We start from the raw sequence: 144179 nt of genomic DNA, 5'->3' as shown, positions 1-144179 counted from the left end.
GCCTTTCCAAATGAATTAACAAAGGGCACTTAAGATTACAAATGTACGTGAAAGTTACCCAAGCAGCAATTGGTGGTATTGCCAGCTACTTGAGATCAAATCTGTTCACTAACAATTCAATAGAAATATAATGTTCATTCTTCATAAGTGTATTTGCAGCTTGGCTCAGTACATTGAATGGAATGTGTGTAACCAAATGGCATTCTATAATAGTAGAATTAAAAATCAAGTTTCAAACGGCACCTGGAAAATATAGCAATACGTTTATCTTTGTTAGTCTGCACTAGTACATACAATTACCTTCAAAGTCTGAAGCAGTATCAGTTTCAGTTCAGTTTAGTTTATTGTCACGTGTACCGAGGTACAGTGAAACAATTTTTGGTGCGTGCTAGCCAGTCAGCAGAAAGACAATACATGGTTACAATCAATCCATTTACAGTGTATAGATGCATGACAAGGGGATAATATTTAGTGCAAGGTAAAGCCAGCAGTATTTTGTAGCAATCACCAGTAAAAATTAAATCATTATTATTTAGACTACGAATGTGAATATTTCACTCATATCCTGCTTCACTGAGAATTGCTATTCCTTAACCTAACGGCCACTCCCAGTTAAGTGTGAGGTGCTGCATTTTAGGGAGTCAAACCAGGCCATGATCTTCACAGAGAATTTCAGGGCCCTGAGGAGTGTTGTAGGGCAGAGGGTCTTTGGAGTGCAGGACATAGTTCCCTGAAAGTGGTGTCACATTTATACAGGGTGTTAAAGAAGGCTTTGGTATATGGACTTCATCAGTAGCATAATGAGTATAGAAGTTGGGATGTGTAAGAAGGAACTGCAGATTTTGGTTTAAACCGGAGATAGACACAAAAAACTGGAGTAACTCAGCGGGACAGGCAGCGTCTCTGGAGAGAAGGAATCGGTGACGTTTCGTATCGAGACCCTTCTTCAGTGATACTGTTTTCAAGATGTTGGTGAGGGCACATTTGGAGCACTGTATTCAATTTTGGTCACCCTGTCATTAACCTGGAAAGAATGCAGAGAATATTTACGAGGATGTTGCCAAGGCCCATGGGCCTGTGCTAAAGGGAGAGGATGGACAGGCTAGGACTTTATTCCTTGCCGTGGAGGAGGCTGAGGGGTGATTTTATAGAGGTGTATAAAATCATGAGGGGAATAGATAGGGTTAATGCACACTGCCTCACAATGCACTGAGGGTCGGGGAAATGAAAAACCATAAGATTAAAGTGAGATGGGCAAGATTTAAGGGAATTTAAGGGAACTTGAGGAGAAATATTTTCACTCATAGAGTGGTGGGGATATGGGGTGAGCTGCCAGAGGAAGTAGTTGAGCCTGGTACTACAATAGCATTTAAAGGACACTTGGACAGGTGCATGGATAGGAAAGGTTTAGAGATAGGATGGGCCAAATGCAGGCAAATGGGACAGGCTTTGTGGGGTATCTCAGTTGACAAGAGCAAGTTGGGCCAAAGAGCTTGTTCCCATACTGGATGACTCTATGACTTTAAGTTAAGTCGACTTTATTGTCATATGGACAAGTACGTTGAGGTTCAGGTGCAATGAAAAACTTGTTTGCACATCGACTCAGATTACACACATGAACACTCAATGGGGATGAAGCATTCAGGATCGTATTGAACACCTCAAGGCCATGCACATAGCACCGTACATAAGCTCTGCAACAGCAAAGATGCTGCAGGCATTGAAGCACTTATGTAGACTAATCACTGTTTTGAATTAGTCAAATAGAACTGTGGATTTACACTGTGCATTGATGGATTTTAGGAAGCGTATAATCTGTATTAGTAAAATTAATTGAGGAATAAATGAAGGACCAAGCAGATTTATCCTGCTTTTCTTTGAAAAGTGCCATGGATCTTTTAAGTACATGTGAGAGGAGATACTGAGTGCAGCATTTCCCTGGTACTGCACAGATATGACCGTGTAGAGATTCTGGTTGAGATTTCTTTGAATAATGTTTTACAGATAGGTGCGGCAATTGTAGGGTGGGACGTGGCGGTGGGACTGCACCATGGTGCAGCGGTAGAGTTGCTGCCGCCAGAGACCCGGGTTCGATCCTGACTGCGGGTGCTGGCTGTATGGTTTGTACGTTCTCCCCGTGACCACTTGGATTTTCTCCGGGAGTGCCGGTTTCCTCCCATATTCCAAAGATGTACAGGTCTGTAGGTTAATTGGCTTTGATAAGAATTGTAAATTGTCCCTAACGTGTAGGATCGTGCTCGTGTACAGGGATTGTTGGTCGACTCAGATCGTAAGGCAGCAACTCTACCATTGCACCACTGTGCCACCCCTTTCGTCGGCTGTGTTCCGTAATGTTTTTTAGGATTCCCAGCAGAGTCATGAGGGCCACAGAGTGCTCTCTCCTGGGAAGTCTGCATTCTGCATCCAAATCTCCACTCCAAGGATATCATGAAAAAGGGTGAGAACAGTACAAATGTTCCCATTAGAATTTTACAAAACCTTCTGATTCAGGAACTATTCCTTTGGAATGGAAAATTACATTTATTTCTCCATTATTTAAGGTTTTACAAGATGACACCATATTTGCCGCCAGAGTGGATGTAATAATCCAGTTTGGTGGCCACAGTGTATCAAGCGACCAAGATTGATTTGATGCACGTTATATATAATTCATGCGCCAAATGCTTTTTCCTGCAGAAATTATCCTACTTTCATGGTTAAATTGTCATAAAGGGATAGATAGCATTTTAGCAGGTCCTTCAGCCCAATGAGCCTATGCTTTCCTGGTTGGGTTGCTCCTGGGCCTGGCCAAGCTGGCCATCCGCGAGTCACGGCGCCAGGCGGCGGAGGGCTCTACCCGGGCCAGCTGCCTGCCCCTTTTCCGGGGTTACGTCCGTGCCCGGGTGGGATTAGAAAGGGAATACGCCCTGTCTGTGGGCACCCTGAGGGAGTTCCGGGACCGCTGGGCTCCGCAGGGTGTTGAATGTATCCTCAATAAGGATTGTATCATAATTGTATAATAGTTTATTATGGATATATGTTTGTATTGTATTTATGGTGGTGGGTTCTGGCTTGTTTTATTGTAGTGTAAATATTATTTTTTAATATTTGAATAAATTTTTTGATTAAAAAAAAAAAAAAAAAAAAAAAAATGAGTCTATGCTTGTCATCATAGTGCAATTATACTAATTTTGTGTTAACGCTAATTCCATTTTATTTACCCCACATTCTCATCAATTCTGCGTGGATTTATTTATGGAGATTTATGGATGTACCCTCATGGAAATTTACAGATTAGTTTATAGATACAGCATGGAAATATAGAAGATAGAAACATAGAAAATAGGTGCAGGAGTAGGCCATTCGGCCCTTCAAGCCTGCACCGCCATTCAATATGATCATGGCTGATCATCCAACTCATTATCCCGTACCTGCCTTCTCTCCATACCCCCTGATCCCCTTAGCCACAAGGGCCACATCTAACTCCCTCTTAAATATAGCCAATGAACTGGCCTCAACTACCTTCTGTGGCAGAGAATTCCAAAGATTCATCACTCTCTGTGTGAAAACTGTTTTTCTCATCTCACAGGCCATTCAGCCCACCAAGTCTGCACTGAACACAGTCCAAGTCAAGTCAAGTCAAGTTTATTCATCACATACACATACGAGATGTGCAGTGAAATGAAAAGTGGCAATGCTCGCGGACTTTGTGCAAAAAGACAAACAGACAAACAACCAAACAAACTATAAACACAATCATAAACACACACATATTCTTTTACATATTAAATATTGGAAGGAAAAACGTTCAGTAAAGTTAGTCCCTGGTGAGATTTACAGTCCGAATGGCCTCTGGGAAGAAACTCCTTCTCAACCACTCTGTTCTCACAGCATGGCAACGGAGGCGTTTGCCTGACCGTAGCAGCTGGAACAGTCCGTTGCATGGGTGGGAGGGGTCTGCTATGATTTTGTTGGCTCTGGAGTTGCACCTCCTGATGTATAGTTCCTGCAGGGGGGCGAGTGAAGTTCCCATAGTGCGTTCGGCCGAACGCATTACTCACTGCAGAGCCTTCTTGTCCTGGGCAGAGCAATTCCCAAACCAGATGGTAATATTTCCGGACAAGATGCTTTCCACAGCCGCTGCGTAGAAGCACTGGAGGATCCTCGGAGACACTCTGAATTTCCTCAATTGCTTGAGGTGGTAAAGTCTACTCTGCCATTCAATCATGACTGATCTATCTTTCACTCTCAATCCCATTCTCCTGCTTTCTCCTCAAGACATTTGACTCCCTTACTAATTAAGAACCTATCACTCTCTGCTTTAAAAAGACTTGGCATCCACAGCCGTCTGTGGCAAGAGGAATTGTACTGATCCTCTCCACGTTCGGCCAAAAGAAAGCAAGAAAATAGTCTTGAGAGCATTACACTTGTTGGGAAAGTGTTGGAGTCTTCAATTAAAGATGGAGCAGTTGAACTTTTAAAACTGTCAGTTGATCAGAGAGATCCAGCCTAGAAATGGTGTTTGAGGAGATAACAAAGCAGTGTACAGAGGATTGTGTGTGAATATTAGTCACATTGATTTCCAGAAGCCATTTACTTTAAAGTTGAAGGCTAAGGAATTGAACACAATATATTGACTGAGCTCGGAATATGGCTGAACATCAAAATGCAGAGAGCAGGGTTAATGGCCAGGTATTCATGTTCGAAATATGATTAATGGTGTTCTTTAATTGTTTGAGTTAGAGTGTAATTTCATATTTTGTTATATTGACTTGAATAATATGATGGAAAGTCAACAGTCCAGGTTCATGTTAACACAATGGTACACAGCATGGGTGGTTTAATTTAGAGATACAGCATGGAAACAGGCCATTCAGCCCACTAGGTCTGCACCGACCACAATCCCCGCACATTAACGCTATCCTACACACTAGGGACAAATGACACTTATACCAAGCCAATTAATGTACAAACCTGTCTGTCTTTGGAGCTTGGGAGGAAACCGAAGATCTCAGAAAAAAACCACGCGGTCACAGAGACAACGTACAAACTCTGTACAAACAGCACCCGTAGTCGGAATTGAACCAAGATCTCCAGCGCTGCAAGCGCTGCAAGGCAACAACTCTACCACTGCACCACTATGCCGCATTAGAATTTAAAATTTTGAAGTGATATTAATAGATTGTGTGAATGGACATAATTGTAGGCATATGAGACCCTTTGAGATTCAGAGGAACATTGAAACTGGAAGAGAAAAATTAACAGAACTTAATCCCCAGGTATTTTCCATCATTCAGCGAAGTCTTGGCTCATCTGTGACTCGATTCCATGCAAGTAGATTTTCAGAGACACAAGAGAATGCTGATGCTGGAATATGGAGTAACAAGTAATTTACTGGAGAAACTCAGCGGGTTGAGAACATCTGCGAATGAATGAATGAATGAATGATACCTTGTTTGTCCCATGTACCTGGGTACAGTGAAATGCGTTGTTTTGCATACAACCCGGTAAAATCATATAGCAGGCCACACCCAGGCAGTACAAAAGTTCACCGACCAGTCCTACCTACTACCTGCCACAGCACAAGGCCTCAGTATGGCAGTAGAGGAGGCCCAAGACGAAAAGGTCAATGTGGGAATGGGAAGATGAGTTAAAATGGTTAGTAACCAGGACATCCTGCAGGCCTCTGGCAGACCGAGCACAAGTGTTCGGCAAAATGGATGCCTAGCATATGCTAGGTCGCACCAATGTAAAGGAGGTGACATAAGGAGCACCGAATGAAGTAGATGCAGTAGATGGGATTGGAGGATGTGCATGTGCATCTCTGTCTCACTTGGAAAACTTGCTGGGTCCCTAGAAGTAGGTGAGGGAGAAGGCATCGGGACAAGTGTTACAACTCCTTTGGTTTAATTTAGCGGGTCAGGCAGCACTTTTGAGAACATGGATAAGCGACGTTCTGAGTTGGGATCTTCTTCAGAGTCCTAAAAAGGTCACAATTCAGAACGTTGTCTATCCATATCCTCCTGATGTGCTGCCTGACCATCTGAGTTAATCCAGCACTTTATTTTCTACATAAGATTCCAGCACCTGCAGTTCCTTGTGTATACAGGAAGACAAAGCTTGGGATTTAGTCGGCCATTGGGATGTTGCAATAAAAAATTTCCTGCATGATTAATTTATTTTACCCCGAAAGAGCCGTGATATACTGCTGAATATTAACATTAAGCTGTGACATGAATGTACTTACACACCACACATTCTACTAGCTTTGGCAATTATTCCCGAACAATATGGTTACATTTTAACACGTTTGTCAATTAACACATCAAAATATTTTTCCTGCCATATTTTATTAGCTTCATTTATTATTGCGAAATGATATTTGCTGCTTTTAAATTCCAATATAAATGGCTTTGCATATCTTAACATTAATTGCTGTTTGTTCTTTTGCCAGTTGTGGTAATGTGTACGAAGTGATATTAGAAAGAACAAATTGTCCTCGCACCAGCCTGTAACCGCTGATGCACAACCCACAAAACTGCAAGGAGCTCCCTTTCTGGCTGGGAGAAGGTAAGATGGAATATGTATGGGAAACATGCGTGGTATGATAAAAGGACATAAAGTTCTGGAGTAGCTCAACAGGTCATAGTCATAGAGTCATAGTCATAGAGTGATACAGCGTAGAACCAGGCCCTTCGGCCCAACTTGCCCACACCGACAAACATGGCCCATCTATACTAGTCCTACCTGCCTGGCTTTGGCCCATATCCCTCTAAATCTGGCCTATCCATGTACCTATCCAAATATTTCTTAAACATTGCAAATAGTACATGCCTCAACTACCTCCTCTGGCAGTGCATTCCATACACCCACCAGCTTTTGTGTCAAAAAGCTCCCATTAAATCTTTCCCCCGTCACCTTAAACCTCTGGTTCTTGATTCCTCTATTCTGGGCAAGAGACATTGTGCGTCTACCCGATCTTTTGCTCTCATGATTTTGTGCACCTTTATAAGATCACCCCTCATCTTCCTATGCTCCAACGAATAGAGTCTGAGCCTGCTCAACCTCTCCCTATAGCTCAGCCTTCAAGTCCTGGCAACATCCTCGTAAATCTTCTCTGCACCCTTTCTACCTTAATCTGCACCCTCCCCAGCATACTGAAGTCTGAAGAAAGGTCTCAACCTGATACACCACCTATCCATGTTCTTCAGAGATGCTGCCTGACTTGCAATGTTAGTTCAGCACTTTGTGTCCTTTTGTATATTAGCCAGCAACTGCAGTTGCTTGCTTCTACAAGCCTGGTACAATATTGAGCCTGTCAGCAAAGATGGCAAATGAAACACTCTGGGTGACAAAGAATATTCCCTGATCTTCCCTGAAGCGTTGAATCAGAGGTCAGTGGTGCCACTCCACTCTTGCACAGGCTGTGAAGGTAGCGTGCTGATCCCGATTTTCTGAGCTCTTTAAAGTCGCTCTCTCGGCAGTTTCTGCCACTGTATCCAAAAACTTCTTATCAGAGTTGTCAGCAAATGCAGATTATTGAGATTAAATTTTAATGTCGACATAGTTTAAAAGTCTTAACCACAATAAACCGGCAAGACTGTCATTGCTGAGTGATGTACTTTGACTGCTGGGAAACAGTAGCTTATTTTAAAAGAAAAGGATAGAAAATTTCAATTTTCTTACCCACCCCAACATTGTGTGACACGATGCAGGGGTCACAGCAGCCCCCCTATCCTACCCAATCCAAGACAGGATACTGGTCATGTTCTACACCTCTCTCTCACCATCTATATCTCTTGTTTCCCTTGTCCTTGACCCTCAGTCTGAAGAAGGCTCTCGACCTGAAACGTCACCCATTCCTTCACTCCAGAGATGCCGCCTGTCCCCCTGAGTTACTCCAGCTTTTCGTGTCCATCTTCGGTTTAGACCAGCATCGGCTGTTCCTTCCTACACACTGGTCATGCTGTCAGGAGATGCTCATGATCCGACACTTGAAAGTCCACTTGGGTCAGAGTGGTCTGGAATGGGAAGTTGCAAAGCCAGCTACTGATCCAATGCACCTCATCTTGGTTAGATGTTTCAGGATATTCTGTATAATTTCAGATATCTGGACAAAGAAATTCCAGTTTGATAACTTGAAACATGATTGCAAAGCTTCCAAAATGGCTGGTACACAAAAATGCTGGAGAAACTCAGCGGGTGCAGCAGCATCTATGGAGCGAAGGAAATAGGCAACGTTTCGGACTGATACACTTCTGCCTGTCCAAGCAATAACCTCATCCCTTAATCAAGATTAAAACCACTCGTCTACATTATGCAATCTTCCATGCTATTTACTCTGTCCATACATGCTGAAATCTTTCTCCCTGTGACTATTTAGAGCAGATGGCTGTCTGGCCAGAGTGAGCAAAGAGAAAATACTTTTGTTAGAGCTTCTCTTAAAAATATTTGCCATTGAGCCATCAATTTCCGCCTTAAAAATATCCATTGATGACCTCCAAAGCCTTTAGTGGCAATGAATTCCACATTCACCACTCTCTGATTCAAGAAATTCCTCCTCATCTTCTTTCTAATGGTACACCCTTTAATTCTGAAGCTATTGCCCCTGGTCCTGGACTCTCCCACTAGTGGAAACATCCTCTCCACATCCACTCTATCCAGGCCTTTCACTATTCGGTAAATTGCAGTGAGGTTGACCTTCATCTTTCTAATCCCCAGCGAGTACAGGCCCAGTGCCTTCAAGCGCTCATCCTCATTCCTGGGATCATTCTCGTAAGCTTCCTCTGGACCCTCTCCAACGCCAACAGGCTCTTCCTCAGATATGGGGCCCAAAACTGCTCACAATAATTGGTGGGCAACATTGCCGGAGTTCACGAGGGTGCTACCATCCTGCAAGCTCCTTCACTAATTATGAGTATGATCATGATGTTTAGAAGGAGAAGGGAAGAGGAAAAATAAAATGTTTCTTTGGCGCTGAGGTGGCTGAGGGGTGACCTTATTGAGGTGTACAAGATCATGGATGGTGTGAACACTCAGTGTCTTTTTCCCAAGGCTAGAGGATTCCAAAACTTGAGGGCATAGGTTTAAGGTGGGAGGGGACACATTGAAGAGGAACCTCAGGGGAAAGTGTTTTGCTCAGAGGATCCTCTTTATCTGGAATGAGCTGTGAGAGGAACCTGTAGAAGCAGATACAATTCCGACTTTTAAAAGACATTTGGACAGATATATATACACAGGAAGGATTTAGAGGGCTAGGAAACAAATGCAAGCAAATTGGACTAGTTCAATATGCCAACGTAGTCAGTGTGGCCGAAGGGTTTGTTTCTGTGCTGTCCAGCTCTATGGTTCTGTTCACATTCACACTTCATAGTGCTTAATATCAGTCCAAACTCTTGTGCGCATTAGTACCAATGCTTTGATTTCCAACAGAGCATAAGTGTTGTGCATCTGGTAAGCATCATTGTGAGCAACAGTACTTTCTCCCGAATCAATATTTTGCACATACATCAAGGCCGGTATTCACTAAGTCTATTGTAAATGAATTAAGCCCTTTGTAATGTGAGAATCTGTGCTGTTGGATGTGAGCCATTTTCCTGCTTTTATTTCAATAATTCATGCACCATAAAAATGTCTGAACTTTGCAGGGCAAAATAATAGTGTTTGATTTTTACTGTTTGAGCACTCTGTTTAGCTGACCCAAATATTAGCTATTCAAATACACAGGGTTCCAGGCCATATATAAAGAATAATGCAATTAATAAAATATAATGGTAGCCTGTAAAGTCTAACATATAACTGACTGTTTAATTTTCTATTCCAAAATAATTTGCATTGATTTCCACTCCTCCAGTCCATTTTTCTTGAAATTTTAGGCAGGGAAGTAAATGCTGAAGTGAAGCCTTGTTCATGCTTGTCAGAAGGTTTGCATGATGTGTCATTGAGTTGTGATGGTTTTGTCTGATAATTTCCGTTGTACTACGCAGACCTGTGGCTTGCTCTGTAGCGTTGCACTGCACTGAATTGGATTGGTGGCATTCAATGCAGTAGAAATTGGTTTGACCTGTGGATTTGCCACCAAGTTGGTCATCTGCTCAGAGGGTGGAATGACTGATCGTGAAATGCAATGCGAGTAACTGGGTGAAAGTGCAATCTTTAGACTTTAACCTTTAGAGATACAGTGCAGAAACAGGCCCTTCCGCCCACCTAGTCCACGTCGACCAACCATAACCCCGTATGCTAGCACTATCCTACACACTAGGGTCTATTTATAATTAACAGAAGCCGATCAACTTACAAACCTGTATGTCTTTGGAATGTGGGGGGAAACCAGAGTACCAGACGAAAACCCACACGGTCACACGGAGAAGGTGCAAACTCCGTACAGACAGCACCCGTGGTCAGGATCGAACCCGGGTCACGGACGCTGTAAGGCAGCAACCCTACCACTGCACCACCGTTCTGCTCCCGGTCATGCATAACTTCTTGACTTGGAGGGCTATTAAATGGGGGCATAATTCAAGATGTACATCTGCATCTTTCAGAAATGGAGAATAGTTTACAGGTAAACCTGCAGGGCAATGGGACTGATGGCAGTATTTTGAGAACTGGTGTAGACTGAAAGGGCTGATTAGCTTCCAATTCTTGGTTTAATTTAATTCAGAGATACTGCGCAGAAACAGGCCCTTCGGCCCACCGAGTCCGCGCTAACCGGCCTTCCCCGCACATTAACACGGTCCAACACACCAGGGACAATTTTACAATTATACCAAGCCAATTAAGCTACAAACCTGTACATCTTTGGAGTGTGGGAGGAAACCGGAGATCTTGGAGAAAGCCCATGCAGGTCATGAGGAGAACGTAAAACTCCGTACAGATAAGCACCCATAGTCAGGATTGAACTTGGGTCTCTGGCGCTGCAAGGCAGCAAATTTACCGCCGCACCATCGTGTCCCCCCTCTGTTGTTAGGAATCTAGCAAATTAAGATTAAGCAACACAAAGAGCAGCAAGACTGGCTCGGCCATTTACCTTTTTATTCAAAGGTGGCGACCTCATTCAAACGAATGTCTTGTGCCCCTCAGGTTCTTGAATCAATGCTGATTCTAGTGGTGGAGTCAGATCCACATTGACTTTCAGATAGTGGGGTGGAGGCCTGGAACACATCAATGAGCTGACTACTAAGCAGCATGAAAATTACCAAGACTGCAGATTAAGCCCCTGTCCCCCTTTCATGACCAAATTGGCGACCTCCGCCGAGTTTGCCCTTGACTCATACTCGCAGCATGGTCGCCACGAGGTCGTAGGAGGTCTTCGTAACTCTTCCTCATGCTCGTGAGTGGTCTCCATGCACTCGTGGCTTCAAGTAAGTTGCGCCGTTTTTTCCAGCATGATAAAAAATGTCCACGAGTAAAAAAAAGGTTAGCATGGAAAAAATGTATACTTTTTACTCGTAGGTAGGTCGTAGTGGGTCGTGATGGTAGTCGTAGGTAGTCGTAGGTCGGTAGCTGGCCCGAGAAAAAAATGCAAACATGACATAATTTTATCATGTGATCAATTTCCACTCATAGTTGGTCATAATTGGTCTTAGGTGTGGAAGACTGAGGTCGAGGGGGTCATAGGAGTTTGTAGACATAGTCGTAGGAAGTCATAGACATAGTCGAAGGAGGTCGTAGGAGGTCTTTTACTTTGGCGAGTCAACACGACCGTGACATTTTATTCAGCTCATCTAGGGTCTTCTAAACCCGTGGACTAGATCGTCCAAGTGAGACAGGCCCTTTATGCAGACACTGTTGCTGGATGGGCAGCATGTATGTCTTCACAAGAACTTGGGAGAAATGGTTAACCACGGGTGCAAAGAAAACTAAAGCGTGATGCTCTAAAACCATAGACCAGATATCAATGCCACATCATATTGATGTAATTTGCTTTCCCTCACCCACAGCTCTGTAGTTGTTCACTGTTAATAATAATAATAATAATACATTTTATTTATGGGCGCCTTTCAAGAGTCTCAAGGACACCTTACAAAAATTTAGCAGGTAGAGGAAAAACATGTAAAGGGAATGAAATAAATAGTAGACACATGACTAGTACACAAAGTAAATACAGAATTCAATACAAAACACAGTATGAGGCAATTAATGCACAGATGAAAAGGGACGGCACGTGGGGCTAAGGATAGGCAGAGGTGAAGAGATGGGTCTTGAGGCGGGACTGGAAGATGGTGAGAGACACGGAATTGCGGATCAGTTGGGGGAGGGAGTTCCACTGTTGATTGCAGAATTGTGAGGCTGCATCGTATTCTGCGCTTCCAAGTGACGATATAAAATTATTATAAATCATTAACACACATTTCAAGAGTGAATGGTTTAGACATTTTTTTGAGTTTTAAACATAATTAAACAATTAATCTTGGCTCCATGCAAATGAGCTGTATGACAACTAGGAAGCTTGAATCTCAGTTCTAATCATCAATTGGTCTGCGTTTCAATATATGAGCATAGGAAAGTGGAAGTTGCATTCAATTTTAGTTACCGTGGTGTTCAGCTGAAATGCACAAGCCGTTACAATTTTGATCAAAGGCTTACATCAACAATTGAAAAGATAGGAGATACTCCCCTAGTAAATGCATTTACTTCCTGCTAAACCCTATATGTAGGTAAAGGAACAGCACATCCCTTACCTGAGTTTAGTTTATTGTCACGTGTACCGAGGTACAGTGAAAAGCTTTGTTTCGCATGCTATGTAATTGGATCAGATAATAACTTACATGAATACAATCAAGTCAAGGTTAAGTACAATAGATAGAGAAACAAACAAGTTATAGAGTGCAGAGTATAGTATCAGCATGGTAGCGCATCAGTTCCATAGAAGTTCCAATGTCCGCAATGGGGCAGAGATGGATCGGACCGTACACTAGCTTGTAGATGGATCGCACAGAAGCCTGATAACAGAGGGGAAGAAATTTATATGAAAGATCCGCTTGCTATTGAATATAACATGTGCTTAAAGCAGAGTTTCTGTAGTCCTACATTAAAACTATTGATATGTCAGTCTAAAAGTCTAAATAGATTAGTTTTTGAGCGAGCTATTTTATTTTTCCACTCGTATCTTGTTCTTAAATGATCAAACATTATCGAAGCAGAATCATTTCAGTATTTCTGGTTGCGTTGAAATTATACCCAAGGAGTGAAATTTATTGAGATTGACAATCCAAATGATCATTTTAGACTAGCATTTTGCAGTTTTGTGCCTGATAACATTTGACGTTCAGAACTAAATTCCCTTTAGATATTAACTGCAGAGAAGATACATTTCACATTCATAGAGAAATATTTTACATCCTTTGAGGCTGCTCCCCGAGTGAGATTTGAAGCCACAACCTCCTGATTTTGAGATGATATTTTCACCACTGAGCCACAGCTGGTGTCTCAACATTGGTGGTATCTTCAGGAGACTTTGCCAAAACAATTCATAGCTGTACATTTCCATGGGGGAGAGTATTGAAATACTGCAGTATCAAAATGAGAAGTATCTTGATCTGATCTAATTAAATTTTAGATTTTCAGGGATTTTTCCTCTGAGCTGAGTATTCTCCTTTGTCAGTAATCCCATCAGTTTAATTGCTTAAAGCCAGCCTGTGACCTTTTGAATGCACTTTTTAAATTGCTGTCACTACCAAAATGTCAGCTAGAGGAATTAGGAGAGGGTGACGAGAGTTTGAAAGTCACAGTTTTATTTAATAAATGAAAGTATTAAAAAAATGTGTGTTATACGTGTCGGTACAAGAGAAGGAAGAAAGAACAAACGGAAAACAGAATGGTCGAAAAGTTAAATGCCGTAGTTTTGTTTAATTTAGAGATATAGAAGGTACGTAGAATAAATGATTTAAAGATTTGCAAAAAGCAACAAAATTATCAACGAAATGTGCTCATCATGGTCCATTGTTGGCTGTGGGGTAGGTAATGACGAGTGATACAAACAGAGAATCTTAGCAGGACGACAGTGAAACTAGTACAGCAACTAGGGTGGGGGAAGGTAGGAGAGAGAAGAGATGCAAGGGTGACGTATTTAGAGAAATCAATATTCATATCGCTGGATTGTAAGCTGCCCAAGCAAAATATGAGGTGTTGTTCCTCCAATATGCCTTTGGCCTCATTGTCAAATGGAGGAGGCCCAGGACAGAAAGGACAGAATGGAAATGGGAAGGGGAATTAAAGTGTTTGGCAACCAGGAGCTCGCGTAGGTCAAAATAAGCCACCTGGGTGCAGGACGAATCAAACTCTAGTTTGTCCCAAGGGAATTTGGCTTGGAAGACAAAGATACAAATCATTTTCAAAGTGTGCTTATATGCGCATTTATATGCACTGTTAGAGTGATACAGTGTGGAAACAAGCCCTTCGGCCCAACTTGCCCATACCGGCCAACATGTCCCAGCTACAGCAGTCCCACTTGCCTGCGTTTAGTCCATATCCCTCCAAACCTGTCCTATCCACGTACCTGTCCAACCACATGAAACCACTGCCACTACATTGCTCACACGCTTGGATGAGAAACGACAAGAACGCTGGATTGAGACGGTTGAATTGACCGACTTCACCCACTTGAGTCGTAAAGCATGGCACGCAGTCAACAGCCTGACCGGCAGAGCTACATCCAAACCTGGCAAATGCCGGTGACCACCAACGCAATCGCATCTCAACCAGTCACGAATGGTCGATTCACAAACTCCGACCATGATTTCTCACCTGAAGTGAGTAAACAAGTGGCCAAGTCATGGAAAACTGACAGAGTGGATACGGACCTAACAATTGCTCTCACCTCCGAGGAAATGGCCACAGCACTCAAGATGTTGAAAGCAGGAAAGGCCCCGGATCTGACAGCATGCACACACGGAGTTTCTACTGCACTCTGGAGATTCTGCTACCAACAAGGTCATGGCACGTAGCGGCCTCATCCGACACCTGGCAGGAACAAGTTGGGGAGCCAGTCCATCAACTCTTCGCACCTCTGCCTTAGCTCTTGTGTATGCCCCAGCTGAGTACTGCACACCCGTAATAGAAGTAGACATACTAGCCTGGTAGACACGAGCTTGAACAGCACCTTGCGAACCATCACTGGGTGCCTTCAACCTACTCCAGTCGAGCAGATCCCTATACTTGCAGGCATTCCGCCTGCAGGGATCCGAAGGCAAGCAGCAACTCTGGCACTATCTCGTTGTGCCATGGACCCAGATCACCTCCTCCATCAGGCTATCAGCAGAGACCAGTGGCCACCCCGACTGATGTCCCGTCACACCTTTGCTCCACATGGAAAACAACTCCTAGCATCCATCCAGCCAACTGAGACAAAAGCACACTGGATAGCCACCAAGTGGTCACAGGAGTGGAAGGCAACCTCATCTCCATTACACAGCTACATCTCTTCACCAGATAAAAGCTGTCCAGGGTCTGACCTCCCCAGAGGAGCATGGGTGAAGCTCAACAGACTTTGTTCTGGAGTTGGGCGTTTCAATGCCAACACTTGGAGATGGGGGCTCCGCCACAGCCCAGCCTGTGAATGCGGAGAAAAACAACAAACAGCCAACCATGTCATCTCTGGGTGTCCACTCTACCACCCACCACATGGAGCTCGGGGCCTGGCAGACATTGACGCAGAGACAACAACCTGGCTGCTCAACACTCGGCTTGAGATCTAACTATTCCTTTGGTTTATGTTTCATTCGCAAGAAGAAGAAGACCTGCCTGACTGTTTCTTAAACGTTGGGATAGTGCTAGCCTCAACTACCTCCTCTGGTAGCTTGTTCCATACACCCTCCACCTTTTGTGTGAAAAAGTTACTCCTTAGATTCCAATTAAATCTTTTCCCCTTCACCATAAACCGATGTCCTCTGGTCCTCGATTCACCTTCTCTGGGCAGGGGACTCTGTGCATCTATTGCCTGAGGGTGCAGGAAACAACGGTGTTATCTTGTTCCAAACGATGCAGGGCACTTGAATTCCTTCTGGCGGTTCGTTCAGGTGTGGGTGAGGCATTACGTTTGCATGGCCCTGTTGTTATCACCATTTAATCTCCTTTTGATGTTTGCTGTGGTGATCCCTTGGCACCTTCTCGTCACCACATGAGGTTGCATTCACCAAGATAGGGTGCACCTTCCCTCTCAGCTATTTACTCAGAGCACTTGCAGTTTGGCGGAGAATGTTCTGTTCAGCTGGAGCATCTAACGTGAATTCATGCTGGCTGGTACTTTAAATTAATAATAATCATGAGAACCATCATAAACTTGCAGGGATTGCCAGGGAATGGAGAGATATGTGGATATGCAGTTGTTATCGTGTTAATCCACATCTGACGTGCAACAATGGACAAAAAAGCTGGAGTCATTCAACGGGTCAGGCACCATTTCTGGAGTAAAGGAATAGGTGACGTTTAGGGAAATTCTGATTGGCATGTGGTGTCTCACTAACTTGATCGAGTTTTTTTGAGAAGGTATGAAAGTGATCAATGAGGGTAGAGCAGTGGATATTGCTCGCCCCCCGACCGGCTGCATTTTTGTATTGCGTGCGGTTCTGGCAGCTCCAATATAGGAAGGATGTGGAGGCTTTGAAACGGATGCAGACGAGGTTTACCAGAATAATTGTTGTATTAGAGGGTGCTCGCTACAGGGAGCGGTTGGACAGACTTTGACTATTTTCTCCGGATGCGACCAAACCTGATATAAGTATACAAGATTTTGAGAGACATAGAAAGGGTAGACAGTCAGAATCATTTTGCCCGGGATGAAAAAATCAGATACTAGAAGGTATAGCTTTACGGTGAGAGGGGAAAAGTTTAACAGAAATATGCAGGGTAAATGTTTTTACACAGAGGGTGGTGAAAGACTGAAAGGTACCGCTGGGGGTGTTGGTTGAGGCAGATGCAATAATGGCATTTAGAAAGCTTTTGGATAGGCATATGGATATGCAAAGAATATAGTCATGTGGATTAAGTGCAGGCAGATAAAAAAATGGCCTTGGTATTGTGGCATGCACAGATATTGTGGGGCGAATGGCCTGTTCTTGTGCCATACAGTTCTATGTTCTATGTCAGGAGCCTCCAAACCTTTCTGCATGAGGGCCACATTATATATTTGGCACATTTCTGCAGGACGTAGGAATAAATAAAGAAATGTCAGTTTTATAGATTTAATGAACTCAAAAAAGAACTTAAGTAAAACAAATGGAAGAAATTCAAATCAAAACTTGTAGCTATCAATCAAGGTTAACCAACAAAATCATAAAGTTTAATGCAACCGCATTAATGGGAAGGATGGAACTGTTTTTTTATTTCAAAATTTAATTGAATTGAGGATCCAGTTTTGAGGAGCCAACTATAAGGATGGACTTCAAATGCTCAAGTGAATAATTCATTAAGAATTCTATGTTACTGCACAAATACATTGATGAGCTAAGAGCTGAAGAGTGTTTTATTGTCATATATCCCAGATAGAACAATGAAATTCTTACTTGCAGCAGCACAACAGAATATGTAAAACCCCGATTCTATAATATCTATCCATGTACTCCAGAGGTGTTGCCTGATCTGCTGGGCTACGCAAGCGCTTCGTGTCCTTTTTTTGGAAACCTGCATCTGCAGTTCCTGGTTTAAACTTTGGATTTTAGAAATACAGCATTAAAACAGGCCCTTCAGCCCACCGAGTATGCACTGACCAGACATCACCCTGTACACTGGGGACAATTAACCTACAAATTGGGAGGCCACAGGGAAAACATACAAACTGTACAGACAGCACCTGGTCTCGGTCACTGTAAGGCAGCAACTCTACCACTGCGCCACCGTGACACCCCATAAGTGTCTTTAATCGTTTTTGTGCTGGATCTTAATCCAGTTCATTGAAACAGTTCTGTTCTTGTATGTACTACTAATCCCCCAGTAACATTTCAACACTGGTCCTGCCATAATGTTATTAATATTTTTATTCAGCCTGATAATACCCGAGGTAAAAATTCACGAAGAGAGCCAGCCCAGGGGGCAGTAATTCTTTTTGGGTTTCTGCAATCTGAGGTACTGTTTGAATTTGAATGGGTTTACTCATCGCTCAAAGCCCAATGAACTAATCAAGGGATAACATAGTCCCTGTTCCATTATCTAACGGGGCTGCTCCTTGCCTCCTGGCTGCACTTCACACCCACCATCTTCATCTTCGGACAGCCTGTGCATAGGGTCGAGGATGTCCTGGTTGGGTTGTTCCTGTGCCTGGCCAAGCTGGCCATCCGCGAGGCACGGTGTCAGGCGGAAGAGGGCTCTGCCCGAGTCAGCTGCCTGTCCCTTTTCCGGGGTTACGTTTGTGCCCAGGTGGTGTGCCTAGAGAGGGACCACGCGCTGTCCAAGGGGATTTTGGACTGCTGGGCACCGTGGGGGGTTGAATACATCCTTGACACGGAGTATAAGATAGTTATATAATAGTTCATCGTTTGTCGTGTATTTTAGTGGTGGGTTGAGTTTTGTCTTTTTTACTGCACTGTATATATTATTTTAATATTTGAATAAATATTTCTGATTTACAAAAAAAGGATAACATAATTGCATTGGTAATAATGGAATGAATGACAAAGAAAGTAACAAATGCTCGTGAACAAGTCATTTGAATAGTAGTGGTTGCTTAGGAGTGATTAAAGTCATGAAGAATAACAGAATCATAGCTGACTAATCTGGATAAATTGGTGAGCTGACAAACAGTCACAAAACAAGAGACAACAAACAAAACAAGAGTGCAGATGACTTGACCATAATAGTAACTGGAGCAGAACATTGTACATGGTGATGAGAGGCAATGACAGAAAATGCTGGAAGAATTCCCTGAACCTGGAGAATAACAAAGTCAGCGTTTTCAGATTAAGATTCCTTCACTAGAAACAAAAAAATAAGAAAGCAACATGAAACAGAGAGGATATACACAAAAGCTGAAGTAACTCAGCAGGTTAACACCTAGCCCACAGCCAACAATGGACCATTGTGGGCTCAATCTTTCCTTGGTCATTGTCACTTTGTGCATATCTTTCTTTCATTTGTTCTATATTTCTCTCTGTATCACCATCTATAACTCTTGTTTCCCTTTCCCCTGATTCTCAGTCTGAAGAAGGGTCTCAATCAGAAACATCACCTATTCCTTTTCTCCAGAGATGCTACCTGGCCCACTGAGTTAATCCAGTTTTTTGTGTCTATCTTTGGTTTAAACCAGGATCTGCAGTTCCTTCCTACACATGAAACAGAGAGGTACAGCCACATTTGTGGAGAGGCAACAATGTTTAGAGGCAGACATAGAGTGTGGAAACAAGCCCTCCGGCCCAACTTGCCCACACTGGCCAACATGTCCCAGCTACACTAGTCCCACCTACTTGCATTTGGTCCATATCCCTCCAAACTTGTCCTATCTATGTACCTGTCCAAATGTTTCTTAAATGTTGGGATAGTCCCTGTCTCAACTACCTCCTCTGGCAACTCGTTCCATACACCCACCACCATTTGTCTGAAAAAGTTACCCCTCAGATTCCTATCAAATCGTTTCCCCTTCACCTTAAACCTATGTTATCTGGTCCTCGATTCCCCCACTCTAGGCAAGAGACTCTGTGCATCTTCCAGATCTATTCCTCTCATTAGGTAGTAGTTAACTGAAATTGTTGCAACATGCCCAGAGAAAAGATAAGGTGTTATTCCTCAAGCTTATACAGAGCAGGGGGCTGAACACAGAATTCAGAAGGAAAATTAGAGTGCACGGTGACTGGAAGTTCATGTTCATCCTCGTGGACTGAGTGTTCAACAAAACAGTAATACAATCTGCATTTAGAATCTCCATTGCAAAGGAGACTTCATCATGCACGCGGAATGCAATGCATTAAATTGGAAGAAGCTTAATACCGATAACTGCAAGGTATTGCATTTTGTTAAGACCAACCAAGGCAGGACTTACATGGTAAACTGTAGAGCTCAGAGGGAAGGGTGTTGTGGAACAGAGTGATCAAGGGATGGAAGCACATAATTCCATGAAAGAAGCGATGCAGGTAGACAGTATGATGAAGAAGGCATTTGGCATGTTTGCCTTCATTGGTCAGCATAATGAGTACAATCATTGGGATGTTATGTTACAGCTGTTGGTAAGGACATGTAATGGACAGGAGAGGTTTAGAGGGATATGAGAAAAAAAACAGCAGGAGGGACGAGTGCAGATTGGGCATCTTGGCTGGCATGAACAAGTTGGGCAGTAAGGGCTGTTCCCGTGCTGTATGACTCTATGACTCTATGACTCATTTGGATTACTGTGTACATTTCTGGCCGCTCTGCTATAGGAAGGATTTCATTAAACTGCAAAGGGTGCAAAAAAGATTTACAAGGATGTTACGGAGACTTGCGATGTAACACAACAGTATGCTTTCTATGGTGCATCTGTAGACGTTTGTAAGAGTCATTGGAGACTTTCTGAGGCTCCTTAATCTCCTGAAGCAGTAGTGGTGCTGGTGTGCCTTCTTGGGTGTCAATTCAACGCGGTGGGTCCAACAACAGATCGGTTGTAAAATATACGAAAATAACTTGAATCTCTCAACCATTTCCACTTCAGCACCATTGATGCTGATTGGGGTTGTCATCCATCATGCTTCCTGAAGTCTATAACTAATTCCTTCATCTTGCTAGCAAAGCTTGCTTGGGGTGGCACGGTGGTGCAGCGGCAGAGTTGCTGCCTTATAGCACTTAAAGCGCCAGAGACCTGGGTTCGATCCCGACAACGGGTGCTGTCTGTATGGAGTTTGTACATTCTTCCCGTTACCGTGTGGGTTTTCTCCGAGTTCTTCGGTTTCCTCCCACATTTCAGAGACGTACAGATTTGTAGGTTAATTGGCTTAGTATAAATGTAAATGTAAATTGTCCCTAGTGTGCATAGTGTTAATGCACGGGGATCGCTGGTTGGTGCGGACTCGGAGGACCGAAACGCCTGTTTCCGCGCTGTGTCTCTAAACTAAAGTAAAACTTAATGGTGTGACTAATAGTGGTCACTACTTGTTGGCATGTCATTTTGTGTCTCCATACTGTTGTTGGGGGATATTTAGCTAAAACATTAAAATATTTTATTTTATGCCTTCTTCTCGAGCCGAAACGTCACCTTCTCTCCAGAGATGCTGCCTGTCCCACTGAGTTACTCCAGCTTTGTGTGTCGATCTTCGGTTTAAATCAGCATCTGCAGTTCCTTCCCACATATTAAATCTGCCTTCCACTTTAGGGTAATTCAATATCCAAGTGACCCAAAACAAAATACCTATTCTGGGAAATGTTGACAAAATTGTCAATAACAAATTAAATTCTTTGTCTTTGGCTTTCTTCCTTTTTAAAGGGATGACAAGGCCCGTTGCAGTACTGAGCAATTTTTTAAGAAATCATCGATTTGTTTCTATGCTTCACAGTTTTTACTTGCTTCTGATTTTTATTGACTTGAATGAACACAGGAATTATCAGCTTAAAGTTTTTCAGGTTGTCACTAAGTTTTAACCTGATTTAAAAAAAACACTTCATCTGCCTTAATCCATGTGTACAAAATAGAGGCCGTTGAAGCAGATCTGAAATAATTAAATGAAAATGTGTCTAGAAAATAATCTTCACGTGGAGCATTGTGATTGTTGACTTGCATTAAAGGCCACAGCATGTTGGCAGTTTGCGGAGGTCACAGATGACGGGCGGCCTGTGAACTGTAACTTGCACACCAAGCTTTGAAAGTCACTTGTGCTTTGAATAGCCAGAAAATTACCACATTGGACCTAGAACAGTGCAGTACAGGAGTAGGCCCTATGGCCCATAAAGTCTGTGCCGAACATGATGCCAAGATGAAACAATATCATCTGCCTGCACATGATCCATTGTTGGATTCATGTTGGGTTGGCCACACACATAGTAAAAACTGCTAAGTTTCTATTGTAGGTTAGTGGCCCCATAGCAGAAGTGTCCACGTCGTGGGGCTGGACACTGGAAGTATCTATCCTGAGCTAATTCTGCTACCACCATCATCTACTGCGACAAGTGATGGCTTCCACTGATTGTTGCCGGAAGATTGCGTCCTCTTTAGGATGGGCAATGACAGCGAGGACAACATTTGTAACAAGATGGACGTGAATCGAAGAAGAATATTGTAGGTTAGTTATGTTGTTTGTATGACCCTCTAGAGTTGGGTCGGATAGTAACAGGCTCTTCAGCCCAACAAGGTTACTCTGGTCAATAAATACTCATTTGCACACATCTCGATTTCTTCTCCCCAGATTCTATGACTCGCATATATATATACAAGGGACAAATTAAGGGTGACAAAAAGGGCAGTACAGTGGCGCAGAGGTAGAGTTGTTGCCTTCCAGTGCCAGAGTGCCGGGTTTGATCCTGACTACAGGTGCTGTCTGTATGGAGTTTGTACGATCTCCCCGTAACCTGCGTGGATTTTTCCCGGGAGCTCCAGTTTCCTCCCACATTCCAAAGACATACAGGCTTGTAGGCTAATTGGCTTGGTATAATTGTAAATTGTTCCTCGTGTGAGTAAAATAGTCTTAGTGTTCGGGGATCGCTGGTTAGCTCGGACTTGGTGGGCCAAAGGGCCTGTTTCCGCACTGTATCTCTAAACTGTATTAAACTAAACTACAATGGCTGTTAACTGATCCCCTGAATGTCTTTGAGTTATGGGAGAAATTTGAAAGACCCAGGGGAAATCCAAATCTAAGCAGTCGCAGGGCAGGTGTGTAATATCCACACAGATAGCACCAGATGCCGGTAATGAACTCAGGATACTGGAGCTCTAGGGCAACAACTCTACTGGCTCTGGCACCGCGCTACTCAAAGAAGCCGAGACAAGGGCTATAATTGGAATAAATCAAGGCGAAATGATTGAGTTGGCCGTGAATCAGTAAATCCCGGTTATTTGCGTGCATGGTGTATGAATGTGTGTGGGGGTTGGCGTGCAGAGTAACTATGTGTACGAGCAGTATTGTTAACGTTGGGAAGTTCTTCTTGGCGGCATAGCTGCTGGAAATTATGAAGCAAACATTTAAAGCAAAGCAGTTGTGCGCTGCCTGCAGTCTCGAACACCAAGGAGACGGCTGCGTTATTCTTTCTGCTCTGCTTACAGTCATGCCAAATGGGCTGATTTGTTGTGCCTACCCATCAGGCACAAAGCCTCAAAGCCAGGCAGCATGTTGATGATTGTTATTAAACATTCTGTTCACTGCTTGGAGTTCCTCCCGGCTTGGCAACAACAGATGACGGCTTCTGCAGGAAGCTGACAAAATCAGCAGCTGAGGCAATGCAGAAAGCTGGTCCAATACAACTTTGTCAGGGACATTCATTATTGGGAGCGACAATCAGATGTTCAGCGCAGACAAGCTGTTTCTATGTTTAGGGGAGTATGGTACTTTTAATTTAATGGAGCATATAAATATTAAAGACTTTCTGTGCACAATTTTAACTTAACTAGGACATGATTGCAGTTAGCGTACTTGATCAGTATGGGTGTCAGGGGTTAGGAGAAGGCAGGAGAATGGAGTTGAGGAGGAGATTTAGATCAGCCATGATTGAATGGCAGAGTAGACTTGATGGGCTGAATGGACTAATTCTGTTCCTATCACTTATGGGCACGGTGACACAGCAGTAGAGTTGCTGCCTTACTGTGCCAGAGACCTGGATTCAATTCTGACTACAGGTGCTGTCTGTAAAGAGTATGTACGCTCTCCCCATGACTGCATAGGGTTTCACCAGGTGCTCCGGTTTCCTCCCACACTCCAAGGGCGTTTGCAGGTTAATTGGGTTCAGTAAATTCTCCCTAGTGTGTAGGATAGTGCTAGTGCACAGGGATCGCTGGTCGACACGGACTCAGTGGGCCGAACGGCCTGTTTCCGCGCAGAATCTCCAAGATAAACTAAATGTTGAATCATACCATTTCTCTGCTCAACATATTATCAAATAAATTACCTGTTTAAAATAAATCAATCCAATTGTTTGATCCCTCACTGATACTCCAAATGCTCTATACTTAAGATCAGTGTTCTGACATTACAATCAAACTGTATAGATTTAAGGGGCTGTCCCACTTGGGCGACCTAATTGGCGAGTTTAGAAGAGTTTGAAAAAATTACATGTTGAAGACCTCCATCGACTATGTAGAAGACCTCCTTCGACCTCCATCGACTATGTTGAAGACCAGCTTCGACTAGCTACGACTAGCTATGACTAACGTTTGGAAAATTGGACACCGAATAGTGGAGAGTGAAGATGACTTCCTTCGATCTCCTTTGACCTCCCTTCAACCGTCCTTCGACTATGATGAAGACTATCTATGACTACCTTCGACTACACTCGATTACCTACAACTAAAATGCCGACCTACTTTGATCTACTATGACTAAACCTACAAGTAAAATAAGTATTGATATTTTCCATGGCGACCTTTTTTTACTCGTGGGCATTTTTTAACATATTGGAAAAAAACGCCGCAACCTAGCTGAGGCCTCGAGGTACGCAGAGACCACTCTCGAGCATGAAGGAGAGTTATGAAGATTTCCTAAGCCCTCGTGTCGACCATGCTGCGAGTATGAGTCGAGGGCAAACTCACCAGAACTCGCGGATTAGGTCGCCCAAGTGGGACAGGCCCTTTAGTTTAGTTTAGTTTCGAGATAAAGTGCGGAAACAAGCTCTTCGGCCCACCAAGTCTGTGCCGACCAGCGATTCCCGCACATTAGCGCTATCCTGCACACACGAGTGACAATTTACACTTATACCAAGCCAATTAACCTACAAACCTGTACGTCTTTGGAGTGTGGGAGGAAACCGGAGCATCGGAGAAAAACCCACGAAGGTCACGGGGAGAACATACAAGCTTTGTGCAGACAGCACCCGCAGTCGGGGTCGATCCCGGATCTCTGGCGCTGCAAGTGCTGTAAGGCAGCAACTCCTCCCCTGCGACACCGTGTCGCTCCACCTTGTTTTTTTTTGTGTTCTTTTGCTATTATTATCTTATATAAACAGTTTATCTGCGTATTGTTATTGTGCTCAAGTTGGATTAAAATCTAAATATTCAGATCCAAGCAGCACGGGCTTGAGTGGGTCTGGCATCGGTTAGTTTTCATCGTCAGGTCTGGTTGGACGTGTGTTGGCTGTCACTCTGCTCTCACAATACCACACACCTCCAGGATCTTCCTGTACTTCAAAGATAATTCCTGGCTTTCCTTCATCGCTTGCTTAAACCTCTGCACACTCTGCTCCACTCCACACGAGACACTAAGCAATATGTTTATCGTCAGAACCGTGACAAGCTGTTCAGCTTCCCCTGATCCATTTCACTGCCACACCGCACCTGTCCCAGCTATGTCTCCACCACTTCACACATGCCCAGCAAGTTAAACTCCTCTTGGCAACGCAGCTCATCCCAAATCTTTCTCACTTGGCTTCCTGCTTTGTCTAAGTGTGAGCTAATATTTTCCACGAGTCCCATCTCCTGCTCCTGTAACCCCACCACCATGAAATTGTCGACTACCTAACTTTCTCCCTGTTCTCATGCAAACTGGCATTGAGAATATTACCCAGCACAGGAGTACAGTGACTTTACCTGCTCCTCCGCTCACTTCCCTTCTGCTCAAAAAGCTCACCCTTGATCACTCTGAGTATCACTGGCAATAATTTCTTCCCAGCTCTGTGTTTTGATCTCAATGGTGCTCTATGTGTCCTGGAGCAGTTCCCACAGACTGACATCCCTATCCTTGCCTTATCCGGTCACCTTTATGTCCCAGGGGTGCCTCCTCATGGATCTCCCCTGTTTCCCATCTGTTTATGGTGTCTTAACAACATTATCCCCAGACATGAGCCATGAGGCACATCCACCTTCTTCTCCTACATTCAGCTCGTAATATTATCGTTCACATATTTTGAATTACCCCTCCCTATATCAGTCAGTTTCTCTTCTAATGTTGTCTGATGAGACAACATAAATCAGAGAGCGTAATTTTAAACGAGGTATACGAAGAGAGAAATCAGAGGCAACATATATATAGTTTGTTGAAAGTGGAAATGAAGTTCCAGAAAGCGATTAAAGAAACATACTGTGTTTTGAGTCTTGTAAATAGAGAGGTGGCGGAGGAACTCAGCCATCAGGCACGATCCACATAAGGAAATGGAAAACAGGTGATGTTTCGGGTTGGGATCCTTTCTTACACTAACAGCAGTTAATTGTAGTGTTTCATCAGGGAGCTGGGTAAATATTCAAAGTGAAATAATTTTTAGAGCTATGGGCAGAGAGGCAAACTGGATTGCTGTTACGTGCAGACAGTGGAGGTTTGATGGGCTGAAGGGTTTCTTCCATGCAGCAATAATTCTCTGGATTAACTGAATTTAAATTCCTCAGATCCCTCAGTGGGTCTTGAAATCGCACTGCATGTATAATTATTCCAGCCATCTGGTTTACTGGGCTGCCAACATAGCCATCGTGTTGCTTTAGCTTTGGATCTGAGAGACAATATTTGACCTTTACACAGATACAATATTTGACCTTTGCTTCTTGTTGATGATCATAAGGTCATAAATAATAATAGTAGAATTAGGCCATTTGGCCCATCAAGTCTACTCCGCCATTCAATCATGGCTGATCAATCTCTTTCTCCTAACCCCGTTCTCCTGCCTTCTACCCATAACCCCGGACATCCATACCAATCAAGAATTCTGATTCTGATGGCACAAATGAACTGACCATTGAATAGTAGTTTCAATAAATCATGAGATTGGAAAGGTTTAGATAATGTAAGTGTCTGCCATGTGCTTCCTGCTGTTTTTGTCTGGCTTCTCGTTAAACGCAGCCTTGATTTAAAATTCTCAGTCTGGCTTTCACATCTCTCTAGGGTACCATTCCAAACTATCTCTGGTTTCCTCTGGCCCGACAATCCTGAGTTCCTTCAGTTCTGGCCCCTTGATTACACTGAGTTTAATTGCTCCAGCAACAACAGCCATACTTTCAGCTGTCAAAGCCCTAAGTGATGCAATTCCCTTTCCAACCCTCTCCAATCTCTCTCACCTTCTTTAAAGTGCCCTAAAAAACTTAATGCCCCTGTCCCACTTAGGAAACCTGAACGGAAACCTCTGGAGACTTTGCGCCCCACCCAAGGTTTCCGTGCGGTTCCCGGAGGTTGCAGGTGGTTGCCAGAGGTTGCAGGTAGTGGAAGCAGGTAGGGAGACTGACAAAACCCTCCGGGAACCGTACGGAAACCTTGTGTGGGGCATAAAGTCTCCAGAGGTTTCCGTTCAGGTTTCCTAAGTGGGACAGGGGCATAAGTCTTCAAGTTCAAGTCTGCATTTATTGTCACTTAACCAATTAAGGTACAGTAACTAAGCTTTGGCCATTCATGGGGACAAGCCAGAGTATGAAGAAGGGTCTTGACCTGAAATGTCACATATTCCATTTCCCCAGAGTTGCTGCCTGACCCGCTGACTGATTTTGTGTATATCTTCGGTGTAAACCAGCATTTGCAGTTCCTTCATACACATTTTGTCTGAATTTTATGTGGTGGGCCTAGATTCAAAAGACTGCAAAAAATGGCAGCAGAAGTACTCTTTAGTTTGCCTCCTCTGCTGCCAATGGATTTTTTGGCCACTATATGAATGCAGGTTGTTTTTGTTGTTGAGGACATCGATCAATCCAATGGCCTTCATTGCAGAACTGCAAGTCAGTGTGTTGGGATATTTAAACAATGATAATAGGTTGAATTTATGATCTAAAATATCCCTTCAAGTCCTATCAGAGGCTTCATGCCCTCACAGGTCCCATTCTGCCACATCAGCAGTAAAAAAAATCTATCACCTTACAAGATTGTATCCAGGAGTACATTAAACATGAAGGTCTAACCATAGAATTGTTTATTGTCCAATGGCATTTTAAAATGTTTACCGTTTGCTGGAAGTCTGTTTGTTAGCAGCTTGAGAGCTGAGAGCTGCACCAAATAAACTTCTTTGTCAGTGGGGAATTCATTTGAAAGGTCAGACATAAAAAAGTTCTTCTCACAACCTCAGGATATCCCAAAAGGCTTCACAGTTAATGAATTACTTTAAATATATTGGGCCTGTCATAATGTGGGAAACAATGTCTTATGCTCCCTGGTAGATTCAATAATCCAATTATCTAGAGAATGTGCCTTGTTGCATCAGTTCAACTTTATGTTATTTTGCAGAACATGAACCCTTGTGGTCTTGGCTAAATGAGAATAGGTTGTTGTGCAAACCTCAGGAACAGATGTAGGTAATTACATCTGTGGCACAGCGGTAGAGCTGCTGCCTCACAGCGCTTACAGTGCTAGAGACCGAGGCCGATCCCGACAATGGGTGCTCTCGGTATGGAGTTTGTACGTTCTCCCCGTGACCATGTGGGTTTTCTCCGAGATCTTCGGTTTCCTCCCACACTCCAAAGATGTACAGGTTTGTAGGTTAATTGGTTTGGTAAATAAATGTAAATTGTCCCTCGTGTGTGTAGGATAGTGTTAATGTGCAGGGATCGCTGGTCGGTGAAGACTCGGTGGGCTGAAGGGCCTGTTTCCGCACTGTGTCTCTAAACTAAACTAAACTCAGCTCAACACTTTTTCAGACACTGGTCTCTTTCCTCCACCGGGGAAAGCCTGGCCTAATTATGACTGGTTTGGGAAGGAGCAAGAATAATCATTGGGTGCTCATTGTCTTGCTGCTAGACTTTAGCAATACTGCCTGTCGGAGCCATTTATGTTTAGGCTAGCATATTATATTATTTTGCCTAGATATATCTTGCCGTATTATTTTGGACACTTGGGGCGGTCTTTGGATGCACAAAGTGGTGTATATATATGGGCAAAGGGGACAGGAAGTGACAGACACAGGGAGTGAGAGCAGACAGTTCTCACCAGACTGGGGAAAACAGCCAGCTACAACTTGTATGCAGAATAAGGAAAGCCTGGTATAATAAAAATAGTAATAAAACAATTCCTCCACTTTGATGACCTCGAAAAGATCATCCACATTTATCTCCTCCCGCCTAGATTACTGCAACTCTCTTTACACTGGCATCAGCCAATCTTCCCTGTCCCGCCTGCAACTGGTCCAAAACGCCGCAGCGAGACTCCTGACGGGCACCCCTGAAAAAGGACCACATCACCCCGATCCTGACCTCTCTCCACTGGCTCCCTGTGCGGTTCCATATACATTTCAAGTCCCTCCTCTATGTCTACAAAGCCCTCAATGGGCTTGCCCCCTCCTACATTAAAAGTCTTCTCACCCACCACTCCACCTCCAGGTCCCTCAGATCGGCCGCCTTGGGGCTGCTGAATATCCCACGGTCTAGGCATAAGCTTAGGGGCGGCCGCGCCTTTGCGGTTGCAGCTCCTAGACTGTGGAACAGCATCCCCTTTCCCAACAGAACTGCTCCCTCCATCGACTCCTTTAAGTCAAGACTAAAATCATATCTATACTCCCAAGCCTTTCCTGACGTCCACTGAGCGAGGGTTATATGTATATATGTATGTAGTTTGTTTGTTTATGCTATTCTTATAACAAATGTAAAGCACTTTGGCCAACGAGAGTTGTTTTTTAAATGTGCTTTATAAATAAATGTGACTTGACTTGACTTGGTTTATTAATCTCTTTATATGTACAACTACTTCAATAAACAACCAATTAAACTGGAAATAACGACTGGAAGATTTGTTCTATTAGGTCAGCGTAGGATCACGCCTACTTACCTGTATAGCAATGGCTGTAGTGGCCATTTGCCTTGTTTTGTGTGTCATTAATTATGGCATTTGCCTTTAAATTTTAGACTGCCCGTTATTATGGGGGTGGGAGTTATGACGTATTCTAGGGCATGTTTGGTGCTAGGTTTCTTGCGCAGAAGCTTAGTTTTTAGTTTCGTTTTGGACATACATGAGGAAGGCATACCCTTCGACCATTCACCTTTAACCGAGACACGAGGAGTTTTCTCATGTTTAAAGCGATATGCTGGAGTTTGACGAATATTAAAATATACGAGCTGGAGAAGAAGGCCAGATGTATACCTTATTGTTTTTCTTCACCAATAAAGAAACTATTAATCAAAATACTGTGTTATGAAGATGTATCTGTGAAGAAGCTCTGAAGGTCTCACGGAGAGCTCACATGCGTATTACAACATTCTCCTTAACCATTTAGTCTACTTAGTGGCTAGAGTGAGTAATCTCTTGAACAATATAAAAATCTGCTGCTACAATGGCAACTGGAAAAGAGGTGGCTGGAAAGGTTGGAAGTTTGCCAATACACTGCATTTGTGAGGAGCCAATACAAAAACATAAGAATTTTACAAATGGTTTGGATTAAGACAATCAGTCTCTCGAGCCTGCTCCACCATTCAATATGAGCACGACCAATCCAGTCTTGGCCTCCACATCACTTTCCTACAAAGACAGACACAAAATGCTGGAGTAACTCAAGTAGGACAGTCTGGGAAAGATGTTCAAAGAGTGATGCTTTGAGAATTAATGTGATAATAAGCATAGCTAGTGGAGATGGCCATCTGAGGGAGATAACTGTTCGCAATAGCCGCGAGTGCAAGGGATAAGTAACGGGGAGGCTCTTGTGCAACATGAGCTCAGAAGCGGCAAAATGGTGAAGGAGATAAACAAACAACCTCGGATTGCATTTAGGCCAAGAAGATTCAGCTGATGGTTTGGTGAAATAAAGGGAAATAGCAAAAAGATCTCCCAGATCTAAAGGTTAAGATTAATATGTCCGTGATGTTTCTGTTGATGTTTTTGGAATTGAGGCTGGAAAGATAGTAGAGTTTAAGAAGACAGATGAGAGCAGAGAGGAAATCGGACTGTCTGAGCATTCTACGAGGTTTTTGAAGAGGTGACTAAGAAGATTAATGAGGGCAGTGGAGCAGATATATCTATGTGGATTTTAGCAATTTCTTTGATGGTAGAAGACAGAGGTTAGTGGTAGAAGGTTGTTTTTCAGACTGGAGGTCTGTAAAAAATGATATACCACAGGATGCTGGATCCACTGTTGTTTGTTATTTATATTAATGATGTGGATGTGAATATAGATGGTATGTTTAGTAAATTTACAGGTGACACTAAATTCATGGTGTAGTGGATAGTGTCGTAGTTACAATGGGACCTTGATCAATTGATCAACATGGTCAAGGGCAGCATTGTGGTACAGTAGTAGAATTGTTGTCTTACGGTGCCCGAGAGCTGGGTTTGATCCTGACCATGGGTGCTGCCTTTACGGAACTTACGTCCGTTATATGTTCTCCCTCGGACCCGGTGGGTTTTCTCCATTGCTCATCCCTCATTCCAAAGGCATGCAGGTTTATAGGTTGTGTAGGAAGGAACTGCAGTTGCTGGTTTAAACCAACACTAGACACAAAATGCTGGAGTAACTCAGCAGGACATGCAGCATCTCCGGAGAGAAGGAATGGGCGACGCTTCGGTTCTTTAGCCAATCCCCAGCTCAATCCCGCCAGGCCAACCGACAGCCCCGGACCGACGACACCAGCAGCCCCAGGCCCGCAGCCGGCGCGGAGAAGAAGCGCAAACTCCAGCCCAACCCCGCTCCCTGATGGGCCGGGGACCGCCAGCGGCCAACCCTCCCAGCACCGGCGAAAGCCGAGCACCAGCCATAGACACAAAGCGCTGCAGCAACTCAGCCTCCTCCCTGCACCAGCTGCAAGCCCGGCCCAGCCTGACATATCCGCCCACCCCCGGAGAGGGACGGGAGGGGTCGGGGACGGCCTAGCAGCAACTCAACAGACCCGAGCCCGACACCGACCACGGACAAGCACAATCTCGCTCACTCACCAATGCATAAAGCGATAAAAACGACAAAGTAATCTTAGCTTTTAACAAAGGAACAATAAATACAACAATTTCATAGTTTGAAAGCAGTATTTTCTTACCTAGAAGAATCAAAGCTGGAAAAAAATGAAGAAATGAAGGTCCACTGCTTCACTGCTTTCCAGGGATGTTTGTGCATAGTGGCATTTGACCTGGGCATGCTCAGTCGGAATACTGAACTCGCTTATTGGCTTCTATAAATTCACACAGATAGTGCTGCTTTATATACGGGATGATCTTCCGGAGTAGGTGGTAGAGGCAGTTACAATTTTGACCTTTAAAAGACACTTCGACAGGTGCATGATAAAAAGTGTGGAGGGATATGGGCCAGGCACAGGCAACTGGGACTAGCTCATGGAATGGAGGGATATTCATTACGTGCAGGTAGATAAAAGATGATCTTGGCATCATGGCTGGCACTGAGGCTTTGGGCTGAAGGGCCTGTTCTTGTGCTGTACTGTTCTAGGCTCTATGTTCTAAATGAGATGAAAGTTGAAATCGCTGAGATCCAGATAGCGTTCCACACGCAGGCTGAGGGTTCAACTCTTCAGATAGGCGCATGAAAATGATATCCATTTCTTTGTTGCTTGATAAACATTGTAAACACAACTTCATGTATCTATTATCCTTAAATTAAATGGATCAAGAAATTAGAGCCACACATTTGAAATATACTTTCATACCTTTAAAAGAGGATAATGTTCCCTATTGAATTGATGTCCATGCTGGATTACTGTGGGAGAGTGCAGTAGATGAAAACTGTATTGATCTTGTTTGAACAGCAATCTGCTGATACACTTCACATTTAGCTATTAGACATTTGGTCTCCACTTACCTGCTCTGGAATAAATAGGTTTAAGCATCATGATTGACAGACAAGCATTGCAATGAAAAGAAAGTTAAGATTTAGAGAAAGCCCTTTTAATTCCTCAATCACAAAGGTTAGCACACTGGCAGATGGAACTACATTTTTATTTTGTGTGCAATTTGTCAGGCTTTATCCGTATGAAGGATGGCAATTTTTGCAAAATGAAGCATTTTCACATTTCTATCCATCGGCAAATGAGGGCCAGGCCTATTCTTTGGGTTTTCCCTCCACCTCAGACTAAAGAATAACTTGGCTTTCTTTGCATTTGTCTTACAGTTTTCTTAAGGGGTTGGACAGGCTAGATGCAGGAAGATTGTTCCCGATGTTAGGGAAGTCCAGGACAAGGGGTCACAGCTTAAGGATAAGGGGGAAATCCTTTAAAACCGAGATGAGAAGAACTTTTTTCACACAGAGAGTGGTGAATCTCTGGAACTCTCTGCCACAGAGGGTAGTTGAGGCCAGTTCATTGGCTATATTTAAGAGGGAGTTAGATGTGGCCCTTGTGGCTAACGGGGATCGGGGGTATGGAGAGAAGGCAGGTACGGGATACTGAGTTGGATGATCAGCCATGATCATATTGAATGGCGGTGCAAGGCTCGAAGGGCCGAATGGCCTACTCCTGCACCTAATTTCTATGTTTCTATGTTTCTATGTTTATTTGGATATCTTCTTTCCTCGAGATCTTTGGGTATTTTTGAAGGGCAGTCTCTGCTGTTAAAGCTCATAAGTTCATAAATCTTAGGAGCAGAATCAGGTCCTCCGTCCCATCGAGCCTTTGACATTCAATCATGGCTGATCTACCTTTCCCTTTCAACCCCATCCTCCTGCCTTGTCACCATTAACCTTGATACATCCTTGTTATAACTATAAAACTCTGAACGTGTGTGTGTGTGTGTGTGTGTGTGTGTGTGTGTGTGTGTGTGTGTGTGTGTGTGTGTGTGTGTGTGTGTGTGTGTGTGTGTGTGTGTGTGTGTGTGTGTGTGTGTGTGTGTGTGTGTGTGTGTGTGTGTGCGCGCTTGTTTGTGTGTTTTCACATCTTCTAAGTGCGAACGGGAACGTTTTTACATATTCTGGTAGAGATTTACCCCCTGGAGTCCGAAATCGGCTTACCTGAAAATTTTCTGCTTTACTTCTTGAGTTATTAATAAAAATATTCACCAATCCAATCAAACTTTGAAATCAAAACGCCTGTTTTTCGCTGATGATGTGACAATGGATCTGCCTGCCTGCCGTCTGCTCAGGCTGCGACTGACATCACCTCCCATCCCTCCCTCCTCCCCGCGTTATTCAAAAGTCGCCCTGTCGACTGAACACCAAAGATCATTGTTGAAGACTGCGTCAGCCCAACCGGCACTCCTTTGGTCAACGCTCACTCACGTCTTGGCTTGGGTCTCTCCCTCTCCCCTCTCTCCCCCCCTCCCATCTCTCCCTCTCTCCCTCCCTCTCTCCTCTCTCTCTCCATCCCCCTCTCCTCTCTGTGCACCATCCTCCCTGTGTCCCTCTTTGTACCCCTGTGTCTCTCTCTGTGCCTCCGTGTCCCTCTCTATGCCTCTGTGTCCCTCTCTGTGCCTCTGTGTCCCTCTCTATGCCTCTGTGTCCATCTCTATGCCTCTGTGTCCCTCTCTGTGCCCCTCTCTGTCTACCCCTCTCCCTCTCTAGCCATGCCTGCAAGTTGGGGCTATGCATGAGTGGATAGGGCAGGGGATGGGGTAAAAGGTGTGAATGAATAATATTAATATAATATCAATGGGGGTAGTTAGTGTGTGTGTGTGTGAGGGATTGGTTAGTGTGTGTGTGATGCCGCAGGCAGCCCCCTCCCCCCGTAACTGCACGTTGAGGGGACGGGACCCAATGGGTCCCACTTGGTCTAGTCTCCCTTAAAACTGAGGCCACCTGTAAGGGCACAGAAGCATAATGAACAAATAACTGTTTTTGCAAGGATTTATTAGGTGAAGTAATGCTTTCCAGGATTCGTGGAGAAGGCCATTGTTCTCCCGTGAAAGACATGGAAACCCGAATAAAAAAGACACAAAGTGCTGGGGTAACACACTGGGTCAGGCAGCATCTCTGGATAGATGACAATTTTGGTTGGGACCCTTTTTCAGACTGATTGTGGTGGGGTGTGGGGGGAGAAAGCTGGAAGAGAGGTGGGGGCAAGACAAAGTTTGGCAAGTGATCAGTGGATACATGTATGGGAGGGGGGGGGGGGGGGGGGGGGGGGGGGGGTTTGATTAGCAGATGATTGGACGAAGGCCAGACATGAAAATGCAAAAAGTGCTAGATAAGAACATAAGTATAGAAGAGTTGCAAATTGTGAAGCCAAAGGATGATCATACCATTAAGTTATAAACCACCCAAGCGGAATATGATGTGATGTTCCTCCAGTTTGCATATGGCCTCACTCTGGCAATGGAGGAGGCCCTGGACAGAAAGGTTAGTATGGGAATGGGGAGGGGAAGTAAATTGGTTAGCAATTGGGAGATGTAGCAGGTAGTGGTAGACTTTCTCATATATAGGTGAGCAGGCAAACTTAATATTAATCTATGACTGAAAATCAGCAATAACAACAGTATTAATCCCATGTTATTCAATCATGTATATAATTCTATCTTAGGAAGGGAGACACAAAATGCTGCAGTAACTCAGCGGTACAGGCAGCATCTCTGGAGAGAAGAAATGGGTGACGTTTCATGTCGAGACCCTTCTTCAGACTGATGTCAGGGGAGTGGGCTGGACACAGATAGAATGCAGTCGGACAGTAAGACTCGTGGCAGAACTGGGAAGGGGAGGATAGAGAGGGAAAGCAAAGGCTATTTGAAGTTAGAGAAGTCAATGTTCATACCGCTGGGGTGTAAACTACCCAAGCGAAATATGAGGTGCTGTTCCTCCAATTTGCGCTGGGCTTCACTGTTACAATGGAGGAGGCCCAGGACATCTTATCTTAGGGAGGTCTTCCTCCTTGAAAAGAACTCAGTGATGTTTCCCAGGGCCTGGTGGTACCTACAATGGAGAGGAACAAAAGGCACCAGAGTCCTAGCGTCAGAACTGTGGCATTACTTAAGGCAGAGATGTCTCTATTTTAGATCTGCAGTGTTAGAGTCATAGAGTCATAGAGTGATACAGTGTGGAAATAGGCCCTTCAGCCCAACTAGCCCACACCAGCCAAGACGTCACAGCTACATTAGTCCCACCTGCCTGCATTTGGTCTATATCCTTCCAAACTTGTCCTATCCATAGAAACATAGAAACATAGAAAATAGGTGCAGTAGGCCATTCAGCCCTTCGAGCCTGCACTGCCATTCAATATGATCATGGCTGATCATCCAACTCAGTATACTGTTCCTGCCTTCTCTCCATACCCCCTGATCCCCTTAGCCACAAGGGCCACATCTAACTCCCTCTTAAATATAGCCAATGAACTGGCCTCAACTACCCTCTGCGGCAGAGAATTCCAGAGATTCACCAGAAAAATGTTTTCCTCATCTCGGTCCTAAAAGATTTCCCCCTTATCCTTAAACTGTGACCCCTTGTTCTGGACTTCCCCAACATCAGGAACAATCTTCCTGCATCTAGCCTGTCCAACCCCTTAAGAATTTTGTAAGTTTCTATAAGATTCCCACTCAATCTTCTAAATTCTAGCGAGTACAAACCGAGTCTGTCCAGTCTTTCTTCATATGAAAGTCCTGACATCCCAGGAATCAGTCTGGTGAACCTTCTCTGTACTCCCTCTATGGCAAGAATGTCTTTTCTCAGATTAGGAGACCAAAACTGTACGCAATATTCCAGGTGTGGTCTCACCAAGACCCTGTACAACTGCAGTAGAACCTCCCTGCTCCTATACTCAAATCCCTTTTCCATGTACCCGTCTAACCATTTCTTAAGCGTGGGGAAAGTCCCAGCCTCAACTATCTCCTCGGGCAGCGTGTTCCACATACCCATCACCCTTTGTGTGGAAAAGGTTACCCCTCAGATTCCTATTAAATCTTTTCACCTTCACCATGAACCGCAGGACTTACCATCACCCGCTGGGGTCACAACATCTGGAGCCTGGATCGCCTCGGTGCAGAGGGAGAACAAAGAGGGAAGAGACGGAGACTTTAAGATGTTGCCTTCCATCACAGTGAGGAGGTGTTTGGTGAACTCACAGTGATGGATGTTAAATTTGTGTTGATTGTGTGTTTTTGTCATTTTTATTATATGTATGACTACAGGGAAACAAAATTTCGTTCAGACCGAAAGGTCTGAATGACAAATAAATTCAATTCAATGTCCTCGATTACCCTACAGTGGGCAAGATTCTGTGCATCTGCATCTGTGCATTCTGCTGGTTTTACCTTGTTTTTGCCAGTATGAAAGAATGCATAAACCTCAGGAAAGACATTTGGTCTGTGTGCCCATAATAATGAGTGGCCACTGCACCCTTTACCAAATCCTGACGTGTGCATCTTCCATTCCTCCAACCAGCCATAGCTGTTGTTGCTTGGTATTGTTGCATCGTATTGTAAAAACTATTCACTGATAAACTCAGTAACTACGATGGAAACGGTAAATATGGAGCAGCTTAGATCAGCCCTGCGTGAAATCTACTTTTTTCCCTCTTCTGTTTTAATTCCATGGATTGAGAGCATGACGTTCCATTTCCTATTACTATTGTAATATTGTGAGAAATTGAAACCTATTCACAGCAATGCTCTTGAACTGACAAAAATCACAGTTTGGAGGAGCATTAAATGAAGCAGCCTGCAATGTTATTTTCTAATGTTAATAGGATCTTACAAATCTTATTATACATATAATGTTTATATTTTTTATTTCCATGCTCATTGAAATGAAGTCTAACTGAATTTGATGGAACATTACTTCAACCGCAATAAGAAACAAAACATTTATTTCCATCTGAATCTGTTTCATTGAGGAATGAAACAGTCAGACTACTTTAAAGTATTTTCCCATTTAAAACTATAGAAGTGTTTGGCGGAGATCTAGACTACAGATCTTATACAATGAGAAAATATGCGTGATTATTAAGAAAACAAAATGATTAGTCTCCCATTAAGAAAGCAAAACATTAATTAATTTATCTTCTTGCAAATGCTTCAATCACTAATGGCTTGTTTAATTTTTGCATAAATATTTTATTAAATTATTGTTGTAGTGTGATTAAGTTATCATCACATTCCGTGGCATTTGAGAGTCAGTATGCGTACGCGTGCATGTGTGTGTCCATGTCATAGAGTCATACAGTGTGGAAACAGGCCCTTTGGCACAACTCGTGTGCGGATGTGGTGTCGAAGGACGAGAAGCCGAAGCAAAGAAGTGGAAGCCAAATAACCGAATGGAAACGAAGCCGAAACGCCAAATAACTGAAAGCGTACAAAGCCGAAACGGCAACTAACCGAAAGGGCGGGACGCCTAAAAGCCAACTAACTGAAAGGCTGCGTCGCCTAAAAGCACTCACCGAATGGCCGCTCTGCCGAAACGCCACCGACCCAAAAGGCTGTGTCACCTACAAGCCAACGAACCGAATGTCGTTCAATAGAAAAGTCAAATAACGGACATGGCATTACCAGGGGACGGGATTTGTCAGCGATTGGTGCAGACCCCCGGGTCCATCACATCATTGGCCGATGGAGATAGGAGGGTGGGGGTCATTTTCCCACACAAGCTATAGGTGACTGGGCAATCTGCCCCAAGCACCAAGTTGTAAGCTGCCGAAGGTGCGCATCCCTCGGGACGCGGGGACAGACGGCTTGGGGCATAGTAAATCGCTTTTAAAACATGGGGAGGGACACACACATTCCCTGGCCGGCCAATGATAAGTGTGCATGACAATGAACAATTTGATCTCCTCCCACTCCCCCCCCCCCCCCCCCTTGGCAACAAGAAGCACGTTTTATTTATTACTGTCTGGTTGCCTGCGGAAGACACACAAACTCCCACGCACAAAACACCAGACAATCTGTAAACTGTTTTAACCGAAGATGGACACAAAAACCTGGACCTGGTGGCTCAGCACTTCAACTCCCCCTCCCATTCTGAATCCGACCTTTCTGTCCTGGGCCTCCTCCATGACCAGAGTAAGGACCACCGTAAATTGGAGGAACAGCACCTCCTATTTCGCTTGGGCAGTTTGCACCCCAGCGGTATAAACATTGACTTCTCTAATTTCAGGTAGTCCCTACTTTCTCCTCCCCTTCCCAGCTCTCCCTCAGCCCACTGGCTCCACCTCTTCCTTTCTTCTTCCCCACTCCCCCACCCTCACATCAGTCTGAAGAAGGGTTTTGACCCGAAACGTTGCCTATTTCCTTCGTTCCATGGATGCTGCCTCACCCGCTGAGTTTCTCCAGCATTTTTGTCTACCTTCTATGTCCCATCAACACTAGTTCCACCTGCCTGTGTTTGGCCCATATTCTCCTGAACCTATCCAATCCATGTGCCTGTCCAAATGTTTCTTAAACTTTGCAATAATACCTGCCTCAACTACCTCCTCCGGCAGCTTGTTCCATACCTCCACCCTTTGTCAGAAAAGGCTACCCCTCAGGTTCCTATTAAATCTTTCCACCCTCACATTAAACCTATGTACCATGTGTGCAAGTGCACATCTGTGTGGTCAACAGAGTTATCATCTTGGATTCCTCTATTCAGATTCAGACAAAGAATAAACAATTTCAGATGAAGATGGTCCACTTTCTGACTAAAGTAACACTGCCATTTTGCCCCATATTGTCTCTCGTTCTCAGGGGCCCCTAAACATGTATATTGAATTATGCAATGACGTACAACAGAGATCTGAAGATGTTCGGAGTAAAAATATAAATCTTGAATGAGGAAAACGCTATTGGATTTTTGACCTTAGTCTTTCAAATAGTCTATATTTAATTTTTAACAATCAGAAATTCGTCCTGATTGTTGAATCTCAAGAGATAAATATCTATTGAGAAATTCCCAAGAAATTAAATTTACATTTTTCATTAATATTCCCAGTCCGATACAATATTGTAAAATGTATTATTTTCTCCGAACGGTTAATTCAGAAATTATATCCTGTGATCCCAAAAGGACCAAAACCATATTGCTTTAGGGTCTTTTATATTTTGCTAGCTCAGTTCCTCAGATAAATAGTCACATTTTAAAGGGGTTAATCGAAAAAGCATTCACTAACTTTGATTGCAGTTTAGTACAACATCTAAATTACTTGCTTCCAATGCCTGTTATATTTAGAGGCTTGACAATTTTGTCCTCATGTGTCCTTGTCTAGTTTTGACATTAGTTCTTCTGCAAAACAGACAGTGGAAGCATTCTTGTTTTTGTTTCCCCAGCACAGAATGTATTTAAAGCTGATCTATAACAATAGCTTTTAATGAGAGCGAAGCAACGGGATGGGAGGGGGTGGGGGTTTGGAGTGTTTTTTTAATAGAATGGTATTCTGAGGAAAAAACGATAATTGAGATGCCTGACTGCTGAAAGTGGGCTTAAAATGGGTGATCAATGTGATGGTTTTGAAGATTTTGTTTTAATACAATTGCTTGACAGTTATATTTTGGAGATAAGTTTTTTCCGCCTTAATCATTAAGATTACCTGACTTACCATCAGGAGCGGGGTCCCTCGCCGGGGATCCCTGGAGGAGAGCTTCGACCGCCGACCCTGCAGTCTGCGGTGCTTCTGGCTGCGGCACGGCGGGAACTTTAAATCTCCAACCATCGGCCTGCAGCCTACACCAACCTGAAGCCGCGGTCTCCGGTGGGGGGGAAGCACCGATTCAGGACTTACCTGGACTTTTCACCTTGTCTGCACATCTGGATGCCCGCAGCGATGGCTGCGGAGGGTTGAGGTCCCGACCACGGGGGAAAATGGGGGAGGACTAGCCAAATTGTGTGCCTTCCACCACAGTGATGAATGCTATGGTGGATGTTTGTGTTAAAATTTTAGTGTGTTTTTGTGTGTTCTTTTTCATTGTACCGCAGCTGGCAAATTCATTTCACTTTATGTGCAAGTGACGACTAAAACTGATTGTATTGTATTGTAAATTTGGCGTTGAACATAACCCGTGTAAGTTTTAGGCATATTCTCTCATATTACCAGGATACAAAGCTTATTATTCGGTACTAATCAGTCCTTTGAACAGTAAAATTTTCCTTTTGAAATCCAAACCATTTTAATTGGATTAGGATGATTATATTAATGCCAATTGTCAGAAAATAGAAGATTGATTTTTATAGTCCTTTTCTTTGAGAAATGAAGCCATGTCAGACCACTAAACTGTTTTCCCATTGAAAACTATCGACGTGTTTGGGGGAGATCTAGAGTACAGATGTTACACCATGAGAAAATATGCATGCTTATTAAGAAAACTAAATTATTATTCTTTCATTACAAAAGCAATACATGAATTAATTGTCTCCTTGCTTCAATCACTAATAGCTTGTTTAATATTTGCATAAATATATTATCTCCTTTATCTTTATTAATTATCATACTCTCTGTAGCATTTGAAAAGGTGTGTATGTATGTACGTGTGCAAGTCTGTGTCCATGTCATAGTCATACAGCCCAACTTTCCAACACCCATCAACATGTCCCATCTGCATTGGTCCTCTCTGCCTGAGTTTGGCCCATATCCTTCTAAACCTATCCTATCCATGTACCTGTCTAAATATTTTTTAAACGCTGCGATAATACCTGCCTCAACTACCAGCCGGTAGTGCCATCTTCTTCACTGTCATGTGCTGGGGTAGCAGGGCGAAGACCACGGCCGCCAACACAATTAACAAGCTCATTACGAAGACTGGCTCCACCCTGGGAGTGGAGTTGGATTCACTCGATGGTTTAGGAGGGGGGAATGTTCCTCAAAACTGTGGAGCAACTTGGAAAATACACCTCCACCCTCCATGACACACTGGTGCACCTGAGGAGCTCCTTCAGCAATAGCCTGGTTCCACCAAGATGCAACACAGAACGCCACAGGAGATCCTTTTTCCCTGTAGCTATCAAATTCCTCACTTTTCTGTCATGGGGTAGACTGACTCCCCTAATCCCCCCCCCCCCGCCCCCCCCCCCCCCCCCCACACCCCCTATCCTGTACTTTCCACACCATTTTAATTTCACGTTTCATGTATCTCGTGTTTTACGGCTGTTTGCAGACCAATTTCCCTCCTGGGATAAATTAAGTTCTATCGTATCGTATCACATCGTATCATTTTCTCGTTGCAACAATGGAGGCAATCACACTTTTGGGGGTGTAGGAAGGAACTGCAGATGCTGTTTTCAAATAAGATACACACAAAAAGCTAGAGTAACTCATCAGGTCAGAGAGCACCTATGGAGACCGTTTCAGGTCTCGACCCTTCTTCAGGCGGGTCTCGGCATGAAACATCACCTATTCCTTTTCTCCAGAGATGCTGTCCGACCCGTTGTGCCACTCCAGCATTTTGTGTGTATCTTTGCACCTTTGGGGGTGCTGCCTTTTGATGAGGCATTAAACCAAGATAATCTCTGCTCCATTAGTGAATATGGAAGTTCGCTTGACTTTGTTTTGAATAACAGCAGGAGGACTATCCCCGTGTGCTGGCTAGTATTTGTTGGCTGTGCACCATTGGAGATATCCTGAGTTTGAAAGACAGTAAGTCTTCTTTTACATTTTCACATCCTCATGTGTCATGGAAACATGGTTCAGAATACAGAGTTTAAGATGTCAACAAACTCGTTTATAGAGTCTGCAAACATTTTCTCTCATCCTGTCTTTGAAATGGATTGATTGACAGCTCTTTAAAACGTACAAGTGTTTTAGTCCAACATACATAACAGCTTTAGCTCAATATCTTTATTTCAGTTATGTTCAGTAAACAGGCACAGAAACTTCACATTGCAAGGTTGAAAAGGACTTTTAAAAACACAAAGTGCTGGAGTATCTCAGCGGGTCAGGCAGCATCTCTGAAGGACATGGATAGGCAATGTTTTGGGTCAGTATGTCACCTATCCATCTCCTTCAGTGATGCTGCCTGACCAGATGAGTTACACCAGCACTTTGTGTTTTATTCATGATTCCCACATCTTCAGTTCCTTGTGTCTCCAAAGAACTTTTAAATTGATCTTTACCATTAGTTCTTTTTTTTGTTTAATTACTCAAAGTGGCTCTGGTAATAAAATCTGAAAGTACAGGAAATACTGCTCATGTCAGGAAGAGAAACAGAGTTATGGGCCAGTCCCACTTAAGGCGATTTTTCAGGCGACTGCTGGCGACTGTCAGAGTGCAACACACACAAACACATTGCTTTCTTCACCAGCCCGTTATGCAGGTGGGGGACAGGGTAAAGTGGGGGGAGCGCTGTCTGGGTGTAATTCCCACGGTGCAAAGCCAAGGTGATACAGACGCACACTGCGATAAACAGGAAGGTTGTTGCTGTTATTAAGACAGCTAAAGCACAGTGTACGGTAAGTCCTTTAAAAGAGGGAAGGGGGGGGGGGGGGGAGAGGGGGGGAGAGGGGGAGAAGGAGTGGAGACAACTTTGAAGAAGCCAGAGATAAACGGCTGTGAAGCTCGACGGACATTAACGTTACCGGTCGGCAATCGTTGGTTCTGAAAATTACTGCTTACGTTTTTTGTTCCCCATGAGCCAAATGAAATTCACCAGTCGGCACCGGCTACAACCTACGAGAACCTTCAAGAACCTTCGACCTCCTGGCGACCCACCTATGGCACGAGAATTCTCGCTACTTTCCTTGGCAGCTTCATTCTAGTCGGCGCTAATTTTTCGACATGTTGAAAAATTTGTGGTGACCATAATGAGGCCATGACTAGTTCCCAGAATGCGGGAACTCCTCACGACCATGAAGACGACTCCCCGGCAACTACCCGCGAATATGTGGCGACCATGTGGCGACTGCATGGTCTCCTGCAGTCGCCTAAAAAGTCGCCTAAGTGGGACAGGCCCATTAATGTTTTTTGTCTAAGACCCTTCACCAGAAGTAGGCAGAAAAAGCTTGTTAGTAAGGCGGACATGATTCTGATGGGCTAAACCTGGGGGGGATGGGGTTTGAACAAGGGGATCTGGCACATGAGCGAATGGGCACAATTACAGAGAGGACGTAGACAAAAAAAACTGAGCTGCAGAGCTGGAAGAGAATCCTGCCATGTCAGAGGGGAAAAAAGAAAAACATTGGGGGGGAAAAAAAAAGTAGAATATCTGATACCAACGGAGAAATCTCTAATGACTAAATTCTAAATCAAGTTACCTGAAGTTATGTGATTCAATGTTAAGTCCATAAGGCTGCCAAGTCCCTGTATGGATTTTGAGATGTTGTTCCTCAGGCAGTTCTGGGTGAGATTAATTAATGTGTAATTAATTATGTTTATTAATTGTACAGTAAACATAACGGACTCACAGGATTTCCTGGGGTTTTGAATGGAAAGGAACATTTTTGGCATTCCAGATCCCAATTACAGAATGAACAATAGTCCCCAGTTATGTAATGTATAGGCGGATAGTTTCAGTGAAATCTGAATGAGACTCTGCACCACAACTGTAATACAAGCTGAACAGTGTCTAACTCAATGGCGTAAAGAATGGCAGAAATATAATGTGGAGATAAAACAAGTTGTTTGAAGTTTAACACATTTATAATGAGTTCAGTGGTGCTAGAAACATCCGAGCAGGAAGTTAGAATTGGCCAGGCAGGGAGGGGAAGAAAACAAAACTAAAACCAGCAGGCCATCCTAGGAGGTTAAAAGGAGAGTCGTGATCTGGAGGAGAAGGGAAAATAAAATGGCAGCAAAAGGTCTCAGAGGTATAAGGCATATAGGACAAAGGGAAGATGGGATCCAGATGACATAACTAAGCTCTACTCAAAATTATTTTACCAATTCTGAATGTATTTTGTTTCTTATTGAAGGGCTGATGCAGATAGCTTCTTCAATGCATTTATACTTTTAGCAAATCATCATGGCATCAAGGGAAATAATTATTCATAAAAAGCCCTTGTCAATGCAAGAGGAAAGCATTGTATTTTTCTGCCTAGACCTGAAGGACACTATAAAAGCAACACACATTGTATTTAATATAATAGAAGAAACATTTGGGCAAAATTTCAGACGTTTGCTGCAGAAAACTGGCATTGAAGTTAAGATGTATCTAAAATTGGTGTTTGGGATATGGAATACATTGTCTTACGATGAAGTGTTGTGCAATTCATGTTGTGCAATCAGTTCTTGCAAATATTCCGTTTGGTGGTTTAATCAAGGGGTAGAAACACAATGTGTTGCTGTCTAACAGCACCAGAGACACGGGTTCAATCCTGACTACGGGTGCTGCCTGGACGGAGTTTGTACATTCTTCTTGTGACCTTGTGGGTTTTCTCCAGGTGCTCCGGTTTCTTCCCACATTCCAAAGACGTGCAGGTTTGTAGGTTAATTGAGTTCTGCACACTGTCCCTAGTATGTAGGATAAAACTAGTAAATGGGTGATCGCTGATCTGCGTGGACTTGGTGGGCCGAAGGGCCTGTTTCCACGCTGTATCTCCAAACTAAAGTAAAGAAAAATTACATTAACTTACATTAACGCTTGGCCAAGATGGCATGAGGCGGATGGTTGAGGATGATAGCTACAGGGAGTGGGAGGTCCTCCAAAGCAGCTGATGGGATGGGAGGCAGAGGCAGAGGTGAGGGTAGGGGTGAGGGTATGGGATCAGAGAGAGAGGCAGAGACAGAGGTAGGGGTGAGGGTATGGAATTGGAGACAGAGAAGAGATGAGGGTATGGGTGAGGGTATGAGATTGGAGATAGCGACAGAGGTGAGGGTATGGGTGGGGGTATGGGTGAAGGTGTGGGTGGGGGTATGGGTAGGGTTATTGGTGGGGATGTGGGTTATGATATAGGTGGGGTGGGGTAGGGGTGAGGATGTGGGTGAGGGTATGGAATGGGAGACAGGGACAGAAGTGAAGGTATGGGTGAGGATATGGGTGGTGATATGGGTGGGGGTATGGCTGAGGGTATATGGGTGGGGGTATGGTTGGGGATATGGGTGAGGGTATATGGGTGGGGTATGGTGAGGGTATATGGGTGGGGGTATGGTTGGGGATATGGGTGAGGGTATGGGTGAGGATATGGGTGGAGATATGGGTGAGGGTATGGAATGGGAGACAGGGACAGAAGTGAAGGTGTGGGTGAGGATATGGGTGGTGATATGGGTGAGGGTATATGGGTGGGATATGGGTGAGGGTATGGAATGGGAGACAGGGACAGAAGTGAAGGTGTGGGTGAGGATATGGGTGGTGATATGGGTGAGGGTATATGGGTGGGGGTATGGTGAGGGTATGGGTGAGGGTATGGGTGAGTCAGCAGTTGCAGCAGCAGTAGGCTGAGGTCTGGAGATACCAGTCGGTGGCTGAGAATCTTTGTTGCCAGATGTCGAATTAACTCACAATATTCTTTGCGAAAAATGATAGCAATGTCTTTTGTGTGGCTTTTTATTTTCTATTCTTGCAGGATTTCTTTGCAACGCAGCAAAGCCAAAAGCACAATTCTACTCACTTTTGAGCTACGTGCGTGTTTTAGATAGTCTCCCGTTACAATAGCCAAAATACTCTCAATGAAATGGAATTCCTCTGTCAACCACCTACAGGAGCTGTTGGATGTTGTGATCTCAACTTGCTCTTTCTTCTCCGCTTCCTAATGTCCCTGCTCTTTGATGCTACCAGACATAAATTTGAGAGCGTTAAGGGCCTGTCTCACTTATGCGATTTTTTTAGGCGACTGCCGGCGACTATCATAGTCCTAGCAGGTCGCCATAAATAACGGCGACTGGACTCCCCTTACGACAATGTCTACAACAACCTACCACCTAGTCGATGTCAAGCTACGGCAAGCTACTGACAACTGGCGACCCATTAGGACTTCCACCCACGACCACCCCTACGACAACCTACGACCACACAGGCCACAACCTACCACAACCAAAGTTAACCTACATCCACCCACGACAAGCTATGACAAGCTACGACCCTTTCAGTGACAACTGAAGACAACTGAAGACAATTCAGTCGCCGGTACCTGTCACCGGTTGACATAGGTAGTCGCCAATGGAATTTACCGAAGTCGGCACCAGCGACAACCTACATCACCTGGCGACAGCATCTATGCCAAGAGAAGTCAAGCTACGCTCATTGGTGTCAATACACTGTCGCCGACTGTCGCCAAAAATATTTGAACATGTTGAAAATCCAGCGGCGACCAGAAAGACGCTACGACTATTTGGGTGACAGAGGAGACGACTCACAACCATACAGGCGACACCCTGGCAACCATATGGCGACAGCCTAGACGCCTGTAGTGGCCTAAAAAATAGCCTGTGGGACTTTGGTTCAAAAATACAAGTGTGCAAATTAGGCTTTGGTATTAATCAAACAAGCAAGTTATTCCAAACATGCAGAAATCATAAATCAAACACGTGCAAAACACAAAGGTGGCTGAACTACCTTCTCAGGGTTTGATCTACCTACAGACACATCCAGTTAGTCAACAGCTAGCTGATCTATGGCTGGACACTGAGGTTGTTAGAATGAGCAGACAGCACCAAGGTGGCATGCTGTCTGCATTGTGATCAATGGGCATGCACTCACCTCTAATACAGTCCCGGCACTTGTTTTTGGGAGACTTCCAGATTTAGACCCCAGAGCCCCATCACCCACAAGGCTCTCTGGTGTGCTTTGTTTGTTCAAATGCAGAATGTCGAGAATCGCTTAATTGAACCATTAGCAGAAAGTAAAGCAATTTTCTCGGTGGGAGAGTGCTTGAGACAGACAGCATAAGTACAGACGCAGACAGCAGCACAAAGCAGAGCTCTCACCGAGTCTTCAGTCACTCGAACTGGCCGTATTTATTCATCCAGGACTGTTTAACTGAGAGATAAACATAGGCTTTCTAACTCCAGCTAAGCAATGTTGACACCTCTTTCTAAGCAGTCTATAGGATTACGAGAAAGATAAATCACAGGCAAAGGTCGTTGCTGTGAAATCATCGCTGTCAGAAATGACAATGAAGGTGATTATCACCTTGGGATAGGAACGAAACATATAGTTTTGGATCAAGGATTTGATATGAACTGGATTGAGCAATGGGGCAGAAGGGTTATAATGGGCATGCAATCAATGCCCCTCATTTCTGTGTTCATACCTGAATTAAACTATTCTCCTGACATATATCTCCTGGTGCACTGCTGGAAATATTGTTTCTTGTCCAAACAAGACACTGAACACAAACCATACTGCAGACATTTGGCAAATAAGACTTGAGCACAAATGTCTTGGGAGATGTTCCATAATCTTCTCGATTTATGTGCAGGTTGATAAGGGTTGGTATTGGCAACATGTTTGGATGAGACATTGTGGGCCGACGGGCTTGTTCCTGTGCCATTCCATGTTCTATGTTCTGTTATATGGTTATATGGTTTGATGGAATGCTACATTGCCAGAGTTGCTGTCTTTTGTCAAGATATTAAAGGTCTCGCTTGCCTGCTATGAAGAGATCCCATGGCACTATTTCAACGTGTGGGTGGGGGTATGGTTAGGGTTATTGGTGGGGATGTGGGTGATGATATGGGTGGGGGTATGGGTGAGGATATGGGTGGGGGTATGGGTGAGGATATGGGTGAGAGGATATGGGTGGGGGTATGGGTGAGGGTATATGGGTGGGGTATGGTTGGGGATATGGGTGAGGCTATGGGTGAGGATATGGGTGAGGATATGGGTGGGGATATGGATAAGGGTATGGGTGGGGGTATGCATTTCGTTGTCTCTGTACTGTACACTGACAATGACAATTAAATTGAATCTGAATCTGAATCTGAATCTGAATCTGAATCTGAATCTGAAGAAGGGCAAGTGAGCTATCCCTCAAATCCTGGACAATTACAGAAGAGCTGAAGAATTGGGAGCAACAAAGAAGGGTCTCGACCCATACGTCACCCATTCCTTCTATCCAGAGATGCTGCCTGTCCCGCTGAGTTATTCCAGCATTTTGTGTCTACCTACTGATTAAAGCCTAGCGATTTAGAGTAATTGAGGCAGAGAAACAGGCTTTTTGGCCCTCCTGGTCGATGCTGACCATCAACCACCCATTTATATTAATACTACATTCATTCAGCTTTTTTAGTCTCCCCACGTTCCCATCAAATCCTTCCAGAATCGACACTCAAGGGATCATTTACAATAGCCGATTAACCTCCTAACCCGCACAGCATCGAGACGTGTGAGGAAACCCATGCTGCACATGCAAAGCCTACACTAACCAGGATCAGGATTGGGTCTCGAAGACATGGTGCCACCCTTGAGAAGGGTCCATTTATTTCTACTATTTACAATTAAATAACATAGAACCAGGCTCTTCAGCTCACCGTGTCCATGCCATCCATCTATGTTTTCTATGTTAACTATCTTTAAATCCATGTCAAAATAATAGCAGCCATATCTCATGCACTGAATAAGTTCACCAACCTCCTGTTTAGCATCTTATCAAAAGGCTTCTGAACATCCAAGTACATCGCATTCACTGGGTCCCCTCATCTACTCTTGAGATACAACCTCAAAGAATCGCAATAGATTAACAAAGCATAATCTCTTTTTCTTAAATCCTGCTCATTTTTTTTAATACACAAATCCCATACTCAGAATTTCCAAAACAGAGTATATTGCCATTATTACATTGGTATTTTGGACAATAAAGGATCTATCTATCTATTTGATGGGGATTACCGTATAACGTTTCCATTACAATACTGACAAAGTGAAAATAACCTAATTGGCAGTAAACTGTTCTGGAGTGCCTGAATAGTTATGAAAGCTGGCATGGCATGTTTCTTTACATTACAAGGAAAACAATTATCTTGAACATCCTGCAAATGCATCCTATGTCAATGATTCTTCGGTAATAAAAGGAAGCACTAATTGATTATTTGTTGCTAAAGCAAGTGACCTCCTTGTGAAAATGACATAACTTTAAATTTCCTCAGACAGCAGGATTATAACCATATAACCATATAACAATTACAGCACGGAAACAGGCCATCTCGGCCCTACAAGTCCGTGCCGAACAACTTTTTTCCCTTAGTCCCACCTGCCTGCACTCATACCATAACCCTCCATTCCCTTCTCATCCATATGCCTATCCAATTTATTTTAAAATGATACCAACGAACCTGCCTCCACCACTTCCACTGTAAGCTCATTCCACACCACTACCACTCTCTGAGTAAAGAAGTTCCTTCTCATGCTACCCCTAAACTTCTGTCCCTTAATTCTGAAGTCATGTCCTCTTGTTTGAATCTTCCCTATTCTCAAAGGGAAAAGCTGATCCACATCAACTCTGTCTATCCCTCTCATCATTTTAAAGACATCTATCAAGTCCCCCCTTAACCTTCTGTGCTCCAGAGAATAAAGACCTAACTTATTCAACCTTTCTCTGTAACTTAGTTTTTGAAACCCAGGCAACATTCTAGTAAATCTCCTCTGTACTCTCTCTATTTTGTTGACATCCTTCCTATAATTGGGCGACCCAAATTGTACACCACACTCCAGATTTGGTCTCACCAATGCCTCGTACAATTTTAACATTACATCCCAGCTTCTATACTCAATGCTCTGATTTATAAAGGCTAGCATACCAAAAGCTTAAAAAGATTAGAGTAATTAACTTTGTCCATCTTGGTGCTGCTCCAAAATTAACCTGTGGCTGGCGTGTGCCTTGTGAATTTCCTTGCCACTTTTTTTGTACTCACTCTTTTCTTCAGTTTACGTTTTTGCTAAATATTACAGAAACCGTTAGACAGGTACATGGAGAGGACAGATTTAGACGGATAGGAGCCAAAGTGGGCAAGTGGGACCAGTCTAGCTGGGACATGTTGGCAAGTTGGGCTGAACGGTCTGTTTCCATGCTGTATCACTCAATGACTCTACGACTCGAAGGATTTATGTAGCAGAGATCAGTCTAGCTCATCCTGGCAAAATATTTCAGGTGTAGATGCCATTATAATAGGAAATTTGGAAGCTGCGTTACTGGCAATTGCAAAGCGAACTGTAAAATAGGAGAGAAATTCATACTCAGCAGTACTTCTTTCCCTTTGTGGTTGTATGATGGATGAGTTGATTGGAATATTTGGTGTCAATTAATTACAGTGGCAATTTATTAGCACCTTTTAGATACATGATAAAATGACCATAAAGGCAGAGGTGGCTCTGCTTCCTTTGATCGATACTAGGTCACAGATTTCTTGTCTTGTCTTGCATTGATTGGATCTACCATGAATATCCTGTCTGAGAATGTGCTGCTCAATGCTAATTATCTGGTTTAGAAGGGGGCAAAATTAGCCTTGAGCAACAGTGCAAAGTTTGTGATAGCAAATTAACAGCCTGTTTTATATTGTTGCCGATGAAGGGAAAATGGGTCAGATTGCTAAGTGGACTGCTGATTCACCAGCATCCATTGTGCACCATTACTCATGGTCAATTTCACAGCTAATTGTCCCACTCAGTTGCATTATATAGGTAACTTTTATGTTCAAATCTCCTTTTTGCTTGCCACCTGCACCAGGCAAAGGGCCACAGTGTATAAAAATCCTTGTGATAAAATAAATACCACAAATAATACATAGAGTTGTTTGTTTAGGATTATATTTGTGATTTGAGCATCACAGGCAAACCCACCATTGTCAACTTATAAGTGCCCATAGATAGATGATGGTGTGTACTGTCTTGAACCCTGTGGTCCGTGTGATGAAGATACTCTAACAGTGTTACTACTGGTTCTGGTGGTGGTGGAAGGGGAGGGCAGTGGTTTCCAGGATTTAGAAACATAGAAACATAGAAAAATAGGTGCAGGAGTAGGCCATTTGGCCCTTCGAGCCTGCACTGTCATTCAATATAATCATAGCTGATCATCAATACCCCGCTCCTTCTTTTTCCCCATATACCTTGAATCTTTCAGCCCTATGAGCTAAATCCAACTCTCTCTTGAAAACATTCCGCCATCCCGTGAATTAACCTGGTGAACCTACGCTGCACTCCCTCAATAGCTATAATGTATTTCCACAAATTAGGAGACCAAAATTGCAAACAACACTCCAGGTGCGGTCTCACCAAGGCCCTGTACAACTGCAGTAGGACCTCTTTGCCCCTAAACCCAAATCCTCTCACTATGAAGGCCACATGCCATTAGCTCTCTTCAATGCTGGCTGTACCTGAATGCTTATTTTCAGTGACTGATGTACAAGTACACTCAGGTCTCGTTGCACCTCCCCTTTTCCTAATCTGACGCTATTCAGATAATAATCTGCCTTCCTGTTCTTGCCACAAAAGTGGATAACCTCACATTTATCCACATTATACTGCATCTGCCATGTATCTGCCCACTCAGCCAACCTATCAAAGTCACCCTGCAGCCTCATAGCATCCTCCTCGCAGTTCACCCTGCCACCCAGCTTTGTGTCATCTGCAAACTTGGAGATGTTACATTTAATTCCCTCGTCTAAGTCAATAATATATATTGTAAATAACTGGGGTCCCAGCACCGAGCCCAAGGGGCCTTGCACAACATGCTGTAATCTTCAGTGTAGAATAGGCCCATATTTAAAATATCGCACGTCCTTTTTCCTCACAGATGCTGCCCGGCCTTCAGAGTTCATCCAGAACTATCTTTTAGGAGAATCCAGTTTTCACTATTTGAATTAACTATTTGTTTTATTATTTCATGATGCAGATGATGTTGCGTCACCCACATTATTAATTTTTCTTTTACAATTATTACTTAGGCTAGGTTTCATTGACTGTTACTACTTGTTCTTTGCCAAATAGCTGATATTCAACTGTTTAAACACCAGTTTTTCTCACCTACAGCTCCCCCCCCCCACCTCAACCAACCCCCTACTTTGTCTGAAGAAGGGTCCTGAACCGAAACGTCACCTATACTTTTCTTCCAGAGATGCTGCCTGATCCATTGAGTTACTCCAGCACATTGTGTCTATCTTTGGTGTAAATCAGTATGTGCAGTTTTTTGTTTCTACAGCAGCAAGCCTCAGACCTTGAAGATATGCTGTCGGTGGATAAATCTTGTTGATGACCAGGATGCAGGACAAATTCATCAGTTTAGACTGCTGCTGGATTGCACTTGGAGTGAAGGGGCAGAGCCCATTTTTGCTGAGATCCCTGGCATTATGCTGGGGAATTCATTGTTTGATACTGCAACAAGTTATACTCAGTCCAAGATTAGAAACCCTTTGATTTCAATGGAAATTGTAGGACAGGAAAGGAGCAGAGGCACTGGGGAGCATGGCTTACAATTTTTTTCATTACTTTCCCTTAATGTTTTGAATTATTTATGTTTTATTTGTTTTGTAGTTAATTATTTCTTCTTTATTCAGAACTGTATATATTTTTAATCGTTTATTCAGTCTTAAAAAAATTTGCATGTAGCTGAAAACAAGCTTTTACAACCATAAAAAAAAACATTTTAGATTTAGGAAAATATATAGACATATGAAATAAAGAGCAGAAAAGTTCACTCCAGCCCTCAACAGCAATTAATAAGAACATGGGTTGTATCTTCTGCAGTTCTGTCTCCAGTGGTGATTTTTCACCATCTTGCTCAGGAGGTATTTTAGAGGTATTCAGAATCTCCACTTCCATTGATTTTTGGAAAAGGAAGTTCTGAAGGCTCATGACCTCAGATCACTAAAACAATGTCCCAACTTTGCCGTGAATGGGTCTCTTACTTTTAGACATTGATGCCTAATTCTGGATTTGCACCCAAGGGGGAACATATTTTCATGTCCATCCTGCCAAGACCTTCAGATCCAATCAACTCCCCTCTCACTCTCCTAAACTCCATTTAGTCTGTCAAATCTTCCTTAATGTGGCAACTTTTTTCTTCCAGTCAACTTTCTCTGATTTGCTTCCAATGCATTGTCATCCTAAAGTGACTAATTCTGTACATGGTGGTCTGCGTGTGGTTTCACCAATGCCTCAAAGCTGTGGACAGGCAGGACTGTCAAAACACCAAAAACAAGGTACTGCAGGTTTACATGTAAGGACACAAAGTGCTGGAGTAACTCAGTGGGTCAGACAGCATCTCTGGAGAACATGTCCAAAACCTGTTTGGTTGTTTTGGGGGTGATATCTCTTCGGTGAGTCATTGGATACATTGTTGCCTGACATTCAAACAATGCCATTGGACTCTGGGAGGTGAAAGGCCAGTGAAATTGGCCCTTTACATGCAGCCCAGTTAAGAACAGGTATTGGGGGGCTATGTGCTGTAATACTTACTAAACAGGTGGCCAGACCAGCAAGATCTGGCCCAAGCGACAAGAAGAGCATCAGAATTTCAGGGCTCATTGCAGGAATATCCCACAGTTGATGCTCTGAGCTCAGCTACTTCTTCATTATCAAATGTTCTGAATGGGGGTTTTGAGACATGGTTCACTAAATTACAGTAGCTTGCCTTCCATAGATTCAAATACAATCAGGCAATGAAGCATAAAAGTCTTCAGCAACTTGGCAATAGGCTTGACTGCGTACTGAGCTCTCCACAGAGAGCATCCACCAGTAGAGTAACAACCAAGGCAATGGTTCTCTTTAGTGCTACATTTTGTCCACAGCAATCTCTCTGCCAATAAAGACCATCCACATTTCCACAGTGGAAAGAGGTATTAAATCTCCTTCCCTCCAAGGGGTGGCTGTTCAAAAAACAGAACCACATACCAGTGCACTGACGAAAAAAATCAATAAATGCGCAGTCACAGGGAGAACGTACAAACTCCATAGTGACAGCACCCATAGTCAGTATTGAACCTGGGTCGTTGGCACTGTGAGGCAGCAACTCTACCTCTGCGCCACCGTGCCGCTGTTATTTGGGGCAGGCCATTTTTCTCATATATGATATTTTAGGAGCAAAATATCCAAGATATGTGCTCATCTGATTGTTTGAGCCTTTTTTTCTCTTGGCTCTAAACTTTGCCTTTGATATCCATATGAGCTCTCTTTATTCACACTTCATAAGTTCATAAATTCATGACATAGGAGGAGCAGAATTAGCCCATGCCCCCATCGGGTCGACTTCACCATTCAATCATGGCTGATCGTTCCTTCTCAACCCCATTCACCTGCTTTCTCCCCATAACCTTTGACACCCTTGCTAATCAAGAATCACAGCCATCTGTCGCAATGAATTCCACAGATTCACCACCCTCTGACAAAAGTAATTCCTCCTCATCTCCTTTTTAAAGGTATGCCCTTTTATTGTGAGTGTGCTTTTCTGTTCATTCTATTTCCATTCAAATGCAGTCCTGGCTGCTTCAAAGAAGGCAGAAACCGAGGTTTAGCGATTAGCTCTCCTCAGAAATTGTGATGACATTCCGGGTCAGGATATCAATGGATTCATCATCTTTTGTTACAGCTGCCTTACAGGCTGGGAGATTATCTGCCATTAAGTGATCTTTTAGCAGAGCAATTATCACTAGTGGGCACCTTAGAGCAATCTAAAGAAGCAGAAAGGAGGCATGGATTTTTTATACAGAGAATGATGGTGCCTAGAACATGCTGTTGGGGGTGGTGGGGCTGATAACAGAGGGGCACTTAAGAGGCTTTCAGATAGGCACATGGAATGCAGGGAATGGGGGGGATATGGATGACATGCAGGCAGAGGAGATTAGTTTAACTTGGCATAATTTCTGCATGGAGGGCCTGTTCCTCTGTTTGTATCTGCTTTGTGTTTTCTGACGTATCATTAGGGTAAAGGCGCAGAACTTTTGCTATATTGTATGCCTGTGTGAGATGAACAAACATGCCTGGGGATTTACACTCAAATAGCATTGCTGATATGATTCTTTCCTTTTGCCTTGAACAAAATTCAATCACCTTTCACATGAATCTTCGCTGCTTCCGATGGAACCTGCATATAGAAGTGAGATAGAGATCAATGCTCCTTGATGTGCTCAAATAGACGCAGACCAATCTAATTTCCAACAGAATCACAGGGACAGAAACAGATTTGTTGTATCTGTTTAACGGCATTATGTTCAGCAAAGACATTGTTGGCTGAAGGGCCTTTTTAGACTTTAGATTTTAAACATTGGAGATACAGTGCAGAAACAGGCCCTTTGGCCCACCGAGTCCGCATTGACCAATGATCACCCTGTACAGTAGCACTATACTTCTTCTTGCGTATGGCGTGCACAGCCTAAAGTTGTAGGACAACTTGTTCTATTTGATCCTATTTGATTGTGCACGCCAGGTTGATTGCATTTGTCGAAACACGTGAAACACGCAACCACGTGAAGGTTGCAATCTCCCACCCATGCTACACACTAAGGACAATTTACAATTTTACCGGAGTCAACTAATCTACAAACCTGTACGTCTTTAGGAAACCGGAGCACCCGGAGAAAACCCAAGCGGTCACAGGGAGAAGAGACAGCACCCGTAGTCAGGATCGAACCCGGCTGTCTGGCGTTGTACGGCAGCATCTCTACCTCTGAGCCACCGTGTTGCCCCACTGTGTTGTACTGTGCTGTATGTTTTATATTCTATGTAAAGGACACTTCATCAGAATTGCGTCTGCTGTGTGCTGCCAGCATTTTCTGTTTGTGTTTTGGGATTCCAGTACCTGCAGTTATTTTTTAATTTTAATTGCAGTCACAAGTAAGAGATGTGCTGCAGCTTTAAAAAAATCTCAAGTTGAATCATTAAACAAAACAACAGGCAGGAAACTGGATTTAGCGAGGCAGCGATAACCGCCTAGTGAGTTCATCTTTAAGAAAGGAGAAACAACCTTGTTTATTTTTAATCATACAGTGCAGAGAAATATAGAATGCAGGATTCTCACAACACTGCTCACAGTTGCTTTGTGGATCGATTTCAATGATATTGCACATTTATTTCTGATCCATGAATCCCAAGAATAAAAATCTACATACTATGCAATGATTATTGCTAAATTATTTCCACTCTACAGGGTAAATTCTGCAGGACACATACATTAGTTTCTTTTGCGGTATCTCTATATATTCTAATCAAATGTATAGGCCGATGCGGTAAGCAGAATTTTGGTGAAATAGTAGCCAGGCCACAACATAGCAAAAGGATTTGAGTATAAGAGCAGGGAGGTTCTACCGCAGTTGTACAGGGTCTTGGTGAGACCACACCTGGAGTATTGCGTACAGTTTTGGTCTCCTAATCTGAGGAAAGACATTCTTGCCATAGAGGGAGTACAGAGAAGGTTCACCACGCTGATTCCTGGGATGGCAGGACTTTCATATGAAGAAAGGCTGATTAGACTCGGCTTGTACTCGCTAGAATTTTGAAGATTGAGGGGGGATCTTATAGAAACTTACAAAATACTTAAGGGGTTGGACAGGCTAGATGCAGGAAGATTGTTCCCGATGTTGGGAAAGTCCAGAACAAGGGGTCCCAGTTTAAGGATAAGGGGGAAGTCTTTTAGGACCAAGATGAGAAAAACATTTTTCACACTGAGAGTGGTGAATCTGTGGAGTTCTCTACCACAGAAGGTAGTTGAGGCCAGTTCATTGGCTATATTTAAGAGGGAGTTAGATGTGGCCCTTGTGGCTAAAGGGATCAGGGGGTATGGAGAGAAGGCAAGTAAAGGATACTGAGTTGGATGATCAGCCATGATCATATTGAATGGTGTTGCAGGCTCGAAGGGCCGAATGGCCTACTCCTGCACCTATTTTCTATGTTTCTGTGTTTCTATGTAACAATTAAGTGATCATCAATAAATATGGTTATGTATCCTCCAACAAACTGCTAGTAAAATAGATCAACTTCTTGAACGAGTACACAGAGGTTTCAGATGCTTCAGGGCTATATAAAGGAACTAGACTAAGTGGGACCCGTTGGGTCCCAGCATCACACGGGAGGGCTGGTCACCAACGCAATATTCCACCTTTCCACCAATTCCAATATTGCTCGCCAGTGGGGGGGCTGTCTGTTGCGCTAGTATGGGTGTTGCAGGCCAAATGTACTGGTTTCCAGAGGGCTAGTATAGACATTGTGGGCCGAATGGATTCTTGGGGTGGCATCCAACTGTTGCAACGATTTTAAAAGCCAAGCCGAGGCAAACAATTGGGCTGCAACCACTTTACTGCCGCATCGAGGGGTCTCACCATGGAGTAGACGTGCGTTCAGTGTTATTCGCAGCTCAGAGAGCCGTGACCCTCTCACTTCCTGAGTCTGGCAGAGACTGAGTGAGGCACTACACTTCCAGGTTTTATAGTCCCTCCCCCTGCCACCAGCGGGGGCAGCAGAGAGACTGGGGAATTTAAAAAAAACATTAATATCTCTCTGATTTTTCAACGATGGGAAAAATCCTCTGGTCCCGGAAGGCAGAGGGGGGCTCTGAGCGAGGTGGCCAAAAATGACGGCCGTTGGTGGCAGTGTTCTCTCGGAAATCGCAGCACAGTGGGCCAAAAGCGGTCAAGATCAGACTTTTAGTAATATAGATATATTTGAAAGAGAATTTTACTTCTATATTCTATTTGAAATAAAAGTAGTGAATTGTATTTGTATTGTAAAAAAATGTGAAATAGTTGAAAATTAAAACTTCCTGAATTCGTAAAATGCTCTCTTTGTGGTGAGGTCATTTTGTTTATTGTTAATTCTTAAATACTTAAATGTCAGATTTGCATTAATGTCCGTCGGTGAATTGTTCTTGCTCTACATGCAGGTTCATTAGAAACAATTGGGCTGAACTGCACAGCCCATGAAAATGTGCACAAGATCACATTACACAATTTGACTCCGTGGCTGCTACCTAAAAGTTATCATCAGTCAAACCACGTCCTCTTACTGCCTCTCACTAAAATATATAAGCAGACGGTGCACTAGTGTGGTCACCATAGTAGTGAGTAGTGAGTTAGCCTATTTGATGCCCCACTAACTCAAATCTCCGAGTGTGATTTTCAGAGAGACCCCTGCGGCCACGGTGGCGCAGTGGTAGAGTTGCTGCCTTACAGTGCTTGCAGCCCTAGGAGACCCGGGTTCAATCCCGACTACGGGTGCTGTCTGTATGGAGTTTGTATGTTCTCCCCGTGATCACGTGGGTTTTCTTTGAGATCTTCGGTTTCCTCCCACACTCCAAAGATGCACAGGTATGTAGGTTAATTGTCTAGGTGTACATGTAAAAATTGCCCCTCGTGGGTGTAGGATAATGTTAATGTGCGGGGATCGCTGGTCGGTGCGGACTTTGTGGACCGAAGGGCCTGTTTCCACGCTGTATCTCTAAACTAAACTAAATTAAACCCAAATCTCCTTCAAAGTATCCAGAAGACTAAATTCAACACCAATCTTTCACAAACTCCGAGACAATATCTCTTGATCTCACTCCATTGGAATTTTGCCAATTCCCTCCTATAGCTAAATGGGAGAAATTAATGCGACGTGAGAATAAAATAAATCTTGAATAAATTTGTTAATTTCACATTAATTTCCAGTTAACAAGTATAAGGACACACTGGGTGTATTAATATGCATAAGAAATATTTGCTCCCAGGAGCAAGTTTAGAGTGAAGGTAAAACTATGCTAATGGACTATTAATTATAACACACCATAAAACTATATATTCATGTACAACTAGCTAGTTGAGATGCATAGAGCAAATTAAAGCATCCACAGATCTTTCTATCATATTAACAAACTCTTTGGTTTCCTTTGGTTGCAAAGCAGAATCATAGAAACCTATGGTACAGGAGGCGGACATTCAGGTCCTTATGCTAATGTTTGCCAATTATTTTTTAGTTTATTATGGCCACATGCCCTCCTCTCAGTTCATAATGCCACAGGTTACAGCTCCACAAGGGTTCATCCAAGTGTTTTCTAAATGCGGGTATGATTTCTGCCTCCCCACCTTTTCAGACATTGACTTCCAAACACACACTGTACCACTTGAGAGTATTTTTTTCGCAACTCCATTTTAATCCAAGCACCAATTAACTGTATCAGTGTTCCATTGTTATTGACCTCCCTGCCACAGGAAATGGGTCCTTCTGTATATAGACCACAAATAATATTATACAGTTGTATTAAATCTCTCCTCTATCTCCGTTCCTTGCCAAGACAACCACTCCTTATAATTAGCAATATAAACCTTCTCTGCAGCCTTTCTAATGGTATAACTTGTCATGCTGCCAAATTAATGAAAACCAGAGATTTGTGGGAATAAACATTAAAACACAATTGTTACTGCCATGAATCTTATTCTTGTGCTGGTATCTGGGGAACTCTTCAGAAACTTTCCATTTTTATTTAACCTCATCACATCCCACAAAAAAAAACATGTATTTGTCTACAATTAATTACTTTGAAAAGCGGTAACTATTGTGCTAAGCTCTTCTTTTGTACACTGAGAAATCTCCCAAAAAGGAAAAAATATGAAATTGATGACCTTTTAACATCTGAATGAACAGAGTAATGCTGGTTTGGCCATTAGGACAAATCAAATATTGGCACTGTTTTTTTTAATGTGTCATCAATAAAGATAAGACTTCTGATTTAAAACGTATTCAAAGGCATGTCCTCTGTGGCAATTCATTAGTTTCTCTGTGGTGCCTTGGAGTGTCAATCCAGATTGTTTTGCAGATGTGGAATAGGATTTGAACTCACATTTTCCGACAAAAAATGAAATGACAATGAAGAGATTATTGTTGATTGGCAAATAAATTATTATTACAGGCCATTCCTTTGGACTGGGACAGAATTGTAATGGGGGTTCATATCAGCCATAATACAATTGATTAATAGGACAGGCTACAGGAGCGCTGGCATATTACAGGACTCCTGTTCTTAAGTTACAAGTAAAAAATGATGTTTGCTATTAGCTAAGGAATGAAAGATTTTACTGTATTAGAGGAGTTAATATTTACTAGATAAATAGACAATAGACAATGGGTGCAGGAGTGGGCCATTCGGCCTTTCTAGCCAGCACTGCCATTCAATGTGATCATGGCTGATCATCCCCAATCAGTACCCCGTTCTTGCCTTCTCCCCATAGCCCCTGACTCCGCTATTTTTTAAGAGCCCTATCTAGCTCTCTCTTGAAAGCATCCAGAGAAACTGCCTCCACTGCCCTCTGAGGAAGAGAATTCCACAGACTCACCACTCTCTGTGAGAAAAAGTGTTTCCTCGTCTCCGTTCTAAATGGCTTACTCCTTATTCTTAAACTGTGGCCCCTGGTTCTGGACTCCCCCAACATCGGAAACATGTTTCCTGCCTCTAGCATGTCCAAATGCTTAACAATCATACGTTTCAATGAGAATCCCTCTCATCCTTCTAAACTCCAGAGTGTGCAAGCCCAGCTGCTCCACTCTTGGGAATTAACCCTGTAAACCTACGCTGCACTCCCTCAATAGCAAGAATGTTCTTCCTCAAATTAGGGGACCAAAACTGCACACAATACTCCAGATGTGGTCTCACTAGGGCCCTGTACAACTGCAGAAGGACCTCTTTGCTCCTATATTCGATTCCTCTTGTTATAAAGGCCAACATGCCATTCGCTTTCTTCACTGCATGCTTACTTTCATAGACTGATTAACAAGGATCCCCAGATCCCGTTGTACTTACGCTTTTCACAACTTGACGCCATTTAGACAGTAATCTGCCTTCCTGTTTTTGCTACCAAAGTGGATAACCTCACATTTATCCACATTAAACTTCATCTGCCATGCATCTGCCCACTCCCCCAACCTGTCCAAGTCACCCTGCATCCTCATAGCATCCTCCTCACAGTTCACACTGCCACCCAGCTTTGTGTCATCTGCAAATTTGCTAATATTACTTTGAATCCCTTCATTTAAATCATTGATGTATATTGTAAATAGCTGCGGTCCCAGAACCGAGCCTTGCAGCACCCCACTAGTCACTGCCTGCCATTCTGAAAGGGACTCGTTAATCCCTACTCTTTAGGGACTGCTAAAAGCCTATTGCTAAAAGCATATAACTCTAACATAATGATATAGTTCATTCAGATAATTTAACCATGTTCATTTAATTGAAATGTTTTAATAAATAAACATTAAGCCTGCTACATTGTAAAGGTTCAACTGTGTTCTGAAGGAACGGAATTAAAATGCTGGATGTCTTGTGTGTCACACTAATGTTACAACGATTTAACAATGAATTGATCACACCAAGTGAGATTGCATCTCTAAACATCTCAGATGATTATTTCTTCCTCAGCGCGAAAGTCTGATGGTAAATATTCTGCACTCAAGTATTGATGATTGAGGTGGACACTTCTTTCGTTAAGAATCTTGCACATTTGTGACTTATTATATGATATGCCATTTATTGTCACTATACATGTACAGTGAAACTGAAAGCTGCTCGTACTCAGTGCATACATACAATTTAGCACAAAAAAACAAGAAACAGAAAAAAACAAAAAACCAGAAGGGAGAAGGTGGGGGGGGGATGGGGGGGGAATAGGTGCACAATTTCTGCGGCGCTACATACATATATACATCTATACAGATGGAAGATGGAAGTCCGTGGGTACACAAAAAAGCTGGAGAAACTCAGCGGGTGCAGCAGCATCTATGGAGCGAAGGAAATTGGCAACGTTTCGGGGCGAAACCCTTCTTCAGACTGATCGGGGGCGGGGGTGGGTGGGGACAAGAAAGGGAAAAGGAGGAGTAGCCAGAAGGCTGGGGGATGGGAGGAGACAGCAGGGGGGCTGAGGAAGGGGAGGAGACAGCAAGGACTAACAAAATTGGGAGAATTCGATGTTCATGCCCCCGGGATTCGCTCCATAGATGCTGCTGCACCCGCTGAGTTTCTCCAGCTTTTTTGTGTAACCTTCGATTCTCCAGCATCTGCAGTTCCCTCTTAAACAGATGGAAGTCCGTGTTGGGCAGTGAAGTCAGTGCATGTGTGAATTAGAATTAATAGTAGTTATAATTCTCGGAAAGCAACTGTTTCTGAGTCTATTTGTCCTGGATTTGATGCACCTATAGCGCCTTCCAGAGGGCAGCAGGTCGAACAGTCCAAACGCAGGATGGGAGCTGTCTTTGGTGATCTTCTTTGCCCTGCTAAGGCAGCGGGAGGTGTAGATGTCCATCAGGGAGGGGAGAGGGCAGACTGGAAAGTAAGCTGGGGCTACAGAATCCAGCACGAGTTTAATGATCTTGCAGCATGGAAAAATATACTTTTGCCCTCTTACATTGCAGAGGGCGTAGCGATGGAGTTCCTGCCTTACAACGCTAGAGACCCAGGTTCGATTCTGACTACGGGTGCTGCCTGTACGGAGTTTGCACGTTCTCCCCTGGGTTTTTTCCGAGACCTTTGGTTTCCTCTCGCACTCCAAAGATGCACAGGTTTGTCAGTTAATTGGCTTGGTGTATATGTAAAATTGCTGTTCGGCGTGGACTCGGTGGGCCGAAGGTCCCGTTTCTGTGCTGTATCACTGAACTAAAAAACCTAAAGAAGATTATAACTTAATTCCTTGCCACCATTAAGCAAAGCAACTAGAGATATATTTCCGATACAAGGTAAATGTGGTGAAAAGTTACATATGAATATGACAATAAGTTGTGTGCCCAGTAGGGTGCCTCATGTTTATACCAACGCCTACTATTTTGTTGAAATTAACAGGTACAGTAGGGGAGAATATGTACACACTCCTTCACACTGTCGAGCTTGGTAATTCTTGAAACTGAATTCTTGACAATCCCATTACTCATCACTGCTTGAGTTAAAATATTCAGAAAAATCAACTGAAGTAGGATGCAAAACAAGACAAATGAGGATATTAATTATCACATGAAAGCAAAATATTGCAGATGCTGGAAATCTGATACAAAGATAGAAAGCACTGCAAATACTCAGCAGGTCAAACAGTGCCTGTGAACAGTAAAACACAGGAGATATTTCAGGTCAATGACCTTTCATCAGATCAATATAGCCTATATTGTTGATGAAGGAATGAATTTGTGATGTTCTGTGTTTTGAAACTGTAAGACAACGAAGTGGAGGACCATTAAACTCAGAGTACCTACTTCCTAATGTTCTTCGCAAAAGAATTGCCCACTTCAATAATTACCATTCTTTGAACAGAAACTTATAGTTGATAGATAAGTAACTTAGCTTATCAAGATTGTCATTAGATCGTTGGAAGAATCGCCCATTTAGCCTATAAGCAAGGAATTGCAGATCCTGGTTTACAAAAAAATATTCCAAGTGCTTGAGTAACTCAGCGGGTCAGGCAGCATCGCTGGAGAACAATGGATTGGTGATGTTTCCGGTCAGTATCCTTCTTCAGTTTATCAGAGGGGGATCAGTGATAGAGGGGCTCACAAAACTCCTGTCAGAGAGATGTGGAGAACTTCTTCAAAGTGGGAATACCTTGAGGAAATTTTGCAGTGGATCAGTCTTTAGACTTCAGAGATACATCGTGGAAACAGGCCCTTCGGCCCATCGAGTCCGTGCCAACCAGCGATCACCCCATATACACTAGCACTGTCCTTCACACACGGGATAATTTACAGAAGCCAATTAACCTACAAACCTGCGCGTCTTTGGGACGTGAGAGGAAACCGGAGAAAACCCACGCGATCACAGGGAGAACGTACAAACTCCATACAGACAGCACCTGTAGTCAGGATCGAACCTGGGTCTCTGGTGTTGCATGGCAGCAATTCTACCGCTGAGTCACTGTACCATCCAGAAAAAATATAGCAACAAGGAACAGCAGAAGCTGGTTTAAAAAAGAGACCCAATGTATTGGAGTAACTCAGTGGGTCAGACAGCATCCATGGAGAACACTTTCTTCCCCTTTCTTCATTTTGCCATAATTTTCTTTCTCCACACACCTTTAAAACCAATTATTAAAGGGCGATCTCACGGTGCGACCTGAAGCAAGACCTAACAAGAGTGTAACATCGTGGGAACCTTCTGCGATAGCAGTACGGCATTCGTGGACCACCGAGGACCTCCGTGGCGCTGACGGCAGGCAGTCGTGTGACTTGGTAAGGTCGGGAGAAAATTCAAACATTTTTGAATTTCTCCAAGAGTGTCTTGAGCAGCGTTGCAACATTGTATGAGTGCAGATACCAGTGCGATATCCGTAATGACTCTTACGAGTACCGTGGGAACTCCTGCAAACGGCAAACCCGGAAGCTTGACAGAAGGGACATAAGGTGAGGTTAAATAAATATATTTTTTACTATCAGATTGATGTCTGCAACTCTTCATTAACACATCACTACAAGAGGAATGTCTCTAATGTTATAATCCCTCTCATGCTGAAACACAAAATAGTTGAAGGGAGGTGAAATAATCACATTTTTATTCTTTTTCATTTTTGAGTGTTGCTGAGCTATTGTACTCTCACTTGCTGAGCTATTGTACTACAGCAGTTTGTGTCTCTTTTTGTCTGAAAGCAGTTTCTAACTGGAGGAACTCCGCGGGTCAGGCAGCATCTACGGAGGGAAATTGACAGGCGAGCCTTTCCTCAGGCTGCCTTATCTCTCTACACCCCCCACCCCCTCCCCCCAACTGCCACCCACACACACAAATGCTGGAGAAGCTCAGCGGGTGCAGCAGCATCTATGGAACGAAGGAAATAGTCCGAAAAGTTGCTTATTTCTTGTGCATGTGTCGGAAGGAACAGCAAATGCCGGTTTAAAGAGAATGAGTAACTCAACGGCAGGCAGCATCTTTTGGGAGAAGGAATGGGTGACATTTCGGGTCGAGACCCTTCTGATATGCTGCTTGTCCCGCTGAGCTACATGTTGTGTCTATCTTCGTTTTAATCCAGCATCTGCAGTTCATTCCTGGCCGAACCCGATTGAAAGATGAGAGGCTGGGCGATAGAAATCATTAATTGAATTAAATAACTAGATACCTGTCTAATCGTATCTACAGGATTGGACAGGCTAGATGGAGGAAGAATGTTCCCGATGTTGGGGGAGTCCAGAACCAGGGTCCCAGTTTTACAGTCTACCGTGGGAACTATTTAATTACAGTGGGAAACCTTCAGTTTCCCAGGGGGTCGGGACGGGACTGGAGTTGGGAGGGAAAGGTGGGGGAGTCGAGGGAGAGGAGGGGGAGACAGATGGGGGTGTCTTCATTTAGTGGCAGTGGGTGTCTGTCACTGAAACAGGCAGGTGAGATTTCACATTCACCTTGTGTGTGCCTCTCTCTCTCTCTCTCTCCCTCCCTCTCTCTCACACAGGCATGAATGGATGAACTCCGCGGGCCAGGCAGCATTTACGGAGGGAAATGGACAGGCGACCCATTCTTCAGGCTGCCTTATGTCTCTCTCCCCCCCCCCCCCCCCCAACTCCCACCCACACACGCGAAAGCTGGAGAAACTCAGCGGGTGCAGCAGCATCTATGGAACGAAGGAAATAGACAATGTTTCGGCCCCGCTGCACCCGCTGCACCCGCTGATTTTCTCCAGCATTCGTGTATGTGGGTGGGAGTTGGGGGGAGGGGGGGGGGGGGGGAGAGAGACATAAGGCAGCCTGAAGAATGGGTCGTCTGTCCCATTTCCCTCCGTAGATGCTACCTGGCCCGCGCAGTTCATCTATTCATGCCTGTGTGAGAGGGAGGGAGGGAGGGAGAGAGAGAGAGAGGCACACACAAGGTGAATGTGAAATCTCACCTGCCTGTTTCAGTGACAGACACCCACCGACACTAAATGAAGACACCCTCATCTGTCTCCCCCTCCTCTCCCTCGACTCCCCCACCCTTTCCCTCCCAACTCCAGTCCCGTCCCAAGTTCGGTCTGTGAAACGCAACACGCCAGCCCCGACAACCAGCCCGGTGGTCAGTCCTTTGAAGATAGACACCAGTTGCTTGGAGCAACTCAGCGGGACAGGCAGCATCTCTGGAGAGAAGGAACGGGTGGCGTTTCGGGTCGAGAGCCTTCTTCAGACTGAAAGTTTCACCTCTCAGTAGATCATAAAATAACACAATCATCACGGTCAATGTGAGACACAGTCTTTATTCATATTTGACAAAATAAAAAGACGACTTCTTGCACATATTGAGAGAAGGTGCATCACACCAAACAACATTTGTCTAAAAAAACACAGATTATTCTTCAGCTCATTAAAGAGCTCGGGTGAAAAAAACCAATATAGTGTGTGACAACAAAGTAACATCATTTGTGCCACGTGATGAACTACACTACAGTCCACGATGTTCATTCACGATTAACGGGAAAGATCGGGAGACGGACAAGTCACTCGCAAAAATGACAGAATTGCAGAGTACCGTGGGAACTCTTTATCTACCTCCCGCTATATCGTGCGGAACTCTTGCTGGACCACGACCACTTCACTCTGGTGACATCTTGCATCAGGTCGCACCGTGAGATCTAGCCATTAGGAAATTGGAATAACTGGAATATCTTCATCCTTTGATCAGAAACAATTGTCACAACCCCTCTCTGATTTGGGGTGACCTTACATTTTTGATGCCCTTGAAATACCATATAACCATATAAGCATATAACAATTACAGCACAGAAACAGGCCATCTCGACCCTTCTAGTCCGTGCCGAACACGTATTCTCCCCTAGTCCCATACATCTGCGTTCAGACCATAACCCTCCATTCCTTTCCCGTCCATATAACTATCCAATTTATTTTTAAATTATAAAAACAAACCTGCCTCCACCACCTTCACTGGAAGCTCATTCCACACAGCCACCACTCTCTGAGTAAAGAAGTTCCCCCTCATGTTACCCCTAAACTTCTGTCCCTTAATTCTCAAGTCAGAAGTTGAGAATTAAGGGACAGAAGTTTAGGGGTAACATGAGGGGGAACTTCTTTTACCGACTTGGTTATCTTTGCCTCGAGCTCTTCCTTATCTACTACCTTGTTCAGGCCCTTCAGAATTTTAAACACCACTCCCAGATTGTCTAATCATATTCCTTAATTGGAATGCCAGCATTTTAGTTTTGCTGAACCCCAATATTTTATCTTTCATCATTTTAAAAGTGTGATTCCGAAAACTGAACTGAATTCTAAAAACTTAAAATCTTTGGAAAACTCTTTACCTTTTTATTCCATAAAACCAATGTTGTGAGAGAGAATTTGAAGGAAAGTTTGACAAGCAGCCACTATGATATTATTTGTTCTCCACTAGAACTAATGTTGGAAATAAATCAAGCTGAGGAGAGATATGAGAGCTGCACAAAATCTTTGTGGAAAATGTCAATGGTTTTCTAAAAATTGGATCCCATTGTCTGTATCAGTCGAGGATTATCCTGTGACGAGTGTGGATACTTCATCATAGTGTATCACACCGTCAAGGCAATCACAGGTAGTGGCTGGTGTGAGAGGAAGAGCAGCAAAGAGATGCAGAGCCAGAGGCTCTAAGGAAAACACTGAAGATGGAAACAAAGTGCTGGAATAACTCAGCGGGACAGGCAGCATCTCTGGAGGGAAGGAATGGGTGATGTTTCAGGTCCAGACCCTTGTTCAGACCTATAAGGAAAACCTGAAGAGTAGCAGAAACTAGAGGATGACGGGAAGATATCTGTTCACAGTCTCTGTCCAGATGAGCAGAGAAATCACAAAAAGCTCAAGTAATTCAGCGGGACAGGCAGCATCTTTGGAGAAGGAATGGGTGACGTTTTGGGGTCGAGACCCTTTTTCAGACTCAGAAATCAGGAAGTGCCGAGCGTACAGTGTATGGGCTTTCTTGACTAATTGACATTTCTCATGATGAGCCTGTGCAATCATCGACCCCAGAACAAACCGGGTAACTGTTTGCACACTCCTGAGGTTGTGAACAGCAAAGTGCACTGAGATGGGACGGGTAGCCCACATAATAGTTCATCATTGCTCATATACTGTTTTGCAGGTCCGCCTCCACTGATTGTAATACATGGATGATGTACCCTGATCCAATTACAGAGCTAGCTTGCTGTAAGGGACATCAGTGGCCTACAGCTCATCTGACAATTTGTGAGACAATAAGGTTAATAATGTCTGTGGAAGGGTCTCGACCCGAATCGTCACCTATTCCTTTTTCTCCACAGATGCTACCTGACCTGCTGAGTTACTCCAGTATTTTGTGTCTATCTTTGGTGTAAACTATCATCTGCAGTTCCTTCCTGCATAGGTTTTAGTCTGAAAAAGTTTCTCGACCCAAAATGTCAACCATTCCTTCTCTCCAGAGATGCTGCCTGTCCTGCTGAGTTACTCCAGCTTTTTGTGTCTATCTTCGGTTTAAGCCAGCATCTGCAATTCCTTCCAATACACAGGTTTTAGCATTCATTGACTGAGAAATGGAGGATAATTCTTTGCTTGGCTCTTCTATCATTGGCTCCAGTGAGTTTCCTGCACCATCACACCTACACACAGGATATTCCTCCTGGAACTTATCTCACTGATGACATGACTCAGATTCACTGCATTTTTTTCTGTCCCATGCAACCTATCTCCTCCATGGCACCAAAGTCTCTGGTGCTAGTGTCTACTGCCACCATCTTTAAAATATGATGTCCTTTTCTGTCACTTTAACATGTTAAATTTAATGTGGTCCTGTAGGTATGTTGCAAAACCTACCTTCAACGGGGCTGCAGATCTGTCCCAGCCCATGTGCGTGATTTTGGCGCCGTTGAGAGGGAGTGGGGTTTAAAACGCGATTTTTCCTAGGCTATTCAAATCGAGGTTGTTCAGCCTACTTAGTTGCTGACGAAAAATCACTGCCATGATCATTCGCTGCAGGTATTTTAAAACTATATTGGTTAATTTAATTGTTATAGTAGGTTAAAAATTATCCTCTAAACCCGCAACCGCCGACAACAGGATGGATCTCATACAGGGGACAACGGAAGGTAGGTTGTTTATTTTTACATTAAAAAGGGCTTCTTAAGATCCCTTTATACAAAGTTTTATGTTGCGAGTAGCTAATTTGGGGCCCCATTAAATCCCGCAGTAATTTTCTGGGCATATAGGGTACAAATCTACCGCAATGGGAACGTTCCAAACCAGTGCGATCCACAGAGTTCCACAGGATCCCACTCGAAAGCTGATTTAAATGGCCATTAATTTACAGCAATTGAATACTAAATTCCTTCCATTTGACCTATAAATTAATGTAAATGAGATTTAAAAATCATGTTTTATTGTGAATTCTTTGTGAATGTTATTTGGACACTTAGGCTATTTAAAAATGTTAATGTTTTCTTAAGAAATGGATAGATGTTTAGATCTAGTAATTGAAGTTTGGAATTAGCTACAATTGGGTAACTAACTAATTATATGCTTTAATTTCAGGTCATCCAAGTAAGATCGTTTCATATTTGTTTCAGAATGCTTCAATCTATAATAACTGAAAATTTATTTCAGTTCTCTTAATTTTTAAGAAAGTTATGGCCATTTCACTGTCCTCGATCACAGCTTTTGTGTTAATGGAAAATCAATAGGGAACAAGATGCTAATTTCCGAGTATGAAAATGGCCATAACATTTTTAATACTGAAGATATGAAAGTGAATTAGGTGTCAAATTAAACTTATTTTTATGCTTTATCTGATGGGATAAATTGCAGACTTGATTTTTAAAAGTCTCAAAATGTTGTAACATTGCTAGGTCCTGTTGGGGTGAGTGTGGGTCTGTTTTAACATACGATTCAGGGCCTGAACCATTCAAGCACTGTTTTAAATATCTTACTGGACATTGCGAAATATGTTTTCAATTTAGGGTGTCAGCACAATTCAATTTGTGGGGTGTGTCTTTCGGGTAAGAAGTTAAAACGAGAACTAAAAAATGGAAGCCATTTCTCTCTTTGCAAAAACTGCTCTGGTCAGTATTTTTCTTTAACCAGCACCACCGATCAGTCTAGATATTCTGGCCATATTAGTTTAGATTAGTTCAGAAGTACAGGCCCTTTGGCCCACTGAGTCCACGCTGACCAGCGATCACCTGCACACTAGCTCTATCCAACACACTAGGGGCAATTTACAGAAGCCAATTAATCTACAAACCTGCATGTCTTTTGGATGTGGGAGGAAACCGGAGCACCCAGAGAAAACACAAGCAGTCACAGGGAGAATGTATAAACCTTGTACAAACAGCACTCGTAGTCAGGATCGAACCTGGGTCGCTGGTGCTATGAGGCATCAGCTCTACCACTGCGCCACTGTGTTGCCCTTACAGGACTGTGACAATACACTATTCACATATTGTCTGTGGCACCTTCTTGCAGGTAAATAGGTAGCCTCATTGATCTGCTAAATAACAGTGAGTTCATTTCTAAATACAGCATGTGGCTTGTGAAGCAGAAGACATTGCCCCAGTGGTGGATTGAAGAAAAATGGAGATCCCTGTGATGAATTGCCAGTGTCATAAGTATATTCAAAGCTGAGATCAATAGATTGTTGGACTACGAATGTTATAGGAACAGGGGAAGAAAATGGAGGTCAAATATCAACTCATCTTTAAATATGATAAATAGCTGAACGAGCTTGGGAGGGCATGTGACGTACTCTTGCCCTAATATCATTTATTCCTACACACAAGATTAGAAAAGTACTCTGTCTTTTATTCAGACTGCAAACTAGGAATCTTTTTATTTAAAGGAAGAGAATGTATCCAATAAAGTGGGTTAAAAGGGAATTAATGGAGGGCTTTTGACATTGATTCTTAACTCACTAATTTCTACTCACTATCCTGTCTAATTGCAGCAACCCAGTGACATTAAATAGTTCATCTAAGAGAGATGCTCAATTATATTTTTAGACAGTTGTGAAACATTTAAAATCTTAGCAGATAAATTTCTCCTGTTGAGAATTTAATATTCCCTAAAATCATAACATTTTAGCTCGAGGCTGCTGGTACTTCAATTATTATTCTACTGTTGCATTGCATTAAATCTAATTAAAAATATTCCCAGGTTGCAAATAGACACTGGAATAAACCTATCTGAGGCACTCAGTTACATTAAGAGGGTAATCTGGCGATTTTAAATATAATGCCCAACAGCAACTGTCCAAAGATGCCATCTCTGCTGCAGCCCAGTGACAGATTGGATGTCTGCTGAAACTCGAGTTGTGAATCCTTCTTCCAAGATTAGTTTAGAGCTGCCTGTACCCTATATCTCACTGTGAGTTCACGGGAGGTTTACCCTTTTCACCACCTCCCCATTTTGTTGCGTGCTAACCAGTCAGCAGAAGGACAATACACGATTACACTCGAGCCATTTACAGCATAATAGATACATGATAAGGGAGTAGCGTTTAGTGCAAGGTAAAGCCAGCAAAGTCCGATCAAGGACAGTCTGAGGGTCATCAAAGAGGTAGATAGTAGTTCAGCACTGCTCTCTGGTTGTGGTGAGAAGATTCAGTTGCCTGATAACAGCTCAAACCCATTATGGGTATTTCTTACCTTCTTTGAGAGATATCGAACATTGGAGACCCTGTCCCTTTAAGGCGGTCAAATCCAACCATATACAATAATTCTCCTGCAAGCCATTTTATTATTTAATGAATATTTCTTCCACACGAGGTTCTTCAGTGGACAATAATGGACTTTACGGACACAAAGATTGATCTGCAGGACTCTTGCTTCATCGACCAGACAGTAGAGTTTAAAAGTTGCTGCTTGATGCCCAATCACACTGACATTATTGCCACTTAATTATGCACACCTCTTCTTTCCTACTTTAATGAAATGATGTGCATGCTGTGTGTGTAAAAAATATATCTATGTGTATATCTGCCTCGGTTTCTTCTTTTCCCAGCTGAATTACTGACGATAGCAAAGTCAATCAGTTTGGTTCAAGTGTACTACATTAACATTCATATTTTCTATTCACTGGATCAGTTTCTAGATATGGAAGTTATTAATACTGGAAGAAGCCTTATTTTCTTTATAAAACTAATCATCAGTCACCATACAGTTATTAATGGATAATAACAATCTGCCTTGTTTATAAGACTCACAGAGAGGTGACTCACTCATGGTTAAGACAAATAATTACTTATAGTCATCCCCTGACAGTTAGCAGTGCTAAACATGCAGTATTCTGGCATCAGCTTATTGTACATTGCCTTGGAAATTCATTCAGTGAAGTTATTGAATTCTGGAAGACTTGTCCTTTCACTCCCAATCAGCCCCTCTGTAAATATTAGAACTAGTCTAGAGGGACTGGTAGGCACTTAGACCTGGCTGTTTGGAGGGAAAGGCCCATGGGATCCAAGGCCAGTTGGCAAATTTGATTTGGTGACAGGAGGGGAGAGGGTGATGGTAGAAAGTTGTTCTTATGATTGGAAGGTAGACAAAAATGCTGGAGAAACTCAGCGGGTGCAGCAGCATCTATGGAGCGAAGGAAATAGGCAAAGTTTCAGGCCAAAACCCTTCTTCAGACTGATGGGGGGTGGGGGGGGGGAGGGGGTGTGGCGGGGGAGAAGAAAGGAAAAAGGAGGAGGAGGAGCCCGAGGGCTGAGGGAGAGATAGGAAGGGGAGGAGACAGCAAGGGCTAACACAATTGGGAGAATTCAATGTTCATGCCCCCAGGATGCAGACTCCCCAAGCGGATGCCTGTGATCAGTGTCACAGAGTCATAGATTCATAAAGCACGGCCACAGACCCTCCAGCCCAAACCACCCGTGCTGATCTAAGTGCTCATCTAAACTTGCTGGACATTAGCAAGCAGGTTACTGGTGAGCAATGTCATTTGATAGCACTATCAATAGCATCTTCCAACACCAAGCTGATATTTGAGAGTAATTAATTGGGCTGCAATTAGCTCAACTGAATTTGCCTTGCTTCTTGTTAAATAGGACATACTTCTGTAATTTCCAAATCATCGAGTAAATGCTGGAGTGATAACTGTAATGGAACAGCTTGACGAGATACATGGCTTCTTCTGGAGTGCAAGTTTTCAATGCTCCAATTGGAACCTTGTTTGGCCCCATAGTCTCTGCTGTATTCAGTGCTTTAGACTGTGGACTTTACTTTCGAGATGCAGCAAGGAAACAGGCCCTTCTGCCCATTGAAAACATTGCATGTCCTTTCTCCTTCCAGATTCTGCCTGGCCCTCTGAGTTCCTCCAACACTATTTTTATGGGACAATCTAGTTTCTAGCACTATTTGGATTATTATTTCATGATGCAGATGGTGTTGCATCACCCAAATTATTAATTTTCCATCTACAATTCTTACTGGGTCAGATTTCATTCGAGGTTACTGCTAGTTCTTGCAGTATCAAAATTTACCATTTACAGAAGCCAATTAACCTACAAACCTGTACATAATAATAATAATAATAATAATAATGCCATTTTATTGTCACTATACACATGTACAATGAGATTAAAAGCAGCTCCTACTCAGTGCAGACATGTAATTAATCAAAAAACAAAGACAAAAACAAAGGGGGGGGGGGATAAGGTACACAGTTCTGCGGCGCTATATACATATCTATAAAAAGACAATGGATGAATAGAATGAATAAATAGGATTCCTATATGCAATTACAGTACAAATGTACAATGTACAAATGTACTGTACGAATGTACAGTACATCTTTGGAGTGTGGAAGGAAACTGGTGCACCTGGAGAAAACCCACATGGTCACATTATAATTATTGAGTCACAGAGACATACAGCATGGAAACAGGCCCTTCGCCCTAACTTGCCCACACAGACCGAGATGCCCCATCTCCACTAATCCCACCTAGCTTGGAGCAGTACAGACAATGTCCCACCTACTGGAGTGTGACGACGCCCCCCCCAGTGCAGCCCCCAGGACCTGGCTGAACTGACCCGACCAGCTGTGACCTGCGCCAGATACTGGCAGAACGACATCTGAGATTGCAACGGACTCCTAGAAACATAGAAACATAGAAATTAGGCGCAGGAGTAGGCCATTCGGCCCTTCGAGCCTGCACCGCCATTCAATATGATCATGGCTGATCATCCAACTCAGTATCCCGTACCTGCCTTCTCTCCATACCCCCTGATCCCCTTAGCCACAAGGGCCACATCTAACTCCCTCTTAAATATAGCCAATGAACTGGCCTCGAAGAAGAAGACCTAGCTTGGTATAGCCCATATCCATCTAAACCTATCCTATCCATGCACCTGTCCAAATGTGTTTTAAATGCTGTGATGGTATTAGCCCCCTCTGGCAGATCGCTCCATATACCCATCATCCTCTGTGTGAAAATGTTGTCCCTCTAATTAAATATTTCCTCTCACCTTAAACCTATGTCCTCTGGGTTTTGCTTTCCCTACTCTGGGTAAAAGGCTGTGCATTTGCCCTATCTATACCCCTCATGATTTCATACATCTCTATATGATCACTCCTCATCCTTCTGCATTCCAAGGAATAAAATCTTAGTCGTCTCAACCTCTCCCTATATCCCAGGCACTCGAGTGAGCTGGCAAAATACTCATAAGTCTTCTCTGAACCCTTTTCTGCTTAACAACATCTTTCCCATACAGGGTGGTGAAAACAGAACACTATACCCCAAATGTGGCCTCACCAACGCCTTGTACAACTAGGAACAAAATATGTTTGTGATATTGGTATGGGATCCAAAAGTGGGCATAAACAGAACAGCAGAAGGGCCATGTGGAACTGGGAACCAGAATGACTAACAACTTAAGGAAGCTATTGGAGTCCTTCAGTCCCACAGCAAAACTGAGTTGTCACCTAATCTTCCATTCTGAACAAAGGAAATTGGTATTTTTCCTCTACATGCCATCAGCAATAACATTTGTGAGGTTATCTGTTTTATGATAGATAAATGGTTAATGTTTCTTGGGACAGTTAAAAATAAAATGTTGTTTTGGAGTTCTAAATAAATAGATGCCAGCTATTCGGCATTTGTTCGGCATGGACTTGTAGGGCCGAGATGGCCTGTTTCCGTGCTGTAATTGTTATATGGTTGTTATATGGTTATTCCATCCTTGACACAGACCTCTAGACTTGCAACCCAGTACGCTTCGCACAGCTAACAATGAAAGATATTTGTGTTAAATGGTGTCAGTTATGGTTCAATTATTCTCTTTCACATATGTCAGGTACGAGCATAGGAATTAGAACTGAGATATACACAACCTGCACAGCATCAGTTGAGAGCAAATTGGCAGCTTTAATCTGACGTTCACTCAGTGCAGATTCTCATTAAGGGAAATAAATATTATAACTTTTTCACCGGGGAAATATTTTCCCAGTTCTTGCAGAATCTTGTTATTGGCAGAGGGGGTACTGACATTTTGCTGGAGTAAATACTCCAGAAGGTGCATGTAGCTGTGTTTCGTTATAACAAATGTCTGAGTGCATGAGGAATTCAGATACAGTCCAAATCAGTCAACACACACAACTCCGAGTCTGTCAGTTGCGTTCCTTGGCCAATTTGCAGCGCTAAGTACAATAATCACATTTTATTATCTGTCTGCAGCATCTGCTTTGTAAGATATTACACTACAAGCTTTAAATTAGCCCTGGGTCAGATAGCATTGCAACAAACAGATCTGTGGATAATCAGGCAGTTTACAATAGCACATTAGATGAGTAACTGACTGATCATGTGGCAGAATAATTTGATGTGAGTAATCACATGGAGAAACTGGATATATGTATGTGTCCAGTGTCGGTATCACATTGATAGTGATCATCAAATTGATTCTATAATTAACAGAATTACTTTTTTTCAAAGACAATGCTGTTAATTTGACTAAATACATTTTCTCTTTCTGGATATAGCAACAAGTAATACCTTTATTCTGGGAGAGAGGGAGAGAGAGAGAGGGAGAGGGAGAGAGAGGGGGAGAGGGGGGGAGAGAGAGGGGAGGGAGAGGGAGAGGGGGGAGAGGGAGAGGGGGAGGGGAGAGAGGGAGGGAGGGGGAGAGGGAGAGGGGAGGGGGAGGGGGAGGGGGAGGGGGAGGGAGGGGAGGGGGGGGAGGGGAGGGGGGGGGGAGAGAGGGGGAGGGAGGGGGAGAGGGGAGAGAGAGAGAGAGGGAGAGGGAGAGGGAGGGAGGGAGAGGGAGAGGGAGAGAGGGAGAGGGAGAGAGAGAGAGAGAGAGAGAGGGAGAGAGAGGGAGAGAGGGAGAGAGGAGAGAGAGAGGGAGAGAGGGAGAGGGAGAGGGAGAGGGAGAGAGGGAGAGAGGGAGAGGGGAGAGGGAGTGCTACAATCATCATCTGTGGGCTTTTGGCCCATTTGTTCTCAGTGCATTTCAGATGCATGTAATTTATAATGGATGTTGGTAATGTCACATGGATGTCACAGTAACATCAGTTGCTCTATGGTGTGGAAGATGGTGATTACAAGGTAATATGAAGATAGACATATAGAATATAGAAAATAGTGCTGGAGTAACTCAGCAGGACAGGCAGCATCTCTGGAGAGAAGGAATGGGTGACGTTTCGGGGCTCGACCCTTCTTCAGACTTCAGTCTGAAGAAGGGTTGAGAACCGAAACATCACCCGTTCTGCCTCTCCAGAGATGCTCCTATACATGGTAATATGGATCTGCAATAATTATGCACTTTGTATCTTCCCCTTTGCTCTACCCATTGTGCTTCAGTTTGACTTGGTTGTGTTTATACTGAGAACATAGAACAGTGCAGTACAGGTCCCTTTGGCCCACAATGTCTGCTGCAAATATAATGGCGAAACCAAGCCTTATCTGTCTGAACATAATTCATATCGCTCCATTCCCTGCATGTTCTCATCCTAGAGTTTCTTAAACATCATTATCGATTATCGTATCTGCCTCCACCATACCCCCCCCCCCCCCCCCCCCCCCCCCCCCCCCCCACCCACATGCTCCCTCTCCCTCGCAGCCTCACATTCCAGGCACGCACCACCCACTATGTAATAAACTTGCCTTGCACATTTCCTTTAAACTTTCCCCACTCAGCAAAATGCTATTTATACATAGTAATAAATGAATGAATGAAAGAATGAATATGTTTATTTGCAATGTATGTACACATACAAGGAATTTGCCTTGGTGCTCCACTCGCAAGTAACAACACAAGATACAGGACCAATTAAGAATGATACATAAAACATTAAACATTAATAATGAAACATGTGAATGAAATAAAATAACAGAGCAAAATGAGGCCACAGACTTTTGGTTATTGAGTAGAACTACTACTCGTGGAAAAAAAAGCTATTTTTATGTCTGGCTGTGGCGGCTTTGACATTCCGGAGTCGCCTTCCAGAGGGAAGTGATTCAAAGAGTTTGTGGCCAGGGCGAGAGGGGTCACAGATAATCTTACCTGCTCACTTCCTGGCCCTTGCAGTGTACAGTTCATCAATGGGGGGGGGGAGGTTGCAGCCAACAACCTTCTCAGTTGATTGGACGGTTCGCTGCAGCCTCCAGATGTCGTGCTTGGTGGCTGAGCCAAACCAGACCATGATGGAGAAGATGAGGACAGACTCTATGATGGCCGTGTAGAATTGGACCATCGTTGCCTGTGGCAGACTGTGCTTCCTCAGCTGCTGCAGGAAGTACATCCTCTGTTGGGTCTTTTTCACTACGAAGTCGATGGTGGCCCCCCCTTTTAAGATCCCTGGAGATGATGATTCCAAGGAACTTAAAAGACTCCACAGATGTGACTGTGGTGTTGTTGATGGTGAGTGGGGGGAGGGGAGGGGGAGGTCTCCTAAAGTCTACTTACAGTATCTTATTAGATAAAATGCAAAACAAATATCAGTACATATGACAATAAAAATATGAATCTAACCCTAATTCTTTGACGTTTCCAACCTACCCATAGGATTCCCGGGGCTCAGCAAGATTAGACATTGGGTTCTCTACCCCTCACCTTTTAATCTGCATGAATATTTTACTCCAAGCTTTCATACATGAAGGAATGAATGAATGTATGATTGAATAAATGAATAAATGAATAAGTTTATTGGCCAAGTATGTACACATACAAAGAATTGTCTATATGCAAATGACAATCATATTGCCTTGTCCATTATTGATTTCAGAATCATTTAATCATCGTTAAAGAGCAGAAAAAAAATATTAAAGAAGAAATTAAACATCACTAAACTCTCGTTATAACCCTTGACTATTGGGGAGAAAAGGGTGTCCCTTATTGCCGATAGTCCACCATAATCAAGTAAGGTGTTATTATTAGTATAAGTGGTAGAAACAAAAAATGGTTGCTTATTGGAATCTTAAATTTGAATTTGAATCAAAAGGACTCAAAGTGCTGAGTAACTCAGCAGATCACGCAGCATCTCTGGAGAATGTGGATTGTGATGTTTCGGGTCGAGACCCTTCTTCAGACTCCATCTGGAACTGGACCTAACGGCCAGGGGAGAGGCGAGGATCGGCGGAGTCGATGGTCGTGGCCTGCGGAGCATTCAGATGCAGGTAAGTGTCGGCGGTGGAGGTGGACACGGTCTGGGAGAGGCCGAGGAAGCTGTGTGGGCTGGAAGAAGCGGCAGAAGGACTGTCCGGGGCGGTTGTGTGAACCGGATCTGCACGGCACGGCACGAACCAGGGGTGGTGTGGGCAACCGTCCGCAGGTCAGTCCGCTATATCCGAAATCCATTATAAAACGATAAAATGAGGATTGACTGTATTTCACACTAAATAATCAATTGAAGGAACTTGCCAACATGTTTCACTTCAAAACAGCTTCCCTGCTCTTGAACTGGCCTCTCATACACTAATGGTGAATATTAGCCTGGATTTCTCCATCAGTGGCAAGTGGAATACATTCCCCACTCACCAGATGGTGTGGAGTTGCAGTATGAATGCAGTCTTTCTCTATTCGGGTATGAGAGGTAGGGCAATGCCTAATAAAGAGGAATGATGGGGTTTGTGAGCAGGACATGAAAATAATAGCTCCACCGACTAATCAAATTGAGGAATTCCTCATTGGGACAAAGAAGAATCAAAACCGGGGGGAGGGGCGGGGGGGGTATGTGCTTGAAAGGAAAACTTAGGCAGAAAGAAAAATAAAGAGTAATTATATTTTTAAAGGTTTCAATACTTTTTAACTTTTGAAGGACTGAGATCCCATGGTGAGAATAATATTTACAGCGTCAGAGTTTGTAAAACGAGAACCAGCACTGACCGTGCAGCGAGCAATTCACTTGCCCCCATGGGCACCTGCTCTATTATTTACTGGCAGATAACATGAGACACCAGAGGGAAAATGCTCCAATGTCACACCATTGCATTGCCTTCAGCATCATCTCCTTGTGATGGTTGTTAAAGTGAACCCTGTGTGGCCCCAACTATTGCCAATAGCATCTTCCGCATTAGTTGCATCAGACGATCAGACAAGAGTACACGAAGGCAGAGGTCCAGCAGAAAACCCACGGCCTAAAGTCCCTTTAGAGGATGGAGAGAGTGCAGGATGCTCAACAACTCTCTAACAGGCATGGAATGTGTAGCTTCTTTGGACGCCTCTCCACTGAGAACTAAGGTCGGATGGAGCTCAGCAGAGACTGAACACCAGTCAATAACCCGCTGGAAGGAACACCATAGAAATTCTCAATCTCCACACTGACCTTGATGTGACCATTCCAGTCACAAACCCGCATCAACTTATTAGGGCCAGTGTTGCTGCCACCCATGTACAATGAGGCTGACAATGCCATTTCCAAGTAACAATAACAAAGCCTCAGCTGCATACATCATCCACACTGTAATCCCATAATGCAGAAGCGGGAGATATATCCTCAGAAATACTACAATTGTAACTATCTTCAAGAAAGGAGGAAAGCCTGACTGTAGTAAACTAAAAAAAAACAGGTCTTCCTGCTGGCTGCCAGAAAGAAAGTCATCCTCAAGGCCATCCTCAGCTATCTCCCTTCAGTGACAAAAGAGCTGCTCCCCGAATATTGTATCGACTCTTTGTGTGCTAGGCACAAAAGGGGATCTGCAATCATGTGTTACAATCGCTCCACTCTACACACGGAGGATGGCTCAATTGTAATCATGTATTGTCTTTCTGCTGACTGGTTAGCACACAACAAAAGCTTTTCACTGAACCTCGGTACACATGACAATAAACTAAACTCAAAGTCAACTCAACTATCCATCTTTAAGCATAGTGGTCAAAAGCTTCACTACGCGGCAGCTCTAAGAAAATGCATAAAGAAGCACCTACCACGATATGGGGCCTTTGTTCATCACAAAAACCATTCATCAAGAGAGACTGTAAAATTGTCCAGATTTGGCTTCCCACTAATATTCAATTGACATCTTGCATTGGCTCCACAATGACATACACAGCATGAAACTGGTCTACAGCAGAGAAATCTCAGTGAAGACATGAAACATAGAAACATAGAAAATAGGTGCAGGAGGAGGCCATTTGGCCCTTTGAGCCAGCACCGCCATTCATTGTGATCGTGGCTGATCGTCCCAAATCAATTACCCGTGCCTGCCTTCTCCCCATATGCCTTGATTCCACTAGCCCCTAGAGCTCTATCTAACTCTCTCTTAAATCCATCCAGTGACTTGGCCTCCACTGCCCTCTATGGCAGGGAATTTCACCAATTCACAACTCTCTGGGTGAAAATGTTTTTTCTCACCTCAGTCTTAAATGGCCTCCCCTTTATTCTAAGACTGTGCCCTCTGGTTCTGGACTCGCCCAACATTGGGAACATTTTTCCTGCATCTAGCTTGTCCAGTCCTTTTATAATTGTATATGTTTCTATAAGACCCCCCTCTCATCCTTCTAAACTGCAGTGAATACAAGCCTAGTCTTTTCAATCTTTCCTGATATGACAGTCCTGCCATCCCAGGGATCAATCTCATGAACGTACGCTGCACTGCCTCAATCACAAGAATGTCCTTCCTCAAATTAGGAGACCAAAACTACACACAATACTCTAGATGTTGTCTTACCAGAACCATCAACAACTGCAGAAGAACCTCTTTACTCCTATACTGAAATCCTCTTGTTATGGCCAACATTCCATTAGCTTTCTTCGCTGCCTGCTGTGTCAACTTTCAGTGACTGACGTACAAGGACACCCAGGCCTCATTGTACCTCCTCCTTGCCTAACCTAACCCCATTGAGATAATAATCTGCCCCCTTGTCTTTGCCGCCAAAGTGGATAACCTCACATTTATCTATATTATACTGCATCTGCCACGCATCTGCCCACTCACTCAACCTGTCCAGATGTTACAAGGTCATAGAATAGTAAGATTAAACGAGTATTTACCAGTACGAAGTTTGATCTGTATTTTATGAGGAGTTACGATGAGGGATTACGTGAAGAACCCACCCAGCGCGCAGGCGCGGCATACTTCCAAGCAGCGGTGTGGAATCACAGATAGACACTAGTTGAAGTAAAGATAGTAAAGACCAACGAGACATTAGTCCGAATTTGATCTATATAATGAGGGTGGGAGCGGAGGGCACGTAATCCCTCATCGTAACTCCTCATAAAATACAGATCAAACTTCGTACTGGTAAGTACTCGTTTAATCTTACTATTTTACTTCGGAGTCACGTGAGTGACTACGTGAAGACTTCAAAGGTCTGTGATTTCAAACCGTGTAACAGTTATATCACTCACTGCCGAAAGATCATCGAGGGAGGAAGTGGTAGCTAAAGACCAACAAGTTTGTTTAGTTATAAAAGAAATGTTTATTAACTATAACAAAAAGTAGCTCCCATGGGCTTTAAATCATAACTTTGCGGTTTCTAAAATGCTATCCGCAAAGACGTCCTGTTCCATCAGCGGTTTTCTGTAAAATCGTTGGAATGTCGATTCCCTTGACCATCCCGCTGCTCTGAGGATGTGGTCTAGGGGAACCTGCATCCTATCCGCCGCTGAGGTGGACGCTGCCCTGGTTGAATGGGATTTAAAAACATTTGTGTTAATCCCTGCCATGTTGAGGACCTGTTTCAACCATCTGGATAATGTCTGGCTGGTAACCCGTCCAAAAGGCTTTCTGTGGCTAACCCATAAGGCTTTCTCTCTCCCTCTAAGCGTTTGGGTTGTGTCTAGATAATGATGAAGGTGGGTCACCACACACAGCCTAGGTTCTGGAGGGTAAGCCCGGAAGATCAACGGGGAGTTTGATGTACCTGGTCTACTTTGTTTTACCAACCCCGGCATGGTGAAAGTAATGGTATCTGGGGTGGTCACCATGTAGTTCAGATTTAGCTGATGGAGCGACTGAACCCTTTGAGCTGAGACAAGCGCCATGAGCATGAGGGTCTTATAAGTGGACTGTTCCAGGCTCAGGGATCCCACCGGAGGCCAACCTCGAAGGTGTGTCAGAACTACACTCACATCCCACATGTGGGTGTATCTAGGTGTAGGGGGTTTGGTATTAAAGATCCCCTTAAGGAGTCTGATGACCAGAGGGTGGGATCCCACACTATGCTGTCCTATCGGCATGAGGTATGCGGACAGTGCGCTCCGAGCCGTATTGATGGCACTGTAGCTCATCTTGAGATCATGGTGCAGGTGGGTCAGGAACTCCAGCACATCCGAGATCGAAGCCGTCTAGTAGGATGTCCCTGCGTCCAGACAGTACTGTTCCCATTTCCTGATGAAGGTCAGGTACTGTTTCTTGGTGGAAACTCGCAGGGATGCCGACATGGTGGTGATTGTTCTGTCTGATAACCCCAATCCCCGGTAAGGCCTGTTCAAAATCTGGAAACCAGGAGTTTCAATTTTTGGTGGCATGGATGGCTAATGCCAGTTACCGGGTGAGTCAATAATTGGGGGTGGTGATGAAGGACCATAGGTGTCTCTACCACCATGTCGTGGAACATTGGGAACCATGGTTGGGTAGGCCAGTCGGGCACGACCAGAATGCCAGAGGCTGAGTCTGCCTGAATTTTCTGGAGTACCCGACTGATGAGGCAGAAGGGAGGGAAAGCATAGAAAAAGAAATTTCCCCAATCCAGCGTGAAGGCATCTACCGCTGCTGCCTCTGGGTCTGGTTCCCAAGCCACATACATGGGTAGTTGGTGATTTAACCTAGACGCAAACAAATCTATATCTGGCGTACCATATTGCTTGACAATTTTAGCAAATAATTTTGGGTCCAACATCCATTCGATGTTGTCGTTGAATTTTCGTGACCTGGTGTCCGCCACTAAATTTAGCTTGCCTGGTAAATAGGCAGCTGATAGCCAAATATGTCTCTCGACACACCATTGCCAGATTATAGCAGTTAATTTGTCGCATGATACTGATTTAATGCCACCCATGTGCTGGATATAAGATACTGCCGTAGTGTTGTCGATCATGATTCTAACATGCACATGCCGCATATCAGATGCATATGCTTTTAGCCCATAAAAGGCGGCGAGCATTTCCAAAAAGTTAATGCCCAGTGATTGTAGTAGCGATGCCTCTGAGTTAGTCCATCTGCCACCTGTGCTGTCTATGGAGTTAGTAGCTCCCCAGCCTAAAGCACTGGCATCCGTTGCAATGGTTATGTTAGGATTGGTTACGGCGATAGGACTGTGACTGTGCCAAATATTGTCAACCCACCACTGAAGTTCTGATTTGGCTTCAGCGGGTAAATCCATTTTGCGATCATAATGCCCCCTATGAAGGCGTAATGCATGAGTCCTTGCTCTTTGTAGATTTTGATAATGCAAGGGCCCATGTTGGGCAGCCGGAAATGCTGCTACTATAGAGCCAATAACTCTGGCTACATGCCGTATTCTAGGTTGCGGTGTAGCAATTAAATGGCTACAAGCCTCAATGAGTGAAACTGTTTTGTCTCTGGGCAGAGTGACAGTCATGTGAATCGTGTCAATAGTGAAGCCTAGGTAATCCATGTTAGTAGTAGGCTCCAATATTGATTTATCTGGGTGAAGGATAAAACCCAAAGTTTCAAGGAGTTGTTTAGTGGCTAACACTCCTGCGACAGCTTGTTCCCGTGTTCTTCCTAATATGAGAACATCGTCCAGATAGGCCACAACTAAATGTTTTAGTTCTCTCAATTTCTTCATGGCCACTTTAAGAATTTTCGTAAATAGTCTGGGAGCTGTCGTTAAACCATTGGGCAAAGCTCGGTACTGCCATAGCTGGCCCCTCCAGATAAATTTCAGATATTTAAAGTAATCTTTATGAATGGGTACCAAATAGTAAGCATCTTTGATATCTATGCTTGCCATGTAGTATCCCTTGGAGATCAGTTGTCTGGCAGTGACAAATGTCTCCATTTTGAAATGTTGATACTCAACAGACTGATTAAGTGACGTCAGATCAATAATAATGCGACGTCCACCATCTTTTTTGTTTTGAGAAAAATATTTGATACAAATTCTTGCGGCTCGTGTGTGGTCATTTCTATGATGCCTTTAGCCACGAGCCGATCAAGTTCAGCTTGTCCTTCTACCTTCTCAACTGCCGAGGGAAGGAACACCCTTTGGGGCATGTGCTGAACTGGCGGTTCTACGCCTGGTTTGAACTCAATTTTGTATCCACTAATACTGTTGAGTATAAACTTATTGTTAGTAAGGGAGCACCAAACATGCTTGAAGAACCTCAAACGTCCCCCTGTTAATACTACACCCTTTGTCTGTGTATGTTGACAGGAACCAGACCCACCTACCTCCATGTTCACTTGTGGGGTCGTTTTCGGTGGGTCTGGCCCAAGGTTGTCCGTGTTGGTGCTGCGGTGGGGCGGCGCATCATCTTCCCACGGCTCCGCCCTGGGCCCCGCTCTAAAAAAGAGCTCTGGGGGTAGTGGGAGGCAGTCACCAGGCTTTCACCAGCTCGGTATCTGCTGGTGGCTGCCGAGGCGTGCGGCCAACTGGGTGTCTTCACCCTGCTCGGTCCTGGCCCTGCCCTCATGAGGCCTACTGGTTTTGCCGCCTCTTCCAACTCCTTCAGCCTTTTGGCCAGATCCGCACCAAATAGCAGCGCCTGTCGTTTGGGCGCTGGAGCTTTACAGAGGCCGGCATATGTTGGGTTGAGGGCAGGCCTGATGTTGTCCCGCCGTAGGCTATTTAGCTCATAGGTGGTGCTGCACATCAGTGCGAGGGCATCCTGCTGGGGTATGGTCAGGTCTTCATCCCCAACGGACCGAGCAAAGGCGGTGACGGCTGCTGAGTGGAGCTTCAGGACTCGCTGCATTTTGACTTCCTGAGCCCTGATTTGCTGCCCCAGCTGGTTCCAGATCTGCCCATTGACCGTTTTGACCCTCAGCGCCTCGCAATTTTCTGGCGCTATGTAATTGTCAAGGGCCTGCTGGACAGCCTTGTCCTGCAGCGGGTTGTTGGACAGCCTGTTTATGGTGGCCGCCATTCTGGGTGGCAACACCATCCCAGTTGTTGGGGGCGCTGCATATCGGCCCACTACACCCAGTAGCTCTTCTTCCGGCACGCCCGGCATGCTGATGGTATCCTCCGCCTGCCCTTGGGATAGGCCAGCCCAGTCCTGGCCTCCCTTACTGCCCTCGAACATAGAGGGTACAGAAGGGTGTGGAGAGGAGGAGGCCAAAGCCCGTCCTCCTGGGAGATGCCGCATCTCCTCGTTTATCATTCGCTCTAGGAGCTGCCTCATGCAGCTGATCCGAGCGTCTCCCCTTTTCGGTGGGGGAGAGTGTTCCCGTTCCTCCGATTCATCGGAGGACACCGGCCGGTCGGTTTTATGTGTCGCCTTCCTCCCTGTGCGGGGCGTTGAAATCTGCAGCACTGGGGGCGGCTCGGTGTCGGGTGAGCGGGAGCGTTGAAAAGGCTCCTCCGCTGCGAGAGGCTGCCGTCCCGCTATGGACCCGTCCTCGGGTGGAGTTGGGCAGGCAGTCCTCCTGGCTGGTCGCTTGCGAGAGGCCATGATTCTCTCTGGAGCGACTCTGTAACAAAAAGGGCACTTACCTGAGGTCTTGTCTTTATGCTGCAGCTGGAGAGCCTGGCTCCAGCTGCTGCCGCTGTTGCACTGCTGACGTAATGCCGCGCCTGCGCGCTGGGTGGGTTCTTCACGTAGTCACTCACGTGACTCCGAAGTAAAATCATAGTTATACAGCAAGGAAACAAGTACCGATCAAGATACCTATAGTATGTGAGCTAGTCCCACTTGCTTCTGCTTGTCCCAGATCCCTCTAATCCATTCCCATCCATGTTCCTGCTCAAATGTTGTATTATACCCACCTTCGCCACTTCCTCTGGCAGCTTGTTCTACATAACTATCAGTCTCTGCGTGAAAAAGTTGGCCATCAAGTCCCTTTTAAATGTTTTCACCCCCCCCCAACTTGAATCTATGCCTACTAGTTTTAGTTCCCCTACCCTCGGATAAAGACAGGAACAATTCACCAAATCTAAGCCACTCATGATTTCAATTAGTTCTGGTAATATCCTGGTGAATCTCCCTTCCATTGACTCCATTTACATCTCACACTGCATCGACAAGTCTACCATCCCATTCACTTCATCTTCTTCCCTCTCCCATCAGGCAAGAGGTACAGAAGTGTGAAAACGTATACCTCCAGATTCAGGAGCAGTTTTTTTCCCAGCTGAACTATCCCATCACCAACTTGGTAGCGGTTCTGATCTACCATCTATCTCATTTGGAGATCCTCAAAATATTTTTAATTAGACTTTACTGGACTTTATCTTGCACTAAATGTTCCATTCATTGTTTCTTTACATTGTGGACAGCTTGATTGCAATCATGTATAGGCTTTCCCCTGACTGAATAACACACAACAAAAAAAGATATTCATTGTACCTCAGTATATGTGACAATAATAAACTAAACTAAACATATTAACAAACATGATCCTGCACATACTTTACATGTACGATGTTTCAAACACTCCATTCGCTATTAAAAGGATCCCTTTTAAAGAGTTCGAATAAATGGTTCCAGGCTTGCAAAGTTGATTGTTTCTCTTTGCACAGATGATGCCTGACCTGGGGTGGGAGATTGCAACCTACACGTCGTCCGCCCTGTTTCAACGAATGCAATCAACCTGGCGTGCACAATCAAATAAGATCAAATAGAACAAGTTGTCCTACAACCTCAGATTCAGATTCAGATTCAGATTCAACTTTAATTGTCATTGTCAGTGTACAGTACAGAGACAACGAAATACAGTTACCATCTCCCTGGAGAGCGACATAGAATGTGATTTCATTAAATAAATCTATTTACATGCCTATGTCACAGTCTGCCCTCTCCTCATTCTCATCCACTTCACTTCCCAGTACTTTTCCACCGGTCCCTCCTTCTCCTCACCTGCCTGCCTGCCATTCCCCTCTCATCAGCCTAACTCTCCTCACCTGTTGCACTCAGTTGCCTCTGATCACCTATTAACCCGGTATATAGACTCTCCTCACCGTTCACACAGTGCCAGATTGTTCTCAGCATTCATGCAAGACTCTCCAGTGATTTCCCGACTGCCTACACGGATTCGAACCTGCCTGCCCCTGACCATTCCGTCCTGTCGTCTTCCCGGATAGCACCTCAGCCTTCTGTCCCCGACCTCCTGGTTTCTGTCTGCCTCTCTCCTGGGCTGTTTGGTGTATCCCTGTAACGGCTCCTCGACTTCCTGCCTGACTTCGACTCTCCTTTCGTCTGTCCATCGCTGGTTTGTTTGCATCGTGTGTTGGATCTTCTGGTTACCGGATCTTCCGCTACCCCGACTATGTCTCCTGCCTGCCCCTCTTCGGAACCCTCGCTCAATCCTGAGCCTCTGTGTGAGTACGGTGTACCCATTCCTGTGTTACTACTCTGTGTTACAGTATCGTTATAAGGTTCATTACCAATTATACCTGCCTGATTCTGTGCTGCTATTGAATCCAAGCTATACCCGTTACAGCCTAGTCATTTACAGTCATAGTGTTTTTCCTGTGGGAGGAGTGTCCAAGGGGGGGGGGGGAGTGATTGGCAGTCACCGAGGTACAGTGTTGAGTAGTGTGACAGCCGCAGGGAAGAAGCTGTTCCTGGACCTGCTGGTCCGGCAATGGAGAGACCTGTAGCGCCTCCCGGATGGTAGGAGGGTAAACAGTCCATGGTTGGGGTGAGAGCAATCCTTGGCGATGCTGAGCGCCCTTCGCAGACGACGCTTGCTTTGGACAGACTCAATGGAGGGGAGCGTGGAACCGGTGATGCGTTGGGCAATTTTCACCACCCTCTGCAGTGCTTTCCGGTCGGAGACAGAGCAGTTGCCATACCGCACTGTGACGCAGTTGGTACAGGATGCTCTTGATGGTGCAGCGGTAGAAGTTCACAGAATCTGAGGAGACAGATGGACCTTCTTCAGTCTCCTCAGGAAGAAGAGACGTTGGTGAGCCTTCTTGACCAGAGTTGAGGTAATGTGGGTTCAAGAGAGGTCATTGGAGATGTTGACCCCCAGGAACCTGAAGCTGGAAACATGTTCCACCTCCGTCCCGTTGATGTGGATGGGTGTGTGTGTGCCGCCCCTAGGCTTCCTGAAGTCTACAATAAGCTCCTTGGTCTTCTTGGAGTTACGGGCCAGGTTGTTGTCAGCGCACCATGCTGCTAGGAGCTGGACCTCCTCCCTATAGGCCGACTCATCGTTTTTTGCTGATGAGGCCAATACCCTTAGGCTGTGCAGGCCATACTCAAGAAGAAGAAGAAGAAGAGGATGCCTGGCCTGCTGGGTTTTTCTCTCATTACCTGGAATATCTTGAACTGAATGGACTTCCCTTTTGTTACCTTTCTCTCCCACCTGCCTGTCTGGCGACCTGCATTCCTCCCAAGCATCCATTTAGTTATAAACAGTACAGTAGAAATCCTTATTAGGCAAGCGTTTTAGCAACACTAAATGCCCTGCCAGGAGGGCAAACATACAGTCTCTTGGTGCTCATCTCACCATGCTCCATTAAGCTCATGGACTAATCTAGAGAGAGTTAAGAGTGATTTATTGTCATGTGTCCCAGATAGAACAATGAAATTCATATGCAGTTTAATCACCAAATGGCTGCAGGGAAGAAGCTGTTCCTTAACCTGGACGTTACAATTTTCAGGCTTTTGTATCTTATTCCCGATGGCAGGGTTGAAATGAGTGTGTGGCCGTGGTGGTGCGGATCTTTGATTATGCTGGTTACCTTTCAGAGGCAGCGATTCTGGTAAATCCCTTCGATGATGGGGAGATCAGAGCCAATGATGGACTGGTCAGTGATCATCAACTAGCACTGCCTGCCACTTGTTTGCCTTCCTAGTTCCATTTTGAGTGTACTTTTACATTCCAAATACCACTCGAGAAATTCGCTTGACCCCAATTGCCTAAACCTGATATACTGTATGCCTCCAATTTTCCTGGTCAAAGCTATAATATCCCCTCGGCAACCAGGGTTTCCTACATTGCCCTTCAAGAGTCAAAGTGTTTTATTGTCATATGACCCAGACAGAACAATGAAATTCTTACTTGCAATAGCACTACAGAATTCAATAGAATAGGGATATGTTGACTCTGAATTCTGCCTGTCAAACTTTTTTAATTCTCCTGCTGTCACACATGCTTATATCCACAAACAGCTTTGCCTCGGTTTACGACTTTAACTTGGGGACCATTTTTCTGGATCAGTTAATTGGGCATCCGATGGTGCTGCATGATGGCTGCCTCTGCCTAAAGTCTGTTTGTCTTTTTATCTTTTTTATTTATAGTTTGTTTAAAGTATGTTTTTGAAGGATGTTTTTCAGAATTTTTAATGTGGGGGAGGGGGGGTAGGGTAAGGGGGAAAGAAACCGTCTTTCAGTCACTTCCTGGCGAGTTGCACCCTCGCCCCCCTCCTCGCAGCCTACCAACTGAATTGGCGCGGCCTTTTCCTGCCGGGGACCGGACCAGAGCTTCAGCTGAGGCGGCACAGCACTGGATACATCACGGAGCAGGCGATGCCTCATCTGGGATCGCCGTTTGAAGCTCCGGAGTGTTGGGCTTGCTGCATCAACATCACGGAGCTGTGGTTCGTGGAGGGTCGGGAGGCCACGGCCACGGGTGAACATCAAAGAACATCAACGAGGAGGTTGACTGAACATAGGTGCCTTCCTGCATAGTGGGAAACTTTGATACCGCTGTGGGGATGTATGTGTTATAGACTATCGTGTTCTGTTTTTTATTTTTTTATTTATCTATTTCGTTTTATTTATTTATTTATTTATTATGACTGTATGGGGGAAAAAGCATTTTGTTGTCTCTGTACTTGAAGACAATGACAACAGAATCAAATCAAATCAAATTATCTTTTTTCTATGATGAACATGAATCTTATAGAATTATGGTCACAGGTCTCCACATTCGACAAACCAGCCACTTCCCCAGCCTCATTTGCCAAGAGTAGATTGAATGTAAGCCTTTCTCTCGTGGAATCATCTACATATTGTTTTTTTAAAAATCCTAGACACACTTAACAAATTAGCCCTGTCTAATCTGGATGTTGAGAGGAGACCTGATAAAATTCTATAAAATTATGAGAGGCACGGATAGGGTAGACAGTCAGAATCTTGGCACAGTGGTGCAGCGGTAGAGTTGCTGTCAGAACCCAGGTTCAATCCTGACTACGGGTGCTGTCTGTATGGAGTTTGTACGTTCTCCCTGTGACCGTGAGGATTTTCTCCGGGTGCTTTGGTTTCCTCCCACATTCAAAGATCAACAGGTTTGCAGCTTAATTAGCTTCTGTAAAATTGTCCATAGTGTGTAGGATAGAAGTAGTATACGGGAGATTGCTGGTCAGCACCGACTTAGTCGGCCGAAGGGCCTTTTTTCAATCTGTATCTCTAAACTAAACTGAACTAAACTTTTTTCTCAGGGCGGAAATGTCAAAGACTAGGAGGCATAGCTTTAAGGTGAGAGGGGTAAAGTTTAAAAATGTGTGGGACAAATGTTTTTATACAGAGGGTGGTTGGTTACTGCAATGTGCTGGCAGGGGTGATGGAGGCAGATAGGTAGATTAGTGACATTTAAAAAGCTTTTAGGTAGGTGCATGGATATGGAGGGAATTAATCAATGTGCAGAGAGTGATGATTAGTTTATCTTGGCATTCTGTTGGGCACAGACATTGTGTGCCAACGGGCTTGTACCTGTGCTGTACTGTTCTACATTCTATGTAATCCCTTGGCATAATGGCAGTCTCAGCCAATATTACCATGGGGTGGCATGGTGGCGCTGTGGTAGAGTTGATGCCTAATGCCCCTGTCCCACTTAGGAAACCTGAACGGAAACCTCTGGAGACTTTGCGCCCCACCCAAGGTTTCCGTGCGGTTCCCGGAGGTTTTTGTCAGTCTCCCTACCTGCTACCACTACCGGCAACCACCTGCAACCTCCGGGAACCGCACTGGCATAACAGCGCCAGAGGCATAGGGTTGAATCCTGACTATCAGTGCTGTCTGTACGCAGTTAGTACGCCCCCCCCCCCCATCCCATCCCAGCACAATATTTAATATTTTATTACTTCTACTTTCTCCCCATGCAACCTCTCTTGGCATTTCCTCTGGGATATTCCGCTCTGCTCTAAGTACAGCTGTGATGTTCTCCCTAATCAACAGCACTCCTCCACCTCTGTTATCTGTGCAAAATCTAGGTCAGGAGGACAAATTGGTTGGCTGAAATAATGGCTACTTTTGGTGATAAAATACAGCACAATTGTCTCGGGTGGTTTGCCAGCTTACCAGTGTTTGTGGACCACCATGAGCTCTTCATTACTATTCATTTTGAGTTCTTAGTTGACCTTGCAAAATGCACATCCGCTCTCTTTTATAACACCAACCACTAATGAGCACCAGTTGAGATTGAAGAGGTAAATCGAGAGCTGTTTAGGCAAGTGAGAGAGGCTGTAGGAAATTGTAATGTGATAATCATACAGGATTTCGAGTGCACTGATTAGGGATAACCGGAATTGAGGACTGAAAGCAAATTTCATTCAGGTTACTAATAAAATCTATGAAGCAGAGGACCAGAGCTGATGTAATATTAGATTGAATTTTAGCAGTCCATCAGAACTGTGCTGGAAATGGATGAAGATTTGGATTGCAGTAATCTTTATCCAGTTAACTTTCATGCTGCATTGAAAGATAACGGCAGAAAATGGCAATGCGGAGGTATACAATTTAAGATTAAATTTTGGAGACGCGATTAGAACTCTGGGGATGATTAAGTTAGCAGCTGAATTAAAAAGTGAGACAGCTGAAGGAAAATGAGAAATGAACCAAAATCGCAGCACACTCTCTTTAATTGGATCTGGTTCCCTGATTAACACAGCTAATTTGTATGTTTTAAGCAATTACCATGTCAGAAACTGATGATACCTATCCATAACAAATGATTTAACAAAAAACAATTGCTGGGGCTGCTGGAAATCTGTAATATGCGTGGAAAGTTCTGGAATTACTCAGCAGGACAAGATGAATGGGAAAGAAAGGGAAGTGGAATTAACAATTCGGGTCTGTCAGTAATGCAAGTTGTAGATTTAACTATTTTGCAGAACCAAAGAAAAAGAGAAGGAAAGGGAGGAAGGAATAAAAGGTAAAATCTATGAAAAGGTGCAAAGCAGGAAAGAGTCATTGGGGGTGATGTAAGTTAAAGGGCTTTTTTTTGAGTCTGAAGAAGGATCCCAACCCAAAACGTTGCCTATCCCTGTTCTCCAGAGTTGTAGAAATAAAGAACTGCAGATGTTGGTTTACTAAGGAAAGGCCCAAAATGCTGAAGTGATTCAGCGGGTCGGTCAGCATCCCTAGAGAACATGGATAGGTGATATTTCATGTCAGAACCCTTCTTCAGGGATGCTGCTGACCTATTGAATTACTCCGGCAATTTTTTTTTTTTGCTCATGATTCCAGCGTCTGCAGTCGCTTGTGTCTGCTTTTTTTTAAAGCAGAATGTGGAGACTTGGCAAAGGAAAGGGCTGACCTTGGTCTTGGATAAGGGGATAAGGATGGGCCAGTGGTGGAAGTGTTTCCACTGTGGAAGGAACCATGGGTGCACCAAAGGCAATATTACCCCAAATAAAGTACATTTCTCTTTCAGCTGGAAAGGATATCAGAAAGTTGGAAAGTAGGGAGAGAGGAAATGAAAGGGCAAATTTGCTTTTTGTACAGGAAGGTACATTGGGACTGGAACGTGTTTAGGGCATTGGGAGGGTGTATGAACACTGAAGATAGGACACAGAACAATTCAACCCTTCAACCCACAATATCCACACTCAACATGATCCCAATTTAAACTAATTTCCTCTGCCTGCATGTGAACCATATCCTCCCTTCCCTGCACATCAAAATACCTATCTAAAAGCCTCCTAAATGCCATTGTTGTATTTGCCTCCACCGGCACCCCTGACAGCACATTTCGAGCACTCACCACCCATTGTGTTTAAAAAGGATATGACCCGCATGTCTACTTTAACATTTGCTCCTCCAATCTTAAACCTATAGCCTCTGGTCTTTCACATTTCCTTCCTGAGAAAAAAATTCTGACTGTCTACCCTGTCAATGCTTTTCATAATTTTATAAACTTCTAGGTTTCTCGGAGAAAATGCTTGGTATATAATGCTTGGAGTTGAGGCGAAAATGAATTTGGTGGTGGTGTGATTGCTTTAATTTTTACAAAATTCTTAAGAGGTTGGACAGGCTAGATGCAGGAAGATTATTCCCGATGTTGGGGAAATCCAGAACAAGGGGTCACAGTTTTAGGGTAAGGGGGAAGTCTTTTAGGACCGAGATGAGAAAATCATTTTTTACACAGAGATTGGTGAATCTGTGGAATTCTCTGCCACAGAAGGTAGTTGAGGCCAGTTCATTGGCTATATTTAAGAGGGAGTTAGATGTGGTCCTTGTGGCTAAATGGATCAGGGGGTATGGAGATAAGGCAGGTACGGGATACTGAGTTGGATGATCAGCCATGATCATATTGCTCGAAGGGCCGAATGGCCTACTCCTGCACCTATTTTCTATGTTTCTATGTTTAAAAATGATCCCTTCGTGAGATGTGGAAGCTTGTGTTTATTTTACTGGATTATTAGACTGAATGGTTTGCTAGGCCAGTCAGAAGACAAATATGATTCAATATCTGGACCAGAAAAGGTATGAACTGCATAATTTGTTCCCTGATGAACATTAATGAACTAGATAGGTTTGTAACAAGCAGTCCAGCAGTTCCATGTTAATGCTTTCCATGCTTACTTTTCATTCTAATTTCCTTTTTAATTACTTGCAGTTAAATTTCCAAATTACTTTGTTGGATTTCACACACAGATTTCTGGATTAATGGAAGATAGACATTAAAATGCTAGAGTAACTCAGCAGGATGGGCACATCTCTGGAGAGAAGGAATGGGTGACATTTCGGGTGGAGACCCTAGTCTGGGCTTCTGCAAAAACACTCGTAACTTAAAATCTATGCTGTCTTCCCCTTCTGCTGTTAGAAATGAAAATGGAAGCTGGTCAGGAACAAACAAAAGTCAGCAAGAAAGAAATCCTGTTATGGTTTTAGATGGGAATAAATGCGAATAGATGAGAATAGAAAGATTAAACGATAATTTTCCGTTTGAAGTTTGATCTTTATTTTATGAGAAGTTGAAGTGAGGGACTACATGAAGAGCCCGTCAGCCCACATGAGCGTCAATCTTCAGAGCAACTGTATGAATCCACAGACCACTTGCACAAACTTAAACTATAGGAAGATGAATAACCGTTGACTTACCGAATGATCTTTATCAGATTCAGGGTTGGGAGAGGAGGGCACGTAGTTCCTCACTTCAACTTCTCATAAAATAAAGATCAAACTTCAAATGGTAGGTTGTCGTTTAATCTTTCTATTGTATATCGAAGTCACGTTAGTGACTAAGTGAAGCCTTTGAAGCTCTGTGATTTCATGCAGTAAACGAATCTGTGTGTGAAACACTTAAACAGACAAACCATCAATGGTAGTAAAGACATGGGTTATTAACAACATAATGCTAGCTTGCATACATGTCCATTGCCCTTAATCGGACCACAGTCCCAATTGGCTTTGAGTTAGACAATAACTCATGCAACACTGTTTAGAATTCTATCTGCAATCATCCAGGCATATTCAACCAAATGTTATAACTTCTGAAAGTGCACTATGTAAGCCTCCTGCTGTTGCAAGAAAATGATCAAATGGAATTGGCTGCTAATGAGCCAGCCCCCTTGGAAGAGTGAGACAATTATTTGAATTCACACCCGCTATTAGCTGCTTATACTCTATTCATGTTGAGATGGTCTGCACCAGCAATCTCTTGAGAAATCTATTAAATAACAATGAAGAAATTATCCTTCATCTCATAGATACTAGCAAGCTCAGTGTACCTGTATACATAATAACACCCCCAATCTCCGATCTGGTGGGAATGCTGTCAACTCCAAATTGTACCCAACCGTGCCCATTTTGCTTTATGAGATCATTCCCATAACAAGCTACCCTCATGACAGTTATGACCCAGAGACCGAGCTAGAGATTGAGTAAAGACTGTGTTCTTTGTGCTGAAATCAGTTGCTAAAAGTATAATCAACTTAAAAGATACTGCTCCCATTAGGAATACAGTAGATGAATATCTGCATAATAATTTACTGATACCCATTCCACACTACTATGAGTCTAGGCTTTAGAGTGTTCATATAAAATACACCTTGCATAACATTAGACAACAGTGGGTGAATCACCAATCATTTATTGTCCCACTTATGGTACTAGAGAGAATGACAAAGCAGCACAAGCAGTGTCAATTGTGCTATAACATAATCACTTCTCTAAGCCCAAACGGAAAGAAACACAAACCTCTGCTACTTCTGTTTAAAAGTAGCTCGCGTGTCTTCTTCACAAACTTCCCATACAACCGTGCAGAGCTAGCTGCACGAGAAATAGGCTGAACTAGCCTTCACTCGTGACTTCGAGTAAGTAGGAGCTTCTTTCAGCCACCTTTTACAATGGACACCCTGAGTGAGTAGGTCAAATTGGCACAATTAAAATTCATGTCGCCTCATCTTTAATATCATAAGAGGCATCTACTGATAAAACCCCTGAGTCTTATCAGCTACAAAAGCATGTTGTCTATAAACTCCATGACCCAATGCCCTTTTGATCAGTAGGGCAGCATTAGCTTTAGAATCTTTGTAAATAGCCTAGGCATGAAGACAACCCCTAGGTAGAGCCTAAACTTTCCATCACTGGCTTTGTCATCAAAAACACCAGATATATCTGTGCCTCTCGTGTATAGATATGGAAAAGCATGCATCTTCAAGATAGATTCCCTGAGTCCTCTGAATCAGCTAATTTGCTGAAAGACAATTATCCATCTTAAACTGGTTAAACAAACACATGATCAAACTAGCCAAATCCTAACCTGATTTGGCATGCTCCACTTTTCTTCAACATTGAGAAAATATTAGAAATATACCCCTCTTGTTCTTGGGCAGACTACTCGTCCTTTGTGAGATGCATCTGTTTCCACTTGGATAACCATCGTTTCCTCTATTGAAACATACGGACGGAAATGTTGGCTTCTCTTGCCACGGAGAATGTATCTATCTATCTATTTATTTATTTGTTTATTTATTTATTTATTTAGCTCATAACATGTAATCAGATCCTTATGACTAGAGCTGAAGAGCAACATCCACTTGATGTGGGAATACGAGTTCCCTGTCAACTCTTCACCGTCAGAGTCACCATGAATCCTCAGCCTCCATCCTCAGAGTGTAAAATAGTATAATGCAACCTTGAACCAGGAATTGCTCTGCAGTCCTCTGACTGAAACCACCTGCCTCATTCGCCAGTGTGCGCAACACACTCTCTTCGACCAGCCACTCAATAAGCAATTCTGGTATTGAGAGCCTACAGATTATTATATATATATATATATATATATATATATATATATATATATATATATATATATATATATATATATATATTCTATTCACAACATGAACCTGCAGGTCAGATAAACAATGCTACATGCAGGTAGTGACTCCCGACGACTCCTTCCCGGAGCTTCAACAGCGCTTCCTGCCCCTTGTATACAGGGGTGAAAACCCGCAGGAATACTGGAACTTTACCCACATATGATGGTACTCCACCCCCGCAGCCGCCTTAAATTCTCCCCTGCAAGTCTTCAACTTGCTACATAAGTCCTCTCTGAAGAGATACTATGCAAGTTGCACGTTACTGGCCCTGTAAAAATGAGACATTTTGGGAATTAGCTCATGCCTTATAGCATTTTTGTGAAGGCAATAGCCCCAACTGTGTATTACAGAGAAGTTTTAATGCAGCTTTCTGCACTTCAGAGAGTTGAGACCCATCTACTGACTTTGCAAAAGGCCGTAATGACTCCCGTGAGCAGTTTTTTGGACTCGCTGAAATAATTCTTTGCCTATACTGTATATCATCACTGAGATATCCCAACTGGTGAAATTGACTTATGGAACATCCAAAAGTCTGGCAATTATCTGGACTGGCATATTTCCCAGCCGTATCCAGGATATTCCCCTCCTTAGCTAATGAGAAGTTAAATCCCTGATGCTCTTAGCCAGATCTTCCTCCAGTGAATCTCCTATCCCCAAAGGGATGACAAATATGTGATAAGAGTCAGTAGCTCCTTCATATGATTAAAATTAGTTCAAGGGATTCATATTCCTAATCGATATTCACATAGTTGGAGTCACCTATGTAATTAATCTCCAACATTCCCCTCTTCTGAGCGGGAAATATTATAACGCAACCCTGAGCCAGGTGTTGCTTCCCTTCTTCTGAGCGGGAGATGTTATAATGCAACCCTGAACCAGGTGTTGCTTCCACAGGCATCTGACTGGCACAGCCTGTAAGTGTCTCCTGAGCCAGGAGCACATTTCATTTTTCATTCTATTTATTTATTCATCCATCTATTTTTATTTATTTGTTTGTTTGTCTATTTATTTATTTATTTATTTATTTACTTGCTAGACAGGTTGCACCTGCTAGTGACTCCGAGTCCGGCCTTGCTCCCTTCTGGAGTCTCAACGGAGTTTCTTATGGAAGGAATATAATGCAACCCTGAACCAGGTGTTACTTCCTCAGGCTTCTGGCTGACTCCCTTTCGGAGCTCCAAAGAAGGTGTCTGAACAGGCTTCGCCCGTCAGATGCTCCGAACAGCCACCTGCTCCCATGGAGCCCTAAAACCGGAGGTGACTGTACGACCGTGCTCGTCAGGTTTATTTCTCTCCAACAGCCGCCTGCTCCCTCTCGGAGTCTCAATAGTGGTATCTGCACGGGCCGTGGCCGTCAACTTTTCGTGTTCGACCACCCTCCATGGCGGTAGCTGTGCGGCCGCTTCTCGAGTAGCTGCACTGGCCACGACCGTCAGCTTCTCCAAGCCCGCTACACCTAATTAATGGAGCAGCAGGCCGTTCCTGGAACAAAAAATTCCTTACCCGTCGAAGCAGTTTCCAACTGCTCCAAAACCCACGCCATGCATTGATGTATTGAAGCGCATGCGGGCTGGCAGGCTCTTCACGTAGTCACTCGCGTGATTTTGATATAAAATAACATTGAATGGATACAGCCAATGACCCTCTCAAATCTTGTCAAAGAGAATCATAATTTGATGGAAAATAGAGATATATATATAATCACTGAGTTGAACAGACATTATATAGACAGGAAAAGGGAAAACAGGGCAGAAAGAAATTACTCTTTCTGAAGAAGGGTTTTGGCCCGAAACGTTGCCTATTTCCTTCGCTCTATAGATGATGCTGCACTCGCTAAGTTTCTCCAGCATTTTTGTGTACCTAAGAAATTACTCAAGGTAGCTTAGCAGTTGGTAGGTCTATATCAGCTATTGTCCCACCCCATCCTCATACATGCAAATAGACATACCAAGCAGGAGAAGGATTATTGACAGACTTTAAGAAGGTGACACAGGACAAGAAAATTGGAAGAAAAGCTAAGAAAATTCCTTAATGTAATAAAAAAGGAACTGCAGATTCTGGTTTATACCAAAGATATACATATGCTTACATATTATTTTGTGCTGTAGCAAGTAAGAATTTCATTGTTCTATCTGGGACATACAATATGACACTCTTGACTCTCTTCACTTTTGAAGATAGACATAAAATGCTGAAGTAACTCAGCGTGCCAGGCAGCATCACTGGAGATAATGGATAGGTGACGATTCGGGTTGGGACCCTTCGCCTCTCTATTTTCTCCAGAGATGCTGTCTACCCTGCTGACTTACTGCAGCATTTCATGTCTATCTTCAAAAGAGTCAATTTAAAAAAACTACTGGTTGAATTTGAACGAATGAAGCAGCTGGATACAGTCAATAACGTCGGGTGAAAAAGAAAGATATAAGAATGATTAGTATAGCATGACAAAATAAATTACTTTCAGTGCGTTAAAATATGAAATTAAACCTAGTAAATCGATGGGATTCCAATTAATTTGCCAGTTTATTTCATCTGGAGAAATTGACCCTCTGGGTTAAAATGTTTCCAAGCAAAGCTCTGAACTCTAGGACATAACACACCAGTGCATAAAAGAACGTGTTGGTTTATCAGAAGTCCAGTTCATCATAGAAATATTGATTCAATGAGATCCTAACCACCTATCCAGATGTTTCATATATTTGTTAAAAGTCTGCAATTTGGTTTCTGCAAAAATGCTTTTTGCTGTATTATCACATCATTATAAATGAGAGAAAAAAATCACCCAGAGAATGTGAATTTGTGGAATTCCCTGCCACAGAGGGCAGTGGAGGTCAAATCACTGGATGGGTTTAAGAGAGAGTTAGATAGAGCTCTAGGGGCTAGTGGAATGAAGGGATATGGGGAGAAGGCAGGCACGGGTTATTGATTGGGGACGATCAGCCATGATCACAATGAATGGCAGTGCTGGTTCGAAGGGCCGAATGGCCTCCTCCTGCAGTTATTTTCTATGTCTATGTCTATAGAATTATGGAGACCATGGCAAATGGCGGAGTGCAAAGAAGCATACAATTTGTGTTGCAACATCATGAAGGTTATAAGTATGCAGAGATTATGTAGTAATAAAATATACCCCTAAAATAACCATTGAAATGTGTACAGTTGAGTGGGAAGCTGATTGAAATTAGTAAAGCTGTTCAATAAACTGTAAATCTGTTTTCTACTTAATTTATCTCAATGCCAATTAGACTTTGCACGTATGGAACTAATTAAGATAGGTTTAATATCAAGAATGAACAGTTTGTTAGGACTTGGGAATAAGATTTTTAAATTCAATAACTGTTCCAAGAATTAGCTTTATGTCACTAATAATGTCACTAACTATTATTGGTTGATTGAAATGCAATGTGCAAACTCAATTATATTTGAAGCAAATTGTTGTTTATAGGCACTAAATTAATATGCACGTTAATTAAAGGAGAAAATGTGAAGAATGAGGAGAAATTATACTTGATGGTTTCAAGGTTAGCTAAGCAGAGTTTGCAATATTGTTGCTGTCTGTTATTTGATTCTTGCTCAAATCACAACCACTTGATGGAAAAGTCCCATTCCTCTCTTTGACTCTGCTCACCTCTTTTTACCTTTTTTTATCCTCACTGACATCTGTTTCCCTCTTTGTTTTTTTGATAAATCATTAACCTATACTTGGTTCCCCCAGCAGTTTACAGACTTTCTCTATGTTTACTCCACTGCTCTCCCTTCTCTGGGAACTTGAAACGTGTTTGATTTCCAACCTTTGTCATTCCTGATGAAAGGCCTTGACCTGAACAGTTAATGCTGTTTTTCTGCACTGATGCTATCTGAACTGCTGAGTATTTCCACTATTTTCTGCTTCAATTTAAGAGCAAAATACTGCTGAGTGAGCAAGGTCGATGACACCTTCCATCATTTTGAAGTCTGTACACTGATTTTTACGATAATTATCGGGGTTCAACTTTACCCTACTTCCTATGGTTGTGTGCTGATCATGTACTTTCCAGGTGTTTGGCTATCTTCACACGACTGAGAGAATAGACAGGGCTGCCAACATTGTGTGAGAGTTGGGAGTGAGAAATTGCGTAAAACCAAGCCCGAGGGAGCGACCGGGGGGAGGGGGGGGAGAAGGGTGTTCCCCCTCCCACTGATATGGAGCTTTGGGATTTTTCAGCTTGAAATTGTGAAAGACGGTGCATACTGTAGCGAGTCTTTTAACTTACACTTGAATGCAATATATATGCTTTAAATTGCATTAGCTATGAATAAGGTTAGACTAAATAACATTCCTAATTACATTCCACAGTAGAGTCAGGCTCTGATCAACAGGTGCAGCACATGAATGACCTTAGTATATTCATGTATGGAAATCAGATTTTAATCAAACACTTGGCCCATGTTGACCAACCTGGGTCTCACTGCACACCTGGTACTACAGCTGACCCTAACTCCAGTTGCATACCTTCTCTCATTCCTGATCCTGAGTCCAGCCTTACACCTGGTCCCCTATTCTACCCTGATCATAGCTGCTTACCTGCTTAGGTTCCCAGTGCTGAACTCTCCCCTGGTCCAAGCTTTGACTGCATACCTAGTACTATTCTAGACTTTGACTCTTGCCTTGCTCCTAGCCCCTCTGCACTGACAATATATCTGGTCCACATATAAAGCCCATATCTGACCCCCTTGACTTAACCTATTACGTTCAAGTCCACAGGTGCTTATCTAATTTGGTAATCTTATATGGGGCACTTCACAGACCAAATTATGTATAACACAATTTGCTACACCCATTGGCTTCCTAGTTATCTAACATGCTAGTTACTTTGTCAAAGAAGTCATCAATTGGTTGAACACAATTTCTCATCCATAAAATTATACTCACTCAGCTGTATAAGTACTCTGTTACAATTTCTTTTATTTTGTTAACAAACTGTCCTGGTCATTTTCACCCCAATATTTTCAGTATTTTGCTGTCTTCCTCTCAGATGGGACTTTTCTGAAATGCAAAGTCCAATAACTATATATTTAAGCAATATTATTTGATTAAATGTGATCTTGAGAGTACATCATATTTTCTGTGGTATTCATAACACAACAATGATAAAAAGACATTTGTTTCGATTGCACCTACCAACGTGCATACATTATTATTACATTACCGTTAATATATACCGAGGGCAATGTTTTGTTCCAATGCTCCCTATTCCCAATTACTTTTCATTGAAGTGATTGAAATCCAAGTGAAGTTTAAATAGCATCATAAAAGTAAAACCTCCGGAATTTGTTACGTGGTTGGTTGGGGTCAGTATCAGCACCATTACTATATTAAACTTTGAATCTTCAGATGTCCTGGTTCAAGCTAAAAATGAAGACAAATAATAATCTCCTCACACGTTCCCCTGCAAGCATCTCTGTCACTCCGTTAAAATACGCACCTTCTTTGAACATGCTCTTAAATACCACATGTGAACCAGTTTCCATCTGATTACACTCCTTGAGGATGTTCATCTACGTTTTTTTGAATGAATAAAACAACGAGATTGGGAACTTTTCTATTCAACCTGTCAAAGGATTCAATGGGGGGGGGGGGGGGGGGGGGGGGGTTAGAAATAGTCAGTGAGGTAAACAAACATAATAGTTGAGTGGAAAATGACAATAATGCTACCTTCCCATTGTTTAACAGAAGGAAATAATCGGTTATCGGGGTTGTTATGTTGTGACAGATAGCCTAACACCTTGCATGTCATTTTAATATTACACTTACCCCATCCCCCTGGATATTCCGGATGAATAAATTACGGTTTTGTCAATTATAAATCAGGCTAGTTACAAATCAATAACATTAGCCAACTCCGAAACATGAAGCGCTGAGCATTGAGATCCAGACATCATGGACTACTAACCTCAGTTCCCCGCTCACATCAGGCAGGGACCATCCCAACATTTAAGAAACAGTTAGACTGATACATGGATAGGACAGGTTTGGAGGTATGGACCAAAAGCAGGTAGCGTACCTGGGACATGTTGGCGGGTGTGGGCAAGATGTGCCGAAGGGCCTGTTTTCACACTGTATCACTCTATGACTACATTATACCTCCATCATGCATGAATGCTTCAAAATCAAGTGATCGAGTTTTATTGCCATATACTCAAGCAAAGAAAAATAGAAAATAGGTGCTGGAATAGGCCATTCGGCCCTTCGAGCCAGCACTGCCTTCAATATGATCATGGCTGTTCATCTAAAATCAGTGCCTCTTTCCTGTTTTTTTCATCATAACCCTTGATTTTGTTAGCCCCAAGAACTAAATGTAACTCTCTCTTGAAAACATCTAGTGAATTGGTCTGCACTGCCTTCACTGGCAGAGAATTCCACAGATTCACAACTCTCTGCGTGAAGAAAGTTTGTCCTCATCTCAGTCCTAACTGGCCTACCCTTTATTCTTGAACTGTGACCCCTGGTTCGGAACCCCCAACATTGGGAACATTTTTCATGCCGTTACAGTAAGTGAAAATCTAGCAGGCGAGCAGGATGCTTTCTCAAACTACTCCCATTTGAAGTCAACTATCTTCTACCGTTTCTACCCAGTGCTTGGTACTTACTTCCAGCAGCCACTGGTTGTTCTCCAGGATGCACCGAGCTGCAGCCTGATCCATGCTGGTCACCTGGGCAAATTTGCCACAGAGGCTCTCACGGCAGCTTCCGACGCCTCCGACGGCCCGGGACTCTTGCAATGAGGCTGCTCCATGGCCCGAGCTGCAGTGAACGACTTGCCAGCCCAGCAAACACTTGCCAGCCCCAGCTCCCTGTCCGCATCTGTCCCCGCCGCTGCTTCTGCTTCCAACACCCGTGACCCATGCAGTTGATATGAGTTTTGAAATTTTCGTTGATCACGGAATTTCTCATGACGGAGCGAGAGAAATTTGTTATCAGCGTGGGAATTTGGCAAAATGCGTGATTCTCACGATCAATGCATGAGTAGGCAGCCCTGCCTCTCTCCCCTCCTCTCTCCCCTCCCCCTCTCTCTCTCCCCTCTCCCCCCCTCTCTCTCCCCCTCTCTCCCCCCTCTCTCCCCCCTCTCTCTCCCCCCTCTCTCTCTCCCCCTCTCTCTCCCCCTCTCCCTCTCTCTCTCTCTCTCTCTCCCCCTCCTCTCTCTCTCTCCCCCTCTCTCCTCTCTCTCCCCCTCTCTCTCCCCCCCTCTCTCTCTCTCTCTCCTCTCCCCTCCCTCTCTCTCTCTCTCTCTCTCCTCCCCCTTCTCTCTCTCTCCCCCTCCTCTCTCTCTCTCTCCCCTCTCTCTCTCCTCCTCTCTCTCTCTCTCCCCTCTCTCTCTCTCCCCCTCTCTCTCTCTCTCTCTCTCTCCTTCTCTCTCTCTCTCTCTCTCTCTCTCTCTCTCTCTCTCTTCTCTCTCTCTCCCCTTCTCTCTCTCTCTCTTCCTCTCTCTCTCCCCTCTCTCTCTCTCTCTCCCTCCTCTTCTCTCTCTCTCCCTTCTCTCTCTCTCTCCTCCTTCTCTCTCTCTCTCCCTCTCCCCTATCTCTCTCTCTCCCTCTCTCCCCTCTCTCCCCTTCTCTCTCTCTCCCATTCTCTCTCTCTCTCTCCTCCCTCTTCCCTCTATCTCTCCCCACTCTCCTCTCTCTCCCCTTCCCTCTCTCTCTCTCTCCCTCCCTCTCTCTCCCCTTCCCCCTCTCTCTCCCCCTCCCTCTCTCCCCCTTCCCTCTCTCTCCCCTTCCCTCTCTCTCCCCTTCCCTCTCTCTCTTCCCCCTCCCTCTCTCTCTCCCCTCTCCCTCTCTCTCCCTCTCCCTTCCCTCTCTCCCCTCTCTCCCCTCCCTCCTCCCTTCCCCTCTCTCTCTCCCTCTCTCTCTCTCCCTCCGTCCCCCTCTCTCTCTCTCTCTCCCTTCCCCTCTCTCCCCCTCTCCCCCCTCTCCCCACTCTCTCCCCCCTCTCTTCCTCCCACCCTGGAATAGAGCAGCACAGTGGAGCAGCCAGTAGAGCTGCTGCCTCCCAACGCCAAAGACCTAGGTTCTATCCTGATCTCAGGTGCTGTCTGTGTGAAGTTTGCACAGTTGCACATGAATTTCTTTCAGGCAGCCCAGTTTCCTCCCACATAGCAAAGTTGTGCGTGTTTGTAGATTAATTGGCTTCTGTAAATTGACCCTTACTGTGAAGGGAGTGGATGAGAAAACCTGGAACTAGTGTGATCAATGGTCGATGTGTACTCAGTGGGCTTTAGGCCCTGTTTCCATGCTGCATCTCTAAACTAAAAAATGCCTGTTTTATCCAACCCAATAATATTTTCCCTCTGGTAAAATATGTTTTTTTTTTTAACCTATGCACTTATTATTCACATTTAATGCAGTATGACAAAAAAAGAAAGAATCTTGGCCTTGTTTAGAATCTGCTCTCTTCACTGTTTTTCAGCTGGAAACAGGACAATGTTAGAAAACAAATGCTACTGCCAAAATGGCTTTGCAAACTGCCTCAAGGGGTGAAATAATTTCTGTCTATTTACCATTGTACACACCATATTTTAAAAAAAGCCAGCATAATCAATGCCATGAAAAATGTACCAATAAACAAACTGCTGGAAGAACTCAGTGGGTCAAGCAGCATCTGCAGAGGCAAGGGGATGGTCAAAGTTACGGGTCGGGACCCTGCATCAGGATGGAATGAATATGTAAGCAGCTCAACAAAACCAAGAATTAATGAATGAGTATCACTGTTATTAATAATAGTCAATATGCTGACTGCATGTCAGATGCCTACATGTGTTTTTTCCTCGTGTTTAACATTTTTAAGTCAGTTTGCTTCCAGCTTAATGAATAAAAACTTTGACCATTTTTTAAATTAAAACAAATGATAGAAAATGAGTGCAGAGGTCTCAATATTCTACCACCCCCATCTTTTTAAATCCTTGGTGATTTTCAAAAGTATCAAAAATAACTTAAAAAAACTTAAACAACAGTGATAACCTTATGACAGTCCAAACAGCACTACACATGTATTACATTTACAAGTTTCTATTTACAGTATAGGATCACCTTCCATATAATATTTTGATTATTTTAAAATGTTGTTTAATTTTTGCAGTGGCATATGATTATATTTTTTAGAATTTTTTCGAGAAGGGAATACTTGCAATCTTGTTTTCAGTAAACAGAATCTTGATGTGTGATCTAAATCAACGTTTGATTAATGGCATGTCTTCAGGGAACTATTAGTATGGCAACTGCTGTCAGTTCACCACTGTCCTTGTTCCATAACTAACAAGGGTATGACAAACTAACATTTGCGGCAATAGAAAGAATACAGTTCCTTACACAGTTCTTTAGGCAAAGACCTAAAGAAGATCCATGTTCTCATAAAAAAATCTAATTTGCACAGCCTTCATTTCTTCCCTGTCATAAATCAGATTCTGCTGCTGTATGCACATCACCTGTGTGGCATTAGCACAGCTGTCACTGCATGCACATGAAAGGTTCCTAACTCTAGTTGGGTCTATTCAGGAGGGTAAATCTCATGATCTCTCTCCATTAATCAATGTATCCAGTCAATCATCCCCCTTTTCTCTAAAACGAAAATAAGCAAGAGGAGTTCAAATATTTTCCCATTTTTATTTTCAAATCTGAAGGCCATTTGGCCCAGTTGTCTAAATGCTTTCCTATCAATCCCCTTCCTGCATTTATTTCCATGTCAGCGATTCTCTTGAACCTATTGATACTTCTTTCCAGTGGGGAAAACTTAGAGTACCATCTAACTCTCAGCATGATAGACAAAAAATGGAGTAGGAGTAACTCAGTGGGTCAGGTAGTATCTCTATTTTGGGTCGGATGTCTTCTTCAGACTGAAAGTACATATGGTGTACATATGGTGTACATATGGTGTACATATGGTGTACATACAGGCTGGTGTACATATGGTGTACATACAGGCTGGTGTACATATGGTGTACATACAGGCTGGTGTACATATGGTGTACATATAGCTGCTAAATTTGTATAAGATAATTACAAGCAGTTGAATAAGGGGTGGGAATTAATAAGCTTTGGCTTCTTCCTGCTCCTTTTTGGACACATATGATTTCATTTATTTATTGATATTGTTTATGACACTTTATAAATATTTTTGTTTTGTTTTTTGTATGCTGTTTCACATTTGCTTTTTATTCTTTTATTCTGTTTGAAATAAATAATAAAATAAATAATAAATAAAAAGTAGAGGTGTGGGGGGGGGGCGATAAACTGGAGGCACTGGAGGTGAGAAAAGGGTGAAACAAATCAGGGCTGGTCAGTGGCGGACTGGGTCTAAAAATATTGGTTGCCAGGAGACAAAGGGGGCCCACTTCATCAGGGGCCACTTGATATAGGGGGCCCACTTCATCAGGGGCCCACTTGCCATTGGGCAAGCTGACACCCTGGCCAATCCGCCACTAGGGATGTTGACAGATGACCTCAGGAAGGGTGGAGCCTATAATGGTCCATTGTTGGCTGGGGTAGGTGCGATAACAAGAGGGAAACAAGGATGCAATCAGTAGAACTGGTAGGACGACTGCGATGAGGGAGGTATAAACTAGCATCTGCAGTTCTTTCCCACACATAACATTCAGCATGTCCTTGGGATGTGGGAGGAAACGGGAGCACCTGCAGGACACTATATGGTGAGAAGGAGAACAAATGAACTCCTTATAGACAACACCAGATGTCGCAGAATCTACTGCACTATTCAACATCAGTGTGTAAAAGTGGGTTGCTTTTAACTGCTCTCAAGAGATTACGCTTCACTTGCTGGAGTATCTAGGGGACTCCTGGAGAGCTGGCAACTGCTTCACAACGTCATGCTGAAATGTAGTCTTGGTCCAAACCAAGTTTTGTTTGAAGAAACTGTAAGAGAATTCGGTGGGGTGGGGAAAGATGTGTGGTTGAAACATGGCCAGATTTCAATGTTTTAGCAGCAGCAATTTATTGGGACAATTTGGTCAAAAAGTGCTTGAAGATAGAGAGATCTCAGGAGATTTTAAAATGTTTCACAGCTGCAGAAGCACTTTTGAATTGTAAACATAAAATGCAGGAGTATTTTCTCCAGCATCTTAATATGGTATTCCTCCAGCATCTAGAAACATAGAAATTAGGTGCAGGAGTAGGCCATTTGGCCCTTCGAGCCTGCACCGCCATTCAATATGATCATGGCTGATCATCCAACTCAGTATCCCGTACCTGCCTTCTCTCCATACCCCCTGATCCCCTTAGCCACAAGCCATCTGGTGTCCATCTTTTGTATAAACCAGCATCTGCAGTTCATTTTTGTTACTTTAGAATTGTGCTGGTTTCAATGTGCTCATAGAAAAGTTTCCATTATTATATGCAGTGGGATTAGTAATCGGGGTGGATCATATAGGAGGATACAGTTTAAAGTTTAGTTTATTGTCACGTGTACCGAGGTACAGTGAAAAGCTTTTGTTGCTTGCAACCCAGTCAGCAGAAAGACCAGACTTGATTACAATTGTGCCATTTACAGTGTATAGATCTGTAGGCATAGAGAGTTAAGAGTTTGGAATGATTGTAATATGTGATTGTAGACAGGCCCTCTCATAGATGAACTGAGGCCCAGGCCAATTTCAATTTTAGAGACCCCCCAAATCAAGATCAAGTGGAGGCCCCTCAATTTTAGAGACCCCCAAATCAAGATCCCTTTGAAGCAGACAGGCATGAGGCCCATGCCGAATGGCACTCATTGTCCCCCCCCCCTCCTCTGATAGGGCCTGATTGTAGATCTGCTTCTGTGGCTAGCACGCAAATAGTCACCTGGGTTGGGCGCCATCTTGCAAGCTGAATGTTTGACCCCCTCGAGATTTCTCAGCCATTCAGTATGATAGCAGCTGACCTGTGACCCACCGTCGTATACCCCTCTGCACAACAAAGTTTTCTTTCTTACAGAGTGTATTTTAAGGGGGTCTATAGATTACAAGGCCCCAGCCCCACTGATGAATACCTGATTTCAAGAAGTGTGGAGGAAAGATACAAATTATTAGTATCTAATTTAATGATAATTTCTTAGCTTTCTATGCATGGGTCAGGGTCATTAGATGCTGTTGATGCTTGGGATGGACTGGGCTGAGTCTACCACTCTCTGCAGCCTCCTGCGTCCCTTGCCGTATCAGCCCAGGATACAACCAGTCAGGATACTTTCTTCAGTCTACCTGTAAAAGTTTTCGGAGGTATATCAAATTTCATAAAACTTTCTGAGAAAATAGACGTGCTGGCAAGCTATCTCCATGATTGCATCTATGTGCTGGGCCCAAGGTCAGCTGAGATAGATGGGAATGCCCAGGAATTTAAAGTGTTATTGCAGAAGCCCAGACCAGGGTCTCGACCCGAAACGTCACCCATTCCTTCTCTCCAGAGATGTGCCTGTCTCGTTCAGTTACTCCAGCTTTTTGTGTCTATCTTCGGTTTAAACCAGCATTTGCAGTTCCTCCTTACACAGTCCATTGATACATGACCTTTTTGGTGGTTTGAACTGTATTGGAAGTATATAGTTTGGCTGGACTTAATCACCTTTTGAAATTCAGTTCTTGCAGAACTGAGCATCGTATGCGAGGTTGCCCGATCTTCACACACACTCTCTCCTCACAAGGCCTCTACCGTTTATAGGTCTTGCCTCCGGCAGTTGGATTTTGTTCTCAACCTTTTGTGCTCATGGTGTGATTTAGTTTCGGACTTGGCAAACCTTTTTGCTATTAGCCATTTAAAACCTCTCTCTCTCTCTTTCTCTCACTCTCCCTCTCTCTCTCTCTCTTATTTCATTATTTTTCCCAAAGTGAGATGTACGAGCAGTTGATTCTTATTTCCATTGCACTGGTAATTTGCTTCATTCATAATTGAGTTAATTTCTCTGACTAATTCAAGTCAAGATATTTCTGACTGGAGATAATGTGTGAAAGAACAAGGGATGGAACTTTTCACAGGAGGATGTAATGTTCTCCGATGATAATCACGCCGTCTTGCTGTTTTCTGATCGGGATGTTCGACAGTATAACAATAGGGCAATTCCTTTGATAACATCTTCAGGCCCCTGTTTAAAATTCTGATCTCTTATCAGTGTGATCTGAACAGCAGATTGTATAGACTGTAGATAGTATGTGATTAAGATTCAGCTTGTCAGAACATATTAGTTCTTCCCCATTTGAATATGAAATAAAGCAAATGAGGTTGAAATAAATTAATGAAACGCATGACGCTCTGCTAGCCTGCGGCTGCATTTTAACATTGCTTAGATACAAATCACCATTGCACACGTGCCCAGACTGTACAAGAGGCTTTCTCATTTTATAGAGGTCTCTCTATCAGGAGTTATGCAGTATTCTTTAATTCATTGTGTATATGTGCTTGTCAAAATGAGGAATGACTGTACAGGGAAATGAAGCATTTGTTCCACTTTCTGCTTACTGACAGTATCTATTAGCGCTTGGGAGAGGCACCACCTTCAGAACTGTGTGCATGGGTAGCTGATACTTTGAGGTAGATGTGTGATGTTGAAGTCTTTGCGATAGATCTACGCAAGTACTGGAGCTGTACCCGCATCACCATTACATGGCCAAACCCTGTGAATACGCAAAAGATAGACACAAAATGCTGGAGTAACTCAGCTGGACGGGCAGCATCTCTGGAGAGAAGGAATGGGTGACATTTTAGGTCGAGACCCTTCTTCAGAAGAGGGTATCTCAACCCGGAACGTCACCCATTTCTTCTCTCCAGAGATGTTGCCTGTCCCGCTGAGTTACTCCAGCATTTTGTCTATCTTCGGTGTATAACCAGCATCTGCAGTTCCTTCATACCTATGAATACACAGTTCCACAATTGCAGCACATCAATGGTTGACTCCACAATGAACGTGGACATTTGGAAATGTGTCCATTATTTATAGTGGCGTGTTGATAGCAAATAAATAATCTTAACTTGTGGAAGATTCTCAAGTATTATCAGCCGTACACTATTGCCTTGAACAAGGTAATTCCAAAAATGATTCCAATCTGGTTATTAACTCCGCAAGTATTGTTCTCCTCATCTGGGAGATGACTCTCCTCAAAGGCAATAATTACATTTTCTCACATTAATTCCTGATTCCTGCAGAGTTTATGTGATTTCCATATTTGCTTGATCTCTATCTGAAAAGCAAGTTGCATGAGTGTATGCATGGCAACACTTGTAACGTGGTCAAAAAGACAGTAAATTGGCCTCATATGTTGCGCAATATACATGAACCCAAGCAGATAGGAATAGGAGGGGGCAACCAGGCGCTCATGCCTGCCCATCATTCAATATGATTGCTTTCTATGCTGGCTACACATCCTCTTCAATGCCAGATCCCTGTAACCTTTAATCCCTTGATCGTTCAAATAGTTAGCATCAATACATCTAATGATCTGGCCTCCACCATCCTGGAGGGTAGAGTACTCTGTCTTGTTTACAAAAACTGAACAATCACAGCTAAAGCACATAAATGTAACCTTGCAAAAAACACAGTCGATTGAAAAATACAAATGGGTCCCTCAAAGGTGAAACATCATTCTAAGCATTTCAAAATTCCTTCCACATAAATCAAGAATCAGTATTTCTCTTTATACTTCTTGAATTTTTCATGTGCTTCATTTTAATCAACTCTCATATCTTTCTCCGAGATGATTTTTCTTTGTTCCATTCGCATGCTGTTGTATAGTCCCCATTCAACTGTCTTTTTCTCATGTATCGGTTATCATTCAGAGACAGCATTGACAGGTGTTCAATAAATACTGATGGGATACAACTCCATCATTCCCTACAGCTTAAACTCCAGAAATGCCAATGTCATCAAATTATTTACCAAGATGCGGATGCTTCCTGCTGCAACATCGTTAGAAGTACCAATCTAGAAATCCAATAGCATATTGCAGGTATATATATTTCATAAGTTCATAAGTGATAGGAGCAGAATTAGGCCATTCAACCCATTGAGTCTACTCCACCATTCAATCATGCTGATCCATCTCTCTCTCCCAGCCCCATTCTCCTGCCTGCTCCCCATAACCCCTGGCACATATACTAATCAAGAATATGTCTATCTCTGCCATATAAATATCCATTGACTTGGTCTTCACAGCCATCTGCGGCAATGAATTCCACAGGATTCATCATACTTGTCTTTCGGACATTTTCGGATTTCAGAATGGAAGATTTTTAGCGTAATACTCTGACTAAAGAAATTCCTCCTTCTGGTGCACAACCTTTTATCCGAAAGCCTTGGGACCAGAACTTTTCGGAGTTTCGGACATTTTCGGATTTTCAGAAGGAAGATTTTTAGCGTAGATTAGGTATGTAGCGCGGGCGGCTTGAAAAGTGGAGCAGCTGCCTCCCTCCCCGGAGACCGGGAGAATCTAATCTCCATCCTAAAGGAACGACCTTTAATTCTGAGGCTATGACTATGCCTGATCTACTAAGTTATTCCAGCATTTTGTGTCTATCTTCGGTATGAAACAGCATCTGCAGTTCCTTTCATTATACTATATTTGAGGCCTCAATGCATTATTCATTTCACAATCCCCCCCACTATGTTTTCTCCCACCATAACCACGACCCAACATACCTTGCAGTAAGAGGAAAAAAAAGCTTGGAGTGCATTAAGCATGCAAGATCTCCTCTACTGCTAATACTACTTACCTATATATAACATCTTAATGCATTGTTCACAGAAGGGTTATTGTATTCTAATATTATTTTGCACTACTCAAATTTTGCACCACAATCTTGATTGGTACGGGTGTGAGAGTCATGGGGAGAAGGCAGGAGAATGAGGTTGAGAGGGAAAGATAGATCAGCCATGATGGCGGACTAGACCTGATGGGCTCCTATCACTTGAATCTTGCATCATCCTACTGTTTTGGACTCATCATTGTATTTATTGCTATATTTATCACTACTGAGTGCAGACTGTTTTCTCAGCGAGCTTCCTGTGCACGAGGAATTTCATTCTACTGTGGTGTATTTCTGACAATATATTAATCTGAATCTGAAACTAAAATCGCTACGACCATGTCAGGCAGATGTGAATGGCATTATTTGAAGAGTCAAGAGAGACAGAGTCAAGAGAGTTTTATTGTCATGTGTCCCAGATAGGACAATGAAATTCTTACTTGCAGCAGCACAACAGAATATGTAAACATAATACAGAACAGGAGATAAAAGTTCAGTGTGTCTATAGACCATAGACCATATATACACAATAAATAAACAGATAAAGTGCAATAGTAATAATACTGTTATTGTTCAGAGCTTATTTGATGTCCTGTTTAATAGCCTGATGGCTGTGGGGAAGAAGCTGTTCCTGCACATGGATGTCACAGCTTTCAGGCTCCTGTACCTTCTTCCCGATGGCAATGGAGAAATGTGTGTGTGACCAGGATGGTGTGGGTCTTTGATGATGTTGGCAGCCTTTTTGAGGCAGCGACGGACGGCAATGATTCCCTTCGAAGATGCACTGGAACACACGTGGTGTCCTGGACAATTCTGTATTTTTCACTTGTTCAATATTCACTTTAGGCTAGACATTCTTACACACAACTATGAGATGAATGGCTCTGTGTTCTTGCAAGGTGGATCAGATTGGATCAATTAGATGCACATATTTTGGTGTTTCAGACCAACATTAGTAATTCATTTCTTTTTCCAGGTTCTTTTTTTTCTCCCTAACACTTTATATTTTAGTGCATAACTTACTAGGGAAGGTCAATAGATGTACAAATATACAGCTGCAGTAGGACTTTTGATCTCACCTGTCTGAAAGCCTGTTGTGTTATAGAATGAACCAGTTTTACTATCCGTATGTTCCACAAACTCAACTATCACCCCACATAAACAAGGAACTGCAAATGCTGGTTTACACCGAAGATAGGCACAAAATGCTGGCGAGAAGTAGTGGATGACTATTCGGGTCGAAAGCCTCCTTCAGACTGAGAGTCAGAGGAGAGGTGGAACTAGAGATGGGGAAGGGCAAGGTGTGAAAATGACAGATCAAAGCAGACGTTGTTCAAGGAGATGCGGAATGTTTCATTGTTGGAGGAGGGAAAGGTGACATCGAGGCATACAAACAGTAAAATTAATCAGTAGGACAGTGAAACTTACAAATGGTAAAACGTCTCTCTTCAGCTCACAAAAACAGGCATGGTGGATGCAGGGATATGCAGGGTTCCCCATAATGGAAACGTTCAGGGAGAGCACTCATGTCAGGAACCATTCAGGGACCTCTCTGCTTGGTACACCTATTTGCAGCCTGAAGAATCCCTGTGATTCCCTTGGCTCAAAGAGCAGGTTCCCTATGAAGTCTGTAGGAAGGAACAGCAGATGCTTGTTTATACCGAAGATAGACGCAAAATGCTGGAGTAACTCAGCGGGACAGACAGCATCTCTGAATAGAAGGAATGGATGACCTTTCGGGTCAAGACCCTTCTTCAGAAGTCAGACTTCTGAAGGAGCGTCTTGACCCGAAACGTCATCCATTCCCTCCATCCAGAGATTCTGCCTGTCCCGCTGAGTTACTCCAGCATTTTGTGCCTATCCCTGTGAAGTCTGTTCTTCACAAGTCTGTCTGACCTCTCTGGATCCCCTTCCATCCTTGCAGCATCCATTCATTCAATAGCAATGCTGCCCTTGCATCTAAGAAGTACGTGGGTAGCATTGCATTATGTCCCTTTAAGAGCTGCTTTCAAAGATTGCACATGCTGGGCTAAACACTGAGAACAGTGGGAGCTTCTAACACTTCAATGGGAGCCCTGTGTTGATGCTGACAATGTAAGCATTTGCACAACGCTGCAGAGGGAAACCCGGCAGGTTGTTCTATGAACCTCACAATTGAATATCTTGATCTTTTTGTGATTTTTGTAAAAATACATTAACATAGGCTATTCAGTGCCAACTTTCTTGAAAGAAAAAAAAAATGGTACGTGTTTGTGCATTGGCTTATTTTTAGAATGCTCATTTCCATAACGCAAACGATTTTTGATAGAAGCATCCATATTAATTTAATTGAGCTCTTACACTACAAAATCAATGGAAACGCTTTCGTCTCCAGTGACTTCGCCGACACACTGTGTTGAATTAAGTTCTGATGTACATTGTGCTCCTTTCTAAGTATCTCAGTAATGGGTGAAGTAAGTACGAGCTAGTGATGCCCTTCTTCTTTTGATTACAATCAGAGCACAAAATATAAATGTGTCTTTCAATGATTTAAAATACATCTCTGTGCACCCCAGGTACAGAACTTGCTGCTGCTTCTAACATGCTCTTTGCATCGACTATCCAGGCCTTTCATTACTCGTATGCATATATTCGGGACCTTGAGCTGTTGAACTTGAGGGTCAAGCTTTCACTTCAAGGCCATCTGTACATTTAGCGCATTAATGTGTGAGGCTGCCTGCAGTGCCATCCAACATTGTCCAACACACATCCACCATAGGGTGCCACTCCAGTGCTCCGATCAGTAGGAGCTTCTCATGCAAAAACCATATCCTTCAGCAGGAATTGGCTGGAAGTGTGTGCTATTAAGTTGCTGCAGCTCATCCTTTTGAAGGATATATCCCACCACAGCAGCCAAGTGCAATCCCCTCCCAATATTACTCACTATATTAGAGATGGGCACAAAGTGCTGGAGTAACTCAGTGGATCAGGCAGCATCTCTGGAGAAAATGTATAGGTGGCGTTTTGGAACGGGACCCTTCTTCAGACTGATTGTAGGTGGGGGTGAACTGGAACTGGAAACAAGAAAAGACAAGGACAAATCAGGGCTGCTTCTAGACGCATGGTTGCAGGCCACATGGAATGAAAACGCTGATCTACAAAGTCTGGGGTCACTGTTGATAAGTTATGCCCCTGTCCCACTTAGGAAACCTGAACAGAAACCTCTGGAGACTTTGCGCCCCATCCAAGGTTTCCGTGCGGTTCCCAGAGGTTGCAGGTGGTTGCTGGAGGTTGCAGGTAGTGGAAGCAGGTAGGGAGACTGACAAAAACCTCCGGGAACCGCACGGTAACCTTGGGTGGGGCACAAAGTCTCCAGAGGTTTCCGTTCAGGTTTCCTAAGTGGGACAGGGGCATTAGTGTTACTGCCTTCTTCCATCCAACTTTAAAATCGATGTTGACAAATTTTCCTCCATATTCCTTTCATGTTTGGGGAGGTGGGTAGATTCTTGGATTCTCCCCTTTGGTTAGGACTTTTTCGGTGCCACATAAATATTCATGGTGCTCAGTGAATAGAGCCCCTGTCCAATGGCTGCCCGCAACTTAACTCGGAAAGAGAGATCTATTGCTGGAGCCTCAAAGGCCTGGGGCTTTGGGCATGTGGCTGGCTGGCTGGTTGGTGGCTTTAGTGGGGTTCGGGTGGAAGTGACATCATTCGTGCCACAGGGTGGCCTGAGGAATGTGCATCACGTTCGTCAGAGGAGACGAAAACCAGCTAATACTGTAAAAATCGATGGGTCAGAGAGAGGTGATAAATATGAAGTAAGTGACACAAAGTACAGAGGCTGGTAAATAACTCACCTTTGTGTCTTTCTTTATAACTTTTTTCCCCTTTCAACTTTCTTCCATTTCCTCTATCTTCTAATCCTAATTGGCAGATTGCTGGCTACTAATTGTTTACCCTCCAGCAAAATTACAAAATTATATCTCTTTCCTTGTCCTCAGCACTGTTGAAATCCTGATCCATTTTCTAATTACTTACACGAACTGCTCATACACCATCTCTTTAGGTTCTACTGAATGCAAACTCCGACTAACCTTAAACCCCATGGATAGCATAACTCTCCATGTTTTGTCATGCTCCCCCATCAAGCCACCTTCAGATTGCCTCACTGTCTTCAATTAATTAAATTAAATTAATGGACTTTAATAAAATTAAAAATATTTGGTTTCCTGCAATTAACACATTATTCAATTATGCGATTTTGTTGCGTACAAATGTAATGCCAGGTTTCCTATGTAGCAACAGTGCAGTATCTATATATAAGTGGCTCTGTATATCATTCCTCTCTATAACCCCTTCTTTCCCAGCAGCCAATAATATCCTATGGCCCTTAATCATGTCCCCTGCTTTTTATTTTTCTGCTCAGTTATAAATTGGCTTCTTGGTTTCATTATGGAAGTTACTGACAAAAATCAAGTTGCCATCCAGCTTTAAACAAAGTTTCGAATCCATTCTTATTTGCCATGCATTTCATTAATTCCTTAAATCTCTCCATGTTTGCCCACCCTACCACTCATTTCCCCATTTTGGGACAAACTGCTATCCTTTAAGAGTCGTAGTCAAACAACGCGGAAACAGGTCCTTCATACCCATTTGTCCATGACGACTAAAATGCCTCATTTGGCCCATATCTCTCTAAACCATTCCGATCCATGTACCTATCGAAATGTATTTTAAATATTGTTATTATAACTCCCTCAGCTATCTCTTCTGACAGTTCATTCCTTATACCCACCACCCTCTAAGTAAAAAGGTTTGCCCTCTCATTCTTGAATCCCCTACCCTGGGTAAAACACTCTGCGCATTCATCCTATCAATTCCCCACATTACTTTATACACCTCTATAAGTTCACCCCTGAGACTCATAGCTTGCCCAATCTCTCTCTATTGCTTTGGCCCTCAAGTCCTGGCAACATCCTCTTAAATCTCCTCTGCTTAAATCTTTACAGCTTAATATATTCTTCCTATTGGAGGGTGACCAATTCTGAACACAGTATGCCACCTGTGGCCTCCCCAGTGTCTTGTACAACTGTAACATGATGTACCAACTTCTACACTCATTACCTAATTGATGAAGGCCAATGTACCGAAAGTTTCCTATACCACCCTATCTAAAGGTGATACCACTTTCAGGGCACTGTGTACACTCCTAGATCCTAGATCCTAGATCTGCTCTACAAAACTCCCCAGGGCCCTCTCATTTGCTGTGATGGTCCTGTCCTGGTTTGACTTCCCAAAGCACAATATCTTACACTTGTCTGCATTAAACGCCACTAGATATTCTTCAGCCCACTTGTGTAGCTGATTGAACTGATATTTCTGAAAAGAAACACAAAGTGCTGGAGTAACTCAATGGGTCAGGCAGCATCTCTGGCAAACATGGATAGATGATTTTTCAGGTCTGGACCCTTCTTCACACTGGTTTATATATTTTTATAAAGAATCCTAGCACCAATCTACAAACCTATGGTCACATGATTTACATTTATATAGCACCTTTCATGTTGAACAGGACTCCCCAAAGCACTTTGTAGCTAACAAAGTTAATTTGGACTGTAGCTATTAATGGAATGTGATAAATGTGCCAGATAGTATCTGCATAGTAAGTATTTAACTTCCCCTCCCATTCCCACACTGACCTTTCTATCCTGGGCCTCTTCCATTGGCACATAAGGCCCAGCACAAATTGGAGGATCAACACCTCAGCCTACACCCCAGCGCTATGAACATTGCTTTCTCCAACTTTAAATAGCACTTGATTTCCCTCTCTCTCCATCCCTGCCCATTCCAAGTTCTCTGACCAGACTTACTGTCTCAGACAACATTTTCTATCTGTTTGCTTTGTGTTACCTTCTCCCAGCTAACAATGATCTATACTACATTTTCCTTGATCTCCATTCCCTTTGTCCTAATTTCACACCTTGCACTTCCTTGTCTATGTATCTCCCTCTCCCCTGACATCAGTCTGAAGAAGGGTCTCGACCTGAAGCGTCATGCATTCATTCTCTCCTGAGATGTTGCCTGTCCCGCTGAGTTGCTCCAGCGTTTTGTGTCTATCTACAGAGTAAGCTCTGATTACATCAATCTGCTAATGAGTGGATGGTCAGTTTTGATATTATTGAGCACAAAATAAACATTGACCAGGGGACAAGGGACAGGTCCTCTGCTTTCCTTTGAAATAGTGATTTTATGTCTCACTGAAATTGCCGATGAGACCTAAACTGATGTTCAATGTCAGATACTTCTGACAATGCATCAGCAGCCCAGGTTTAATAGGGAGCAAGTAAATAGAATTCACCCTTTGAAATGAATAAGGGAATGCAATGCTGGGAGGATTTTTCTCTACTGGTTAAGTGATGGTGCCGGGTATAATAATATTACTGTGAACATAACCAAATACAATGCTAATTTATGTATGTATAGCCTTTGAGAGTGTCAGGAGGCTTTTTGCACGGCTCTCATTTTGTACATATATATTTATCTAAATAAAATTTATTTAGATATTTTTTAAAAGGTGTAAAAATAGTAATAGGGACTCGGGAGCATGACTTGTAGCGCTGCTGCCACACAGCTACAACAATCTGGGTCCACTCCTGATCTCTGGCATGGCTGTGAAGTACTTTCTGTGATAGCATGGTGACATGGTGATAGCTGCGATAGAGTTGCTCCCTTGCACCGCCAGAGACCCAGGTTCGATCCTGACTACGGGTGCTGTCTGTAGGGAGTTTGCACCGTTCTCCCCGTGACCTGCCTGGGTTTTCTTCCGAGATCTTTGGTTTACTCCCACAGTCCAAAGATGTACATGTTTGTAGATTAATTAGCTTGGCATAAATGTAAATTGTCCCCAGTGTGTATAGGATAGTGTTAGTGTGAGGGGATCGCTGGCTCTTGGTTCTTGGTTTCTTGGTCCTCCAAAATATTCCAAATGGAATTTAAACTGGAGGTGGTGAAGGGAAGGACTGGTTGGTGCGGACTCAGTGGGCCGAAAGGCCTGTTTCCATGCTGTATTTCTAAACACAAACCAAAACCACATGGGTTTCCTTTGGCTGCTCCTGTTTCCTCCCACTTTCCAGATGCATGGGTCGGTAGGTTAGTCGGCCACTGCAAGCGTGAAAGTGAGTGGTGGAATCTGGTGTTGGGTGGCTGCTGGTGGTGGTAGGCGGGGAGGGAGTTGTTGGGAGGTGGTAATAATAAGTGGACATAGGTGCTTTATGGTCAATGTCAGCTGAGTGGGCCAAAGTGTCTGATTCCACCTGCATGGCCTACATCTAATAATGGGCCATTATGAGCTCCACCTTTCCTTGACCATCATTACTTTGTGCATACCTTTCATTCATTTGTTTTAGATCTCTCAATATCATCATCAATATCTCTCATTTTCCTTTCCCCTGACGCAATCTGAAGAAAGGTCTCGACCCGAAACGTCCCCTATTACTTCTCTCCAGAGATGCCGCTGCTCTAGATGTCAGCAGATCTATATCGGTGAGACCAAGCGGAGGTTGGGCGATCGTTTCGCCGAACACCTCCGCTCGGTCCGCAATAACCAAGCTGACCTCCCGGTGGCTCAGCACTTCAATTCCCCCTCCCATTCCATCTCCGACCTCTCTGTCCTGGGTCTCCTCCATGGCCACAGCGAGCAGCACCGGAAATTGGAGGAACAGCACCTCATATTCCGTTTGGGGAGTCTGCATCCTGGGGGCATGAACATCGAATTCTCCCAATTTTGTTAGTCCTTGCTGTCTCCTCCCCTTCCTCAGTCCCCCTGCTGTCTCCTCCCATCCCCCAGCCTTCGGGCTCCTCCTCCTTTTTCCTTTCTTGTCCCCGCCCCCGATCAGTCTGAAGAAGGGTTTCGGCCCGAAACGTTGCCTATTTTCTTCGCTCCATAGATGCTGCTGCACCCGCTGAGTTTCTCCAGCTTTTTTGTGTACCTTAAATGCTGCCTGACCCACTGAGTTACTCCAGCTTTTTGTGTCTATCTTTGGCTCCATCTATTAATCCACCAGATTAATTACCTCTGGCCTGTATCTCACTGCTTCTAGGGAATCAAGGTCTCCTTCAGATGATTAATAAGCAGGATTAACGTTCTAAACTACTGTTGGCCACAAAAAATATTCCAGTCATTACCGTGGCACAGCCCTGGATTCTCAGCTGAATGCAAACAGAGGGATGATTTCCAGCCTGCGCTTAAAATGGTTTTTCCTTGGTGTGTGCCTTCAAGGGGGAATCACTGCTATGACCTATGTCTGATTAGAATGGTAAAATAAGCGCATTCACAAATCTAAATTTATGAGCAAGTTAAAGATACGTATGAGCAGAGAACACATTGTCAGGCCACTAGAACGGGTTAGCAGTTCAGCATCTTCGTGATGGAGATGCATACAGAATGAGATATAGGCTCGCGGAGGAGTAAAAGACTGAGAATAAAATTTTATGACAGGTTTTCTTATTGCAGTTGTTAGAATAAAATACAATATGACAAGCACAATGGTTCTCTCCAGTTGATTTACAGAATTAGTGATGTGAAGATGCATTTGAAAGGAAATGAAGATGTAAATTTTTTTAAGGTGATTAGATCTTGTTGAACAATGATGGACTCAGTGATACAGATGGTATTAAATGCGTCATGCTGGGAAAATACACTGTGATGTGTGTCCAGAATTTTGCCAGAATATGCATTATAAAGTGAATGTGATTTTACTATCTAGCCAACTTTATGAAATTATATTGGCACCTTTAGACATTTGATAAAAAATTACTGGGCTGCATTTCATGAAATAGTGATTTTTATGCTGGTACCACAGTGTAATTAAGTGTCAATTTATCAGTTGAGTTTAACTGGATATGAATAAAGTAAGTTTAGAATAACAAAAGGAATTGCAAGTCTTATTTAAATGTGGGTTTAACATGGTGTAGACGCTACTCGTAATTTGTGCATGCACATACGCTTTTGAATTGGGAGATGGTTTAGTTTAATTTAGTTTAGTTTAGAGATACAGCCCATTCAGCCCACTGAGTTTGCGCCGACCAGCGATCCCAGCACACTAACACTATCCTACACACACTAGGCAAAACTTTACAATTTAACTTAACCAATCAACCTACATACCTGTACGTCTTTGGAGTGTGGAAGGAAACCGGAGCACCCGGGGAAAACCATGCGGTCGCAGGGAGAACGTACAAACTCCGTACAGACAGCACCCATAGTCAGAATCGAACCCAGGTCACTGGCACTGTAAAGCAGCAACTTTACAGCTGCGCCTCTGTGCTGTGCTATAGATATTCCTCATAATTTGTGCATGCCCATATGAATATGAATTGGGGGATAGATCTGATTTAATTTGCGTAAGATTAATTGGCTGAGAAATGCACTGTCCTATTTTTATGGACTTTGCTTGGTAAAAGCCAAAACTTGTATCGTTGGTTGAGAGAGTTGTACTTGAGTTTTTGAGTGCCGTAATTAACAAACATGAAGATCATAAGGTCATCAGGGATAGGAGCAGAATTAGACTATTCGGCCCATCAAATCTACTCTGCCATTCAATCATAGAAACATAGAAACATAGAAAATAGGTGCAGGAGTAGGCCATTCGGCCCTTCGAGCCTGCACCGCCATTAATAATAATAACTAATAACTTTATTTATAAAGCACTTTAAACAACTGCAGTTGCCACAATATGATCATGGCTGATCATCCAACTCAGTATCCTGTACTGCCTTCTCTTCATACCCCCTGATACCTTTAGCCACAAGGGCCACATCATGGCTGATCCTAACCTCATTCTCCTGCCTTCTCCCCATAACCCCATGAAATACTGTTCCCTAGAGATTTTGTCATTGAGTTCTTCAACCAGACTAAGCTTGAAGAGGTAGCATGCCACACTACTGACAGAACAACAACTTCAACACCAGGGGAAAAAAATCACGTTCAACCACCGCGATACTACCATAAGGAATGCCTACAGCTCCATTCTTCACCCCCCACTTCGGGCACGGACTCTGAAGACTCATACCATCAGAACCTTTGCTACAGGTTCTTGAACTGACCTGTACAACCATAAACCTACCTCAGCAGCAATACATTACGGACCACACCTTGCACTATCATGGACTTGTTCACAAATTATGTTTTGTGCTATTTTCTTATCTTTTGCATAGTCTTTTCATTGTCGTAGAATTTATATGTAACATCTATAAAACATGTGTTTTTGGGCGTTGTCTGAGTATGTGCTTCTGATGCTGCTGCAAGCAAGATATTCTTTGTACCTGTACCTCACTGTACTTGCGCATATGACAATAAACTTGTTTAAGAAGGAACTGCAGATGCTGGAAAATCGAAGGTACACAAAAATGCTGGAGAAACTCAGCTGGTGCAGCACTTGACTTGGCTTGAGTTGAAGCCATTCTATCAGTCCCATTGTCCATCACTGTCCTAATAGTTCTGCCATTTATTTCTCCTCAAGCGCCTATCCAGCTCCCCTTTGTATGCCTTTCCAATAAATTCCAGATCATGATCACCACCTAGTAAAACCTTTCCCCTTGTTACTTTTGCCTAATATTTTAAATTGGTGCTTTATGAACCATCTGCTAATGGAACCATCAGCTAACCAACAGACCCCAGTCTGTGAGGTTAGACAAGCACACCTCTTCAACCCTCACCCTGAACACCGGCGTTCCTCAGGGCTGTGTGCTGAGCCCCCTCCTCTACTCCCTCTTCACCTATGACTGCACACCTGTACATGGTACTAACACCATCATCAAGTATGCAGATGATACAACGGTGATTGGCCTCATCAGCAACAACGATGAGCTGGCCTACAGGGAGGAGGTCCAGCACTTAGCAGCATGGTGCGCTGACAACAACCTGGCCCTTAACTCCAAGAAGACCAAGGAGCTCATTGTAGACTTCAGGAAGTCCAGAGGTGGCACGCACACCCCCATCCACATTAACGGGACGGAGGTGGAACGTGTTTCTAGCTTCAGGTTCCTGGGAGTCAACATCTCCGATGACCTCTCTTGGACCCACAATACCTCTACTCTGATCAAGAAGGCTCATCAGCGTCTCTTCTTCCTGAGGAGACTGAAGAAGGTCCTTCTGTCTCCTCAGATCCTGGTGAACTTCTACCGCTGCACCATCGAGAGCATCCTTACCAACTGCATCACAGTATGGTATGGCAACTACTCTGTCTCCGACCGGAAGGCACTGCAGAGGGTGGTGAAAATTGCCCAACGCATCACCGGTTCCACGCTCCCCTCCATTGAGTCTGTCCAAAGCAAGCGCTGTCTGCGGAGGGCGCTCAGCATCGCCAAGGACTGCTCTCACCCCAACCATGGACTGTTTACCCTCCTACCATCCGGGAGGCGCTACAGGTCTCTCCGTTGCCGAACCAGCAGGTCGAGGAACAGCTTCTTTCCGGCGGCTGTCACTCTACTAAACAACGCACCTCGGTGACTGCCAATCACCCCCCCCCCGGACACTTATTATTTATTTTTTATTCAAATCGTTTGCTATGTCGCTCTTCAAGGGAGATGCTAAATGCATTTCGTTGTCTCTGTACTGTGCACTGACAATGACAATTAAAATTGAATCTGAATCTGAATCTGAATCTGAACCGCTTCCCTAGATTTGCTCTGTCTAAAACAGTTATGATCTAATCAAAGCATTTCTTCACCTTTTGTGCTCCAAGGAGAACAACAATGAATTTCTAGTCAAAACGTGCAGCAGAAATCCCTGAACCTTGGAACCATTTTGATAAATCTAGGGCCTTCACATCCCCCCTAAAGTGTGTTGGTACAAACTGGACACAATCCTCCAGTTGCAGACTCAACAGTACTTTCTACAGTAATCCAGTAATTCCTCAGATAGACACACAAATGCTGGAATAACTCAGCGGCTCAGGCAGCATGAATAGAATAGAATAGTTTCTTTATTGTCATTGTAACATGAACCACGTACAACGAAATTTAAAAATGTCAGCCAGTCAGTGCACCATTCAAACATTTCTAAAAGCTAACGATACATACAAGATAAAATATTAAAAGATAAACAACTAAAATAAATATCATGAAAATAGCACGCATAAACACCCAACCCTCCATCCTTCTGTCGATTTCGCAGTGTACCACTGTGGAGCATCTCCGGAGAAGTGACGTTTCTATAGATGGGTCACGACCCAAAACATCATTTCTTCCAGAGATGCTGCCTGACATGCTGAGTTGCTCCAGCAGTTTGTGTCTATATTTGGTGTAAACTGGATTCTGCAGTTCCTTCCTACACATTTTGTCTGAATTTTATGTGGTGAGGCCCAGATTCAAAAGACTGGCCGGCTGTAGAATCTTTGGTATAAGACAGCATCTGCATTTTCCTTTTATTCCAATGAATCCATTGACTCCATCTAGGCTTCACGTGGCCTCAGCTGGGCCACCAGCATGATCAAGGACCAGTCTCACCGCCATCACTCTCTCTTCTCCCCTCTGTCTTCAGGCAAGAGGTTCAGAAGTTTGAAAATGCAAACGTCCAGATTCAGAGACAGCTTCTTCCCAGCTGTTGTCGGGCAACTGAACGTCCTCTCGTCAACTAGAGAGCAATCCTGACCTACCATCTACCTTTTTGGAGAACTTTGAATTATCTTTAATCGGACCTTATTGGACTTTATCTTGTACTAAACATTATACCCTTTATTCTGTATCTATATGTCGAGTTATGCTTGTAATAAGGCTCGTACGACGACGTAAACAGAGTATACCTTTATTTAGCCTCTCTGTACAACAGCAATCAACCTCGTGTGCAAGCCCAGGCAACTCCCTAACTGCCCACACCCTGGGTTCCAGTCACATCCGGTTACTGGAGCCTGGCTTCTGGCACACAGGGTCCTAGTGCCCCTCTGCTCAGCCTTACACTATTATTGCATAATACCACATCTCCCTTTCTTTGAGAACAAAGGGTGGACTACCTTTGTCTCTGCAGGTCTTAAGGGGTTTATTCTGCCCTTTTGCTGGAAGACCTGTCCCTGATCTAAGCATGCAAAATAGAAATAAAATAACTTACACGTTACCATACTGTGAACTATTCTTTCAGGTTTCAGGTAAATGTAACAGGTTTACAGAACAATTTCACATCACATTTCACTCTCTCTTTTTCTTTATTGTAGAAAACAGATCAATAAATCACAAATCAAGTCTCTTCGGCTTTCTAACCTCTCTCCCACACCTAGTCCGCACAGTCTCTGTGGTGGGGCCCTCTCCGCTGGGTGATGCTGTCACTGGTGGAGCTGGCTCTGGTGGAGCTGGCTCTGGTGGAGCTGGCTCTTCTCCCACCGGTGGCTCATCAGCGTCGACTACCTCATTGTTGGTCTGCAGCGGCACCAAGTGCTGCCGGTTCCTCCTCAGTGTGCCCTGAGGCACCTGGACGATATAAGAGCGAGGGGTATTGTGTGTAGATAGCACTTTGCCCTGGACTCGTGCATCGGTGATCCACACATCCTCCCCAGGTATTAGTGGCTCCAGATTTCTCGCTCCGTGCCTCTTGTCAAAGGATCTTGCGTCGTTCCACCTCTTCTCCCTTTCTTTGGCCCCCAGCGCGTTGTAGTCAGGCAAAACTGGATTCAGCAGGGTTGGAAGGGCAGGAACTGTAGTGCGGAGGCGGCGCCCCATCAACAGCTCGGCCGGGCTATAGCCGTTCAGTAGAGGGGTTGCTCTGTAGGCCAGCAATGCAAGATATGGGTCTGACGCCTTTGTTAGCAAGTTTTTCACGGTTTGTACAGCGCGTTCCGCCTCCGCATTGCTCTGAGGAAACCTGGGGCTGCTCGTGATGTGCATAAAGCCATACTCTGCTGCAAAGGATTTAAAGTGGCTACCTGAGAACTGGGGCCCATTGTCACTTTTAAGAAATTCACAAATTCCAGGACGAGCAAATATGGATTTCAGGTGCACCACCACATCTGTGGACCTTGTGGGTGATAGCAGCGCAACTTCCGCATATCTTGAGAAATAATCTACGACTAATAGATAAGTCTTGTTTTTCAGCGTGAATAGGTCAGCTCCCAAGGTTTGCCAAGGCCTGTCTGGCATCTCCGTTGGCATCAGCGGCTCTTTGACGTTCCTTCGCTCTTGGATGCAGGTTCTACATTTCAGCACCATGTCATTCAGCTGGCTGCTGAGTCCTGGCCACCATACCGTCTGTTTGGCCCGGCCCCTGCACTTTGTCACCCCCAGGTGTCCTTCGTGTAGTCTCTGCAGCACATCACCTTGTAAGGCTGATGGGATGACGAGCCTCGTGCCCCGCAGCAGCAGCCCATCGTGCAAAGTCAGCACTGCTCTATCAGCCCAGTAATGTCTCAGCACTCCCTGCAGTTGGCTTTTGTCGGGCCAGCCGTCTGTGCAGTACTCCATCAGTGCAGAGCATGTGCTGTCTGCCTGCAGGTGCTCACGTAGGCTGCTCAGATAATCTCCACTGACAGGAATGTTGCTGATGACAGAGTCTACATAGATGTTGGTGTCCTCTAGTAGGCTTGTGTCTGTATGTGTTCTTGCGGCTCTCAGAGGAGCACGAGATAAGGTGTCGGCTGTCCACAGGCTTTTGCCAGGGACATGATCGACTGTATAGGTGTACCTCATGAGTCTCATCCTAAATCTTTGGATTCTTGGTGGGAGGTCATCCAAAGCTTTCCCTCCCAGCAGAATCACCAACGGTTTGTGATCAGTTTCCAGCTCGAATGGTCTTCCCAGGATGAAACAGCGGAACCTTTCACATGCCCACGTCGCAGCCAATGCCTCCTTTTCTACTTGAGCATAGCGCTGCTCTGTTGGTGTCATTGACCTGGACGCATATGCCACAGGTGACCACATGGCATCGCTCTTCTGCAGCAGGACTGCCCCCAGGCCAAAGGAAGAGGCATCAGCAGAGATCTTTAGAGCACTGTTTGGGTTATATAATGTGAGCACTGGTGTGGATGACAGCTCTGTTTTTAACTGATCAAAGGCGGCCTGCTGCTCTGTCCCCCAGTACCAGTGGTTCTTCTTGGACAGCAGGTCTCGTAGCACTTTGTCTTTTTCAGCCAGGTTTGGCAAGAAGCGGCCCAGCTGATTGACCATGCCCAGAAAACTCCTGAGTTCGCTGACATTTTTGGGTGCATCCATCTCTTGTACTGCTCTCGTCTTCTCTGGATCTGGCTTCACTCCATCTGCTGAAATTACATGACCCAGGAATCTGACTGTGTGGCGTGTGAGCTCACATTTGTCCATGTTGAGCGTAATGCCGGCCTTTTGTGCCTTCTCTAGCACCGCATGTAGCCGCACATCAAGCTCCTCCTGCGTCTGTCCCCAGACCAGGATGTCATCCATATGACACAGTACCCCCTCCAGGCCACCGGTCACTTCTGTCATCATCATCCTTTGAAAGTGCTCGGGGGCTGATGCTATGCCAAAGGGTAGACGGTTAAAATAGTAGCGCCCAAAAGGCGTGATGAAGGTGGTGTATTTGGCAGACTCTTTTGTCAATGGTACTTGCCAAAAGCCCATGTTGGCATCTAATTTGCTGAATACTGTTGCCCCAGCTAGCATGCCCAGAGTGTGCTCTACAGAAGGTAGGATAAACTTTTCTCTGCATACTGATCCATTCATCATTGTGAAGTCCACACAAATGCGAACATCACCTGTTTTTTTCAGGACCACCACCATCCCGGCACACCAATCAGTCGGCTCCTCAATCTTGGTGATTACGCCCATCTTCTCCATACGGTCTATCTCCTCCTTCACTTTTCCCATAAGCGGCAGAGGGACTCTGCGTGGCGTGTGGAGAGAGAAGGGCACAGCCTCTGGCTTCAATTTAATTGAGTATGGCCTCCGAACAAGACCCAAGCCGCTACACAGCTTCGGATATTGTTGTTTCACTGATTCCAAGGTGATGCCGTCAACCCTGCACACAAGCTGAAGCCTTTCTATGGCAGGTCTTCCCAACAGTGCAGTGTGGAGGTCTTTTACTACATAAATGTCCTCTATGGCTGTCTTGTTGCCTCTGCGCAGTGTTTCTCTGGCTACGCCCAGGACAGAGAGTGCATTGCCCCCTGGCCCAAACAATGGGCGTGTCGACACTGCCAGGCGCTTCACATCATGCCCCCCTGTAATGTCATGGTACACCTCCGCTGGCATGGCGGTGACATCAGCACCAGTGTCTATTTTAAAGCACACTTTTTTTTGTCTCACTTGTAGCTGCACCGTCCACGGGTCTTTTCCAGCATCCACGGATCCCAGGAAAAAGCTATCTACTTCCTCTGTAGTGACAGCATTGAGAGATTTTGCACTGTTTCTGCACACTTTGCCATAATGTCCCTTTTTGCCACAGTTGTGACACACAGCATCTTTAGCAGGGCATTCCAATTTTCCATGCGAGGGCATTTTTCCACATCTATAGCAGGCCTTTGAACCTGGCTGTGGCTGTGTATTAAATTTATTTTTGCCTGGTGTTTGTGCTTGTGGCTGAGGCTTTGAGGGAAATTTGGGTTTTCTGTAGCTTTTAGCATGCACAGCATCAACATTTGAGCACTTGCTAGCACCGCTATTCTCTCCTCTTAAGTCAGACCGCTGTCGTCTAACTTCTTCAGACTGCCTTGTCTTTGTTATAGCAGTTTCAAGGGTTAGGTCTCTGTCTAGCTGTAGCTTTTCTGACAATGAGACGTTTCTCAGCCCCACCACTAACCTGTCGCGGATCAGCTCGTTCTGTAACTGTCCATAGTTGCAGTGTTCAGCTAATCCGTATAGAGCAGTGATGAAGGAATCCACCGTTTCTCCTGGCAGTTGCACACGCTGATTGAACTTGGCTCTTTCGTAGATTACATTCTTTTTAGGTACAAAAAATGCATCAAAGCCTGCCTTGACATCCGTGTACACCCTCCTCTCATCTGCAGTTAGCGTTAGCCCCTTTAGCACATCTTCAGCTTCATCGCCCATGCAATACACTAACGTGTTCACCTGGTTTTCTGCCGACGTCGCGTTTAAATTGCTTGCAAGCCGAAAGCGGTCGAATCTCCTGATCCAACGCTCCCATTCTTGAGGCTTGGTAAAATCGAATGGCTCTGGAGGTTGTATTGTGAACGTAGCAGTTGGTGTAGGTTGCGCCATATCTGCCAGCTCGTCTCCTATTTCCCGCCAAAACGATACACCTTCCACTTCTTCTTTATTTATTTTCTTGCTTACAAGTCTCCCAGATCTGACACCATGTCGAGTTATGCTTGTAATAAGGCTCGTACGACGACGTAAACAGAGTATACCTTTATTTAGCCTCTCTGTACAACAGCAATCAACCTCGTGTGCAAGCCCAGGCAACTCCCTAACTGCCCACACCCTGGGTTCCAGTCACATCCGGTTACTGGAGCCTGGCTTCTGGCACACAGGGTCCTAGTGCCCCTCTGCTCAGCCTTACACTATTATTGCATAATACCACACTATACACTGTAGATGGCTCAATTGTAATCATGTATAGTCTTTATGCTGAATGAATAGCACTGAACAAAAAGCTTTTCACTGTAGGTCAGTACACATGACAGCAATAAACTAAACTAAAAACTAAACATTATGAATAAACCACCAAAAGCTTTGCAGTCATGGTCATAACTGTTGTATATCTTATAGAGCGTTCATGTTGAGATTTTTGAGAAAGGGAATGGCAATTTCCTGATCCTGATTGATACCTAGTATGGATTGAACTATATGGATTCATGGATCACTATTATATTTTCTGTATAGGATTTGAGGTCTGAAAACAGGTAGCAAAACTGTAATTGTTCATTTGATAGAGGGCCAGTATTAATTAAAATGTGTAAATGGATCACACAGAGAGCGGTGAATCTCTGGAACTCTCTTCCATAGAAGGTAGTTGAGGCCAGTTCATTGACTATATTTAAGAGGGAGTTAGATGTGGCCCTTGTGGCTAAAGGGATCAGGGGGTATGGAGAGAAGGCAGGTACAGGATTCTGAGTTGGATGATCAGCCATGATCATATTGAATGACGGTGCAGACTCGAAGGGCCGAATGGCCTACTCCTGCACCTATTTTCAATGTTTCTATCAGCCACTTGGTCTTGAAGTTATATACAAGATACAAGATACAAGATACATTTAATTGTCATTTGGACCCCTTGAGGTCCAAACGAAATGCCGTTTCTGCAGCCATACATTACAAACAAATAGACCCAAGACACAACATAATTAACATAAACATCCATCACATTGCTGTGATGGAAGGCCAAATAAACTTATCTCTCCACTGCACCCCTCCCCCCCCCCCCGATGTCAGAGTCAAAGTCAAAGCCCCCGGCTGGCGATGGCGATTGTCCCGCGGCCATTAAAGCCACGCCGGGTGGTGCGAGGTCGCACACCGGGTCTTGCTGTTAGAGCCCCCGGCGTGCGCTCGCAGAGTCCCGCGGCCATTCCAAGCCATATATAGTATCTTTATCCGGTACCCGGAGGTGGCGCTGACGGACGAGAAGCCGAAGCAAAGAAGTCGAAGCCAAAGAACCGAATGGAAACGAGGACGAAACGCCAAAAAAAAGACGAAATGCCAACTAACCAAAGGATGGGATGCTTAATGCAAACTACCCGAAAGGACGGGACGCCTAAAAGCCAACTAAATGAAAAGCTGCGTCGCCTAAGAGCAAACTCACCGAATGGCCGCTCTGTCGAAACGCCACTGACCCGAAAGGCGGTGTCGCCTTCAAGCCAACGAACCGACTGCCGCTGAACAGAAAAGTCCAATAACGGACATGACGTTGCCGGGGGGGCGGGACTTGTCAGCGATTGGTCCAGATCCCCACATCCATCACATCACTGTGAAGGCATGAACATTGTCCCAAACCTCCGCTCCACCCGACCCACAGGCCGCGGAGGGTGGCCGCGGGAGAGTGGGGGCTGTCCTGAGGGATGCGCAACTTCGGCCGCTTTCAACTTGGTGCTTGGGTTCAGTTACCTATGGCTTGTGTGGGAAAAGGACCACCACGCTCCCGTCTCCCCCTTTTCTCACCACCCCTCTCTCTCCCTTCTCTGTCTCCCCCTTCTCTCTCCCCCCTCTCTCTCCCTTCTCTCTTTCTTTCCCCTCTTCTTGCTCTCCCCCTCTCCTCACCTCCCCCTCCCCCGGCATGTGGCTTTTCCAAGGGATCAGCCCACTCCTCGCACCACGGTTGGAAAGATGGTTCATTCCCACTCACTATCAGTGCGTTTATGAGCGACAACACTTCGACACGGGCGCACACGATGTTGGGTTACATCAAAACATCTTTCATCCAGAGAATGCATCCCACATTGTGGTTTTGAAGCAGTCGTTATAGATAGACTTATTCTTGATTTTCAAACGCAATTATGTGAACATATATTATATAAAGAGTCTCTTCTAAATGCGCAATACACAAAGCCAATGAAATGAGACAACTGTCACACCAAAGATAGACACAAAATGCTGGAGTAACTCAACGGAACTGGCAGCATCTCTGGAGAGAAGGAATGGGTGGCGTTTCGTGTCGAGACCATTCTTCAGACCTGAAGACTGTTTCTGAAGAGTCTCTGAAGTGTGAGGTGTTGCACTTTTGTCTGGTCATCATAATCAGTGGGGTCATCTTTCCCACTGTCGTGCGATAACCAATGTTGGTGTATATGGACTGGTAGGAAGGGAAACCATCCTGTTGGTATAACATTTGATATTTCCATGCTCGGCACTCTAGTGAAGGACAGACTAATTCAGGGAAGTTGTGTACTGTGTAGGTCTTTGATCAGTGCAACCATGCCTGTCTGCCCACCTGCAGTGACTGTTATTTGGTGGGTTGACTGATCCAGCCTAATGTGAGGTGAGAATGTTTCAGCATGTGGGAGTGCTTGGAAATTATGCATGTGATTAAATTATTGAGCATCATTAGCTTGGGTAGTCTCAACATTGGATATGTAAAATAAATGGTTTACTACTCCTCTCCCTTGGTATAATCAAATATATTTCTGAACAGCAAATTACTTTTGCAAAACCTGTACCTGTTTTCTTTTTTTTGTCAGTATACTTCTATGATGCTCTTGGTTACTGTAGCATCAAAAGACATGGTGAAGTCGAATAGTTTTTGGGATTCCTGTTAAAGCATGTTGAATTGATGAGAGATGTTGGTTCATGAAGGTGTGAAATAACACTTTGAATTCTTTCTATCCATCAGTGGAATTATTTTTTTTTAAATTTCAAAATAGGCTTTATTCGGGTAATAAATATATACGATACATCAACCGTGCGAAAAAAATCATACAAATTATTCAATACAGTCCATACCCCGGCAGGGTCACGACATCGGAAGCCTGGATCGCCTCAACGTAGAGGGAGAACAAGGAGGGAAGAGACAAGGCTTTAAGACTTTTGCCTTCCATCACAGTGAGGAGGATGCCCGGTGGACTGGCTGTGGTGGATGTTAAATCTGTGTTTATTGTGTGTTTTGTTATTTTATATTATGTTATGACTGCAAGGCACGAAACTTTGTTCAGACTGTAAAGCCTGAATGACAATAACGGATACTTTACTTTACTACACACATTGGTCAAATTTCACAAATCTGTCCCCCACCCTTGCCACTCATGTGGCCCACTGGCATGGAAACCCTTCCCTTATTTTGAGGGGGGTCTCTACCACACCCTGCCCCCCCCCATGCCCAGCAGTGGAAGGACCCTAGACTGTGGTATCCCCCACCGAGCCTTGGCGTTGGCTGCACCGAGCTTCAATGCGACCCTCAGCAAGTACTCCTGCAGTCGACTCCTGCAGTACGACGGACATCTTGCTCTGCTGAGAGGTGAACAACGCTCGGGCAGACCAAAGAGCGTCTTTCACTGAGTTGATGACCCTCCAGCAGCACTCGATGTCAGTCTCTGAATGTATCCCTGGAAACAGTCCGTAAATCACAGAGTCCTCTGTGACGGAGCTGTTCGGAATAAACCATGACAGGACCCTTGCAAAACCAGACTTTCTTTGCAAATCCACACTCTGCAAAGAGGTGGGCTACCGTCTCCTCTCCATAGCAGCCGTCCCGAGGGCAGCGTGTGATGGTAGTGAGGTTCCGATGGTGCAGAAAGGATCTGACTGGAAGAGCTCCCCTCACTGCCAGCCAAGCCAGGTCTTGGTGCTTGTTGGTGAGTTCTGGCGATGAGGCATTTTGCCAGACAAGCTGGGCAGTTTGCTCTGGGAACCACGCCACAGGATCCATTGAGTCCTTTCCCTGCAGTGCCTGCAGGACGTTCCGTGCTGACCACTGCCCGATGGACATGTGGTCAAAGGTGTTGGTCTGGAAGAACCTTTCCACAGCTCAAACCATACATTTAACATGACAAAAATTTAAAAAAAGACAGATGACTGTAGTCGAGCCGCTGCCGTTAGGCGCCGTCACACCATAAAGATACAACACATGTTTATTAAATGTACCTACAGAATCCGTCTGCAAGACATAACAGTTCCTAACAGCTACTCATACTGAATGGCGTAGGCAAACTCTTGCTAATATAAAACGCATATTAGGCGGAGCAACTACAACTGGCTAGTAGGAAATAACCAACCGACAGACTGCATAGAGTGGATTGGGAGAGGATGTTTCCACGTGGGAAAGTCTAGGAGCTGAGGGAACAGGATCAGAATAAAAGGGTGTACCTTTAGAAAGGAGATGTGGAGGAGTTTCTTTAGTCAAAGTATGGTGAATCTGTGGATGTCACTGCCACAGACAGCTGTAGAGGACAAGTCATTGGGTATTTTTAAAGATTGACAGACCCTGAATCGTCAAAGGTCTGGGGAGAAGAGATAGAACACATGTTTATTAAATGTACCTACAGAATCCATCTGCAAGACATAACAGTTCCTAGCAGCTACTCACATACTGAATGGCGTACGGACATCAACTCTGCAAACCACGCTATCCAACAAATGTAATATTTGGCATAATCACAGATGTTATATCTAGAGAAGACGAGCAACTAGAGACTAACAAGCACCAGTACGAACTGATTACCGGATAGTTAGATGATGGGGTCAAAGTATCTTTTTGTGTCCATCCCACTCGACAGACAGCATAGAGTTAATACTCAAATGTCACCCGATGGATGTAGCCGGAGCTAGGACTCTTTACATGCTGGTCAAGAGAAAGATACATATCATCAATAAAGATACATCACGCTGATCTTCAGCTGGTGGATCTCTTGAGCTTGATGCTCAGGCAGATATTATTTCTGATGGTATTGGACGTTTGCTGGTAGTCTTGTTTGAGCTGCAGCTGCTGGATTGAAGAGCTCTCCGCTTCCATCACTATAAACCTTCAATGGATGGACTTGCAAGGTCATCAGAATTGCTCGAGCCGTCGTGAAAATCCACTGGTTCTGCTTCAGAATTTCTGATTTTGAAACATTTGTATGAAACATAGCGAGCACAGGAGATGGCATTTGCTGGCCTTCCACAGTTCGTTGCAGACTATCCACCTGCACTTTGCAAAGCTGTGGCCCTAGGGACAAGTGGGAAGTGAGACGTCGGCACAACTGATTTCCTGCTCTGTTGTTGGACGTTCCACCAAATCCAGGGATGGAGAACAAAGACACGAACCTGCGGAGCCCGATGACTCTCACATCCTCAACCTTAGGCACAGGGCGGCTGCAGAAAGTAGATATCCGAAGAATTAAACAGCCTCGTGCTGTCACAGCCAATAACTTCCTGTGAAAAATAGATGAATCAGTCATTTGTTTTATTGTTCATCAGGGGATGTTGCCACCGAGTGGCATTTCCAGTTGCTTTCCCGATGATGGCCATTGAATTCTTGCACATAGCTAATTGTATGCAGTACTTTGTGAGATTTTGATAATGTGATTAGACACTGATTAGATCCACCATGAGAGCAGTTCCTTTTCTTGCACCGCTAGTTTTTTTTTGTGATTTTATAGCCCTGTTCACGTTAGCCTGCAGTTCAGTGATAGCTGGCAATTTTATAATCTAGTCCTTAATTGGTGCACATTAAAAACAGTTTATTCTCATTACCATACTAATAGTTTTGTCAAACAAAACAAATGGTATTCCGCCTGCCTCGTGGTGGAATTCACCTTGCCCTAGACGTGAAAAGCTTTTTACTACTATTTGTTAGCTGTTCACCAGCATTACACTGAAATATTCTGGTCTTGATTTACTTCATTAACCTACCTTGCACTTTAAGCGCCATTAGTTCTTCGACTGTCTCAGCCCAGTTGGTCGGCGATATAACAATGTCTTATTATGGTAGATCATAGTTTGAGATTATAGTACTATGTTGAGGCCCTTTTTTTTGTCTTGTATAAGGAAGTCCTCATCAAAGTTTCCATGGTTAGTGGCCTGGGTAAGTGTCTTTGGCAAGTTTGGGGCAAATTCCACAGTATTAGAAGCATCCTGCCAGAAAAGCGTCTATATTACATTGGAAACGTACGGATTCTTCATCTACGACGTCCCAGATGACCTCTGCTTCAGTTACATTTTAAAAAACGACAAAATGAGAAAGATAATTGAAATGGAGATAAATATTCCTCCTTCTAAGGTGGGAACTTAGTAAATGTCTAGTTCTTCACCCTTGATATCTCTGTGGAGTCTCGTTGACACTCAGGCAGATGGTATATCCGATCGTATTGGACTTTTTGCTGGTAATCTTGTCTGAGCTGCAGCTGCTGGATTAAAGGCTCTCTGGCTTCATCACTATTAACCTTCAATGGATGGACTTCCAAGGTTATCAAAATTGCTAGAGGGTTCTGCTTCAGAATTTCTGTCTGATTTTGAAAGATTCGTATTATAGTGAGCACAGGATATGGCATTTGTTGGTGCAATGAAGACTGTTACCTTGATGACCAAATGACAAAGACCTTGTGGAATTTCGAGGCTATGACCAGCAAACCATCATCCCTGCTTGTTATTTCTTGAATCCTAATTCCAATTGCTGAGTCATTTGCATGCGATTGTAAAGAAATTAGGTATTCTACTGTTTAATAGGTTGTCCCTTCTGATTCATGAGCTTGGGAATGAAGTACACAGAAGCTGGTTTCTGGGATGTCAGTGTATTTACAAATTCTAATGACTCATTTGTTCAATGGCCATGAGGAGCCAATATCAAGTAGCAGAAGAGGCTGATGAAAATTGTCTGCCAGCCCATCACGTTATCGGCCTGCCAGTCCCAGATGGTATAACGAGAAGCTCAGGGGATCAAATTGCTCAAATGGCAGAGGAGTGTGAGAGCCGTCATCTTAATTTTCTCAGTGCTTGTTTGGTGCGAATCAAGGACTAAATCCTTAACCCAAGTATCTGAACAACACTGATCGATTTCACTGACCTTTGCTACTACACGAAGCTCGTCTATCACTGCTAGAGGGTCGTCAAGGCAAATAGGAGAGTAGGGCCGTCCAGATAAAAAAACAGCTGAGAACTAATGGGCTTATTGACATGTTAATGACTGTAACATTGTACAGCTCCTAAGATTATTTAAGAGTGGATATGTCAAAGTCACCAGGGAGAAACAGTGTGGAAGCAATCACCAAGCTTTCTTCCTCCACCGATTGCACACAGCAAAGTTATAACATTTTGGCAGCATGTTTTATCTTGCAGCACAGATGAAAGATTTATGTGTCATCTAGAAAATATAAGACACTCTTTCTGACTATTAATGCAGTAGGCACATTTTTAAGTTCGTTAAAGCTGCAAGAACTTGAGCAGAAAATCTTTTGTGTTTTTGATCTGCTCCAATATGAAACATCGATGTGCGAGTTGCATATTCCTTGAGAGACCTCTGAGTGTGGGGTAATACGTCCATCAGTGTCCAATGCATGATTCACCCTACCATGTGATATTCAGCTTGAATATTTACGTTGTATTTTGTATGGACTTTGAACATGGGAGCTGGTCTTCACTGTGAGTAGTTGGCCTATTTGACCTGACTCACTCCATGGAGTGTGCCACTGATGTATTACCGATGATCCAGGCGGCACGTGCCTACTATGTTTCCTGCACCAGTGACCACCATCTTTGGCAAAATGTTCCATCATCCTTTAGAGGTGCATAATTGCTTACTCCATGAGTCATAGTCATACATGGAAACAGGCCCTTTGGCCCTACTTGGCTACTCTGACTAACATGCTTCATCAACAGTAGTCCCACCTGCCTTCGTTTGGCCCATATCCCTATAAACCGATTCTAGCCAAGTACCTGTACAAATGTTATTAAATGTTGTGATAGTACCTGCCTCAACTACCTGGCACCTTGTTCCATATACCCACTACACTCTGTGTAAGAAAAGTTGCCCCTCAGGTTCCTATTAAACCGTTCCCCCCTCACTTTAAACTTATGAGCTCTGGTTATTGATTCCCCTCCTCTGGATAAAAGACTCTGTGCATTTACACTATCTATTCCTCTCATGATCTTATACACCTCTATAAGTTCACTCCTCATCCACCTACGCTCCAAGGAATAAAGTCCTAGTCTGCTCAACCTCTCCCTGTAGCTTTGGACCTCGAGTCCTGGCAACATCCTTGTAAATCTTCTCTGCACCCCTTTCTAGCAGAACTACATCATTCCTTTAACTGGGTGACCAAACTGAACACAATACTATTGATTGCTCAGTTATCCAACTAGTGACTAGTTTTGAACCAGTTTAAAAAAACTCACACCATGACAGAAAGTCGCGCAACACGCTTTGGGCATCTGGCATGACTTTGGAATGAGTATTCAAATTTCAGATATTTCAGATCTAAAATGGTGTCCTTTGGCCATAACACAAAACTGGCTCTGCACCCCTCTGACCACAACAGAATTTCTAGATCCAACTGTGTTGCGCAATAGGTTTGACGTGACATAAAAAGACATTGGTGAGGCCGCATTTAGACTATTGTCTTCAGTTCTGGACACCATGTTATTGGAAATATGTTGTTAAGCTGGAAAGGATGCAGAGAAGATTTACAAGGATGTTGCCAGGACTCGAGGGCTCGAGCTATAGGGAGAGGTTAATTAAGCAGGCTAGGACTTTGAGTGCAGGAGGATGATGGGTGATTTTCTAGAGGTGCACAAAATTACTAAGTGAATAGATCTGGTAGATGCACAGAGTAAGGGAATCAAAAACCAGGGGGCATAGGTTTAAGGTAAGGGGTGAAAGATGTAATAGGAACCTGAGGGGTAACATTTTCACACAGAAGGTGGTGGGTTTACAGCAAGAGAGGTGCCGGAGGAGGTATTTTTGAGGCAGGAGGATGATATCGCAATGTTCTAGAGAAAAATTTGGACAGGTACATGGAGAGTAGGGCAGGATTGGAAGGGGCGTAGATTTAAGGTAAAGGGTGAAAGATGTAATAGGAACCTGAGGGGTAACATTTTCACACAGAAGGTGGTGGGTTTACAGCAAGAACTGCCGGAGGAGGTAGTTGAGGCAGGTAATATCGCAATGTTTAAGAAACATTTGGACAGGTACATGGATAGGGCAGGTTTGGAGGGATATATTCCAAATACAGGCAGGTGGGATCAGTGTAGATGGGACGGTGTGGGCAAGTTGGACCGAAGGACCTGTTTCCACATGGTATGTTTCTATGATCTCTGTGTATCTAGGAACTTGTCAGCGTGGGTTCAGATTCAGATTAGTTCATTATCATACATACCAGGCTGCATTGAATTCCTTGCATGAAACTCATAGAGTACACTGTATTTATGATGCAAATGCAAATGCAAAAAATGTGCCTACCGCATTAAATGCAAAACAGCAGAATGATGCAAAGATTGCAGTGCAACCTGAAGTAGCGCAATAAAACACTAAAATGCAAGGAGCTTGTAACCAGCGAGGAAGAAGACATTCTTAAGCTTGGACCTTTGAGCTTTCAAGGTCTTGTATCTACTCTTAGAAGGTAGAAGGTAGAAGAGTGAAAGTGGAATGTCCAGGGTGGCAGGCATCTCCATTCTGTGATCTCTTGCCTGCAACTTCTCATGCCAGAGTCCTGATGGTGTTTCAAGATAGGCACAAAATGCTGGAGCAACTCAGCGCGGGACAGGCAGTATCTCTGGAGAGAAGGAATGGATGACGTTTCAGGTCGAGACCCTTCTTCAGACTGAGAGTCAGGGGAGAGGGAGACATAGAGATATGGAAGGGTAAGGTGTGAAAATGGGAGATCAAAAGGGACAAAGTTCAAGGAAAATATAGAATAGATCATTGTTAGCTGAGCGGAAAGTTGTTATAATGGAGATCTCTTGGCTTCAGAAAATATATATGCTTATCTGTGAGCCACCCAGAGAATTGCACTTGCTTGTCACTTTTGTTTGTGGACTTTTGACAACATTAAAAAAAAGTTGCTGTAACAGCTGCCTTTGATGTGACTTTGATTTGCATATACAATGCCAACGATTTGGAATAATCTCCTTCCGGATGAATATAGGTGATGATATTGTGCAATGAAGCAAACAAATTCAAAAATTTATATCGACCCATATCCTGCTGAGAACACTGCCTTTGGTAAAACTGTGTAACCCTTTCTTGTCGGCTATCTTGCCCATGGTAAAAAAAAAAATTAAAAAATAAGCAAATAAGGAATTTGTCATGTGATTCTTGAAATTAGAAATTATTTATTGATGTCTGTGAATGATGATGACTATATTGCCCACAGTATCAGGATATGCAGATGTTAAGAACTGTGAGGGTCCCTTTGGCCATAGGGTGAGTTGGCCTGCAGCACCCAGGCCAACACACTACACCTCATTAAACTAGATGTTCTTAAGCAGATAGAGATGTCTACAACAGAGTCTACAAAAGGTCAATTACAATGGAGAAATCGAATGTGATACAATTAAAGATGTTGAGACAAATGTAACTCTTGTGGCTGCTGCAAAAGGTCCGTAAAAACGTTTTATTTTAGTTTAGAGATACAGTGGGGAAACAGGCCTTTTGGCCCACTGAATCTGCTCCGACTAGCTATCCCCGTACACTAGCACTATCCTACACACTGGGGACAATTTACAATTTGTACTGAAGCAAAACCTACAAACCTGTACGTCTTTAGAGTGTGAAAGGAAACCAGGGCACCCAGAGAAAACCCACACGGTCATTTGGAGAATGTACAAACTCCGTACAGACAGCAGCCGTAGTCGGGGTCGAACCCGGGTCTCTGACTCTGTAAGGCAGCAACTCTACCTCTGTGCCACATAAACATGCCTTTGCAGTTTCAAAACCAAAGATCTTTGTAAACACTTACATATGCCAACAAATTATTTTAATGTGGGCAGTCAAGTGAACCATTCTTATCCCAGTGAGATGTGATGCTAATCCATAAAGGTCATCCATGATTAGTGCCAGTGTGACATGCTAGTATTGTTCACACTTCTATGATTTACTGGTTTGTGCCTCTTTGTATAAAAACTCAGATTTCAGAGCTGCCCTGAGCAGCTCATAAATTGTCCGAGGTAGAGTATTTCAGATGAGGTATTAAACTGAGGTCTCATCTTCTCATTTAACAGGATGTGGAAGAAAAATGTGGATTTTTTGTTAAAGAAGAGCAGTGAGTTCTCTTACTTATCAAAACAGCCAAATACAGATTAAATAGGATTTTTTTGCTTTTTGCAGAATATGCCGTTCACAACTTAAGTTAACATGTCGGTCAACTAAGTAAACAAAAGTTAAGAAAAAATATTTACTGTTCACAACAATTCATTGATTGTCAAGTGTTGAGGAGAATCCAAAGATATGAAAAGTATTATATAAATGTAAGAGTTGTCTTTCTTTACATTGCTGCTGACTCAACTACAATACCTATTGGCAGAAGCTGCCAAGGTGAAAGGAAGTGTTGATGGTAACTTAATTGGGGAAAAAGAATTGGCAAAGATCCAACACATTTGCCCTCTATCCTGAATTAATATTAGTTGAGCTCGATATCTTCATGTTTACATATCACCCTGAAAACTTTAATATAATGTATTAATAATACTGCTAATTGGAGCTAAATTTTCCACTGGTCAATAATTATAACAAATGATGTGAGCACTATGTGTAATGTTGGTTGAGATAATTTTAAAGACCTGCATCAATGTTTAGCACTGGGGATATTTGCCCCTTCAGAAGAATTTTAAACTGAAGATCCTAAGGTTTTTACCGAGATAATTAATAACCAAGCTCACACATTCAATAGCTGCAGAATCAAGTTGGATTGGTTATTTTCACTCAGGTTCCATCCGGTTTTAATAAGTTAAATTTTCTCTAAACTTTGACCTAGTTATTTTTACTAATGCTTTTCTAAAGTTTATCATTCCTGGTGTATTCCAGAGCCTCCCCTTGTAAAACAGATTTTAACAGCTGTGGACATTCCCTGCAAAGATGGCAATTAATAATAGTAATACAAAAATAAGAAGAGACTTTTTTTAGCATAACAAAAGCTACAGGAATATTGGCGACAAATGCACTAAAGAGTTAAACAACCTGGACATGTGCAGTTGCGGTTATTCTTCTAAATCTTCCTCCTGCCTCTCTGAGGATTAAATTGTCAATTTTCAACTTGGCAGTGCGGTGCACTTACACAGGTTCATCATTAACAACCTTTAAAACACCTTAGGCAAACAACCTTGCATGGGTAGGAATCATGATCTCAGCACGGAGCATTGGCAAATATTCCAGTGGCAGTTTCTAGCAACAGTACATATGCTTTTAATCACATCATTGTTTCTTTTACTAAAATCAATGACATAGGAAAACATGGTCTTAATTGGGTTCATCTGTCCACGTGGTACTATATTAAGATTCTCATTATTAAGAAGTGTTAATATATACATGTGTCTCCATGTTGTAATGCAGCAATATATGTTGTAGTCTAGGTGACAACAATAAGGAGTTGACATATTCATGGAGTAATTTGATAGTGCAGCAACTTGTATCACTATGTAACTTGTTATGATAAGCTATAAATGACTTATGATGAAGTGCCAGTGTCATAATGTAATGGATATCATCCTGCAAACACGCACATTGTTTGTTCATTAATATTTTGGAACTGTGGCAGGATTACAAGGACTCTGGTGTGCGGCTCGCATACAGGAGAAGCAGGTCAGGTCAGAGACAGGGCAAACAGCAGCAGAATATGACTGGTGATTGCCGTGCTTATATGTGCGATACAGTTGAGAGACAGGTTGACAAGGGTTGTTTATATGAAGGCGAGACTGAGCAATGTTGATAGTCGGCTCAAGGAGAGCGGGATATTGTGCAGAAAACTGCAACTGGCAAAGAAGAAGAGACAATCGAAGAGACACACAGAACACAACTTAATTAACAAACCACAAGCATGAAGAAGAATTTCTTGAGCCAGAGGGTGGTGAACCTGTAGAATTTGTTCCACGGAAGGCTGTGAAGTCATTGGGTACTTTTAAAGTGGAGATTGATAGGTTCTTGATTAGCCTAGGTGTCAAATGTTACGGTGAGAAGGCATGAGAATGGGGTTGAGAGATATATCAGAAATAGATCAGCCATGATTGAATTGCAGAGCAGACTCAATGGGCCAAATGGCCTAATTCTGGTCCAATGCCTTATGGTCATCTGAGGTGACTTCCTAATAGCCCTGTCCCACGGTACGAGTTCATTCCAAGAGTTCTCCCGAGTTTGCATCATGTTGAAAAATCTTCAAGAGTCTTCCCGTGCTTACCTGCTGTTAGCGAGTCTTCCCGAATACCTGCTGTTAGCGTTAAGAGACATCAACGAGCTCTGATGCACCCACTACATTCATTCTCCGTGCTTACCACGAGTTTTTTTTTTTTAACTCGGGAGAGCTCTTGGAATGAACTGCTACCGAGGGGCAGGGCTTTAAGTTGGAAAAGTACAGAAGGAAT

Source organism: Leucoraja erinacea, chromosome 10 (assembly GCF_028641065.1).
Source record: "Leucoraja erinacea ecotype New England chromosome 10, Leri_hhj_1, whole genome shotgun sequence".
Taxonomy (NCBI): Eukaryota; Metazoa; Chordata; class Chondrichthyes; order Rajiformes; family Rajidae; genus Leucoraja; species Leucoraja erinaceus.
This window is presented reverse-complemented; position numbering follows the sequence as displayed.